At 34.5% G+C, this 144179-nt stretch overlaps 16 protein-coding genes, 1 long non-coding RNA gene and 1 other non-coding gene across 19 annotated transcripts in view; 13 read left to right on the top strand and 5 right to left on the bottom strand.

Moving 5' to 3' along the window:
* Positions 1-2844, top strand: part of LOC123887086 (protein PFC0760c-like) — a 3993-nt gene extending 1149 nt beyond the window's left edge. The window contains exons 2-5 of the mRNA XM_045936368.1: positions 75-129; positions 235-291; positions 1563-1640; positions 2120-2844. Coding sequence (XP_045792324.1) covers positions 75-129; positions 235-291; positions 1563-1640; positions 2120-2598 — 669 coding nt within the window. The 3' untranslated portion in view covers positions 2599-2844. The remainder of the gene's footprint in view (positions 1-74; positions 130-234; positions 292-1562; positions 1641-2119) is intronic.
* Positions 2845-10144: 7300 nt separating this feature from the next.
* On the top strand, positions 10145-12115 carry LOC123885054 (desiccation-related protein PCC13-62-like). Its single transcript, XM_045934275.1, has 3 exons — positions 10145-10652; positions 11226-11451; positions 11530-12115. Exons 1-3 carry the CDS (start codon positions 10330-10332, stop codon positions 11881-11883), a joined length of 903 nt encoding a protein of 300 aa, XP_045790231.1. The 5' UTR covers positions 10145-10329; the 3' UTR covers positions 11884-12115.
* An 831-nt stretch (positions 12116-12946) lies between these two features.
* Positions 12947-20348, top strand: LOC123885052 (ER membrane protein complex subunit 6). The gene is made up of 5 exons (XM_045934274.1): positions 12947-13168; positions 17836-17980; positions 18256-18451; positions 19679-19698; positions 19980-20348. Exons 2-5 carry the CDS (start codon positions 17865-17867, stop codon positions 20008-20010), a joined length of 363 nt encoding a protein of 120 aa, XP_045790230.1. The 5' UTR covers positions 12947-13168; positions 17836-17864; the 3' UTR covers positions 20011-20348.
* Positions 20349-23011: 2663 nt separating this feature from the next.
* LOC123887077 (desiccation-related protein PCC13-62-like) lies at positions 23012-24174 on the top strand. Its single transcript, XM_045936357.1, has 3 exons — positions 23012-23322; positions 23431-23656; positions 23783-24174. Exons 1-3 carry the CDS (start codon positions 23012-23014, stop codon positions 24119-24121), a joined length of 876 nt encoding a protein of 291 aa, XP_045792313.1. The 3' UTR covers positions 24122-24174.
* Positions 24175-26226: 2052 nt separating this feature from the next.
* LOC123887104 (desiccation-related protein PCC13-62-like) lies at positions 26227-27336 on the top strand. The gene is made up of 3 exons (XM_045936390.1): positions 26227-26537; positions 26646-26871; positions 26998-27336. Exons 1-3 carry the CDS (start codon positions 26227-26229, stop codon positions 27334-27336), a joined length of 876 nt encoding a protein of 291 aa, XP_045792346.1.
* A 4598-nt stretch (positions 27337-31934) lies between these two features.
* Positions 31935-32006, top strand: TRNAW-CCA. The gene has a single exon. It is a non-coding gene; the product is annotated as a tRNA-Trp (tRNA).
* A 4241-nt stretch (positions 32007-36247) lies between these two features.
* LOC123885127 (cell wall / vacuolar inhibitor of fructosidase 1-like) lies at positions 36248-36921 on the top strand. Its single transcript, XM_045934382.1, has one exon. The coding sequence runs from the start codon at positions 36326-36328 to the stop codon at positions 36875-36877; it is 552 nt and encodes a 183-aa protein (XP_045790338.1). The 5' UTR covers positions 36248-36325; the 3' UTR covers positions 36878-36921.
* An 18470-nt stretch (positions 36922-55391) lies between these two features.
* On the bottom strand, positions 55392-58413 carry LOC123884718. The gene is made up of 4 exons (XM_045933881.1): positions 58108-58413; positions 56660-57570; positions 55996-56125; positions 55392-55745 (listed from the first exon to the last, which is right to left on the bottom strand). The coding sequence occupies exons 2-4, from the start codon at positions 57159-57161 to the stop codon at positions 55685-55687; spliced, it is 693 nt and encodes a 230-aa protein (XP_045789837.1). The 5' UTR covers positions 57162-57570; positions 58108-58413; the 3' UTR covers positions 55392-55684.
* Positions 58414-63510: 5097 nt separating this feature from the next.
* LOC123886272 lies at positions 63511-69795 on the bottom strand. The gene is made up of 3 exons (XM_045935606.1): positions 69270-69795; positions 68680-68943; positions 63511-63908 (listed from the first exon to the last, which is right to left on the bottom strand). The coding sequence occupies exons 1-3, from the start codon at positions 69793-69795 to the stop codon at positions 63511-63513; spliced, it is 1188 nt and encodes a 395-aa protein (XP_045791562.1).
* Positions 69796-72434: 2639 nt separating this feature from the next.
* On the top strand, positions 72435-73064 carry LOC123883855. The gene has a single exon (XM_045932793.1). It carries the CDS (start codon positions 72435-72437, stop codon positions 73062-73064), a length of 630 nt encoding a protein of 209 aa, XP_045788749.1.
* Positions 73065-84277: 11213 nt separating this feature from the next.
* On the top strand, positions 84278-97059 carry LOC123886271. Its single transcript, XM_045935605.1, has 8 exons — positions 84278-84297; positions 84468-84824; positions 85132-86089; positions 86189-86812; positions 86956-88036; positions 94546-95979; positions 96040-96329; positions 96417-97059. The coding sequence occupies exons 1-8, from the start codon at positions 84278-84280 to the stop codon at positions 97047-97049; spliced, it is 5397 nt and encodes a 1798-aa protein (XP_045791561.1). The 3' UTR covers positions 97050-97059.
* A 1468-nt stretch (positions 97060-98527) lies between these two features.
* On the top strand, positions 98528-99332 carry LOC123886270 (exonuclease mut-7 homolog). The gene has a single exon (XM_045935604.1). It carries the CDS (start codon positions 98682-98684, stop codon positions 99330-99332), a length of 651 nt encoding a protein of 216 aa, XP_045791560.1. The 5' UTR covers positions 98528-98681.
* Positions 99333-101806: 2474 nt separating this feature from the next.
* Positions 101807-103047, top strand: LOC123883181. The gene is made up of 2 exons (XM_045931919.1): positions 101807-102271; positions 102785-103047. Exons 1-2 carry the CDS (start codon positions 101818-101820, stop codon positions 102979-102981), a joined length of 651 nt encoding a protein of 216 aa, XP_045787875.1. The 5' UTR covers positions 101807-101817; the 3' UTR covers positions 102982-103047.
* Positions 103048-107005: 3958 nt separating this feature from the next.
* On the top strand, positions 107006-108150 carry LOC123883180 (exonuclease mut-7 homolog). Its single transcript, XM_045931917.1, has one exon. The coding sequence runs from the start codon at positions 107205-107207 to the stop codon at positions 107856-107858; it is 654 nt and encodes a 217-aa protein (XP_045787873.1). The 5' UTR covers positions 107006-107204; the 3' UTR covers positions 107859-108150.
* Positions 108151-120619: 12469 nt separating this feature from the next.
* On the top strand, positions 120620-122317 carry LOC123883182. Its single transcript, XM_045931920.1, has 2 exons — positions 120620-120805; positions 121493-122317. Exon 2 carries the CDS (start codon positions 121577-121579, stop codon positions 122054-122056), a length of 480 nt encoding a protein of 159 aa, XP_045787876.1. The 5' UTR covers positions 120620-120805; positions 121493-121576; the 3' UTR covers positions 122057-122317.
* Positions 122318-124238: 1921 nt separating this feature from the next.
* LOC123883179 (protein AGENET DOMAIN (AGD)-CONTAINING P1-like) lies at positions 124239-127307 on the bottom strand. Its single transcript, XM_045931916.1, has 3 exons — positions 126897-127307; positions 125596-126072; positions 124239-124960 (listed from the first exon to the last, which is right to left on the bottom strand). Exons 1-3 carry the CDS (start codon positions 127071-127073, stop codon positions 124379-124381), a joined length of 1236 nt encoding a protein of 411 aa, XP_045787872.1. The 5' UTR covers positions 127074-127307; the 3' UTR covers positions 124239-124378.
* Positions 127308-129288: 1981 nt separating this feature from the next.
* LOC123886269 lies at positions 129289-133948 on the bottom strand. The gene is made up of 4 exons (XM_045935603.1): positions 131920-133948; positions 131848-131861; positions 130045-130170; positions 129289-129369 (listed from the first exon to the last, which is right to left on the bottom strand). The coding sequence occupies exons 1-4, from the start codon at positions 133946-133948 to the stop codon at positions 129289-129291; spliced, it is 2250 nt and encodes a 749-aa protein (XP_045791559.1).
* Positions 133949-141067: 7119 nt separating this feature from the next.
* Positions 141068-143285, bottom strand: LOC123883183. 2 transcript variants are annotated; one of them, XR_006800123.1, is made up of 7 exons: positions 142981-143285; positions 142574-142619; positions 142327-142469; positions 142087-142147; positions 141875-141958; positions 141525-141711; positions 141068-141128 (listed from the first exon to the last, which is right to left on the bottom strand). It is a non-coding gene; the product is annotated as an uncharacterized LOC123883183 (long non-coding RNA). The 2 variants fall into 2 exon arrangements; XR_006800122.1 differs by having other exon boundaries at positions 141875-142147.
* Positions 143286-144179: the final 894 nt, after the last annotated feature.

The raw sequence follows: 144179 nt of genomic DNA, 5'->3' as shown, positions 1-144179 counted from the left end.
ATGGTTTATTTTTAGTTTTCGAGTTGAATTTTCTTATTGATAATCAATTGTGGTTTTCAACTTGTAATTTTCAGAAGGAAGTTGAGGAAGATGGTAAGCTTCTTCCGGAGTTTGAAGATGATGATGAAAGTAAGTGGTTATTGTTGAGTTATTCTGTCTGTCCTAGTTTCTTTGTAGGCTCAATGATTATGGATTAATGGTAAGCTTTTTTTTAATTTTCATTTTGATTTACAGGAGAACTCTATGAATCGCTGAGGCTTGAGGTGGAATCTGATATGGATGTTGAACTATGTAAGTAAATTTTCTCTTGTTTAGAGATGATATGAAACTTTTGCACTAATGCAATTTTTATTTGTAGGAATTTCACAAGTACTATTTCATAATTTTTTTCATTTTCTAAATCTGTTATCTGTCAACTCTTGCATATGTATGGTTATTCAAATTCAAATTATCAAATAACAATGGCGTACTATTCTAGTCATCCATGACCTTGTTAGATAATGTTTCCAAACCATGCGTTCCCTAAACCATTAACGACAATAATATCGAATATAGATGTTCTTCCTTTGCTCTAGGTGGATTATGTAACACCCCGAACTAACTACCCTTAAAAACGTGATCTTAAAAACTTTTTAAAGATAAGTAGCCGGAGCGCTACGGAAAAACATTTTCAAAACGATCGTGCACACGACACGAAACGTCGCAGCGGAAAACATAACATAAAGGATTTTCAAAGCAATGAACAAAATAGTTCAAAAGATAATTCATGTCAATTTCTTGCAAAATAAGCAAAGTTGCATAAACATGCAAAACCATCATCAAACATATACATATTCCCTCCTAGATGTTCATTAAGCATACTAAGATGAAAAGACATGTTTATGATAAAGAAACTTCACCCAAACCCCAAAGAAATTGGATGAGAGAGTTCAGGAATGGAGGCTAGACACCTCCCCTCTCTTGGATCACCCAAGCTTATGCTTAACCACTCTCACCTTGGATTGAATGATGATTCTTGGCCTCTAAATCTCTTCTCCTTGCTCGAGTTTTTCTTCTTGCTCTCCTAGGGTTCTTGCTTTGCTTCTAAGCTTACAAACTTCTAACTTCTCATGAAAAATGAATTGTGTGCACGATCGTTTTGAAAATGTTTTTCCGTAGCGCTCCGGCTACTTATCTTTAAAAAGTTTTTAAGATCACGTCTTTTAAGGGTAGTTAGTTCGGGGTGTTACAGATTAGTGTCCTGATTTTGCTAACTTTTGGCCTTAGTTTGCGCTCATTAGATTGATACCTCTGTGTCATTTGTCCATTATATGTCGACCGTCTCAAATTCTTATTTAATAGCTGTCAACTCTTGTGGTGTGTGTTTGTGTTATAGTGTCCTAATAGCAATAATGTGATAGTTATTTCCTTCGAAGATTCAGTATTTACATTTTCGGCTGCCATGAAGAATCTATCATGATCTCATTCAGAGACGGGAAAAAAATTAGAAATTTTGTTGTCTATATGCATGGAGAAAAGTAAAATGCTATATCTCACAATACTCCGCTTCTTTGCTTTTGCAGTGCGCCACTACGAGATTGTTTACTTAATTCACGAGAAGTATGAAGAAGAGGTTGCAGCTGTCAATGAAAAAGTTCAAGGTAATCTTTTACAGTTCGCGGCTTTGCGTTCATTTTTTTCCAAACTGTTTATATTCCCATGATGCGAAATAGAATAATTTCATTAGGTAACGATTTCTTCCTGGCAGTCACTGAAGTGTTGTTATAGCGGTATACTGTAGCGGAATTTGAACAAAGCGGTATTGTTTTCGTTAAGCTATTTTATACTCCAAAATGTTGTGAAATAGCAGTTATAGTAGTATTATAGGATTGTTGCATAGCAGAATTTGCCGATTGGATATACGGTTGGCAGAAAAAAGCTGCTATCTGAAATTAAGTTCTTTGATAATGACCTAGACAGTGGATATATCGCAATTATTTAACATACACGTAGTTTCTAAATAGTTTCTGCAATGCGGGCATTAACCAAAAAACGTTTTTTAACTTGTTTTTATCTTTTAGTGAAACCATAATTCTGTTTATTCTGGTTGTTTTTGTGATTCTTTTCCAAACATTTGCAGACTTTTTGAGGGAGAAGAAAGGAAGAGTGTGGAGATTCAATGATTGGGGTATGAGAACATTGGCTTACAAAATACAGAAAGCTAGTAAAGCACACTATATTTTGATGAACTTTGAGTTGGACGCCAAATATACCGACGAGTTCAAGAATATGTTGGACAGAGATGAAAGAGTCATTCGGCATCTGGTGATGAAGAGGGACGAGGCAATCACTGAAGATTGCCCTCCCCCTCCTGAATTTAATACTCTTGTTGCTAACATAGATGATGAAGATGACGAAGATGATGAAGACGACGAAGAATGGGATGATGAAGATGATGAAGACGACGACGACGATGGTGAAGATGTTGATAATGATGAAGAAGAAGAAGTTGATGATGATGATGATGATGATGATGATGAGGATATTGAGGGTGGTGAGGGGATTTTCATAGTAGATGACGATGATTTGGGAATATCAGAGAGCCAGAAAATAGCATAATGAGGACTAAGAATGTAGGTAGGTCGGTGTTTTCTTTTACTCTAATTATTTTGTTCCTTTTGTTTTCGTAGGAATATAAAGCAGTTTTGAACGTTATGACTCTACATATATGAAAATCAAAGTCATTATAATGTCTTGTTTAATTGCCCAAATTATTAACTTGATGTTTGTTAATTGAAAAAACTAAGGTTGAAATTGATACAAAATGTATGTGTATGTATCACTTATGAAATTCATATTCAGTAATTAATGCGGGAAATGCATAGTTTTGAATGTGAAGGATAGAATAGTGTAATGTTTAATGAAATTCGAGTTGATGTTTCAAAGTAGGAAATTGTTCTAACATAGTTTAGTGGATTTTATATAAATTTCATTTTCATTCAATATATTTGTATAAGCATATGCATAATAGTATTTGTTTTGCAATATATATATATATATATTGCCAAGCTTAGGCTGTGCATGGTAGGATTGCGAAAAAGGTGTGGCAAGAAACGGGTCTAAGGGGTTTATGACTATGTTGCAGGGTACTATGAAATGAATTTTGCTGCAATGTTATGCAGTATTGATGTAATGTAACTATTGAAGTTTGATTTGTGTGATGCTCCTATTAATGTTTGAACTTTAATACATGAGTCTATCAAAGATCAACATGGAGCAGTAGGTTTGTTTTTTAACATCTTTCTCTTCGTCTATCACACGTTTTGACGCTGCAACAAATCTGTCCGAGTATTGTCAAGTTGGAGAAACAGTCTCAAGCAGGGAACTTCAATGCGGAGTAAACTCGCAAAATATGCAGCTCCCTTCTGGAAAATTTCTTTCCCATTCTAGAGAATTTATTTCAACATTGAAATATGATGATGCCACATGCAACTTGAATGAAGATTGCATGCTCAAATCATGCACAACATATATACATGTCTCCGGAGGTGATAGGTCATTGGTCCAAAGTTCCAAATTCCCTTCTAAACTGGGGATTAAAGTTTCAAACTTTCAATTTTGTTTTTTGTTTTTTTGCTTAAATGCAGTTTTACCCCCCCTATTTTGAAAAATGCGGAATTTTACCCCCCCTATTTTAAAATGCAGAATTTTACCCCCCCTATTTTATAATTTGTTGGATTTTGCCCCCCCACCAAAATTTTGCACAAAATCTGCTTCTGAGCCTCAAGTTCAAAGCTACGCACAGAACTCAATTTGGATCAATAATTCACCAAACTGGTACCGAAACGACCGCAATCGAGTTAGTTTTCCACAGAATCAAACTCCACTAAATTTGGAGTTACAGAGAGAGATTAATTACTGTTTTAGTGAAGGTCTGTTCAAATTAATTATCGTATGAAACTACTACTGGTATTCTCGTCATTCCTCTCACCCTGTAGCTCATTTTTTAATACTATTTACATGTATGGAAATCTAACGAAATTACCCTTGTTGGCATTTCAATTTCGTCGAATTTGGAGTTACGATGTGTTCGGTAGACGATGTTGAATTTGAAGATCACAAGTAGATTTCTGCAGAATTAGTAATTGGACAGACCTTCACTAAAACGGTAATTAATCTCTCTCTGTAACTCCAAATTTAGTGGGGTTTGATTCTGTGGAAAGCTAACTCGATTACGGTCATTTCGGTAGCCATTTGGTGAATTATGGATCCAAATTGAGTTGTATGCGAAGCTTTGAAGTTGTGACTCGAAAACAAATTTTTTGCAGAATTTTGGGGGACATACCTTCACTAAAACGGTAATTAATCTCTCTTTGTAACTCCAAATTCAGTGGGGTTTGATTATGTGGAAAGATAACTCGATTACGGTCATTTCGGTATCCTTTTGGTAAATTATTGATCAAAATTGAGTTGTGTGCGAAACTTTAAAGTTGTGACTCGAAAGCAGAATTTTAGGGGGGGCAAAATCCAACAAATTATAAAACAGGGGGGGTAAAAGTCCGCGTTTTAAAACAGGTGGGGTAAAATTCCGATTTAATCAAAACAGGGGGGGCAAAACTACATTTAAGCCTTTATAAATTAAGAGCATCTAGACATTATGGATTGAGTAAACCAAATAAAGCCGTACTTGTTTTTTTAAAAATAATATTTTATAATAAACTTTATTTATTTTTGTTTCTCCTATAGGTTCCTTTTGCTGAAAATAATCTAAATCCAGACATTAAGTATAAGAAAAATGTTATTTAAACATAAATATTTAACAAAAATACAACAAAACTACACTTTTTGTTTTTTTTAATATTTGTTATACGCCTCGATATCCGTACTGTGAGTGGAGAAAAAATGTGTTGTATTTTTGTCCAACTTTTTTGTGTTTATATAACACACCTCCGCGGAGGGTTTTAGATATTGACAATCAACAACGTCGTATGACAGGTTTACTACAACTGAAGCTGAAGCATGGTGCGATTTATTGTTGCTGCTGCTGGAACAGGTTTGCCCTTGCAGGGACAGTAGCAACAGGCGTAGATGCAACCCAAACGCAGCTGGTTGTTTTTCTCTACAGTTCGCCTATTTGTCTCTGCAGAATAGTACTGTTTTGGCTGAGTTTGAACCCATTAGTACGGCGAACGCTTTGAAGTTTCTTTGGTCGAATAATGTCCCGTCAAAAGTTAGTATCTTTGGTTGGAGATGTTCACTTGAAAAATTACCAACTAGGGAGGCTTTATTTAGCAAAGAGATTATCACTAATAACCATGAGAGGAGTTGTGTTTTCTGTTTCAAAGATGTTGAAGATATCCATCACATTCTATTTCAATGTAGTGTTTCTGTTAAAGTTCGGGAACACATTTATAAGTGTCTGGGAACAAATTATATCCCTTTGGTTACTGTTTCGCACCACTTTGCAGTATTTGGTGAACGGAAGAATTAACAAGAGGTTTCGTCATATTATATTGTTGGGAAGATGTGAAGTATAAGACACTTAGGTAATAACATATTATTTAGAGGAACTTATGTCAATGTCTCATGTTTAGTTGTTCTGGACTAAGGGTCCGTTTGGCCCGACTTTTTTATCGTCTAAAAGCTACTTTAAAATAAAGTTCAAAATAAGTGCTTTATAAATAAAGTTAAAGTTGTTTGGTGATTTTATTTTTGAAAAACTTACAATAAATTTAATTTAAAAATTTTGGTAAATATTTTATAAAAGATAATATTATAGTACTTTATATTTCTTAAAAAAGAAATGTACTGTAATTATAATTATTAAAAAAGCATGTAATAAACGACAGTATAGTGAATATTAGTCTTCGCAGTTGCGCACGGATGATACCTTTTATTTTAAAAAAAACATGTGTTATTATAATTTATATTTAATAAGAATAATATATTAGTCTTTCGATTATCAAAAAAGAAAATATTAGTCTTTTAATAAAATTTGGTAAAAAATAAAATATTTCGATAACATGACTTTTTTTTTGTTTACAACATTGGTAATGATGATCGAACTTAAGACGTCATGCATACTATCAAAATCTCTCGCCACTAGACCAAATTAACCTAGTGGCTTCGATAACATGGCTTTGTAATATATATTGTTATTTATTTTTTTTGTTTTAGAAAGTTAATTTATAATATATAGTAGTATTAACATTAGATATCATAAAAAAGTAATGTAGTCATATTTTTCTAAAATCATCAAAAAAGTAATACATAGTCATTTATTTATTTATAAAAAAGAAAAGGTAATACCTTCATGAAATAAAAATAAAAAATGAGTATTCGTTGAAAAAAAGAGAGTATATATGATGTGGTTAGTGGTTACTGGTTACCTTAGCTACCAGCGTTTTCAATATAATACAAAAGGTTAAAATTGTTGGAATCGGGTATCGAAGGGAGGACACTGAAAAAAGGAGCCGCAAGTCATCTATAAGTTAATATTTTTAACTTTTTTTTGGACTCCTTATGCATTGTTTTTCTTCAATAAAAATAAGTCCTTATTTTTTTGAAGAGCTTCTTTTAATTTGTGTTTGACCTGACTTCTACTTAAAACAAAAAAAAAAGTCATAAAAAAGTCGGGCCAAACGGTACCTAAGATTAGTCCAACATCATATCCACTTGGCTCAACATAGTGTGTCCAACCACATCCACCTTAGCAGAGCACGGTAGAACCTCTCTACCAAGATATGAGCAGATTACTGCTTCACCCACTATCTAAGGGTAATATCTTGACAGTCTGTCTTATTGGGCCAAACAGATCCAGCCCAATAAGAGGACCTTTGGCCCAACGCTGGGGGCTATATAAGCTCTCCTATACAGGAGAGCAAGGTAACACTATTCATTCACTCATTTACTTTCTCTCTCTTGTATTTCAGTGCTCTCTTTATCTCTCTGACTTTGGCATCGGAGCACCTGCAGGTACAACCCCCCTCCGTGGATCAGCTGCTCGACCCGCCGTCAATCACCTGCTCAACGAACTGTCAGCTGACCATCTACCTGTTCTGATCAACAGTTAAGATCATTAGTGGACCAAATTAAATTATTTACATTGGTTTTGGTTTAGAGGACGATTAGGGAACACTGTTAATTTAGAGTTGTCGGATTGGTATAACAATCCAATAGCTTGCTTTCAAAACATATAAAATGATTGTCTCTGAATTATAAGAGTTAATTACTTCTTATACTCCTTATAATTCAAAATTTTGAAAATAAAAAAAAAAACCGACATCGTACAACCTTTCTACGAGTATTTTGTTAGTGACAACCAGGGGCGGACCTCTGTGAGGCATGGTGTGGCTATAGCCACCACACCAGTCCAGCCCAAATTTTTTCTAAAAATAATAATAATAATTTTATAAATAATTTTAAGTTATTCTTTATACGTATTCATACAAACATTAACGTAAATATTACTTTAGAGTTTATTATTTATGACCGTAAGTCTCTCAGTAATCAGTACACATTAATTTAAATATTAGTGTAAATATTAGTTTGTAATCTATTATTGTTGATTTCAAGTCATTGGTTATACATAGTGTATTATTTTAAGTTATAAATTTTTATATTTATAATAATCAACTTTGACTTTGTTTGTCAAAAAATTGTGGATAACTAATTGAAGTTGTAGTACCGAGTAAAATTAACTATTGAACTAACATAAAACAATAGGTTTAAGTTTTTCAATTACTAGATGATATAGGTAAAATTGGAATAAAAATTAATAAGTTATAAGCTAATTGAATTAGTTTATCAAAATAAACTATAAGCTAGTATAATTTTGGGTTCTATATATTCTGGTCCAAGGTAGAATTTTGTGAAGTATCAAACAATAATAATATGTATGATTTAACATATATTTAATAAGTTATAGCATTTTTTTTCGAATAGAAATTTTGTGGTTTTTATGGATATTTTTTTTTTGGTGATATAGTTTTTTTTTGTTAGATATGGATATAGTTTGTCAGTTAATTGATTTCTTTTTTTCTTTATAGAAATTTTATGGATTATTGGTGTTTTTTTTTTTATATACATATTGTATTAGTAATAATTTTATATATTGTTTGTTGTTTAACTGAATTATTGGGATGATGATAAATTTTTTTTAGTAATGCTAAAAAATTTAGCCACACTAATAATTCATGGCTGGATCCGCCGCCGGTGACAACATACAATTATGTACTGATATGGTAGTCATATTTGATGACATGTCACATACTGCCGCACACAGAAGGTTTCAGATATTGGCAATCAACGATGTTGTGTGACTTTCCCTAATGTATGAGTATTTTATCAGTGACAAAATAAAATCATTTATTGATATTAGTCTATATGATGACATGGCAGATACTCCCACATAGAGGATTTTGGAAGATATGCAAGAAGAACAACTCCACATGAGTGACACACCAAATTTCTTTCTTCTTAGAGCATGTTTAGCGCCGGTGAACTAACACCAAAATTGCTTATAGCCAACGTAAATAACAAGAAACTTGCAATAAAGATGTATGATATGGCATAGCAAGTGAACTAACTTTTCTGTACATGCTCTAAATAGCCAACGGCAACAAAAGGCAAATAATTATTATTTTATTCAAAGCAAAATTGCACATGACCACATATCTATTCAAATAATTATTTCAATACTTTATTACTATCACCTTTTGAATATTGTAGTAGGGGTTCCCTTGTAGTAGTAGAAAATCAGCATATGACATGAAAAGCAACGGCCATATTCTCTGAATCAAAACTAATTACAAATAAAAAAATATAAACATGTGGGGTCAATGTTTGGTTCTTTATAACCAACCACCATTAAAGTAAAAACTACTCAAATTAACTATAAATCTCTTAAATCCTACACATCACTCTGGGCCCATAAAAAGTAACTTAGTTTACCCACTTAGTTTACTCCCAATAAAGATGCTCTTAAGGGCAAGTACCCAAAAATAGTCATGTCAAGGAAAGAAGAAAAGTCAATGATGATGCCATTGAGTATCAATGGTTTGACTATGACATCTGAATTATATTCAATCCTCCAATTTTTAACACAAAAGTTTGTATGGATTGAGTTACTCTTTCATTTTATTTTATTTTGATAGAGGACTCTTTCATTTTTTATTAATAAAATTGTTGTATATATCTTAATGTTAATAAATTGATTTGAGAGTCATAGAGTAAATGCAAAGCACACGTAGTAGATAAAAACAAAAAATGAATTATATTTTCAACTCAAAAATGGAGATTACGTGTACGATGCCAAAAAATAAATAAATGAAGATTACGTGCACAATGCATGCATAGACTATACATATATTAATCTAGGTCATTAATTGTTCTAACTCACTTCTAAACTCAAAGTATTTTTTTTAATAGCAAAATATATTACTCCTTTCGGTTCTTATTATAAGAAGTTTATTTTTTAGGTTAATAAAATGTTGAATGTATCAAGTACCAAAAAAAAAAATGTTGAATGTATCTGGTCCATATTATTGCCTAGATACATTCAACATTTCATGAATCTAAAAAGTAAATTTCTTCTTATAATACGGACCGGATGGAGTATTAATAATAATAACCAGTCTTCGTACAAGATGAACAAAGATCGGGAGAAACAAAACTACAAAAACAATGTTATTTTTCTCATGCTCTTTCTGTCATGTAACCCAAAAAAAATGTTATTTTTCTCATGTTTTCATTTGAGACTAATTTTAAGTATTCATTCATTTTTTTTCTTCTACTAAACTATTTTTTATTTTTTATGAATCATCACCTTTAAATGAGAAAAATAAGAGAAGACAACACCAAAAAAGCATGAGAAAATCCAAAAGAGTCACCTTTACATTCCAAGAAGTCTCCCTTCAAATAAAGATTAAAAAAAAGGACAAAAACACAGTTTTAATTTAATAACTCAGCAAACCTAATTTCCCCATACTTTTTTTTTATAGTTAAATACCCCAAACTCTACCCCAAACCTAATAACTCAGCAAACCTAATTTCCCCAAACTCTACCCATACTTTTTTTTTATAGTTAAATACCTATTGACTAAAATTCAGTTTTAAAAGTGAATACATGGAAGTATAAGGAAGGATTATATTTTTATTTTTATATCATAATTTAGAGAAAGAGAGAGACACATGTACCCAAAAAAAGAAAGAAAAAAAAAAGAGAGACATATTTTTAGGAAAATTAAATTAAATATAGGTATTTAATTTGGGAAGGTAGGTATGAACCAATTTTTTCTATATATAGTTTGTGACCAAAACATATTCATCATCATAAGAAAGGTGTAAGACATGGCTCCACATTATATTTCTAAAATCACTATTTCCATTGTTATTTTCCTTTCCTCCCTCATCTTCACCCCAATTTCTTGTTCTTATGAGCCCACTCCTCCAAAAAAATTAACAGATGTTGAGCTTCTTGAATTTCCACTTAATTTAGAATATTTGGAAGCCGAATTTTTTTTATTTGGATCATTGGGTCATGGATTGGATGTAGTTGCTCCAGAGCTAGCAGAGGGTGGACCCCCTCCTATCGGTGCTAAATTGGCCAAATTGAGTAAATTTGTTAAAGATATAATTTTTCAGTTTGGTTTGCAAGAAGTTGGACATTTGAGGTTTTTTCTAATACTTTTTAAATCTTTATTATAATAAATAATTTGATTTGATGTGATATATAATGTTTTATCATTTAATTTTAATATATATCACGAGTTTAGTTTCTTGTTAATTTGGATATTAAATATTGTGTTGAGTTTATTTTGAGACGAGAGGTAATATATTGTCACAAAAAAATTGAATTGACGAGACAAAAGTTATAGAGTAAAATGAATTTTGTCTCTAATATTTTTTTTAAATAAAAATTAATTATGTAGATTTTAAATTTTTATTGCTAATTAATTTTTAAAAAATAGATTGCTTTCGAATTTTGAATAATTTTTAAGATTATTCATGTATATTTAGAAGCAAATCGGTGTGCGGATATTTTAGCGAATATAGGTTGTATGTCCCCCGTGGACTCTATAGTTTATGATCATCCTCCTCCAGAGTTGATTCAGGTTCTTGCTGATGATTGTTGGGGTGTATCTCTCCCCCGTTTAATCACCCTGTAATTTTCTTTTAGTTGAATTTATGCCCCTTTTATTACCAACCAAAAAAAACTAAAGTTCTAAAGTAAATCTTTATTGTAGAGCCATAAAGAGCACAATAAAAGGGTTCCCAAGGCCTTCACTTGATCTAAGTGCATTATCATTTTCTGAGGTGATGGATAGTGCCTTTGGACATCCTTTGCACCCTCCTTTTGATCCATATGCAAATGATGTCAATTTTCTTCTTGCATCTTATGTGATTCCTTATGTTGGTCTTACCGGCTATGTTGGAGCTAATCCACTCTTGCAAAATGCTACTTCTAGGAAGGTATATCCTCAAACTCAACAAATTAAATCTTTTCAACTCTACTAGATGTATAATGATATGTTGCATGTCTTTTAACAGCTAGTTGCAGGCCTTCTAGGAGTAGAATCAGGCCAAGATGCGGTTATACGAGCATTGTTATACGAACGTCGAGCATGGAAGGTGCATCCTTATGAAGTAAGTGTGGCAGAGTTCACAAATCACATTTCAATGCTTAGGAATAAATTAGGAAATGATGGTGTGAAAGATGAGGGTCTTGTGGAAGACTCATCGGGCAATATCCTTGCTGGTGATAAAGACTCACTATCATATGCAAGAACTCCAGAGGAAATATTGAGGATTGTATATGGATCTGGTGATGAAAGTTTCCCTGGTGGCTTCTACCCTCTTGGAGGAGATGGCCATATAGCAAAATCTTACTTATCCAATGCTTAATTAGAGTGGCTAAGAGTTAATTGTCTCTACTTTGGAGACTCGTACCTACTGAGAAAATATAATTAATAAGGTATAATCAGGTTAGAAAATAGTCTTGTGTTTTTATAGATTAAGATTTGTTGTGAATTAGACTCAATGATAAGATTCGAATGGACTTCAATTTCTTGTATTCACACAACCAATGAATTAATTTGAATAATCATATCAGGATTGAATGACGCTTGTATTATAATTTATAATTTGAACTCGATTTACCAAATTTGAATTTCGGACCATTTGATCTTTAGATCATGTGATCACAACAATTGTTTGATTTTTTTAATCGTAGAAAATTTAATTTTAAATCATAATTGTGGTGTCATAAACCAAAATGACACTGAATTATTTTTTTTTTTAAAATAATGAATGGATAAACCAATAAATAATAAAGGAATGTAAACATCAAGCAAACAATATGACTCAATGCATGTATGCTACTTATCCTTAGTATTTTGTAAAATTAAAATAAAATTAGTAAGCACTTAGGTATGAATTTCATCGTAGTTTTTTTTTTGGTACACCATCGTAGTTTTTTTCTATTAAGGTTCCGTTTGTTATAGATTAAAAAAATAGTGATTTTAATGTAAAATGATTTAGAGATTAGTTTTTAGAGATTTTTAGAAAAGTTGAATTTACTTTGTGTTTATTTATTATAATAAAAATCACTTTTTTTAAATAAAATAATTTTTAGTTTGTTTGGATATAACTTATAAAAGTGATTTTTTTAATTACAAATAAATTTTTTCTTTTAACATTTCTTTTCTCTCTCCTCTAAAAAAAAATCTATTATTTATAAGTTACTCTTAGTAGCTTATCATTTTGAGCTGTTTTCTAATTATTTTCAGCTCCTAATTATTTTAAAAATTTGTAACAAACAAATGTAAAATAATTAAAAGTGATTATTTTTATAAAAAAAATTATTTTTTTCTAAAATAAACTATAACAATTTTTTTTTTTTTGATAAGCAAACAGCCTCTGAATTAATTAATATAAAAAACAAATACACTAGCGCTTCCTGTAACAGTTGAAGGGTGCACTAAGTAATTGAAAAAAAAAAAATAGCCCTCAGATTCATCAAAGACCAAACAAAAAACAATTGAAAAAAAAAAAGAAGATAATTACAAAATTTGAATTAAACCCCAAAAAATTTAAGAATTCTCTGTCTGGCATATTGAGCTGTGAGATTGATTCATCGCAGCAACAACAGCACCGTCGTCCCTGCATCGAGATTCAGCTCGATTATTAGGTATTTATTCAATCCACTTAATTATTATGACTGTGATTCTCGTAATTAATTAGCTTAGAAATTATGCTTGATAGTTGTAGTTACAGTGATTGATTGATTGATTTCGTGTGTTTTTCAAATTGAGCATTGATGACCCAATTTTTTGCTTCCTGCTATGTTGTGAATAAATGGGCTTTGTTGTTTTGATTGATCAATTGAGATTTCAAACGAGTAATCAGTCAATTTAGTCCCTAAACTATCATTCTCTCACCAACTTAGTCCCTAAACTATTAAAAACAACTAAAAGGTCCCTAATCTATTTTTTATCCGTCAATTTAGTCCCTAAACTATCACTCTCACACCAACTTAGTCCCTAAACTATTAAAAACAACTAAAAGGTCCCTAAACTATATTCACATCCTTCAATTTAGTCCCTCATAAACATCATTTTATGATTCCTAACAAACGTGTTATAATATCTACAAGGCACTTCTTTAACACACTAGCATGGATGAAAAAAGCCAGCTCCTACTAGTATTATTAATAAAACAACCAGCCTGCAAAGATAATTCACCATACAAATGCTTGGAATTTAATAAGACTTTGTTAGCATACTACATATAATGGCACTTTTGTACCCTTTATTTCATCATTATACACACTAATACACCCCAAAACATTCCTTATAATAACAGAAAAAAAGGAATAGAAGGATAAAAAAAACTCCCAGACCCGCAAGAAACAAGAGATCACAACATAAACTTCAAAGGGATAAAACAGAATCACAAACCCTTACAAATTTATAAAAGTGAGAACAAAAAACATACCTGATTTTAGCGTAGTCTCTAACAAGAAAAGTAAATGCTTGAGCTTGAGAAGCTTTCGGTCCAGTGGGACCATAAAACTCACTAGGATAAGCAGTATTATTAAACCAGACAAAACAACAAGCTATAAAACCAAAAACGGTTGAATCATATCATTTTTTTTAAAATCTTTCAGTCAAAAAAGTTGAATAAAAAAAATATTCTGTGTTAAAAAAAAAAACGACAATTGCCACTTTTTTCATACTAAAGATCTCTTTTGTTCTAAATGATTATTCTGAAAGAATGAATTGAGTTCGGCGACTAGAGGTTATATTTGAGTTGCGAGCAAAACGGTTGTTGCCGGAGAGTGGAGTGGTTGGCGGCGAGCAGGGTGGTTGTTTTCGTCGAAGCACTTGGAAGAAGAAAGGGTGATAATATTTTAGGGTTTTATAGACAAGTTAACCGAGGACTAAATTGACGGATGAAAAATAGATTAGGGACCTTTTAGTTGTTTTTAATAGTTTAGGGACTAAGTTGGTGAGAGAGTGATAGTTTAGGGACTAAATTGACGGATGAAAAATAGATTAGGGACCTTTTAGTTGTTTTTAATAGTTTAGGGACTAAGTTGTTGAGAGATTGATAGTTTAAGGATTAAATTGACGGATGAAAAATAGATTAGGGACCTTTTAGTTATTTTTAATAGTTTAGGGACTAAGTTGGTGAGAGAGTGATAGTTTAGGGACTAAATTGACTGATTACTCGATTTCAAACCCTTTTTCTTAGTTCGTGAGACCCTACCACTCTACACAGACAGTACATGAAGAGGGAATTGGGCAGATTTCGCAACTGATCTGCAAAATAACAAGAGGGCACACAAAGTAACAAAAATAAGATTCACCTCATTCTTATAAATTAAGTTATTGAATATTTGAAATAAATCCCGAAATTCCAAACGACCCGTTATCCAATAAAAACCTAACCAAAATCCCCTAGACAATTAGTTAGAAACGCTTTTTGACAAGCATTTGCAGCAATAGGACGTGTGAACCAAAAACCTATTACTAATAGGTAAGAACACATTCCAACCAATTCCCAAAAAATATAAACTCATATCAAATTGGAACTAGTAACTAATCCTAACATTGAAGTATTAAAAATACTCAGATAAGTAAAAAATCTCAAATAGCCTTGATCATGAGACATGTAACTATCACTATAAATTAGAACCAGAATACCAACACTAGTGATTAATATTGACATAATAGAAGTAAGTGAATCGATCAAAATTACATTGTGATATATAACCAGTTATTTTGGTTTTCTTGTTCTCTGGCCACCTGATTTTATTCATTTGTTTGATCTTATTCTGGAAAGTTTTGGTTTTTTTGGGATTGTTTTGTTGATCGTTGATTGAATGAGTGATTGCACATTCCCTTTTGTTTCGATTGTCTTGTTGATTGAATGAGTGATTGTACATTGTTGATTTTGTTCCTATCGAAATTGAGTGATTTTGTTTTGTTGACTGTGTTCTGTTCTTGTTCCGATCTTCTTTTCTTGTTATCATTGTTGTTACTGCTGTTTGTTTCCCTGGTGCTGCATTTTTCTCCATCTGTCAATTTAATGTTGCCTGAGGTCTTTTGCTGTTTAGCTGCTCTCTGCATTTTTTCCTGCATACTGTGTTTTTCTTAGGTGCCCATCCAAGTTTGTTTTCCTGGCTCCGCCACGTAGCATATATAAAAACAACTTATCTTTATTTTATCTTTTTCCATAAAAATAGCGTGTGTAACGTCCATTTGGATTGACTTATTTTTGAACTTTCGAAAAATAGCTTATCCACATAAATATTTGTTTATGTTACGTCATAAGTTCTCACTAACGGAAATTGTATATTCATAAGCTGCTTTTTCATAACTACTTTGATAAGCTTATGAATAATACCTAAAATTTTAAATAAACCAATCCAAATGGGCCCGATAAGCGCGTATGCTATTAGCTGCAAATAAGTTGTTTATACAAACAAGCCCTTATCTATTTATATAAGAAAAGATAAAATAAAGTTGAAATATTTTCATGTCAGCTGTAAACAGTTATTATAAGCTGTTTTGGAGAGCTTATGGAAATAAGTTGTAAAACAAGTTATGGACATGTCATAAGTTCTCTCGAACAGTCTCACAAGTGTTTATGTCAGTAGATAAGCTTGAATATGTTAATTCAAACATTCCTTTAGTTTGTTTTCCTATAAATACTGCTCTTGTATCCTTCATTTACGTCTTTTTTAACCAATCCAACTTTTTTAACCAATCCAAACATGCCCTTTGTTTGTTTTCCTATAAATACTGCTCATGTATTGTATTCTTATTTACGTCTTTTAATCCAAGTGTTACTCTCTGATATTTATGCTCACTTCCTTGCGATTGAGTATGACATCTACGGCCCGTCACACCGTATGATACTTCACATGGTGTCAGAGCATTTTTAGAAATTGAACTTTAACTATGACTCATTTATCACCTTACTCCATTTTTATTTGAACAAAATAACAGAACGATGAAGGTTCGACGTGACCAATAGTATGTATGTACTAGGCCATTGACTCAACATAGTCTTGCTTGCTATGTAGATGATACTATATATCTTAGCACTTCAAAAGTAGCTACAGCATCTTCTTGTTGAGTCTGCCCAGGATTAATTGCTACATTATATTGATTTTTCTTAAATAGCGTGTCTAGGTTTCTTTTGAGATGTTGAAAGCAACATCATATAATGCTTGATGAGTCTGCTTGTAGTTCATAGCGTGATACTGATAACTGTTGGCATATAATGCTTATGTTGTGTGCATTCTTTGATGAATTTTCATGAATACTGTTTCAAACTAAAATCTTATATTTTCTTGAACTACAAAGTTTTAAAAGTTTTGATCAACTTTTAGTGTTTGTGTGTTTTGTTGCTTTTGGAGTGGGCTTGCCCGCTGAATGGATTAGGACAACGTATTTTATATGAATATGATTTCTTAAAAATATAAACTATAAAGCCCCTAGTGTGGCCCTCGCCCACAGGGTTTTGTGGGTTTCAAGCCCGTGTACTTTTCTATGAGTGGTCATTTTTTACCACATATGGATTAGGTCTGTGTGGGTTAAATTGACAGCTATACAGGCAATATCAATTGTATGCAGAATTCGGGCTATTAAATTTGGGAAAATTTTGAAAACTTTGGAGTTATTCCAGAATCTAGATGGCTTTTGGAAGGATTTGTGTTGCAGTAGGTTAATCTACTTTTCCTATTCATTGTTTATGCATGTGAGTGTGTCAAATATGGTACTTGTTAATGACTCTGACCTGATGAGTTCCTGATTTGTGGTATAATGTATTCTTTAGAATTACCTGTTTCTTAACCACTGTGCAATTTGAAATTTCTTTGTAACACTAATATAAAGGGAACTCAAAAATAACTACTAATCTTGGTTGGACATTTTTTTTGTAGAAATTTGCCCCTAATAACAGCTGTTTTCCAAATTTAAAAGACAATTTAAAAACATACACACGAATATCCAAACTGAAGTTTAGACAAGTATAGATAACATAGATTTTATGAAACTGAAAAGTAAATTAAAATTAAACGAAGTAACAAACAATACAATAAAATACATATACACAACAAAGCACAAGCAGATAGACACTTTAGTGTTTGTCTTTCCGATAGGAGTTATATGCAGGAAGTCCGAGGATTAATCCCTGCTACTAACATTTTCCCCTCCCCCTAACAAAATAACTACTAACATTTGCCTATAAATTCTTTTTTTTTTTTTTTTTTTTTTTACAAATTCAACATTATGATTTATTTATTTTCTTTCAGCAAAAATCACTCAATTATCTTTCTGTTTACAGGAATATATTATCAAATTAGGCAGGATATTATGGCTGTACAATCTGGGTCAGGTTCATCAGAGAAGAAATCAAGCAATGGAGAGAATGAGTTGCTGACTTTTAATGCTGAGAATATGCAAAGCAACATGAAAATCATATATTACAGGTTTGGTTTGACTGCACATTCTTAATATAGATTATGGAACAGTATGAGAGGCGAAGCCGTCTGTATGGGGTGGTAGTTTTATTATGTATGGAATTGTATGTGTATGATTCTGTTTCCTTGTATATGAAACAGTCACACAAGTGCTTGATGTGTGAATATATAACACTCATACAGAAAGGGGAAACAGGGATGTGTGATTGGGTTGGGCCAATGAAAAGAAACAGCTGTTTATTGTTGTTTAAGGTTTACAATTGAATTTTCTGTCTCTTTTGCAGCCGAACATTTTTATCTATAATTGGCGGAGTTGTTGCTGGTATTTTGGGATTTACAGGCTTGAAAGGATTTGTCTTTTACTCACTTCTCATGGCATTTACTTCACTTGGGCTCATAGCCAAAGCAAAGTTTTCAATCCACACATACTTTGATTCCTGGAACCGTGTGCTAATTGATGGCTTTCTCGGTGGTCTAATGGTAGGTTGTTTATGTTCACTTCATTTTCTTTTGTCATGATTTATGTATGAAAAACTTCTTTACTTTTGAAAGTTATCAGTGGCCTTCTCTGGCAGAAAATATTCTCTGTTTGGACTCGGAAAATGGTTAAGCCAAAGAACAATTTATAAATAAGTATATTAAAAATAACCAAAATTCCAAATCATTTTTTCTAGGTTACATGACCAATGAACAGAGTCAAGCAAGTATAGAAGAAAATCCAATTGAAAATATTCTCTAGAGAAATTAAAGTTCCAATATTTAACATCTAGTATTATGAAAATTTAAGATGAGATCATGAGAGACTGATGTTGAGAGAAAGACAAAATGATCAAGGAAAAGCCTCCATAAATATTAAATTCCTTCTGGACCCCAATCTAAGACTTACCTAGAATCCAAGTATCTAACCCGATAATGATTACTTTAGAGGATTATAAGATTCCCACGTCTAGGATCACCTCGCAAAACTGTACTTTTTTTTTTTGTTGACAAAAGCAAAACTGTACTTGTTAACCCATTTATTCAACAATTATATATGCGTTTCATGCAATTGTATGATCTCTTTCAGAACATGTATTTCTGTGGTCTCTATCTTAGCTAACGGACAGTGTAAACTTGCTCAGTTGTTCACTTTTACTATTACTGGCCGAAAAGAGATTTTCTTATGTTTTTAACGGGAATGTAATGCTTTGTTTCATTGTGATTATTTGTGTATACTTCGTGAGTCGAGTATTGTACATTGTAAAATACATAACTTTTCCCTCCCATTATAGGAAATAAAAAAGATAGAACCAACTTGCTATTCATATTAGTGACGTCCCTTAAAAATACGGACTTCTAATTTCTAGTTTGAGTGTTATGTGTTTTGTGAAGATATTTTCCCGATTCTCTCCACCTTAGTAAATTGTTTGTTAATTGTACAGAGGAAGGCCTAAAGGAGGGCTTTTCTCTTGCAAGTTAGGGAGAAATAGAGATAGAGAAGGGAGGTTTATACAGTGCATAATTTATTTAATATATCTGATAAGGCCTTTATATCATAATGAAATTTAAATGTAAATTGTCTTGCTGATCTTATGACTTGTTCAACCTTATATTTAGGCCATAATAATATCTATGTGGGGGTTTGTATCCTCTCTTGAATTTTTTATATCTCACTCTTGAATGTGCATGTGTTCAACATAATAACTTTCCTTTTTTAATCTCATGCAGTCGTTCGTGCTGTTCTGGACGTATCCTTTTCTTTGTCAATAATACTTGGAGTATAACTGCATATTTAATTTTAACTAAATATTATCAAATATGTTAGAAATGAAGTTAATTTTTTCATAACTGCATCAGAGAGTAATTCATAAATACGAAAAGAAATACGGGTTGGTGAGGATTTTGGTAAGATAAATTTCATGTTTTATTAACATTTTTGCCATGCTCATTCAAGTAAAACACAACCTAAAACAACTGATATTCCTGTATATATATCTTGCTATATTGCTGCTTCCTTGACAAAATACAGATTTGCATATGACATTGCTCATATATTTTGACCGACGGAATGTGCAAATGTTTCTAGAGAAGGCAATTTTTTCTCCACCATTGCGGCTATTCAGAATGGAAGTTACAACAATACACCCTTCACTTACTAGATAGCTTTCATGATGTTACTGTTTTAAAACAATGTAACCTATACTTTCATTATCTTATACATGTTCACGTATAATTTAATATAGAACCACAAGTGGGAAGGACTTGATATTTTTCATCAAATGTATTGTGATGTAGATTTCAAGTTGTCCAAATTTATGTCATTATTCTGTTGGCTTTACTTCGGTATGAAACTATATCAATATCAATGACTAAACAGCTTTCTAGTTCTAAGATAAAAGTTTGCTTCACATTCTCTTATTTAAACTTGAAATAAATTGAACTTCTTTGCTTGGCTGTGACTATAAAACTTAATTAAAACGGAATTATAAGGTACTACTAATGAAGCATGGACACGGACACTGACATGTCGACACCGACAATAATTTGAAAAAAATGATATAATTCAATGTAATCATAAGTGTCGGTGTTTGACACTGACGCGTGTTCGACACCGGGACACGCCTAATCCGATAAGTGTCCGTGCTTCATAGGGTACTACAAACACTAGTGCATAGGTACTCAAAGCTCAATTAGAGCTCTCTATATATGCACAAATGTAAAAATTGAGTATGATGTAGAAGAATACCAAGTCTTAACTCCATTGTTGGAAAAGCTATTCCATTATCTCCGAGGTTACCTGTTCGTGATGACTTTTGTCATTTAGAGATTTAAGATCCTCTTGGCAAATTTTTGCAGCAGTGGAGATGTCTATAAACCTTAATTTTCCTTCCTTGTCGGTTGCCACTCCTCCTCACAGAATCTTATATTTTGTTAGGCTATATGTATGTATAATTTGATCTACAATTTGATTTGAAAAGATATGGTACGTGCTCTATGTAGACATGTGAAAGTGTTATGTTTTCAATTTGTGTATTGTACCATCATTCAACCTCAGGTTCATTCTACAATCATTATTTTTTATGGATGCTTGCTATATGATTAGTAGGGGCCAATATGATGCTTCACATGTATGTAAGCTGTTAAATATTTGTAACTTCTCCTTTTTCCGTTTTTTTAATTGTCGTTTTAACATAAAACTCTCAAACCAAAATAGTAGATTGTTGTATTCTTTTTTCAACTCTAACCCGATTTAATCCACCTTTTATTTTTCCTTTCCAAATAAATTTATTATATACACTCTTCCCCTCTCCATTAAATTTTATGAAAAATGCGAAGTAAATTTATTGAGAAAGTAAGGGTATTATTGACAAATTATACATTAAACTCTCAATACGACATTTAAATAGGAACAAAAAACTCTTCTAAAACAACACTTAAAAAGGAGTAGAGGGAGTATTCCCTTATATTTATAGGAACAAAAAATTCTTCTAAAACGACATTTAAATAGGAACAAAAAATTCTTCTAAAACGACACTTAAAAAGGTGAGGGATTAAGGTGCTTGAGTGCTTGTATTAGGATAGCTCTCTATATTACAGTTAAGTTTATGCATTTTTGACTTGTAAATTTATCAGCAATTTCTTGTATAGCTATAAACATTGTTGCAGAAAGCTTAATATTGTTCATCTTTTTCCTATGTTGTATTATAAGTCTTTAAGCATCTTTATGCATCTCTATGATAGGATAGGCAGAGGCCTTGAATGGTACTTAGGCATTTCAAACGAGGTGGTGTTGTTTTTTTGGTAAATAGAGTTTTATTCCCCCGCAAAATAGGTAATTTTTGCATTACCCCTTGCAAAATAAAAATAAAAATTAGGCTTACCTCCCTGCAATATGAAGATTTCCTCATTTACCCCCTAGTCGACAACATGTACACTGACTGGGCAAAATCGATGATGTGACATGCCTACGTGGTTTTTCATTCATTTTTTATTAAATTTTTTTTATGCCACATAATATGATTATTAATTTTTTTTTTTTTTTAAATCCAGAACCTGCTCCCAAATTATTCATCTTCTAAATTCTACCTTTCCCATAAACCTGCAAACGAAACTTTTCCTCTTCTTACCAAAATTCAAAATTCAAACCCCAAAATTGAAAAACTCAGATCTCTTAACACCTAAATTAAGAGAGGTAAAATATAATATTTTTCAGTCAAAATATTATATTTTAAATTTATTGTAATGTTGATGTATCTAGACTATAATGTTGTCTAGATACATCAACTTTACGATAAATGTAAAATATAATATTTTTTTCTTATATATAGGATTGGAGGGAGTATATTATAAATAAAATAAAATAAAATAAAGAATGAATTTAAATCAATTTTTAAATTTTAATAAATTTAAAAACTATAAAACCCTAATGTTATCTATATATACCTATTTATAAAGAGGATACAAAAATTTTGGTGTAGACTTTTCATAATACCAACAATACCCTTGACTCTTTTTTTTCTTTTGTGCGGAAAATTTCTTTATTAACAAACTCACCATAACATAAGGCATATTTTTTTTAGCAGCAAAATTTTTTTATTAACAAACTCACCCTAACATAAGATATTTTTTTTACATAAGTTTGCATAATATAAAATATGAATCACACAGACAGACATGGAACGTGCCTGTCTGGCCGCTAGTTAATATAATTTAAAAACTCGTTAACATTTGCCTATTTTAAATAATATATTATTTTAACCGGATGAACAGTAATTTTAAAGGATGAGAATGAACAAAATCAATATTTTTAAGTTACACAAAAGGAATTAAGTTTATATTATATTTAAATGTAATAATTGATAGGAATGAACAAAATCAATCTTTTTATTTTACACAATAGGAATACTAATTAATTGTAAACAAATTTGAAATTAATTTTAGGAAAAAAAATTATACTTTGAGACCCAATACAATGAACCAAAGAGCCCTTAATTTGTATATAAGAGCATTGTCATATGGTGACATATTCATCATCAACATCATCATAAAAAAGCCTAAAACATGGGAACACATTATATTTCCACAGTCACTATCTCAGTTGTTGTTTTACTTGCTTCCCTCATTATAAGTGTTGCTACAACCAAAGAAACAATATCATTAGATGTTGATCTTCTTGAATTTTCACTTAATTTAGAGTACTTAGAAGCTGAATTCTTTTTATTTGGAGCAATGGGAATAGGATTGGATGGAATTGCTCCAGAGCTAGCAGATGGTGGACCCCCTCCTATTGGTGCCAAAATGGCCAAACTAAGGGACAATGTGACCAGAGAAATCATTGGTCAATTTGGCATTCAAGAAGTTGGACATTTGAGGTTCTATCATATACTTTTTAAATCTAATAATATTATACATATTGTTTGAGTTGAGTTTTTTTTGTATATTATTATGCTAAGGTAAAATTTTATAAATCCTAATTTCAGGGCTATAAAAAGCACAGTGAAAGGGTTTCCTAGGCCTTTACTAGATCTTAGCAAATCATCATTTGCCAAGTTGATGGACAAAGCCTTTGGAAGGCCTTTGCACCCTCCTTTTGATCCTTATGCAAATGATATCAACTTTTTGCTTGCATCTTATTTGATTCCTTATGTTGGCCTTACTGGATATGTTGGAGCCAATCCATTCCTCCAAAATGTTGCTTCCAGACAGGTATAGCTACAAACTGAACCTACGAAAACTTTTCAAACTAAGGGAAAAATAATTTAAAACTTCGTTTTTACATCGATTTCATCGCAACTAGATCTGTAATTAATAATGTTGCATGTATTGTATCAGTTAGTTGCAGGCCTTCTTGGGGTAGAATCGGGTCAAGATGCAGTTATACGAACATTGTTATACGAACGTCGTGCATTGAAAGTGAAACCTTATGGAGTGAGTGTGGCAGAATTCACTGATCGCATCTCAAATCTTAGAAATATATTAGGAAACGGAGGTTTGAAAGATGTTGGTGTTAGTAACATCCTTGTTGGTGATGCAACTTCGCTCTCGTATTCAAGGAGTCCGCGAGAAATATTGAGGATTATATACGGAAGTGGTCATGAAAGTATCCCTGGTGGGTTCTATCCTAAAGGAGGAAATGGTCGTATAGCAAGATATAACTTGCACACTACTTAATTAAAGTTATTAGAATTGATTCGCTTGTTATTCTCTCTATTTGTAAGACACCTAAAGAGTTAATATAATAAGAAATTTTATATGATATAATTATTCTTTTTTTTTTTTATAACCAAAACGGTCATTCATTCATTCAAAATTGTAGAATACATCGTACAACACAAATTCATAATTACTAAAAACTGTAAAGGATGAATCTGCAAAAAAAAACTTACAACATCCAAATTAATAGCATACAACGTCAAAATGTCTACAAATATGACGAAATTAAAGTGTTTGAAATACTCATACATCCAGATTGCAACGTTGGCAATGACAATGCCAAAATCTTTGATTGAATTTGCACCGATCAAATCTAATCTAAAAATTTGAAACGAGCACTGCACAAGACGAGAACGCAAAACAACGCCGCACCAAGATAACAAACAACACAATGTCGCACAATAAGATGATGAAATTACAAAAGAATGAGTTAAATATATGTGATAATCATTTATTTGAATGAAGGAAAATGAAAAAATAATTTAGATAAGTGATTTCATGTCAAAAGTTGACTGTAAACCACCTATCTTAGTAGATGAAAAAAAAGAGAAAATTAGATTAAAAGAAAAGGCAGGTGGTTGGGAGAAAAATAATTATATAATTATTCTTCTTAAAATAGTCGTGTGTTTGCTATTATCTATTCAAATTTGTTATGATAGTCTAAGGACGGGATTTTAAGTGACTTAGATGTCTTAGGTTCACGCAACGAAAAATTGTTAATTTGAATAATAAAATCAAAATTAAATGGATCATATAACTCATATTTGACAATTTGGACTCCATTTATCGAAATTGAAACGAAGACCATCTAATTATTTGATTATGTGATCGAATCAAAATGTATGATATATAGATTGTATTTAATCCATCTAATTCTGATTGTATTTGATTATGTGGTTTTTCATTCATTTTTTATTAATTTTTTTTTATGCCACATAGTATGATTATTAATTTTTTTCAAAGAAAAAGATTTTAAATCCAGAACCTGCTTCCAAATTATTCATCTTCTAAATTCTACCTTTCCCATAAACCTGCAAACGAAACTTTTCCTCTTCTTACCAAAATTCAAAATTCAAACCCCAAAATTGAAAAACTCAGATCTCTTAACACCTAAATTAAGAGAGGTAAAATATAATATTTTTCAGTCAAAATATTATATTTTAAATTTAATGTAATGTTGATGTATCTAGACTATAATGTTGTCTAGATACATCAACTTTACGATAAATGTAAAATATAATATATTTTTCTTATATATAAGATTGTAGGGAGTATATTATAAATAAAATAAAGAATGAATTTAAATCAATTTTTAAATTTTAATAAATTTAAAAACTATAAAACCCTAATGTTATCTATATATACCTATTTATAAAGAGGATACAAAAAATTTTGTGTAGACTTTTCATAATACCAACAATACCCTTGACTTTATTAACAAACTCACCATAACATAAGGCATATTTTTTTTAGCAGCAAAAATTTTTTATTAACAAACTCACCCTAACATAAGATATTTTTTTTAGCAGCAAAAATTTCTTTATTAACAAACTCACCATAACATAAGGCATATTTTTTTTAGCAGCAAAAATTTTTTATTAACAAACTCACCCTAACATAAGATATTTTTTTTACATAAGTTTGCATAATATAAAATATGAATCACACAGACAGACGTGGAACGTGTCTGTCTGGCCGCTAGTTAATATAATTTAAAAACTCGTTAACATTTGCCTATTTTAAATAATATATTATTTTAACCGGGTGAACAGTAATTTTAAAGGATGAGAATGAACAAAATCAATATTTTTAAGTTACACAAAAGGAATTAAGTTTATATTATATTTAAATGTAATAATTGATAGGAATGAACAAAATCAATCTTTTTATTTTACACAATAGGAATACTAATTAATTGTAAACAAATTTGAAATTAATTTTAGGAAAAAAAGTTATACTTTGAGACCCAATACAATGAACCAAAGAGCCCTTAATTTGTATATAAGAGCATTGTCATATAGTGACATATTCATCATCAACATCATCATAAAAAATCCTAAAACATGGCAACACATTATATTTCCACAGTCACTATCTCAGTTGTTGTTTTACTTGCTTCCCTCATTATAAGTGTTGCTACAACCAAAGAAACAATATCATTAGATGTTGATCTTCTTGAATTTTCACTTAATTTAGAGTACTTAGAAGCTGAATTCTTTTTATTTGGAGCAATGGGAATAGGATTGGATGGAATTGCTCCAGAGCTAGCAGATGGTGGACCCCCTCCTATTGGTGCCAAAATGGCCAAACTAAGGGACAATGTGACCAGAGAAATCATTGGTCAATTTGGCATTCAAGAAGTTGGACATTTGAGGTTCTATCATATACTTTTTAAATCTAATAATATTATACATATTGTTTGAGATGAGTTTTTTTTGTATATTATTATGCTAAGGTAAAATTTTATAAATCCTAATTTCAGGGCTATAAAAAGCACAGTGAAAGGGTTTCCTAGGCCTTTACTAGATCTTAGCAAATCATCATTTGCCAAGTTGATGGACAAAGCCTTTGGAAGGCCTTTGCACCCTCCTTTTGATCCTTATGCAAATGATATCAACTTTTTGCTTGCATCTTATTTGATTCCTTATGTTGGCCTTACTGGATATGTTGGAGCCAATCCATTCCTCCAAAATGTTGCTTCCAGACAGGTATAGCTACAAACTGAACCTACGAAAACTTTTCAAACTAAGGGAAAAATAATTTAAAACTTCGTTTTTACATCGATTTCATCGCAATTAGATCTGTAATTAATAATGTTGCATGTATTGTATCAGTTAGTTGCAGGCCTTCTTGGGGTAGAATCGGGTCAAGATGCAGTTATACGAACATTGTTATACGAACGTCGTGCATTGAAAGTGAAACCTTATGGAGTGAGTGTGGCAGAATTCACTAATCACATCTCAAATCTTAGAAATATATTAGGAAACGGAGGTTTGAAAGATGTTGGTGTTAGTAACATCCTTGTTGGTGATGCAACTTCGCTCTCGTATTCAAGGAGTCCGCGAGAAATATTGAGGATTATATACGGAAGTGGTAATGAAAGTATCCCTGGTGGGTTCTATCCTAAAGGAGGAAATGGTCGTATAGCAAGATATAACTTGCACACTAGTTAATTAAAGTTATTAGAATTGATTTGCTTGATATTCTCTCTATTTGTAAGACACCCAAAGAGTTAATATAATAAGAAATTCTATATGATATAATTATTCTTGTTTTTTTTTTTATAACTAAAACGGTCATTCATTCAAAATTGTAGAATACATCATACAACACAAATTCATAATTACTAAAAACTATAAAGGATGAATCTGCAAAAAAAACTTACAACATCCAAATTAATGGCATACAACGTAAAAATACTTACAAATAAGACAAAATTAAAGTGTTTGAAATACTCATACCTCTGGATTGCAACGTTGACAATGACAATGCCAAAGTCTTTGATTGACTTTGCACAGATCAAATCTAATCTAAAAATTTGAAACGAACACTACACAAGACGAGAATGCAAAATAATGCCGCACCAAGATAACGAACAACACAATGTCGCACAATAAGATGATGAAATCACAAAAGAATGAGTTAAATATATGTGATAATCATTTATTTGAATGAAGGAAAATGAAAAAATAATTTAGATAAGTGATTTCGTGTCAAAAGTTGACCGTAAACTGTTGTCTATTTTATCAAAATAATTTATTTTAAAGTTATTTTAATATTATATAATTATCATTAATATTATTATTATTATTAATGTTGATTTGTTAAAGGTGGTTTTAATTTTTTTTTTTGAAGAAGAAAGGTGGTTTTAATTACTTGGTCTATACACACGTTTTTTCTGTTACTATTTTACCCATTTATTCCTACTTAATAGGATTCATGATTTTAATAATTGAGAAAAAGGTTTTGATAAGTGATAATATAACATATTATAATATATATACATGGACGTTGCTGAAGTATAAGGAAGAGGACATACACCTTCAATTAGCACGTACATATTGAAATATAAGGAAATTTTGTTCTTTCTAATAAAAATTGAGGTGTTATCTTTCTGGATTACATCACCGGCGTCTATTAATTTTTGTCAGTTCTGTCACCTCGGATATGATTCATATCCGGGAAGGACCTGTTGAATCCTGGGGGATTTGCGCTTATGAGGCGGATAAATCCTTAAGGACAGTGCGATCAGCATGCCTCAGGTATCACGGTTTGATATTTCGCAGGTCGTTCATGGTTTGTGATATCGTGGTTGCATACTTCACGGTTGCCGACATCAATTACCACAGTCAGAAGATAAGTTTCTATGAACTCTATTTTAATTTATTTTCTATAATAATTGTTGAATTACTTAAATTAATATATGGTTGAATATTGTGATTAGGTCCAATTTTTACAACATAAACCACCTATTCTTAGTAGATGAAAAAGAAGAGAAAATTAGATTAAAAGAAAAGGCAGGCGGTTGGGAGAAAAATAATTATATAATTATTCTTCTTAAAATAGTCGTGTGTTTGCTGTTATCCATTCAAATTTGTTATGATAGTCTAAGGACGAGATTTTAAGTGACTTAGATGTCTTACGTTCACACAACGAAAAATTGTTAATTTGAATAGGCTTAATTAGTCTTTTGGTCCCTTAAAGACATTTTAGGTTTCGCAATGGTCCCTTAAAGAAAAAAAGGTCCGGATTGATCCCTTAAAGACACATTCGTTTCTCAACTGGTCCTTTCTGTCAATTTTTTACAAAAAACGTTAGTTTTAATTGACTGAATTGTGGATGCCATTAAGTGTAAGTGGTCTACCAAAAACCTTATTAATTTTTAAAATTTTAACCATTGGAATTTTTTGTTATATTTGGAGTTAAAATTTAACGGAAAGGACCAATATGACAAACATATATGTCTTTAAGGGACCAATCCGGACATTTTTTTCTTTAAGGGACCAATCTGAGCTTTATTTTCTTTAAGGGACCATTGTGAAACTTAAAATATCTTTAAGAGACCAATAGACTAATTAAGCCATTTGAATAATAAAATCAAGATTAAACGGCTCATATAACTCATATTTGACAATTTGGACTCCATTTATCGAAATTGAAACGAAGACCATCTAATTATTTGATTATGTGATCGAATCAAAATGTATGATATATAGATTGTAGTTAATCCATCTAATTCTGAATTTTTTTTTCTGTTTTAAATTGAAATTGCAACCTAAAACTATTTTTTTTTTTTTTTTATTATGCTAAGTTTCTATATAGTTTATCATGTGCCCGCACATGTACACGTTAGCATGATTCAATTATAATTTATATTCCATAATAAATATTTTTGAAAGGAATAACAATTTTATATACTATATATAAAATAAAAAAGGAATTTAAATCAATTTTTAAACTTTTAATAAATTTAAAAACTCTAAAATCTGCATTAATGTTTTTGTTTTTGGTCAAGAAATTAGAAATTTCACCTTAAAATACGGATAAATAAAATGTCCGAGATTCGAACTCGACTCATCATAAAATACGATTTCCCTACTGAGTTAAGCTCACATGAACTTCGTTAATGTTTACATTAATTTTCACAAAATAGTTAATATCAGTATCGTGGCTCAAAACCCTTTTAACTTCAATAATTGAAAAGGAAACTCCATTCAAAGCAATAAGAATAAACAAATCAGTCAAAAATAAAACAAAAATAAAATAAACAAAATTCAAAGAGTTTGAAGAAGGAAGCAAAAGAAAGAACGGCACATCATATGAGCTCCAGGTGGTTATGGGACATATCAATCTTCCGGTGGCCGCAGTTAGATCTATCGGTGCCGTGGTCAGTATTCCGGTGGCCGCAGTTAGATCTATCGGTGCCGTGGTCAGTATTCCGGTGGCCGGTGCTGGATTTATCGTATTTAAGCGGTGGCCGGAACTTTCAAGAGACTCTGTTACGGTGGAACTTTTGGTTGATTGATGACGTGTTGTGGATTCTCGTCAGTTGCATCGAATCTTTTGCCTTAATCGCTATGCTCTGTTATTTCTTCCTCTGTTGTGGTTGTACTCTCTGATTTTTTTAGTTTTTTTTTTTTTTTGCTGAATATATTTCATGACATTAAATTTGTGTATATAGTTTTTTTTGATAGAATTTGTGTGTGTAGTTTTTTTTGACAATAATTTCTGTGTATAGTTAAAACAGAAATATTAATGTTGTGACAGAATTATATATTCTAGGGACATGACATATATTATGTACGGACCAGAGTTCGAATCTCAGACAATTTATTTATTTATATTTAAGTGGAATTTCTAGTCATTAGACTACTTACACTTGTGATATGTATTGTGAATTTGTGTAATCTTGGAAACAGATGTTAGGTTTGAGAATGAGGTTACTCTCAATCTCAATTGTGTAATTGATTGGATGAGTGTCTTGATATTTAGTTCCAAGACAATAGAAGTGTTGGCTTAGTCCTACTTCAATCAAGTTTGTTTTATTTTGTACCAAGATGTTATGTAATGTTGGCACTTAGCATAACTTATGCCTATTCTTTGATAAATTTTTCTTACATAAATTGTAGAAAGTTAGGCATTATAGCGTGGTTAACACGGATATGGATACTCTAAAGTAAGTAAAGTATAATGTGAGGAAATAAAATGTGGTTGTGGTTGTAACGTGATTTGTTAATTAACGATTGATATTATTCATTTTACCCTCTAAAGTGAATCAGTCACTCGCCTAGGACGAATTATTTGGAAGAATCAGGGTTTAATTTCAAGAATTGAGTTCGATTTTTAGAATGAATAATTACTCCCTCTGTCCGAAAATAAATGATTTATTTTTGACTTTGCTTACTATTCATATGATCTCTTTTAATTGTATTTTTATACTAATATGTATATGTATATGCAAATATTTTCTACTCCCTCTGTCCCAAAATCTAATATTAGTTACCGAACCTGTGGATGAGTGACATCATTATACAGCTATTATTAACAATATCAAGGTCATCCTGAATAGAGATTGACAAGTCTTACTCCTCTATACTTTCCGTGAGGGAAACGCCTGCGCCGACTATTTAGCAAAGCATGGTGCTAACAATAATGATATCTTCCTTTCCATTGCCAACCCGCCTGCTTATCTAAGTCTTAGCCTTCTAGCTGATGCTAGTGGGACTTGTTTCTCTAGATAATTATCTTTATTTTTTTTCCTTCTTTTGGCCACTTGTACCAAAAAAAAAATGTAAAGGTGGTCAATTAAGTCATTTATTTTGGGACGGAGAGAGTATTAGACAAACTCTATTTATGTGGCAACCAAACTGGAATTTAAAAAGCTCAAAGAGACATTATACAAAAAGAGTAATATTACTTAGCAGTTAGCACCACAATTTTTTTATATGAAATCAATGCATGTATGCGAGTAAAAGAGTTAAAGGATCAATGTTCAAGACTTGATGAATAAGAAAAATGAGAGAGAGAGTTTATGAAAATTACTAGAGCAATAAAATGTAGATGATTCTTTCTTTTAAACTACAAATGAGGAGCTCGGGAGAGTTTATGAAGATTAACAAGGACTACAAAGGTTGGGAAGATAGAGTTGTCCATCCTCTTGGTCTGATGTACAATTTCCCCTGCAGTTCTGAGAACTGTTAACGTAAAACGTATGCAAAATACAACTCATCTAACATATATATAGTATTATGAAGCGAAAGATAGCATCAGTGGATCTGTGGCGCAATGGTAGCGCGTCTTACTCCAGATCAGAAGGTTGCGTGTTCGATTCACGTCAGGTTCAATTCCCTATTTTTTGTTATTTTTTACAGAAAAATACTTCTTTCAAAACCAAGAGATGGGCCTGCTTTGCCTGATATTGGCCCAAATGAGTTTTTATAGTTATGTTATATCCCCACATATACTGAGGACACCCCTACAAAATTTCAAACAAACCAAAGATATCATCTCTCTCTCTCTCTCTCTCTCTCTCTCTCTCTCTCTCTCTCTCTCTCTCTCTCTCTCTCTCTCTCTCTCTCTCTCTCTCTCTCTCTCTCTCTCTCTCTCTCTCTCTCTCTCTCTCTCTCTCTCTCTCTCTCTCTCTCTCTCTCTCTCTCTCTCTCTCTCTCTCTCTCTCATGATAGTTTATCCGAGTAGAATTGCTCTTAATACAAAAAGTGTCTAGAATTTTGAACCTCAATATCTATAATTTTGAAGTGTCTATATTTTGAACCTGATTAGCTATAATTTTGAAGTGTCTATATTGCAAAAATTCGGTCTATATTTGAACACAAAATTATGGATAATGAAAATTATGTATATTTTAAGCACATGAAATAATTTATATTTGGACACAATTTTAATTATTTACAATGTATCCTAGGTTTATATAGAAAACACTATTAAGTTGTTTGCCAGACGACTAGAGTATTCTTAACTTTCATATTTGTCTAGTTAGTTTTTGACGATCAATTTTTCAAAACATCGCTCCATGACTCTGTTGGGTTATTTATGAGGAAGAGTCTTACTAAATAGATCAACATATTGAACTAAGAGGAATCTTGCAAGTGCTTTTTAACACTGGTACCATATTTTTGTCCAAGACATATAGGTCCTCTTATTTATAGGTTATTTAATCTTAACTTTTATTCAAGGTATATTTCAGCAAACTCAATATACGGAAATTTTTTTTTCTTTTAATTTAGTAGCTAGAAATTTCACTACCTCTAAGCAAGTATCCTTCGTGGTTTTAGACCGAGAAGCCATGGTTACAATATTATTCTCAAATCATGTTGCATTCCATCAAAATTGATTTTAATGCACCCCCAAAAAAAAAATTATTAGTGCATGTTTGATACTATTTATTAGTGCATGTTGCCACTTAACTGTCCAAATCCACTTCCTTTTTTTTGAACAAGAAAAAATCCACTTCCTTTGAAGACAAAATAATTCATGTTTCCATTAAAAAATACCACGAGTTTTAATTTCTATTTTTTTTCTTCTTCTTTCCTTTTCACTATTAGTCAATGATCCTTTACTAACATTTTCGTTGAAGATAAAATAATAAAGCTTTATTTCGTACTTTAGAGCTTCGTTTGTTGAAGTACTTGTTAGTTAGCATATGTTTTTAGTGCATTTCTTGATGATTCTACTTGATTCTTGTGACGAATAAAGAATTATGTATTGCATCTAATCAATCAAGGGGATTTTGGTTTCATCATTTAATTGATTTTGACATGTTTAGATTTTATTTAGTATAATAAATTTGGTCTTTAAAGTTCCCGTGAACTTAACTCAATTATAGAGATATCACATTATATGTGTTGTGCAGATCCTGAGTTTGAACTTCGAACACTTCACATATTCACCTTTAAGATAAAAATTTTAGTTACTAGGCTACTTGCTAAAAAAAATGGTCTTTAAATAACTTAAAGTTCAAATATATTAATTATGCAATGAATTTAAAAAGGTAAAATTTTAAATGTTACGAAAAGATTAGTTGTACTATTAACTCAACCACAATTTTTAAGTGAATTGCTCAATTCACTTAATTTTAACTAAAAGCAACTCATTCAACCAACATAATGTGACACAAGTGATAGATACTTTGATGACTTAATCATTTGGTCATGGGTTCAATCCGTAACTGGCGTGTATGAAGAAAATTTTGTTGGGAGAGATCAACCCCTTAAATAAATTTCAGTTACTTAGAAGGGATTAGTTTCTGCAGCTATCATTCAAAATCAATTTTTTCGCATGAAAATAATCATATAATTTTTTGGCTTAATTAGTTTATTGGTCCCTTAAAGACATTTTAGGTTTTATAATGGTCCTTTAAAGAAAAAAAGGCCTGGATTGGTCCCATATATTTTTGCCATATTGGTCATTTCCGTTAAATTTTAACTCCAAATATAACAAAAAATTTCAATGGTTAAAATTTTAAAAATTAATAAGGTTTTTGGTGGACCACTTACACTTAATGACATCCACAATTCAGTTTACTAAAACTAACGTTTTTGTAAAAAATTGACGGAAAGGACCAATTGAGAAACAAATGTGTCTTTAAGGGACCAATCATGACTTTTTTTTCTTTAAGGGACCATTGTGAAACCTAAAATATCTTTAAGGGACCAAAAGACTAATTAAGCCAAATTTTTTTTATAGTAGAGTCGAAAATCGAACCCAAAATTTCATATATACCATTTAAATTTCTCATGATTAGACCATAACTAATGAATTTAGTCATATAATATTAGTAGCAAGCAAGCAAGCAAAACTATGGTCGTGTCTTTGTCTTGCTCCCACTTCTTTCTTAATTCTAGGAGAGTGGTTTTAATTAAATGAGCAATATCTAGAAAGTTCTCAAAATTGGCATCTTACATGGAAGAAGAGAACAATAACGTAGGTGATCTCAAAAAAATAAAGTAGGTGTATTTTGGCAGTACATGTCAAGTGAATAAAGACACCCCGTGACACGGGCCAAACAAATCTTAAGAATGTGTTGATGTAAATGTGATTTTTTATAATGATAATAATAATTTGGCTTAATTAGTGAAATGGTTCCTTAAAGATATTTTTAGTTTTAGATTGGTCTCTTAAAGAAAAAATGTTCAAATAGGTCCCTTAAAGAAAAAAAGGTCCAAATAGGTCCCTTAAAGACATCTCGGTTAATCAGTTTGGTCCCTAAAAAGAGGTCTGAATAGGACCAAACTGATTAACGAATATGTCTTTAAGGGACCTATTCGGACATTTTTTTCTTTAAAGACCTATTCAGACCTTTTTTTCTTTAGGGACCAATATAAAACCAAAAATATCTTTAAGAGATCATTTTACTAATTAAGCCTAATAAATTTGAATGAAGTTTGGTGTGGATTGGTTTATTTATATTTGATCAATGATCATAGTATACAAGTATATATAATAAATAAATTTAAAGGAAAATTTGACATATCTTCTCAACCTAACACGAAAGCTACTTCTTGTTAAAAAAAGGAAATAGATAAAACAAAAACACCCACATGTTTGTAGGAAAAAAAACTTAGTTTTATTGGACAGTAACTAAATTATGCTTAATAAGAGATAAAATGAACTCTAATACTAAATATGAAATTTGTTTGCTTTTTCAAAAAAAGTTAATACTATCATAGTGAAATCAAACACATTATAATTAGTAGCCCATGGTTAAAAACAAACAAACAACAAACTTACAATACTTTTTTAACATTGAAACCACAGAAATTAACACACACATAGAATTTCAAGTTAAAACACCCACAATATTTCCCCCTTCTTGAAATGGTAACAAACATATTTTCAATTTTGTGTGCAAAACAAAAAATTATGATCAAAGTTTGCTTTCGTTTTAACACAGCCGCATTTTTAAATTTGGATTCAAACTCATAGATAATCTATAATTCTTAGAAATGGGTATTGGGTCTAACTTATCCTTACAAAACCGGCTTGTAAGGTGAGGATTGCCAGTATATAAACACTTAGTCAGGCCATCTCGCAACTGATGTGGGACTTCTTATCAATAATAAATTAAATTGAAATATAATAGAATAGAATAATCTTGAACAATTTTTTAACTCATGTTAGAATTGAGTTTAACGTAACCTTACAAATATCTTAAACAATTTTAGGCTTGTATCTAAAACAATTTTTGGCTTGTAATATGATGTAGAACTCTTAATACACTCTCTCATGCTCAATATTATTGGACTTCATGCGTGAATATAAATAGTAAGTGGTTTGATAGCAGGTGAATATATTATTATATATTTGTTGGACTTGATGCATATATATATAAATGTTGGATGATCCGAAAGTAGAAACCTGATAGCAGGTTCCTAAATGAATTTTGAAAGAGACTTTAATATCATCTTATAAGTAAAAGTTGACATAACTTAACTTTACAAAACTGACTTATAACATAAAAGTTATCTCAACTTAATCTCATTCAAATTATCTAACATTCGATATAAGACTATTTAACGACTCCCGTCAACAACCAAAACTAACCTTAAATAGAAGCCAAAGAAACAATCTTCCTCATTCTCATTTCTCATTTCTCACTTCTCATTCCCCTCACTACCCTTCATTTCCACTCCCAAAAAAAAAAAAATGAAAAAAGCCACAACCATTATTATTTCATCATTTACAATCCACATTCTTCTCCTTGTTTCCATTCCCTTAACATCATCACAATCAAATGAAAACACAACTATAGTAGATCAAATATGCAAAAAAACACCCTTTTATGATCTATGTAGTTCAATTCTAAATTCAAACCCACTTACACCAAAAACCGATCTAAAAACCATAGCAATAGTAATGGTAAAAAACATTCTCTCAAATGCAACTGACACATTAAATTACATTGAAGGGTTAATCAAGAAAACTTCAGATCGTGGAATGGAACAAGCATTAGCATTTTGTGCTGAATCATATATCCCAGTTGTGAAATACACTCTTCCTCAAGCTACTGATGCTATAAATCAAAATCGGTTTGCTTTTGCTAGTTATTGTGTTAATGATGCTGTTAAAGAAATTAATTCTTGTAATAAGAAATTTTCTGGGTTGACTTTGGTGTCACCTTTAGGGGATAGAAATGGTATTGTTCAAAAGCTTGTTGATGTTGCTTCTGCTATTATTAAACAACTATTGAAGGGTTGATTTGTAATTTTACACCCTTCAGTCATACTACCCTCTTTTCTATAGTTTAGTGGTTTGTGGCTGTTAAGTAGGACACTTGTATTTTTTTTTATTTTTTATTATGGTACGAAGTTTCAACTATCGTTAATGATAACTAATCTTTGTTGGGGAATTAGAACACACAAAGTTAGTTCTTTCTTCCCAACTGAATTTTCTCCGTACGTATGAATTAGGAATCGAATTTCTAATCACATATTTAAGAGGACCAAAATGCTTACTACTTATACCAATTCATTATTGGTCACTTGTACAATACTTTTTATTTTTATTATTACTTAATAAAAATTAATATTAGATGGTTAAGCAGGACACTTGTACTTTTAATTTTTATCACTACTTAATAATAAATAATTAATATTAGATGGTTAATGTTCTGTAGTTTAGTGGTTTGTGGCTGTTAAGTAGGACACTTGTCCTTTTTATTTTTATGATTACTTAATAAAAATTTATAGTTTTTCTAATTTCTTAATTTACTATATTTAAAAGTGTTAATTTTTTTTTAGTAAAAAAGTGTTATTTTTTGTTGCTTCTCAATAAGTTTCCTCCATCTCCAATAAATCTATTTAAAAGCGTTTGATACAAAATGTGAATATCTTTTTTAGTCGGGATTTCAGTTTAGCAAATTTCACTACAATCAAACTAAGTATTCTAAGTATCCATTAGCTTGCATTCTAAGTATCTAATGGTTTTCGTAATTTTTGTAAGGGTTGAGTGTCCCTTGCACTCTTTTTAATTCAATCCTTTTGCTTATCAAAAAAAAAAAACTAAGTTTGTGCTTTGAGCTATAAACTTTAAAATTATAGTGATTAGAGAGGAGTGATTATGGTGGATAAGGCATGTTTATGCACTATGCATAAATCCCAACCCATTTTGTGGTAGTCCAACATAATTGTTTCGTACACCTCAGCTAATTTCGTCATACACCTTTAACATAATTGCTTCGTACACCCCAGCTCATTTCGTCATACACTCCTCCAATCTCATCTCCAAACTAATTGCAACTAACGGTTATCATTTTTAATACTTTTTTGTCCAAAACCAAACCAATGCCAACAACAACACGAAATTATCATTAATCACCGTTACATAAATCATCATCATCTTCACCGAAATCATCATCATTTTTCACATTTGGTCTTTTGTTTTATTACAAAACCATTAGACAGTTATTTTGGTTTCACATAGAAGACTATCAAAACCATTAAACCATACTTATGATTTCCGTAATAATCTTTATTTAAAACTGGACTGGGCAATGGGCTTAAGGACATAACCAGCGAGCCCAATGAATATCAGAAGGAGAATAGGTCCAAATCAAGTAAATCCTAAATATCCATTAGGCGACACGAAGCCCCGGGCGTGATTAATAATAGCGGGGCAACGCCCAGAAGTTGAATCCCGTGTTGATTATAAATATCTTTTTCTTCCCTGTGTTAGCAACTGACTTGGGAAGGAAGAAACCAACTTCCCGCAAACCGCCATAGCTTGGAGACCAAGGTTTTCATCCCTATTTTCACGCTATACCACCGAAGAAGATGCTAAGGACCGGATTTTTAGGAACCCTTACTTGGAGAAGAAGACTAGAGGCTCTATAAATAGCTCCTTACTTTCATTTTTAAAGGGATCCTTTTTCTGACTTATAAAACTCTCAGGGTTGTTGGGATTGAACCAAGTGTAACCACATCCTTTAATCAATAATACAAACCCCTTTGAGTTTTTACCAGAACATTTTGGCGCCCACCGTGGGGCTGCGGTAAAAACATTTGATCCCAGCCTACCACATGGAACTAGACAAATATCATATATTATTTTAGAACACCTTCAATTTTCCAACGGAGAAGTATTGATTCGGTGCCGCCAGTACTGATGCATCTTCACTCTTTCAGTGAATTTTTCCAAACAGAGTTTGAATTTATTAAACACAATCACTCTGGCTGCAGAATCGAAAATACGGAGTAAAACTGCGTTCGCCGTCATCAATTCCTTTGGTTCATGCAATCTCTGTGGCGAGCAAACAATCATCTCCAACCCGGCGGAACGGTGACAACTACTCGTGTTCCTCTGTTCGCCGCCTTCCCCAAATTCGGAGTTTTGAAGATTCCATTCATCACCTAAGCCTCCAGGAAGAGCTGCGACACCGTTGTTGACAATCACGATTGAAAGCACAAGTTACGGCGAGAACGACGAAAGTAGCAGCACAAACAACCACAAATTTCGTCTCCAATGAGCGGAATAGAGGAAGGTAAAAACTCAACCTACCTGTATGATGTCGCCGTCGGTGCTGGTGTAAAATATTTGGAGTACAACACTTTCCCAAGAGAAGGCAAAAACACAAGCAATTGGTCATTGATGCCACTCGGCGAGATAGAAGTCGCCAACTAATATTTCAGGTTCAAGCATATTCCACGATAACCACCGCAATGGAATTCAGTCTCGCCGCGCCAAAACATGTACTTATAGTCACTAACCATTATCGGATCATTTGCTAGCTTGAATGATCGCATTCCAGGTGCTGTCAATCCTTTATTTTTGTTTTCTTAGAACTATACTATTCTGACATATGTTTGCATTTGTTTGACCTCAATTTATGATTTTGATCAAGGGAGTAATGATAATCTGAAACGCAAATCATCAAACTGTTGATGAACATCTAATGATCCATTTACTTTAGATAGATATTTATTTATTATTTGAATAAGAGGTGTACAATGAATGTCACAATGTCCAAAAGTTTGCACGGAAATTGAGATTATATGTTATAATCTATCAGTGAGGACGAGTAGTTGAATTGAGACAAGGGAATAAATTTGAACATTTTTAGGCACTATTTGGTAGAAGTTGATAAAAATTTGATTTTGAGTGATATCTAATTTGATTCCCTGTGCAGTCTTTCAATTGAACTCACAATGGTTGGGTTACATAGTGTATATGCTTAGAGGTAGAAATTATGCTTTTCAAAATGCACTTGCAGGACCTTTGAGTGGTAAACCGAGAGCTAGAACAATGAATACTTAAATGGGGCTGATTGTGATGAAGTAGTATCAGCCAGCTATGTCTAGAGAGCATAACAAAGCTCTATCCGTAGAATTCAAGAAATTAAAAAGATGACACCTGTTCTTACCTTTTAGATTTTTTGACATAAGATTTGTGCATAGCACCTTTGACTTATATTTTTGTTTGAAGAAATCATCCCTTTCTTAAAGATGTTTTACTTTGGTTTGCATTGCTTATCTATCATAGATCGATGATTCTGTTTTGAACCTTTAGCATTTTTAAGCAATAAAAATAATTGAATACACATAAAGTAAAAATCATAGAGAATGCCTGCATAAGATTCATGTGGTAAATTTGGGTTATTCTTTTTGTTTGTGTTTAACATAGCAAAAACGGTTAAAGTAAGTGTTAGCACATGTACTTTAAAGTTACTCTTCCTGTGCTGTAGAAATTTTTGTTCACTGATTCCTTCAGGACAATGTGATAAGTTTAAGAATATATTCAAATGATTTACTCTACTGCATTTTATTTTATGAGAAATCACAAATATCTCCTCTCTTCTAGTTGTGCTACCAAGTCCTACCTATGATTCATTCTTATCCCTATTTTCTAATGTCTGCAATTGGTTTTGTTAACAAGTATGAGTATTGCATTGACATATTGGTTTAGTTGTCTGTGAATTGTCTACCAGGACTGCAGATGGATATGATAAAGAGGGATCAAATATACAACCAGGTTAAAGCAGCAAAGAAAAAATTATTAAAGGTCAACTTAGAGGAGAGCGCTGAACCAGCAAACAAAAAACAAAAAAAAAAAATGGTTATCTCAAACTTGAGCTCTGAATCTTTATTAAAGATCAACTCAGATGTGAGCGCTGAACCAAGTGTAGGGTTGAGAGGCCTTGGCGCCACCCGTAGGTGGCGTCAGAAACAGAAATTAAATCAGGGTTGAGAGGCCTTGGCGTCACCCGTAGGGGACGTCAGAAACAGAAATTGAATCAGGGTTGAGAGGCTCTGGCGTCACCCGTAGGGGACGTCAAAAACAGAAAATAAAACAAGGTTGAAAGGCCCTGGCGTCACCCGTAGGGGACGTCAAGAACAGAAATTAAATCAAGGTTGAAAGGCCCTGGCGTCACCCGTAGGGGACGTCAAGAACAGAAATTAAATCAAGGTTGAAAGGCCCTGGCGTCACCCGTAGGGGACGTCAAGAACAGAAATTAAATCAAGGTTGAAAGGCCCTGGCGTCACCCGTAGGGGACGTCAAGAACAGAAATTAAATCAAGGTTGAAAGGCCCTGGCGTCACCCGTAGGGGACGTCAAGAACAGAAATTAAATCAAGGTTGAAAGGCCCTGGCGTCACCCGTAGGGGACGTTAAGAACAGAAATTAAATCAAGGTTGAAAGGCCCTGGCGTCACCCGTAGGGGACGTCAAGAACAGAAACTAAATCAAGGTTGAAAGGCCCTGGCGTCACCCGTAGGGGACGTCAAGAACAGAAATTAAATCAAGGTTGAAAGGCCCTGGCGTCACCCGTAGGGGACGTCAAGAACAGAAATTAAATCAAGGTTGAAAGGCCCTGGCGTCACCCGTAGGGGGCGCCAAAAACAGAAAATGAACAGCGAAGAAAAGCAAAATTATCAACATCACCAAGAAGAAAAGCTTGCACGCACTCAAAACAAGGCGACATATCGCCATACCAGCTACAATCGCCAAAAAGGCAATAGGTATAAATTTATTTTCAAACAACTCACAATTATGTTAAATTGTCAAAGACATCACAGGTGTAGGGGTAAAAGTTTCAAAAGCAAGAATGATAAGAGGCGTCATATCAAAACAATCCGCGAAATTATGAAGAAAAGACTTAAGGGCGAATGAAGAAATTAATAAAGGACCCAACAAAGGGGAAATTGTTTAAAGCCACAAAAGGGCATACAAGATAGTTACAAAAAAGCCACAGAAGGACAAAAACAAGATCATTACAAAAGAGATCATTCACTGAGGAGGAACGTAGGGAACAAGCTTGCCGTCAACAATTTGATTCATTGCGTCAGCTTCGCCAAGGCGCTTAGCATCGAGATCTGGAAAAAGAAGCTTGACCTGTTCTATAGCAAAGGAAAAGCCCTCGTCATATTGGTTGGCGGCATAGAGCTGAAGCTCTGTGACATCACTCTCCAATCTAGCTTTCTCATCAGCTAAGCTCCCAACAGACAGTACCGCTTCATCCTTCTCCTTGGATAGCTTAGAGAGTTTCTCATCCTGGGCAGCAGCATTCTCCTTGAGCTTGGCCTCTGAAGCGGCATAGCTTTCTTTAACTTTAGACAGCTTTTCCTCATACTCTTTCTTCAGTCTCTCTGTCTCGCCCTCCCGTTCTTCCTTCAGCTTCTTGATGTCGTCTTCCAGCTTTGCCTTAGTTTCAGAATACCTCTTCTCAATGTCAGCGAGATTATCATCAACCATCTTCACTTTTTGCCTCGCCTCTAGAACTTCTTGCTCCTGGCGGTTTGTCAGTAGATAATTAAGAAGAGTACCCTTGACTTCATACTCTAAGGCTTTCTTCCTCAGGTCTTCCGTCGAAGTGTTGGTGAAGCGAGTCATGTCACCCACCATGGTTACTCCTCTCTCAATAAACTCCAGAGGATCGAAGGAGCTCCAGGAAAGGGGCGCAGCGGTTTCAGCGTCTTGAGCAGGAGGCTGAGAAGAACTGGAAGCCGCGCCTTTGCCCTTGTCAGCACCCCCAGCCTTCTGAGTAGTCTTCTCAACCTTTTGCTTTTTGGGAGGAGGAGGAGCAACACCCTCGTTTCCCTCTGCTCCAGAAGCCGTTTTTCCCGGGATCTCGACACGGATACGCCCCTCATGCTTCTTCTTGCTCCGCCCTTCCTTTATAGCAGCTTCCTCCACTTGCAGCTTTTTCAGTGGGTCAATCACGGCGACAGCAGGATTGGCTTTTTGCTGGCGAGCCTTAGCCAAGAATGCCAGTCTCTCCTCATTAGAGATAGTCCTCATTCTCTCTACAAAAATAAAAGAGACACAAAAAAAAACACAATTTAATAATAAGGCGAGATCAACATTAAACAGAAGTAGAAAAATACCAAATGCATTACTTACGTAAATACTCTGTCAGGGCTTCACTATTACCCTCACACCTAAGAATGTCGGCGGTATCCATAAGAGCATAGGAGTCAAGGAAGTTGACGGTATCTTGCTCAAAATCGCTTAAGGCCTCAAAGATAGCACCCTTGATAAGCCTAGGGTTATCGGTCCAGTAGAAAGGGAATAGAGGATCATCAACCTCATCATACATCAAGTCAGAAAATTTCTCATCACTACGAACCCGAAAGAAAGAATTCTTAAAGTTCTTGAAGTTGGAAGCGTATAGACTCAGAAGACGACGGTTAGGTTGACTGCTAAGGGAGACCAAAGTTTGAGTTTTTAAGTTCTTTATGTGGTAGAAAGAGAAAAAAACGCCAATTGAGGGCTCCAGTTCGAAGCCTAAACACATTACCTCGTAGGCTTTGATAAAGGCCCAACTATTAGGATGGAGTTGGGTAGGGGCGACGTTAAGAACCTTCAATATCTCCGCCTCAAAGGGAGTAAAAGGCAACCAAATGTTAAGGGGTTGGATCACGCCAGTATAAAGGTAGAAATAATGCGGCGGGTTGTCATTCTTAGAAAATACAAACTCGTCCTCTCTGACGGGTTCGGTTATAATAGAGTCTTCATGAGAGGGGTCAGAAAGCTTGACGGCTTTCCTAAAGCTCCTCACCATTTCCGTACTGGTATACTTTGAAGAAACTTCCATGGTGACGGGAGTATAACCAGCAACAACCAGATCTCGACAAGGATTCTTCCGCTTTCCTGTGAAAGAGGAAGGGGAGATTATGACGCAATCACTGTCATTACCACTATCAGCACTACTACTATCACTATCACTATCACTACTACTACTCCCAACATCAAAACCCCATAATTCCGAGTAAAACCCTCGGCTATTAAGAACACCGTTAGCCCTAGTATAGTGGGCGCGAACTTGTTGCGCCCATTCGAGATAACTAGGAGAAGAAATAGGAACCCTCCCCTCATTATCATCTAACTCCCTCAAAATAACCATCTTTTTAAACCTAAATCAGAAAATTAGGGTTCCTACTCAAGACAGACCAAATCGGCGAAAAGGAATAAGGTATAAAAGAAGAATACCTTAGGAAATTGACAAAGCTTGGAGCAATAAACTGGAAGCGTCCTAACACGAAGCGTTGAACAAAGGCTTGCTGGAGGATCGAAGAAGGATATGTGAAAAAGAATACGGATTTGCGAGAAGAAGTAAGTAAAGGGAAAGAGAAACGGAGATACTATTTAAAGAGGAAAACCTTTTCGGCTGGTTGAAGTCCAGAAGTTGAAGCAAGAGGTAACACACGCGTCGTCGGATTAAATACGTGTAAAAAGCGTGTATCCCGAGAGTAAACCTCGGAAGATTTATCGTCAAATAGTTATTATCCTAAAAGGCGAAATCGAAGTCGCCAAATTACTACCTCGAAGCACAACGCGCCTCAAGAATAACCACGCCAAGGATACAAACCTCGCCCTGTTTAAGGCGTAACAAGGGAAAACGCCCAAAAGGAAAAGATTCAAGATTAAGGAGAAGGTGAAACATAGGAACAATAAATTCAGTCGGAGACCAAAAATCTTTATTTATTTTGAAAAATAAAGGTACAATGATAGAAAGCAAAATTACAAAGAAAGACCTAGTCCTAAATCTCGTCAATCAGACTCCGAATCCTTCTGCGCAGGCTCAGGAAAAAGTCATCTTGGATTCCACGGTGACCCGGGACCCCTCTTCTTCACTGGACGAAGAAGCACGAAGCTCAGGAGGAATATAGGTCTCCAGAAACGAAACGTAATCCTCATCACCACTACCAGAATCGGAGGTATCCGAGGAAAGAACGATAACCTCCACCTTTTTGACATCTTTAGACCTTCGGGAGCGAGTGGAGTTAGAGGTAGATACCTCTACCCTTTTCTTCCTTCGCGGAGGTTGAGACTTCTCAGCAGCAGGCATTTTGGCATTGTTCTTTTCCATCGTGATGATTCAAAACAAGTTGATATAAATTTGAGTTTATCAGGTGATATTTATAGTCAATTTTTAACCTTAACATCGTTATTAACGATAGTAATAAATGCTTGGACGGTCGTAACCACCAACTTTTGACTGTCTCGAGAAATGTCACTTTTACGTTTCCAAGGAGTCAAAAATTTGACCCTTTTTAGTTATTGAAGATTGCAAAGGGAGGCGGTACTAAAAGGAACAAAAGAACAATACATAAGGAAAGGAAATTGCTTAATATTCAAATTTTTTGCAAAGGAAATACAACGGAAGCAAGAAACAGAATGAAAATAACGAAGGTTCAAAGATACGGAAACAAATTACAAACATAAGAAAAAAGACATAAAAGAGCAAGCAAGTAAAGACTTCATGGCATGGTAGAACTCCCCAATTCACCAGCATCGGCGACGGCGATACGGTGCATTTCCTCCAGTGCCCGTTTCACCCTCTTCGCCTTCACCATGTTTTCTTCAATAGGCTTCAGATCCTTTCTCAGCTCGTTCTGCTTGTCCAAAAGGTCCACCAAAGAATGGCGCCTGGAAATCAACTTAGCAACATCATCCCTAATCTCGCCTTGAAGAGCCCTCTTCCTCTTCACAAGCGGCTTCATCTCCTTGTTCAGCAGCGCCAGACGATCGTCCACTCTCCGCTCCTCGTTAAAGCATATTCCTAAGATTTCCTCTTGCACACCCATGGTCTCTTTCGTGATCTCTATCTGGCTATCAACAGCTTCAGTAACTTCGAAATGGCATTCCTTAACATTCTCCACAGCAATCACAAAGGAGGCATTAGCTTTTAACTCCTTTTCCAGGCGCAAGACACTATCGAGAAAGCGCTTCTCTTCTTTGGTCAATCTCCAGCAGTAGTCGTTAAGCTCCTTGACGAATTCCGAAAATTCACCAAAATCCTCCATCAGGTCTTCAGTATTTATGGTCAGCATACGACGGAGCCGCTTGATAACCGGAGAGGCGGGAGACTGACCGCATTCAAAAGGAGGACTTTTAGGAGACATAACTTTGAAAAGAAGTCTAAAATTTCAGCAGACAACAAGGGATGAATTGATCGGGGCGCTGGATGCTTCATTTATAGATAAAGAAATCTCATCGTGGCAGTAGTTAGTGGGGAGACGGTTGATGAAAATTACACACGAACAGAGGAACGTGCGCCAGGAAGTGGGAGAGGACGTAATTTCGCGCCATAGTATTGAGAGGGAAAATTCGAATCACATTTAAGTACTTCACTCCTTTGGACTTCGTACTTGGGGGGCTGTGGACTGGGCAATGGGCTTAAGGACATAACCAGCGAGCCCAATGAATATCAGAAGGAGAATAGGCCCAAATCAAGTAAATCCTAAATATCCATTAGGCGACACGAAGCCCCGGGCGTGATTAATAATAGCGGGGCAACGCCCAGAAGTTGAATCCCGTGTTGATTATAAATATCTTTTTCTTCCCTGTGTTAGCAACTGACTTGGGAAGGAAGAAACCAACTTCCCGCAAACCGCCATAGCTTGGAGACCAAGGTTTTCATCCCTATTTTCACGCTATACCACCGAAGAAGATGCTAAGGACCGAATTTTTAAGAACCCTTACTTGGAGAAGAAGACTAGAGGCTCTATAAATAGCTCCTTACTTTCATTTGTAAAGGGATCCTTTTTCTGACTTATAAAACTCTCAGGGTTGTTGGGATTGAACCAAGTGTAACCACATCCTTTAATCAATAATACAAACCCCTTTGAGTTTTTACCAGAACAAAAACCATTTAACAATAATAATGATTTCAGTGTATAGCATCTTCAAAACATTTAACCAATATTAAGGATTTCAAAAATCTATTTTACCCTCATAGTCAATATTAATGGTTTAACAATACTAATGATTATATAAAACCATTTAACAATATTAATGGTTTAAGTGTATAACATCTTGAAACCATTTAACATACCAAATATGATGAGATTCTGAAAATACCAAATAGGATTAATATTAGTTTGTCTAGCTTAGTGTTCAATCATTCAAGGGATGAACGGATGTAAACCCGCCGGTCCCTTTTTAATCCAATTTTATTTAGGAAAATGTTAACATGAACATTTTATTTATTAGTTTTATTTGCGGAAGACAAACAACCGGTAGGCAAAACGCACGGCCAGCGTTCGGTCATTCGAGGGATGAGCAGATGTAAACCTGTCGGTCCCCTTTTAAATCCAAATTATTTAATTACAGTTTGTTTTTTAGGTTTTTATCATTTTTTTGTTTAAATTAAATAAATTATATAATAAATAAAAAAATAATAATAACATCACAGAGGTGCAGAAAGTAAGCAGGAGAAGTGCATATAGCAGGAAAGAATACAGGCCCGACCCACAAGAAGGTCCAGGGCGCAGCAACAAACAAAAAAACAGGGGATGATATGGGCCGTCTGATTGATCAGACAGTCTTGATGAGATCAGGATGATGCAGACTCTTGGCCGTCTGATGAAAATCAACGGCCTGTAAAAAGAGTTTTGCAGTACACGCACGCACACTGGATCCGCGTCTAATTTAAATGTTTTTTTTTTTTTTACCTTATGCATGGTGCATAAGGAAAAGACTTATGCATAATAATTTTTGCCTGGTTAGAGTATTGAACTATTTATGTCTCCATATTTATAGCATTGATGGTTAAGTCATCATTGATTAATTTGTAATAATTAGAACCTAACTAGACTCTTACCCGTGCGATGCACGGGTTTTATGCGCTATTTTATACTATAAAATAATTTGCAAAAACATTTATTAAATTTTATCTTATCTATTTATTTTATTAACATCAGTAAGTAGCTTTGACAATCGACCAACTTTTTATATACATAAAAATTGGACAAAAGATTATTAGAAAAACATTAACTATTTTGAATAAAATACACAAAATAATAAAATGAACAAAAAAAATTAAAATAATAATAACCCAAAATAATAATAATAATAATAATAATAATAATAATAATAATTATTATTATTATTATTATTATTATTATTATTATAATTAGTATCACACATTAAATGGAGCTTACTAACACTGTTTTGCAGGAACAATAACTTGCACAGGAGGTCATTCCAAATTTGATAACTGATGACATTAATGCTGTTCTCACATTGCTTCCCTCTCATCAAGAAGTTAAAGCTGCAGTCTTTGCTCTTAATAAAGATAGTGCTCCTGGACCTGATGGTTTTGGAGCTTTTTTCTTCCAACATTTTTGGGATATTGTCAAGACTGATGTTACAAATGCAGTTCTAGATTTCTTCATCACTAGTTGGATTTTGCCAGGTTTCAACTCAAACATCATTGCACTTTTGCCCAAAACTCCAGAGGCAACTTCTATTGACCAATATAGGCCAATTGCAATGGCTACTTTCAAATTCAAGATCATATCAAAGATAATTGCTGATAGACTTGCTTCAATCATGCCTTCTATTATTTCAGAAGAACAAAGGGGTTTCATACATGACAGAAACATCAAAGATTGTTTGTGCATTGCTTCTGAAGCTGCTAATCTCTTGCACAACAAGTCTTATGGTGGAAATTTGGCTTTAAAAATTGATATTTCTAAAGCATTTGACACTTTAGAATGGTCTTTCATTCTGAAAGTGTTAAAGTGTTTTGGATTTAATAATGTCTTCTGCAACTGGATTCATGTGATTCTGCAATCTGCTTTCTTATCGGTTTCAGTTAATGGAAGATCTCATGGTTACTTCAATTGTACTAGAGGAGTCAGGCAGGGGGACCCTCTCTCTCCACTTCTCTTTTGTTTGGCAGAGGATGTGTTAAGTAGAAGTATCTCCAAGCTGGTAACGGATGGAAAGCTTGATCTTATCAAGGCAACTAGGAATGTCAATGTTCCATCTCATACTTTCTATGCAGATGATTTGATGATTTTTTGCAAAGGTAAAATATCTGGTCTTACTTTTCTTAAAGATTTATTTGACAGATATGCTTCAGAATCTGGTCAGATAATCAACACATGTAAGTCCACTATTATTTCTGGGTCTATCACTCAAGGCAGGTTAGCTATTATTGTTCAGCTGCTTAACTTCAAAATTGGTACTCTTCCTTTTTATTATCTTGGAGTTCCAATTTTCAAAGGGAAGCCAAAAGTTTGTCATTTACAACCAATTGCAGACAAGATTAAAATGAAGCTATCAGCTTGGAAGGCCTCTCTTCTATCTATGGCTGGAAGGGTGCAATTGGTTAGGTCAGTGATACAAAGTATGATGATGTATAGTATATCCCTATATTCTTGGCCTGTTTCTTTGATCAAAGAAGTGGAGAGATGTATCCGGAATTTTTTGTGGAGTGGAGATATTGAAATGAAAAAACTTGTAACTGTTTCATGGAAGAAAGTTTGCAGGCCTCTTTCTCAAGGGGGTTTGAATTTAAGATCTCTCTCAAGCTTGAATAAAGCAACAAATTTGAATCTCTGTTGGAACCTTATCAATTCTCAAAATTCATGGGCAAATCTACTAAAAGATAGAGTCATCAGGAAAAGGAATATTATCCATCATCATATCTCTTCTTCCATCTGGAGTAGTATAAAAGAAGAGTTTTCAGTAATCACAGATAATACAATTTGGCTTCTTGGCAATGGTGAAGAAATCAATTTTTGGAATGATAACTGGTGTGGTACAATTCTTGCTGAGCAATTTAATGTTCCAGTTCACATCAGACAGTCTCTTACCTCCACTGTCAGTGATTACATCCTCAATGACCAATGGATTTTCCCTCCTCAGATGCATCAACATTTCAGCAATCTTGTCTGCATTGTTCAGCAAGAGACTATTCCTTCGGAGACTTCTCAAGATAAGCTTATATGGAAACATTCAGATACAGGTGACTTACATCTAAAGGAAGCTTATAATTTTAAGCTGCAGCAGCTTCAAGACCTTGATTGGGCCAAAGCTATTTGGAACTCAGATATTCCACCATCTAAATCCCTTTTAGTTTGGAGGCTCATGCACAACAAAATTCCAACAGATGAGAATTTAAAGGTAAGAGGTTGTTTTATCCCCTCTATGTGCAATTTGTGCTGTTGTCATGAAGAATCCACTTTCCATATCTTTTTTGAATGTGATTATGCAATCAAAATTTGGTCATGGTTTGGTAGTTGTCTTAATTTAGTGCCGCATTTCACTTCTATGGACGACATGTGGAAAATTTGTGATTTGAATTGGTCTCCTCAATGTAAGATTGCAGTCACTGCTGCACTGATCAATTTACTCAATATTTTATGGTTTGTTAGAAACCAGGCCAGGTTTAACAACAAATTTATTAGTTGGCGTTCTGCTATCTCAATGCTAATTGCTAGTACTTCTTTGTCTGGCAACAATACTAGCAAAGTATCTTCCAATTCCGTTAGAGACTTTACTATACTTAGGCATTTTAAAGTCACAATTCATCATCCTAGAATACCCGTGATCAAAGAAATTTTATGGAACCCCCCTCTGCCTACCTGGATCAAATGCAATATTGATGGAGCTTCCAAAGGTAATCCTGGTCTTTCCTCTTGTGGTGGTTTATTCAGAAACAATGCAGCTGATTTTATTCTTGGTTTTGCCGAACCTTTAGGAATTTCTACTTCCTATCAAGCTGAATTATGTGGTGCTATTAGAGCTATAGAAATTTCCCATCAGTTCAATTGGCATAATCTGTGGCTAGAGTCAGACTCTGCAGCAGTGGTCTCGGCTGTTAGTAATGTTGCTGATACTATACCTTGGTCATTAAAAAATAGATGGCACAACGCAATGGTTCTCTTCAGGCAAATGAACTGTATTGTCACTCATATATTCCGAGAAGGAAACCAAGTTGCTGATACACTTGCTAATCAAGGTCTTACTTTACATTCTATTACTTACTGGCATGAAGCACCTATGTTTATTAGGGATAGTTATGTAAAAAACAAGTTTGGCGTACCTGTTTTCAGGTTTTGTGTTTCTTAAATGGAGTCTTGGTCTAGTCCCCTCCATTTATATCTACTTGTTATTATATATTTATATATTTTGGGATGCCTAGCTCTTAGCTAGCATCTTTTTGGTTTAAAAAAAAATGCATGTAAGTGGATGATGTGGCTAAATTAAAGGTTTTCATTGGTTTGTGGATTAGAGTTTAGATAGACAATTGGACAACTATCTAGGATTTATATATATAGATATGTCGATCCAAACAGAAATAAATACTACACTAAAACAAGAAAAACAAAATGCATCGCACAACGAATAAAATAACGTCGTTTCACTTAGACAACAAATTGCAACAAAAAACTCAAATTTATATGAATAACACATGTCGATAAAAGCAGGAAAAAAAAAGATGAAAAATAAAAAAAGATAGATGAATCAAGATTAACAAATGACTGAAAATAACTCTAAAATGAATAAAAGAGATCAAAGTCTCATAGAAAAGATGATGTTTCTTACACTAAAACTAGGGTCAGCTCCTCATTTAATGTTGTTATTTCAAAAATATCCTTACAATTTATTTTATCTTTGTCAAGTAGTTTAATGATTAGAATTACACCCTTAAGTGAATAAGTCAAGTGTTTGAAATTCAAACTTTGATTTCAACATATAAAATCTGATGGCCCTACCAACTAACAGGCCCGATCCCGAGTTTTTAGAGGCCACATGCAAATTTTAAAAGCGGTCTCTTATAATAAAAAATAAATACAATTTAAAAAAAAAATCATCATCAATTTTAAATTGCAAATAACATAGAAAATAATTATCCTTATAATTAAGATAAAAAAGATTCATATTCTATCAATAACAATAAAATACATTTCAATTGGGCTGTAAAAAAAACAGTGTTTTTTTATTGTCATTTGGGCCTGGTAATTGGGCTGCAGTAATATATTAAGGTTTACACCCCCAATTTTACTAATACTACTACCCCATGATTTTTTTTTCTGCGGCCTTTAAAATTGGAGGCCTGGCGCGCTAGGGCACCCTGCACCCCCATCAGGGCCGCCCCTGCCAACTAAGATAAATTTACTAGAATAAAATGTCCTTACAATTTACTCCTTTGAAATTAGATAAAATATGCCTCCTTCTTATATATTTGTTCTGGATTGAGCCAAAGATTGGTCCAGCGTCGAGCACGGCCCAAAAGACCACGACCTAATTCGCTTAGGCTAATTGTGCACATTTACCACATGCTCCTCCGCTGAGGACATGAGGCCATCCAAACTTATCCGATACACGTGACTATCGGAGTGGTTTGACCCAGGATGATGAGCACGAACAACTCATCCCTACGTTTACGTAAAAATCCTGGCAGTCATCCATTATGGGTGGATAAACCCGACCCATAATGGAGACCTTTGGCCTAGTGTTGGGGGCTCTATATATAAACTCTCTTCATCAGAGGGTCAGTTATTCTATTTTTTACCACTGTTCTCTGAACTGACTTAAATATCGGAGCCTATGTGGTTACAATCCCCCTTTGTGGATTACACGCAGGCCCGGTTTTGGGCCAGGGCAACCAGGCCCCCAGCCCAGGGCCTCTAAGAAATTGGAGCCTCAATTTTTTTTTTAAGCCCATAATTAAAATTATTGCTTTAAGTATTTCTTCGGAAACCAGAAAATATGAATTGGCTATTGCTTCATTGGTCAGCGGCTGTTTTAGTGTTTCCAAGTTGTGAGGAGGTGGTGGGTTCAAATCTCACCTGTGGCATTTTTTAATTTTATTTGAGGTCAATTCATAGTAAATATAATGACTATTTTTTTTTTTTTAATTAATGGAAAATTGGTAGTTGTTATTTTTTTTTATTTGAGGTCAATTCATAGTAAATATAATGACTATTTTTTTTTTTACAATTAATGGAAAATTGTTAGTTGTTAGTATATTACTACAATAAGTTAAACCCTGAACTCAACTAGCTTAATCAATTGAGCTGCTCATCTTATCCTATAATGACTATTTTTTTATGTTCTTTACAATTTAAATATATAATGTTCTTTTTATAAAAAAAAATTATATATTTTTTATTTGGGGTCCATTTTTATTATTAGCCCGGGGCCTCCAAATTGTCGGAGACGGCCCTGATTACACGACTTCGGACGTGATTGCTGGCTATCTGACTGTCTGTTTCAGGTAAGATCAATATTAATGTGGACTATCTGACTGTTTGATTCAGTTAAGATCAATATTAATGTGGACGCATTTGTCTTAGATTTGTTAGTATTCTCTATAATTAATCATTGGCTTAAATGCACTTTTGATCCCCCTATTTTCAAAAAAATGAAGTTTTGGTCCCCCTATTTTAAAAACCAACTTTTTAGTCCCCCTATTTTCATTTTTTTTTAGTTTTGATCCCCCATCCTATTTTGGGATTAATTTTGTTGATGTGGCCTTGTAACTAATGATGTGGCAACATTCATGTGGACAAATTTAATATCCATGTCATTATTATATATTTTTAAATTCAATAAAACTTTATTTATAAAATATTTTAATTGTTAGAATTATATATTCAACTGAAATAATAATTGTTAAATCTTATAAAATATGAAATTTGAAACCCTAATTATCAAACCTTCAACTACTAGAATTTTATTCACCGTCGGAGAGAATCCTTCCTTATGGATTTCACTAATCCTATGGTTTCCGTTCAAACTCAACAATTTTTGGATTTTTAAAAACGAAAAGAAATTAGAGATGATTTTGTGTTTCAATAGAAATTACTCATACTCTTTAAACTATCTATGACTTTGGATGAGTTTGAATGAAAACCCAAAAATTATTTTAAGTTTGAAGTTTAATTCTAGATTGGTTTTATATAAAGTTGGATGATGATGAAAGTTGAAGGTTCTTGAAACACAAAACTTGCTTTCAATATGCAATTGTTTGATATGAATCAAAGAGGATCATGTCCATGTTGTGATTGTTTGTTTTTTCTTAGGTTTAATAAATTAGAGGTTGTGAATTTTTGGATTTTTTATTTTAATGAACTTTCTTAGGTTTAATTAAATTATTTTATAAAATAAGTTTTATTAAATTAAAAACAAATAATGACATGGATATTAAATTTGTCCACGTGGACGCTGATATGCATTAGTGACAATGTCACATCAACAAAATTAGCCTTAAAATGGAATGAGGGATCAAAACTCAAAAAAAATTAAAATTGGGGGACTAAAAAGTTGGCTTTTAAAATAGGGGACCAAAACTTCATTTTTTTGAAAATAGGGGATCAAAAGTGCATTTAAGCTTTAATGAGTTAGTACTGTACTTAGTTTTCTACAATGCCATCCTTAAGCTCAGTAGTCCAGTTGTAACCAGTAGGATAAATATATTAGATTAAGAGTTAGTCCCATATTAAATCTGGTTTAGCACAAACAAATATTTAAATTGAATTTTAGTCTGCCAAAAGACTTTTGGTTCCAGGTGTCAACGTTCTAAACAAGGAAGGTTCGTGTGGACGGGAATGGGTGCTGGCAAAATAACAATTTTTTTTTTTGAGGTATGGTGGCAAAATAACATGTTCCTTACTTATTTATAAAATTACATGATGCACATGAATCTGAATTTGGTTCCAAAGTATCACATTTTCTCTAACTTGGACCCAAACTATATAAAAAAGTTGTTTGAATTAATTTAATAATTAATCGCATGCATGACATATTCAACAATAAAAATTATCTTAAAAAAATTAGTTTCTACAATTACACGCAGAAATTGAATTTATTATCTTATTTTTATCGCAGAAGCAGAACAAACAAATGTATTATGAATTTCCCATATTAATTTATCAAATATCAGTATTATGAATACTATTAAAGTATGGTTTTAGTACTCATAAAATGCAAACTTTTTCAATTTGGGACTATTTATGTCTTTACGCACTCTTTATACGAAGAGAAGAGTCTTATATGCATTGTTTTCTTCGATATATTATAAAACATAGCCTATATATTATGCGATGGTCATTAAAATTCTAATTATCGTGGAACAAATCACCTTGACATCCAAAAGATTAAGATGAAAAAGAAAAAAAAATCATTTTTTAAACGCTCGTCATATATCAAATTTCTTAGTTTCGTATAAAGATCAAAAGATGTTGAAAATTCCAGAGTGAAATATGACTTAAAATTATCAAGTGTGTTTATATAAACGAGACATTTCTCACCCTAACCTAGTTTTCTAAACATGAGTTAGACCCAATTCAATTTTAAGAGAAAATATAAAGTCCTAAGTTCATTTTTTTAAACTTTGTTTTAAAATGATTTTCAAAGAATTCTTCCTAAACAATTTACCATGATTCTTCAATGCTAGGAACCAAGAAATCCCAAAACAATAAGCAATGCAAATGAATCAAGATATAAACCATTGATAAGAGTAAAACAACACTACATATTGTCTTAATTATAAAGCTAATATATTCAGGACCATTGCTTTTGAGCTTCAAAAGCAAAAGAATCATGAGCAACAAAAACGTTGCTCAGGAGGTATAAAGTAACCGAGCATTTTTGGTAAGCCAATGAAAAACAACGGTGGTAACTCGCTATGGTAATTTAACTCACCCCTCAATGTTTGATTAATATTACATTAAAAGGATAAATTACCAAGAGAATCACAATAAAACTAAGCCATCTCTTCTTTAAATATACAGGTGATGATGACATTCTTTTAGTCCTTAAAAGATTGCATTAACCTTGATCTCTCCGCAATTTTTCATCGAAATCAGAACCTGCTACCCGCTGTACAAAACTGTAACCATCAAGTAAAAATTTCCACATTAGAAAGTTTCAAATTTGTAACATTAAAAAGTTGGTCACTTTATCCGCTCTTGCGAAATCTCAACCATTGGATTAATATATTGCTAAGTGACATTGTACTTAGCCGTTAGATTAATACAATCACTGACATTTCACAGGAGATACAGGAGGGAGGTTTCAAATGATCAATATTTGCGTCACAAAGGGAGATGTATAATGAGAAGGGTGCATTTTAAACTTACTCGAGTGCTTCTGAACCCGGTGCATTTGAATCACTTGACGGATTGAGTTGGTACTGAACCGAAATTAAAGCTTCTTCTGATACAGGCGATCCTTGGAAACTTGCCACTGGGCTTTTTCCAGGTGACATGCCTGCAAAAGGAAGTTCTAATTAAGATAAGTAAATGTTGAAGTGTTCTCGCTAACCACAATTGTAAATGTTTGAATTTACGGTGAGTTTGGCAGAATCATTGTGAAAAATATATAAATGTATTGAAAATGATACATGCAAAAAAGGCTAAAATCGCACAAACACCTCGAAACTGGTCTGCTTAGCCAGAATCAAATACTAAGTGAACAGAACATGACATGAAAATGGAAATGAAAACTCAATATTGCATGTTGAAAAAATGTCTTTCTACCGAGTAACTCCCAACCTAAAGGTGCTTATCCGTGTATGTTTTACCTAACCGATGATGTCTGGTGTACTCACTACTCACCAACATAGTAATTTAAGTATTAATATCAAAATTTGAAATGGCCTAACTGAGAAAACAGTTTAGAGACAGTTAATATTCTCATGTCATCATATTTTTCGATTTAGCTAAACCGCTACATGTTTTAGTGCAAAAGATTATAAATAAATGTCATATCCACAATAAAATTTACTTGTGTAAAAAAATTTACCTTGGTAGATTATCACAATGAAGAAGATAATAGTGAAAATTAGGGCCAAAACGCTGCTTGTATTGGACGACGATGATGATTTAGCAGCTCTCATTTTCTTCAATGCTTTCATACGCTCTACCCTTGCACGCTTCAACAACGCACGTTCAGATAACTCCCTAATTAGCTTAAGATCAGCAGCATCCAATGATGGACCTTTTGGTGGTCTTGGAGGTTTGCCGGACTTTTTATTCGACGACGCCTTTTTACGTTTCTCTTTCCCCGGGTTATTGTTTATCACTTTCATCACATCTAAAGAAACTCCACTTAAATTTGGTTCATTAAAATACGAACTTGCTCCGTCTTGACCACTAGCAAACCCGAAAGGAATATTAGCGAATAACGCTTTCCCTTCTGCCGTAGTGCTTGGATTAGAGATTCTACTCGAGTTATCTTCGATTAGTGGCATTCCACTTTCAAGATCAACTTCAATATCCTTGTCCATTCCACTTCTAAGATCCATTTCAAACACCACAAATCTAATCCAAATTCTTCAACCTTGTTATATTATTCTAACAAAAACACAATTCCACTAAACTTCTAGCACAAAATCAATCCTTGAATTTAAAAAAATCTCCTCAACAAATGTGATCATAAACCAATTCCTTAATTGATCATAAACCATTAAGAACACTCCTTGCAACACTACAACTCAATCACAATTCAGATACTTTTATTTTTTTTGGCGTAAACCAGATATCCTCTGCCAATTCAGATACCTTTGATCATAACATAAACCAACACGATAATAAAGTAATGATTAACCTCAAAAACTATTTCTCTTCCTTTCTAAAGCTCTATTTTTCCACCTCCACTCCTCCTTCAAAAACAAATTACTAAAAAAAGTAATAATCCAATGAATGGACTAAAACCTGCATTACAACAAGAGACAAACCTAATCAACAATCTTCCCTTTAATGGGTTTAATGAGTTTTATCTTTGGAGATGGAAGAATGAAGAAGTAAACAAAATGACACAACTTTAAGCTACCCAAATGCCCATTTTTTCAAATAAAGACAAAACAAAAACCAAAAATTTCTTGACAAGAAAGGAACAAAGAGAGAAAAAGCTTTATAGAGAATAATCAAAGCATTGAGAACATATAAGGTAACAACATCAAAGAACAATAAAAAAACAATTCTTTAATCTTAACTCTTAAAAAACACAAATAAAAAATCAACCCCAGAAAAAAAAATTAATAAAAAAATGTAAAACCTCAAAGTCTCATACCCTCAAAGTCAATACAATACCCCAAATGAGATAATGGGCATCCATGAAAATGGATAAAGGATAAATCTTTAAACAATTTGAAGTCATTTCAACAACAACAACAAATGAACAAAAAATATAACAAACATTAACAATAATAATACAAACATAAACATAAACAAATGTACAAAATATGATACCTTTTTTTTGTGAAGGGGAATGAACCAACAAAGTACCAACTACCAACCCAATAAGATCCAATGAAGAGGAAGAGTTGAAAATGAAAAGATAGCGAGATATAAGGGAAAGAGGGTTAAGAGTATACTATAGATAGAGAAATAAGATATAAAAAAGGTAAGATAAAATATAGTGTAACAAATTAACAATGTTGTTAAGATTTGTTCAAACGATGAAACTAAGATCCTTATGAATATATCTATATGAAATCTAATGACATTATGGTATGTGCTGTCTTCATTTGGGGTGAGGAAATTGAGGAAAAATAGGAGGTGTGTGACGGTGATGTGTATATCTAAATCAAATACAGTTGGCATATCTAGTTTTCATTTTGTGGCCCCATCCATGTCTATGTTGAACTCATACACAATTACATAGACACTCTTGTGTTTTTTTTTTCTTCCTATATGTCAAATTTTTCTACCACATTTTTTGGTTTTGTTGTAGTATTTGGGTTCAAACCTGAATCCTTTAGTGTATATAAAATGCGAATCTTATATACCAACTGAGTTAAGTTTACGGACTTTATATACACATTTTAGTGTAATCTCGGTGTATATTTATGTTATTAGAAATGGTCGATGTGAATGTCAATTTTTAAGTTTGTATAGAAAATAATTTGTCAATTTTTAATTATAAAAATCAACAATTTTTAAATGGTCAATGTGAATGTATTGAAGATTTATTATAAATTTAATGCAAAAAGTTTTTTTTTATTTAATTTTTTTGACCACTGTGTTAATTTTGAAAAGAGAATATACAATATTGATAAATTAAATGCAAAGAGATTTATTATAAAAAAAAAACAAATTTAGGTAGTCTAGTGGCTATAAATGTTACCCTTAGTTTTTGTGAGCTTAATTCCGTTAGTAGAGACATCGCATATATTATGCATGAACCGGGGTTTGAACCTCAGAAACTCCACTTATTTATCTTTAAAGTGAAATTTCTAAGCCACTAAGCTACTTGACAAAAAAAAAAGAAGAAATGTCATCCTTAAAGTAAACAAGTGGGATGTCGATATATATAAAATATGATGTCTTTATCAATTGAGCTCACTCGGACATTATACCCACATTTTAGTGTAACTGTGGTGTATATGTATGTCATGAGAAATGTTATATGAATATCAATTTTTAAGTTTATAAAAAAAAATTTGTCAATTTTTAATTATAAGACTCAACAATTTTTAAATGGTCAATGTGAATGCATTGAAGATTTATTATAAATTTAATGCAAAAAGTTTTTTTTTTTTTTTTAATTATTTTGACCATTGTGTTAATTTTGAAAATGTATTTGGTCTAAATTTTATACCAAATACATCAACTTTTTATTGAATAGTTTTTATTTATATTCTGGACAGAAAAAGTATCGATAAATTAGATGTAAAAAATTCTTTTTAAATTTTGTGTATTTATGAGATTTCATGAACTTCCCTCAATTATATGCAAAATCACTGCAACTTGATGCCCTTATAACTGCGTTGGGTTCTTGGAGTCAATATAGTTGGACTCGGAGTTATGATTGGGCTGTGGAACTAACTGTTATCTAAAAACTTCGTATTAAATTTCAAAAAAGTCACTGAAAGCTTCAAGCTATGTACATTATTCGAATAAAAGGGAAGCTTCGAGCTACACAACATAAACTTTGATATGTCAAAGTTAGTATTTTACTAAAATAATATATATAATTTAATTAAGTCAATTTATGAAAATTTCGATTTAATACTTGTTACTCCCTCCGTTTCAAAATGTAAGTCACTTTGAGAAAAAAATTTGTATCAAATTATAAGTAACTTTACATTACCAATGAAACATTTAATGCTATTTTTCATATTATACCCATAACTATTTAATACTCTCTATTCTTTTAATTATTCAATTTATCTTTCTTATATCATTAATGAACGACAATTTTGTAAACCAACTCATAATTTATTTTTTTCTATACAACATTAATTACATTTCTTAATTTGTGTAATTTAACTAAAATGACTTATGTTTTGAAACGGACGGGAGTATTCGTTACCCACATCTCATGAGCCATGACCGAAGAAAGAGCAAGTCGCTATCATTGACTAATTTATTTTGTTGGATTAATATCCACTAATTATTAGGCAATAAAGAAGGTGTTTTGCACGATCATGTGCTGTTTTACTCTTTTTACGTCAAAGCCACATTTCCAAAGACAAAACCACATAGCACGTGGATTCTTAAATTACGCAATCCGCAAGGCCCTAGCAATTAAATGCTTTAATATGTTTGTCCACATTAGTAAGAGTGTAACAACAAAGACGAATTATTTCGTAGTGATTGACAATAAATTTGATAAGAAGAATTACGGTTTGATCGTTGTAACTTCAATTTAAAGGAAGCTGTAATTACTTGATACCAGACTCCAGAATTAGATTAAATTAATGATAAATAAAAAAATTACTCTCTATTTTCTATTCCAAAATTCATTTTCCCTTCTCTTTCAAGTTTCAACTAATAATTTTAAATTTTTGTTCGTCGGGTTCATATATAGTAAACCCTATATTAAAAGGGTTTTGCTGATGAGTTACGTAAGAATATTAGTTAAGAATTGTAAATTAAAAAATTGGACGATGACATATTGTTTTTTTAACAAGACAAAATGTGATATATACTAATAAAACAGTTTCCTCAGTATAAGGTATATCGAGATTGACTACAAATATTTACAAAGAGTCAAGGAAAAAATCATAAACAATCATACAATGCCCAAACAGAATAAAGGATTATACCACCAGCTATAATAGTTTGAAACTAAAGTCAAACTCTGAACCGAAACTAATTATGTTAGCAAAGATTTGATTGACAATGCTATATTATTTGATCAAGCTATTATTATAGAGAAGCTTCTCGTGCTATGGTGTGTGTGTGCAAGACAAGGGTCATGTGGTTGCAATTATTGAGCATGGGTTAGCGACTAATTCACTTTTCAAAAGTTCTTAAAGGAATCTGTTCATTCAAATGCGTCCCATCACATTTTAAAGTATTGTCTATTTTGAATCGAATGTGAACTTTTATAAATCTTTTGTAAAATGTGTTTCGTTGAATTGAGATGTGTGGCTGATGTATATAAACTAATAATAACCTCGATTTTTATACGATGTGAGACTCTTAACTTACTGAAATAGTTACTCCCAATTGAGATTATGGGGTTAAAGGGCATATAACATCTTCTCTTTCTTTCTAACGCCAATGTTACATTCTATTCTAGCTCAAGTGTGATGCACCATATTTTGAAGAATTGTTCTCACAATTTTATCCTTTATAGAAGACGCTCAGTGGATTGAGGTGTATGAATTTTGTAAATATTAACTACCATTAGCAATGTGAGAGAGTTAGATGTATCAAAATAGTACCAATACCAATCGGTTTTTGACAAATACCAATCCAGTTAGATGTATTAAAATAGTACCAATACCAATCGGTTTTTGACAAATACCAATCCAGTTAGATGTATTAAAATAGTACCAATACCAATGTGGATGATTTTCTCTAATATATATGTAGGGACATTGGGGTTAGCCGGCCACTTGCCTATTGTATTTTTAGTTAATACTTATATTTTTATATTTATATATTTATGTAATGTGATTCCGTTTATATGATATTATTGTCTTCACATATTAAATTCATGACACTACAATAAATTATAAAATTAAGGTTTAAATGCAGTTTTATCCCTTGTTTTGAAAAAATCAGAATTTTACCCCTATTTTAAAATCCGGAATTTCACCCCTGTATTTTATAATTTTTTGGATTTTGCCCCCCACCAAAATTCTGCACAAAATCTGTTTCTGAGCCTCAAGTTCAAAGCTTCGCATAGAACTCAATTTGGATCAATAATTCACTAAACAGGTACCGAAATGACTGCAATCGAGTTAGTTTTCCACAGAATCAAACTCCACTAAATTTGGAGTTACAGAGAGAGATTAATTACCGTTTTAGTGAAAGTATGTCCAAATTTATTATCGTATGGCACTACTGCTGGTATTTTCGTCATGTCTCTCACCTTGTAGCTCATTTTTTAATAGTATTTACATGTCTAGAAAACTAACGAAATTACCCTTGTTGACATTTCAATTTCGTCGAATTTGGAGTTACGATGCGTTCAGTAGACGATGTTGAATTTGAAGGTCAAAAGTAGATTTCTGCAGAATTAGTAATTGGAGCCCGGATTCGAACTTAAGACACTCCACTTATTCACCTTTAAGGTGAATTTTCTAGCCACTAGCCTACTTGATAAAAAAAAACCAAAAAGATAGTTTTGTATAAAATGTGTTATAATTACTATATTATGGATCTGTCATGGTGATGTCTTAGAAAGTTCTCGAGGCCAAATTTTGAGTCTCTTCTCTAAATGATGTGCATGTTTTTGTAGAAACTAACAATTGAAAATAATGATAATATATGGGTCAAAACTATTCCTTTTTGCTCCTGTATATACTTTTATATATTTTCTCTTCTTGCTCGAGAAAAAACTCTTTGTCCAAAAAAAGCAGCAAATTGAATCGAATTTTGTAATATTACGTTTTTATACAACAATTTTGAACCATACCTATATGTGGTGCTAAGCTATCAATATTTATATTTAGTGGCTATTAATCTCTATCAAAACACTGTAAAATAAAAAATAAGGTGAATTTAGTAATAAAAAAAGGAAAATGTTAAATAGTGCACTCGATGCACTAGTTAAACACATAAATAAGAAAATTTTGTCTTGAAACTCGTGCATTCATTGCATTGAAAGTGAATTTTTTTCAACCACCAACATTTATTTATATTATATATAAAAGTCAAATACTTGTCTAAAGATTATAAGTTTCTTAACAATTTAATAATTCAATGTTGATAAACTACTATAAGGATGGACAATGGGTCGGTTTGAGTCGGTTCAGGTTCAAAATGTTCAACCGGCCCAATCCACGGGTGAAGAAAGACAACTCATATGGGTTGGGCCAATTGTAGCACAATTGATGTTATTTTGCTTCTTTTTTTTTTCTTGTTTAATTGGTAGCTGCCACTTCACATAAATAAAATATGATAATGATGAAGATAATAATAACAAAGAATAAATAAATATTAGTAAATCTTGACAAAAAAAATATTAAATAATAGTATTTTAGTAATAAATAATGAACTTTATAAATTGCATTTATTATTGCCCAGCAAAAAGGCTATTTAATACAACAAGCTCGCAGCTTTTAACTTTATTTTTTATAATGTACAAATTATGGAAAATATTAATTTATCAACATAAGAAAACAAAAATTCAAAGGTCATATCGATACAATATATGCACGAAATAGAACAAACCCAAAATTACTACTTAAAAATCTATGCCACGGTTTGTTGATTTGATTTAGGAAAATTGGTAATCATGGACACAGTAATTTCACACATATCTTGCACATATTGATTACTATCCCCAACTGGTGAAACCTCTCCACTAGTAGAGCCACTACAATCCTTCTCACAAGAATAAGCCAAATTTTGCACAAGAGTTGCTTTCTCTTTAGCACCATTCAAATCACCTTTGTGTGCTAACTCTATAGCTTGTGGCATAATTTCATTTGTTATCTTGGTGTAAGAAACAATGCAACTATCCACACAATTTTTAAGTGGTGTGTGATCGGTTTGCTCATCAATACTTTGAAGTTGTCGTAATATGAGCGGTGCTCTTGCCGCGATAACCTCAAGGGTTATATGAGCGAATTTCGAAACATCTTCAACATCTGATTTATAATGTTGTGAATTTAAATTTGATCTTAATGTAAGAAGGCAAAGTTGGCTATTAGGTGTTTTTTGACATATTTCTTGGACTAAGTCTTGGTTTGATAGAGTGCATTGAATTGGTGGTATGAAAAAAATGGATGAAATGGTCATGAGAATGATCATAGTTGAAAAACATGAAACCTTCATTTTGTTTTGATTTTTTTACAACAATAGTGATTATGCTTCACTTAATAGATTATAGAATACAAATTAAGGATAATAAGAGAGGATAATTGGATTGAGTTATATAATGTCAATGAAACAAATTAATGGTGAGAATTTGTACCAATATTAGGATATATATATTTGGATCTTTGCTTTTTTGTCGCTAGTCCACTCAAAAGCAATGGTTCAAGTTGAGTCAATGCTACTTGTTTGTTTTAGGCAATTTCTAAATTTCAACTCCCTCTTGTCCATTGTCAAAAAAGAAAAAGAAAAAAAACCCTCTTGTCCTAATTATAGTTTATAAGAATATTATAGGATTTTTTTTCTCTCATCTGCCATCTACATCTACACTTACAATATCTAGCTACAATATAACATTTTCGAAGTGATTAATTAAATGAAAAACTACATCCGGCATTAGAAAAGTACATACTACATCATGACATGCTTAATGCAAATGATTGACAATTATATTTATTTTTTAAAAAGGTCCCATGAATGTGAAATACATAAATATTATAATTGTACATGAACCGAATTATATTGAAATTGTAAGATAATATCAATAGGTACAATTGATAATTATTTTAACATCATAAATGTGAAAATAAAGTATGATCATAAATTTGCAATTGTTTTTTTAGAAAAAAAAAAGTGCAATTAAAATTGTAAAAAAAAAAAAAGTGCAATTAATACATGTAGTCGATTACTGTTATTATAGTCTTGTGGTTACTTATCAAAGAAAAAAAAATAGTCTTGTGGTTTGATTGTGAAAATATTGTATGTGGGTGTCCAAATTGAAATTTTCTCATCCCACCCACTCACTTTCTCCCCTACCCTCCTAGCAATTCGGAAAACATTTTCCGAATTTTTTATAGTGTAAATTTTACATTAGAAAAACAGTTCGGAACGTATTTTCCGATTTTTTTGCGCGCTAGGGAGTAGGCGATAAAGTGAGTGGTGGAATGAGAAAATTTCGTCCAAATTAGATCTCGGATCTCTACAATAAGGGCCCGTTTGATGAAGCAATCACATTACTACTTTTTTTTCTTTTTTTTTTAAACAATTTTTCTTTTCTTTTCTTTCTTGAAGTAATCACATTACTAATCTTTTTTTTTTTGAAAGACCACATTACTAATCTTATTCTACTCGTCCTTTGTAATTTCTATTTGACTAGGTTAGGAGGCGAATATGATTTTAAAAACTTATTCACATAAATTGAACACTTTCTATCATTGGAATCCTTATCAAGCGAGGGTTTAAAGTCTTAGCACGGTTCCTCAGGCAATAGAGGGCCTATCGTTTAGGGTCCGGTCTTGATGAGGGTACTGAATTTTGGCATCGAGTTTGAGATTGAGGATCACGCTTTCTTTATGCAACACTCTAGTAATTTAGCTAGGTTGAATTGAATCGAATGTTTTCAATTTTATGCCTTTATACAACAACTTTAAACCATCTTAGTTAATATTAAGCTATTAATCTCTATCAAAAACCTGTAAAATAAAAAATAAAATTATGTTTAGTGGTTATTTTTTAATATTAACACTACAAGAAAAACCTTTTATTTTTTGGCGGAATTATTCCCTCACTAAGTGCATTATTCCGTCACTAACTGCCAATTTAGTGGCGGAATAGGTCTGCCACTAAAACGAACGCCACTGCACAATTTAATCAATTTGATCAATTCGATGTTTTTTTATAAGCAATGAATATGTATATTAATGAGGTAGTACAATGGGGTACAATAATCCTTACAAAAGAAAGAACATTAAGTATTATCTAAAGCAAACTACAGGATTAGTGCACCAATCAGAATAAACATAACATAAATTACTCCCTCTCCTACTAATGAACCAAAACCAGGAGTCCAGGACACAAGCTTGATGTTCTCCAACAAACGATAAAGAATAATCGTGACTCCTCTAAAAATAACATGGTTGCGAAGTGACCAAATCCACAAAGTAGTTGCACACCAAACAAGATGCCTCACTTACGTATGCCTGTTATGCTTCAATATATCGCCAAAATCAAGAAAATGTTCTCATCCCACCTTATTCAACTCATTATCAGGACAAGCCAAGTGAAAATTTCATGCCAAATATGACACGCTAAAGGGGATGTGAAAAAAAGGTGTTCATCACAATTTTCTATCATGCTGAAGCAGAAAATACATGACCTATTAATGATGATTGAGACAATCCCTTTTTTAAATCGAAGTCAGTCTGACACCTTCTAATGACCTATTAATGACCCGAAGGTAGTTTGACACCTTCTAATACCCCTTCTAATTCAATTAAATCGTCAGCCTCAATATTGGATAAAGCTTCAAACCAATTCCAATGCTAACGCCACTCTCCACTCACCCATCTACCTCTATTAGCTAATGTGACATCCTTAAAGCTCCCAAGGAAAAATAATTGAGGATACGCATAACAGAGAAGAGTACCTCCGATCCATTTTTCTCGCCAAAAGTTAATTGATGAACCATTACCAACATAGCCGTCCCCCAATAGAACAAATATCTCTCCACTATATAACAAATCTTTCCTTATATTATAACCGTCACATAAAACCTTTGTTAGGGAAAGATCCAGACCTAGAACAAAGAAGGTTGTACCATACATATAGCATTTCTATCTTTAAACATCTCTATTTCCATTTACTTAACAGATCATAGTTGAAAAAAGTTAGATTATGTTTAACTCCTAAACCTACTTTGTCATTTGGGAGACAAACCTTCTCCCAAACCCCCTTAATCATTTCAATCTTAATAACTACTTCACATAAAGATAGCTGCAACATCACATAAAATATGACAATGATGGAGAAAATAATAAATAATGAATTTTATAAATTGCATTTACTATTGCCTAGCTAAAAGGCTATTTAATACAACAAGCTCGCAGGTTTTAAATTTATTTTTTTTAAAGAAAACTTCATTTTTTTGGTAGAAAAAACGGTCAAAGTCCCATTTAACTTCATTTTTTTTTTGTAAATATTTTATTTACAAACAACAACTCATATCATTTCATTATTTAATAAAGTAGTAATATATAAGGGTAATGTCTCAAAGGTACAGCGGCTGGACCAAAAAATGATTGCCTTAACTAGTATATGAGCATCATATTCGTTTGCTGCTTAATTGACGGTGGTTCTGCAAGTGCACAGAATCGCTACCAAGTAATAAAGTAGTAAGTTATCGTTCTCCACAGGGATTGTGCCAAAGTTACCAGTTTTGATTAGGAATTTTGTGCAATAAAAGTAAATTAAAGTAAAAGACTTTGCATTCGCTTTGTTTGATTGAGTGGGGGTTTTGACAAGTAACAGTAAATAGTAGTTAAAGTAAAGAGCAGTTGTAATAAAGAGTTGAGTTTCGGATGAAACTAGTGGTTAAGTACTTTCAAATTTCTCCCCTATTTCTGCTTGGTAACTGGCGCTATCTCTGCTTACTATCGAAGTATTATCTGGAGATTAATATCTATTAAAGTAAGCCTAGTATAACTATACTTACTTCTATTGTAATCTGTTTAGAGTGAATCAATCAAACTAGGTTTAGCCTTCGTTATTTCTTGTCCTTACCTTAACGAGTTCAGCCTTTAATGGGGATCCTTACCTTTAGAGGTTCCTAATTTAACAAGTTCTCTAGCGTGACCGGTTCCCTAATATCAGTACAGAATTTAACTATGTGTGATTCTTAATCTCAAACCTAACCACATATACTGAATTTAATGGTCTCATATAAGTAAGTTATTGTATCTCTTTGGTTCTGAAGTCTTAGATGTGTCACGATATCCACTTCGACCCTAATTACTAACAAAATATGTGCACGTTCATATATGCTAGTGTATAAAATGATAAATACAGATACTAACAGATAATAAATGAATAGCAATTTGTAAATAGACTTGGAAAATAACCAGGTTACATGTCTCAAGCAATCCTAGGGGAGTTCATCTACTTGACCTAACCCTGATGGGGTTTAGCTACTAAACACCATAACAAAACAATAAGTAAAAGTAAGCATAAAGATTACCCTTATGCCCTCGGAGCACCTGAGCCCTCCTTGCCTCCTCCTTAGAGTTCTCCTAACTCTCTTGTAAATATTGAATTGTTCTCAATATTTCTTAATGAATAATAGTGGAGGAGGAAAACTCTATCTATAGTTTTTCAGCTGGGTCTTGGACTTTTATGCGCGTCCATCGCACCCATCGTGGCCACGTTGGTGTGTAATTTTGCCTCATCGTGGCCACGATGGATCATATCGTGGTACGATGGAAGATTTCTCAAGATTCTTTGTGTGCTTTTGCCGTCATCATCGTGCCACGATGACAAGTCATCGTGGTACGATGGTAAAGATTTGTTGCAGATTTTCTTCAATTTAAACCGCCTTGTCATCGTGCCACGCCGATTCTTATCGTGGGTGCGCTGTTTATTATATTTTTGCTCTTTTTTATGCTTTTTCCATTTTTCTTGCTTCCGGGCCAAGTAACTTCACTTTTTCAGGTATTTGCTTGCTTTTTGACTTCAATTGCTATTAAAATTACCCTAAATTACTAGTAAAAATACCATATAATTGACTGTTATCATTAATAAACTTTACCACAAAGTTTGGATTTGATAACAAAACATTTTCAATATGACAAATGATTGAACTAAATTCTAAACTACCAACACGAACGCTTTGAATTACATCCACCACACTTTTCGAGTCCGTTTCAGAAATAACACGTGATAAGCATTTTTGTTCTACTCCTCTCAAAGCTTCTAGTAATGCAATCACTTCTCCTTCGATAACAACGCAATTTCCTTCAGCCCATGTAGTTCCGGCGGCTACAAAAACACCACTGTGGTCACGTAAACACCATCCATATCACTGTGGTAAAGATTTAACTTCATGTTTTATAATGTATAAATTATGGAAACATATTTATCAACATAAGAAAACAAAAACTCAAAGGTCATAAAAGGCATAAATATATCAATACAATATATACACAAAATAAGACAAACCCATAATTTTAGTCACAAAAAAAAAAAAAAAAAAAACCAAAAATTACTATACTAAAAAATTTATGCCAAAGTTTGTTGATTTGATTGAGGAAAATTGGTAATCATAGACACAATAATTGCGCACATATCTTGCACATATTGATTACCATCCCCAATTGGTGAAATAGTTGCACTAGTAGTGCCACTACAATCCTTCTCACAAGCTTCAGCTAAATTTCCTGTAATATTTGCATTCTCTTTTGCACTATTCAAATCACCTTTGTCCACAAATTCTAGAGCTTGTGGCATAAGTTCATTTGATATCTTGGTGTAAGAAGTAATGCAACTATCCAAACAACTTTTAAGTTGCGTGTGATCGGTTTGCGCATCGCTATTTTGAAGTTGTCGTAATATGAGTGGTGCTTTTGCCGCGACAACCTCAAGGATTTTATGAGCAAATGTTGAAACATCTTCATTTGATTTATGTGGATTTATATTTGAATCTAAATTTGCATTTGAATTTACATTTGATCTTAATGTTATAAGGCAAAGACTGTAATTAGGTGATTTTTGACATATTTGTTGGACTAAGTCTGAGTCTGGATTTGGTCGAGCGCATTGAATTGGTGGTATGAAAAAAATGAATGAAATGGTCACGAGAATGATCATAGTTGAAAAACTTGAAACCTTCATTTTGTTTTGATTTTTTTTTACAACAATAGTGATTATGATTCTCTTAATAGATTATAGAACACAAATTAAGGATAAGAGGATAATTGGATTGAGTTATATAAGGCGTTATAAGGGTAATGAAACAAATTAATGGTGAAAATTTGTACTAATATATATATAGGATATATTTTGACGCTATGCTTTTTGGTCGCTAGTCCCCTCAAGAGTAGTGGTTCAAGATGAGTCAATGCTACTTATTTGTTTTTGGCAATTTCTGAATTTCAACTCCCTCTCTTGTCCTAATTGCTTTATCATCGTAAATGTGAAAATATATTATGATCATAAATTGGCGATTGTTTTTTGTAAAAAAAAAAAAATAAGATAAAATATTCAATCAATTGTTGGTCTAGTGGTGATTCACGTTAAATTTAGTAGGGAGGACCGCAATTTGATCATCTACTGCTAGTAATAAAAAATAAAATTCAATTGATACATATAGTTGGTCTCTTGGTTAAAAAGCCTTGTGGTTTGCCTGTGAAGATATTTTATGTAAGTGTTCAAATTCGATCACAGATCTCCACAATAAGGATATTTGATGGTCAGAATAAAAAAACTGAATATGATAAACTAATCATATTTTACTACTATAATCTATTTGTTTGGTGCACTAATGAGATATAATAAATTAATCATATAATCTAGTTTATTGCCTTATTCTATCCTACTTACCTTTTATAATTTCTATCCTACAAATTTGTTAGGTTAGGAGGCGGATACGATTAAAAAAAAAAACAAAATTATACTACAGGTCTTTTATCTTATTTTTTGTAACATTTTGGTTCTTTATCTTTTTTTTTGTAATATTTTGGTCCTTTATCTTTTATTTGTAACACTTTAGTCCTTTATTTTTTTTATTTGTAACACTTTAGTTCTTTTTTTGTAACAGTTTGATCCTTTATCTTTTTTTTATAGCACTTTGGTCATTTATTTTTTATAAATAAATAAGATAAAGACAAAAGTGTTACAAAAAAACAAATAAAGGAACAAATTGTTACAAAAAAAAGATAAAAGACCAAAATGTTACAAAAAAATTAGATAAAGGACCTGTAGTGTAATTTTGCAAAAAAAAAAAAAAAAAAAAAAAAAAACTATTTACATTTGCATTATTCTAAAAACCTATTCACAATTGCCTTATTCTGAAAAACTTATTCATGATCTAGTCTCCAACCTTTGGATCTTCAACCATTCTCATCCTAGCCTCTCACCTCTCATTCTATACATGTTTTGGATGACCATATTTCAGTTACAAATAGTGTTAAAGATTAAGCAAAAAATAAATAGGGTTAAATATTAGTGAATCTTCATCATAAAGTGTCTTAATTTGGGCATTAATAATCCATTTGGCATTCAAAGTGGTATTTGATTGGCTAAATAGTTAAGAGCAGCTCACTAAATTGACATTTCTCAAACGGTTAACTAATTAAATTCGGTTTCAACATATCCAATTAAAACTTTCATATGAACGGGTAAATATATATTTCCCCCAAAATATAAGCAAAAGTTGGTCAATAAAAGTGAATGTATTTGGTCCAAATCTTTAATCAAGTACATCAAGTTTTTGACTCATTTTTGCTTATATTTTGGGACGGATGGAGTATTAGTTTTTGACCAAATTCATAGTTGGATTTGTTGGATAAGCTTATCAAACACATTGGATATACATATCCAATAGAAAAAACCAAATTTATTAGAGAGATAAGTTTTTTAAATATATACTACTATATTGTAATTTCCTTTCATAAAAATTTTGATTTGGTAAAGTATTCAGAATATTTTCTATATGTACTACAATATTGTAAACTTTTTCATAAAGATTTTGATCGGGTAAAAATATAAGAGTTATATATTTTTTTGATTTTGCTGCCGGTCTTATCAAATCCTTGTACCGCTAATTCTTAATTTATTAATCGAAATTTTCATAGTCGATTGTGATGTTCTCCCGAGTCCTGACTTATCAATCGATAATCCATCTTGATTGTAGCACATCCGAGAGCTCCACAATACTCCTAATTCGATTGTGACGACTCTACAATATTCATCACAATCTATATTTTTAAAACCTCTTTTATTTTACACTATTTATGAATAATTTTTTTTAAAAAAATTAATCTTTAAATTCACACATTTTGAATACAGAAAAGTGTAAATAAATCTTAAGTTTAAACCTAGGTCGCTCAATATCAATGTCGTTTCAAAGCTACAAACAAGACTACTAATTTACGAGACATTTATACAAGTAAATTTCTAATAACATTTATAAAATAATCAAAAAAATTTGTTATATAAATTAATTTTTTTTTTTTGTTTTCACCTTCTGGTTCCTAGAGGAAGGGGGCCTTAGTAATCCAGAGTTCGGGGCAAGTTCCGGTATCAAGTGGTTTCAATCCCCTCCAAATTAAATTAAATTAAATTCTATATAAAAAGTAAAATAAATTTTTAAAAAAATAATAATAAATTTTTATTAAAAATATCTTGAACAAACCCACCCTACATAACCGCATGGTGCAGCCACCATAAAGTCCATAACCGCTCTCCACAAATCCACTCACAACGGATACTCTTTTCCATTTCCTTTCACTTTCACATCACAAAAATCCAAAATGGCGATCATCGTCGACAGTGACCGCATTTACACTCACGACGTTTACACCGTCAACTTGGACGGTAACAAAATCAAAGTAACAGTCACCGCCAATGCTTCCGTAGTAAGAAAGTGGATTTACACCACACTTTTTTTCAACCGCCGTGACATACACTTAGTCGTCGGCCTCGGCGTTCAGTGGACTCCTGGCGGCAGCGATCCTCCAGCTGATACTTTACAGCTCTGTATCGGTAACCGTTGCTTAATCTTCCAACTAGCTCACGCTACCTACGTTCCAAGGAGTCTCCGGAACTTTCTTGAGAATCCTAACCACACGTTTGTAGGTTTCTGGAACCATTCCGATCGCCAGAAGTTGGAGTCGTCGGAGTACCAATTCGAGATGTACAGAGATCCGTTGGATCTGAGGCATTACGCTGAACTTGAGTATGAAGATGAAAACCTAGCTCGTGCTTCGGTGGATGAAATCGTTGAGAAATGTCTTGGTTTTGAAATTGAACAGAGTGGTGAAATTGCAAGAAGTTATTGGGACGATAAAGTGCTGAGTGATGAACAAGTTGTTTATGCGAGTGTTGATGCTTATTGTGCTTTCCGCATTGGGAAGAATGTCAGAGCTTGGAAGTATACATGATGAAATTGAAAAATGCATATTCACAATCTTTCAGAACTCATTATGGTTAGGTGATTTTGCATGTGAATTTCTTAGGTGATGAAACTGTTTATGCTTTTTGTCAAAAAAAAAAAAAAATTCCTGCTTTAATAGCTTCTCTGTTAGGTTTAATCTTGTTTTTAATTTTTGTTTCTAAAATAATGTTTGGTAGTTTTTAATGGTAATGGTGAATGCATTCACTATTTTGTATTTTCCCTACATTTCAATTTCAATCAATTAATTAGGGTAAAAAAATCATCATTTATCTTTGGAAGTTTTACGCATTCATAGTGTCTCTCTTTTTTTTTTTGGTACATAGTGTCTCTTCTATAGTTCTATTATTAATTTACTCTCCGTCCAATTTTATAAGATCTTATTTGATTAAATGCAATATTCATATATCTTATTTTGAACGTATTTTGCTTAAAGTATATAAATGTAAATATCATCGTATAAGATCTTAACGAGTATTTTTAAAATATCAAATTTCTATAATTTTTAGTAATGCACAATTAAAGATATTCGAAATCAAAGTTATTCATTGGTGTGCGTGCAGTGATCAATTGATTCTTATATTTTGGGACGGAGAAAATATTAATTAAATTAATTAACCTGACAAAAATTTGAAGAATGAATTGATTACATATAATTTTTTTTATGTCCATAATGATTAAAATAAAAGACATTTATGAATATATTTAAAATTTCAATACAATGATTATGACAACGAGTTACATTTTCATAGAAACAAATGTAATTTTAACGGAGATTCAAAAGTGATTCAAAAGTAGTAGTTGATTCAATTCTTTCTAGGAACGTTGGTATTATTTTATTTTTTTTACTTTCACCACCAGTTGAATCTGGTTTGGGGGTCAATTCTGACATCAAGTGGTTTCAGCCTCCTCCCGATCGTAGTTGCAGGAGATCGAATTGCGGTCCTCCCTACCAAGTTCAGTGTCAATCACCACTGAACCAACTAACGATTGGTTGAACGTTGGTATCTTTGAATTTCGTTCAATAATTTCTAGTATTCAATCTTTGTTATTATTATATGGCTCTGTTTGGGAAGGTCAATAAGCTAACTTATAGCTTTTAGCTTATAAGCTAAAAGTTCTGTTTGGTAACAATTTTTAAAAATGAGCTTATAGCTTATTTGTCAAACGCTATTTCAAGTAGCTTATGAGCTTATAGCTTGTCATATTTTCTTCCAATTTTACCTTTGTCATCTTACTTGAAAAAAAATTAAATATTAATTAAACATATCTTTTTATGTCATTTTATACTTATAAGCTAGTTCAACCGTGTTGGGCAAACACTACAAATTCAATCAGCTAATTTATTCGCTATAAGCTAAAAGCTAGCTTATAAGCTAACCGCAATAAGTTCATCCACTATAAAGCTAACTTATTAGTTATCCGCTATATTTTACCAAACAGAGCCTATATCCTAACTTTGAGGTAAAAAGTTTGTCAAACGACAAGCGAATAGTGTTACTCACACCTTAGCAAGGGCGACCGTTTCTAAGACTAGTCGTTATATTTATGAGTTGATAGCTCCTTGTAATCATGATATTTTGAATAATAAAATGCATTAAGTTTCTCTTGTCAAAAACCTTATCTATGATATTGACCCAAGAGCACTTAGAAGATATAGTGCGAGTCTCTTCTAACTTAACCAAATTCTTAATTTGATATTTGACATGGGATGCTAACGTTCAATCTGGCCTTTGCAAATTCTTGAATTAGAAGGTTTTGAATCACCATATTTCAATTACAAATAAGATTACAGATTGTGCAAAAAATAAATTGGGTTAAAGATCAATAGTGGAACTTCACTATAAAGTGTCTTTTTTTTTTTTTTAAACAGCAGGAAATTTTATTAACCACTATAAAGTGCTTGATTTGGGATTAATAATCCATTTGGTATTTTTCTGTCAAGAAGTCTAGTTTGTAGAAATTTCACCTTTAAGATGGATAAGTGAGATGACCGAAGTTTTAACTCCGACCCCTGCATATATAATGCAATGTCCTATCAACTGAGTTAAGCTAATGCAGACTAATTCATTTGGTATTTAAGTGGTATTTGATTGGCTAAATGGTTGATTAAGAGCAGCTCAAAAAATTGCATTAAATATTGTTCACTAAATTGACATTGCTAAAACGGTCAAATAATTAAATTGGCCAGGCATCAATTAAACCACGAGTCCACGACATGAACAAATACAATGAGAATGGACTTTGTCATGCGTTGCTAATTTGTGCTTGGTCATTCCATTTCTATCCTTGGATTTATTTTTATTTTTTTCTTAATAATGGATTATTTGTTAATTTTTAGTAATATCTTTTGTTTAGGTTGCGTAGTTTAGAAGGCATATGTGCCTATGTAGTTCTTTTTAATTGCAGGTTTAAATTTAATAATATTTTTGTGAATGATAGGGTCCTGATCTTACCTGATGATCAGAGAAGGTTGATGGCCGATCCGTTGAGCAAGCTTCACACCAAAGGGGGGGTTTGTACCTGCAGGTGCTCCGATGCCTAAGTCAGTAAAGAGTGCAAGAGATACAAAGAGAAGAGAGAGAAAGTATAGTGAGTAATGAATCAGAATACCTGGCTCTCCTGTACAGGAGAGCTTATATAGTGCCCCCAGCGCTGGGCCAAAGGTTGGTCTATTGGGCCGGGATAACCGGCCCAATAGACTCAACTGCCAAGATAGTCCCTGTATCGTAGGGGAGGCCGTTATTTTGCCTCTATCTTGGTTGGAGCTGTTCCGCTATTCGCGGGTAAGGGATAAGCTCCGTGACAGATATGGTTGGGTCAATGAGCACGTGCTAAACGTGCTGCTTAGCTGTTAAGCTATGATGGAGTGGATCAACATGCATGGATAGATGAGCACGTGTTTAACGTGCTGCTTACCCATCATGTCGAGCAGGGCACATCATTGGCTGACGTGTCGGGGAAGTCTCCCCTTATTGGGTCGTGCCCCAAATGTCGGGCAGAAGTGATTGGGCCAGCCCTTGGCCCAGTCCAGAACAGGAGCCCCCCAAGTCGTTGCTCCTAGGCATAGGAGTAATGACTTAAGGTCCAGGCCCGCATGTCGAGGAGTTGTTTTCCCCGTCAATCCTAGGAGGAGTTCATGATTCATTGACTGTGACTGTTGCTCGTTTGCGCGACCAGAGTATATGTTGTTCGTAAATTTCTCTGTGGTAGGTCGAGGAGGATTTTCCAAGGAGGAAGTTTTCCTTTGCTCGCAATGCGCGCCACGATGTTCGTGGAGGAGTTCAGTGGAAGGGATTTTCCCTTTGAAAGTCATTGGTTTTTTAGTTCCTCGACGAATCGTCGAGGAAGTATTGTGTGAATTGCGTCTTGTTGGTGCTGCAAGTTTTGCGGGCACGTTCTGCGGCGTTTGTTTCGCTTGCCCGGGATTATCGGTTGCGCGTGATGTCGAGGACAGATTGATTGTAGGATATCGATGGTATCCTCGAAGAGCGCATCGTCAGATTGATGTGAGGCGAAAGGACTTGACGTTTCGCCTGCTAGCGCCACGTGTGTGGGCTACGAAGAGACGTGATGATTGTCTTGGAAACAGACGTTAATTACCTCGTTTTACGAGGGTGTTTCTTACCCGTTGGATCTATCGCGCCTTTTGATTTTCTGATAGATCAAATCTTAGCCATTTGATGGCTTTTACTCAGAGCCGTTGGATCTGATCAACGGCTGTCGTGCGATCAAGCGCATTGCTTCGCGATGCAGGGTGCAGGGGGATTGCAGTCTATAAATAGGAAAGAGGAAAATCATTTGGAACTTTTTGCTAGCTTTCTCTATTCGTTGCTTGCTGCTGCTCTCACCTACTCCCTTTTCACAGTTCACAAAGCTCCATTTCTTTTATAAGTTTAAGTTCTTCATTCAAACAGGTAATGTGTTCTACTCTGTTTTGATTTCCAAACCTAAGCCTTTGGTTTGTGTTTTCGCTTTGAATGCGTTTAGATTAGAGCAAACTTTGGTTTATTTTGGGTTTATGTGTTTTGAATGGGTTTTTCTTTCCTCATACCCATTTTGTTTGTGTTCCTTTTACTGTGTTGATTTGGGGATGCTTTAGTTTAGGCTTTGTGTTTAATCACTGTATTTAGTGTGATTTGGTGTTTATTTGTGGTGAAATCACTGCCAAATGCCAACTTTGTGCTATGATTTTTGGCGTAGTTTGAGTTTTTTGTCCGTTTTCTGGGAATATTGCCATGACAGTGTATGAACACCTGATGATTGTGATGAGCGTTTCTTCGTTTTTCTGGAAAAATGCGATGAACTTACGAAGGAGATGATGAACATCGTATGAATTTCTGGGAATTCTATGAGTTTTGCGTCGGGGAGGAAAATGTTGTTTCCTCTCCCCGTAACAAAAGTTAGGTTAGTGGAACCTTGCGTCGGGGACCTTCTCCCCGTTTTCGCCTTCGCGAGTATTTTAAGTGAAAAATGAGTTGTATGAATGTCGGGGACCTTCTCCCCGCTTTTTCTTTGAGAAAATGAGTTTGCTGAAACTCTGTGTCAGGGACCTTCTCCCCGTTTTTAGGCTTTGTTAAATGGTTCTCCTCTGTTTTTGTCTTTGTTTTGCCATTTTGATAAGGGCTTTTGGTCGGGGACAGCGTCCTCGTCCTACTTCACGCCCTTTCACTTGAATTGCGGTGAAATGGTGGATTTGATATAACTGTCGAATTCACTTTATCTTCGCTGCTTTTCAGGTATTCGAAATGTCAGACACAGAGGAGGCTACGGGGAGCCAAGCGGCATCAAAACATAAGTTGGTCGACACAATCACCGACCCGGAGCTGGCTTGGGTTGCGCCCGAGCCTCGGGGCATTGCTTCGACGATTACTGCCCAAGATCCCCGGCTCTTTACTATTGTCGAGGGGGCTGGCCCGGTCAATTGGGAACTGGTCTGTAAGATCCCTCCACGAGTGGATAGATTGAGGGGGCAGGCTTTGGTACCATGCCATCGCTCCCTTCCTTAGTGTGGTCGGGAATAGTCTGCACCTAATGGCACCGCTAATATTCCTGAAATCCAAGTTAGCGTTGACATTAGCAATGTGGTCGTCGGGGTCGGTCAAACCATCGTACGCGGGGAGCGTAGGAGGTCTCTCGAAGCCCTTTGGAATATGCTTCCTCAAGATGTCTTTGGAAAGGGGGCATCGGGGATCGCCCTCGTCACTCCCGTTGAGAGAATGGTCCTCGGAAGACCGAGGAGAATAATCGCCTGGCATGGGCGTTGGACTGCGAGATCTGCGAGGGCGGTAGCTGCCCGACGCACCCTGCTTGGACATCAGCGCCAACCCTTGAGGTGAATGGCGGCGCGGAGCTTCGTGTTTCCCTTTCTTGCCCGGGGAGAGTCTACCCTCGCGATGTGGAGGAGTACGATCCCTCTTCCGAGGAGTAACTTCGACCCTCTCTAGGTCGAGGCGTCGATGTTTGACGGCCGCCGGACGGGGAGGGGAAGGAGTAGCCTGGTGTCTTCGCGGGGGAGAGTTGGTCTTTCTGCGGCGCCGGCTCCTTTCCAGCGCGGCGATTCTTTCACTTTGTTCGTCTAGTCGACGACATTGAGCCTGCATGGCCTCCATTGTTTGTTTCAGAGCAGCAATCAAGGCTGTGATCTCGGAATTGGCCAAGGTGGCGGGCTGTCCAGCGTTGTTTGCCGGAGTTTCTTGCTTCAACTGCGGGCGTTTGCCCATTCGACGATCGGTTAGGACCTCGACGTCTTCTTCATCGGACGAGAGCGAGGTTTCCCGTCCGTCGCGGGAGTCGGTTTCTGGACCGCGCGCTACGGTGGTATCGTCACGCACCGGTGACAGAACGGTGTTATGCTGCGGCGGCGGAGATGGTGGAACGTTGAGCACGTTCTCGTCACCGGTATTGGTGTTGAGTTGCTGTGATGAACTAGCCATGATGAAGTTGTTTGTTGAAAACGGGATTGGTTTTGATCTTTAGAGTCTTGAATGAAGACAAAAGAAGGGGAAGAACTCAGTTCCCACAGACGGCGCCACTGATCTTACCTGATGATCAGAGAAGGTTGATGGCCGGTCCGTTGAGCAAGCTTCCACACCAAAGGGTGGGTTTGTACCTGTAGGTGCTCTGATGCCTAAGTCAGCAAAGAGTGCAAGAGATACAAAGAGAAGAGAGAGAAAGTATAGTGAGTAATGAATCAGAATACCTGGCTCTCCTGTACAGGAGAGCTTATATAGTGCCCCAGCGCTGGGCCAAAGGTTGGTCTATTGGGCCGGGATAACCGGCCCAATAGACTCAACTGCCAAGATAGTCCCTGTATCGTAGGGGAGGCCGTTATTTTGCCTCTATCTTGGTTGGAGATGTTCCGCTATTCGCGGGTAAGGGATAAGCTCCGTGACAGATATGGTTGGGTCAATGAGCACGTGCTAAACGTGCTGCTTAGCTGTTAAGCTATGATGGAGTGGATCAACATGCATGGATAGATGAGCACGTGTTTAACATGCTGCTTACCCATCATGTCGAGCAGGGCACGTCATTGGCTGACGTGTCGGGGAAGTCTCCCCTTATTGGGTCGTGCCCCAAATGTCGGGCAGAAGTGATTGGGCCAGCCCTTGGCCCAGTCCAGAACAGGTCCATGCATGGAGCTGCTATATATAGGATCGTCTCTAATTATTTAGAGGCCCTATAAGAATATTAAAATATAATCGAATGAAAAATGCAGAAAAAAAAAGTGACTATAAAATTTATCTTAAGGATCCTTCGCAATAGATTAATCTCTTTTATGACTTTTTATAATTAATAAATATCTCATTTTCAAATAAAGATAGTCTCAAAACTTAGATCCTATCCCATCCGGTCCTATATATAAGAAAAAGTTTGTTTTTTAGATTCATTGTAAAGTTAATGTATCTGGACTATAATGTTGTCTAGATACATTAACTTTACAATAATCTAAAAAACAAACATTTTCTTATATATAGAATCGGAGGGAGTACAATCCTTCATTTCAAGACTAGCAATCCCTTATTTTATATTCATCATTAATTCACTAATACTATTCAAGCTCGGCCCACACCCATGTGTTGGATGTGCAGCGACATCGGCCCTCAAAATTTCGAGGTCATTTTAAGGACTCAAAATTTTGTGGCCCTATAACTATATATTGGTAATGTCATTGCTTCAAAAAAAATATTTTTAATATTCTTAAAATATTAAGTGTGTATCAATATATTGGTGATAACTTTAATGTTTTTGAGTGCAAATTAAAGTCATTGGTTCAAATCCCTACAATGCATTTTTTTTACAATTTAAATAGAAAATAATTTATTTATTTTTGCAGTTTTTTATTATGGATCATTTTTAATATTCGAGCAGGACCACCAAATAGTCGGAGATGACCTTGATACTATTTACCCTATTTTTGTTAAGGCCGAAGATTAGATAGTCAATTTTATTTTTCTCCCATGTATATGGAGATACATAATGGCCCTTTTTTCCAGATTTTCCAGCAAAAAAAATCTTTTTTTTTTCTTTAAAAAAAAAAGACTTTTTTTATGATACTTATGTTTATTTCAGATTTTTTCAAAAATCATTTTAGTAAAAAAAAGAAATCATTTTTTCTTCAAAATGAAAAGCTATTTTTAATAGCTTTCTTCAAAATCTATTTTTTTGAAAACCATTTTTTAAAAAAAAAATAGATTTTTGTGATTGTAAACAAAGAGAAAATAGTTTTATATTTTCTTCAAAATCTCTACAAAAAAATCTCTAAATTTTTCTTAAAAAAAAACATTTTGTTTAAAGCTTAATCAAACAGACCCGATATGTACCAATACTTAAAAAAATAGGTCATTTCCATTAGAGATGAGATATATTTTGATGGGTTAAAATTATAAGAGTTTTTTCTTACAAAGCGTAAAATTATAAGAGTTAGGGCTTGTTTGAAACACTTCCCAAATTCTCTTTTTTAGTTTTTTAAAAACTAAAAAACTAAAAACTTGTTTTATAAAAATTTTTGAAAAAAAATTTTGAAAACCGTTTTGTATTTTTCAGTTTTGCGGACTAAAAAACTGAAACTTGTAAAATATTGTTTGGTTTTCTATTTTCATTTTCAATTTTTGAAATCAACCCAATTTCTAAGCCCAGTTGCCAATTGGTAAGGTAAGTTCAAATCAATTTTTTTTTTTTGCTTTTTTTTATAATAGAATTTTTAAATGATAAATGAAGGTGGTGGTGGTGCCGATCAACCACGGTCAACGCCAGACCTCCGGCACTGGCACAGCGCAGCACGGCAGTCGGACCAGATTTTCCGGTGGATCCACGACGGTTGGTGGCGGAGCTTTGGCGGCTGGCGGTGGTGCTCCAACGGCCGGTAACCGCCTTCCACCACTCTTTTTTTAAATTAATATAATATAATATTTAAATTATTATTTTATTTTAAAATTTTAAAAAAACTGGTTTTTTATTTTAAAAAATCTGCCTTTTTTTTTAAAAAAAACTTTTTTTTAAAAAAATTATGATTTTTTTATAATAAAAATCAGTACTTTTTTTTTTACAAAAAAAAAATGGAAAAGGTTTTACAATAATCCAAAGAACAATGTATTTATTTACAAAAATAATAGAAGGTAGTACCTTTATGTAAAAAAATTAATTTTAAAAGTAATTTTATCAAACAAATTTTTTCATTTTCTCTTTTCCAAAATAGTTTTTGAAATTAGAATTATCAAACAACTTTTTTTCTTTTTCTTTCTTGAAAACTGTTTTTTAAAATTGATTTTTAAAAGAGTTTTTAAAAACTAAAAACAAAAATTCAATCAAACGGGCCCCTATCTTCTTAGAACCTCTTTTATTTTACACTAACTCAATTCTTCCAACATACACCAAACAAAAACTAATTGTAGAAATTAGAAACTCCCAAACTAAATTCCAATACAAATTGTTGAAGGGTTTGAACTTTGATTGTTTTTTGTGGATGAAATCGGTTCCTCTGAAGGTGAATATCTTTGTCTGACGTCTCTTTTTGAATAGACTACCTACCAAGGATAATCTTCACAATGAAAGGAGCTATTAGCTCGTGTGTGCGACATCATGCGGTAAGGTAGAAAACAGAGATCATTTGTTTTTTCAGTGTGATGTTTATGGTTGTCTATGACTTCTGGTTTCAAAGTGGCTACGATTCGAGTCGGTTTTTCATGGTACCATTGGTGTACATTCATCACAGTTTCAGGGTCTTGGAGGCGCTTCCAAAAGCTCAAGAACCGCATTCACCATCATCTGGATTTCGGTACTTTTTATTATTTGAAAAGATCGTAACAGGATTTTTCAAACCGGGTCTGACATGCTTGAGTCAGGCAGAGAAGGTTAAGCTTCAAACGTATTGGTGGCTGAAATCGTGCTACATTTTCTTTGATTTTGATTACTCATATCGGAAGTTGAATCCTTTATGCTGCTTTCAAGCTCTTGTGTAATTTTTTATGTTTCTTCTTGCTAGTGGTGGCTTAACTTTTGTATAATGACTATCTCTCAGCTTCTTTCCGGCACACCTTATGCTTGAGGGGCTGCTATTTGTTTTAATATAATTTCAATTAGTTTCTTCAAAAAAAAATTCCAATACAAATTTATTTTATTACGAGTAAATTTTTGTCCTCAATAATTATTTGCCACATTACACATTTTGAAAGCGAAAAAATTCAAATCTCATATTTGAACCTATGCAACTTCATATCAATATCGATTACATCTGATTGATACAGCAACTCACGAAAATTACAACGCAGGGAAGCAAACTCTGTCACTACTTCGGTTGAGAAAGAAACTGAAGCACCAAAAGTCAATTCGGCCACCACCTTTAATATGGTACTACATGGTGTTAGAGATGAGGTGTTGTAGGGTCAACTAGAGCACAATAGTTTTATCCTTGAACCGGAAGCTAAGGCTATTAGTGATGGGGTTGCACTGGAGGTTGAACATATTCCATATAAAAATGTCCCAGAAACTCCAATTTTGGTAGTTGCTAGTGATGATGCCTATGAGGTTACTAAGGTAACGCTTAGTGCCGACTCTGGTTATACTATACCTTTTTATTTTTTGACACATGGTTATAATATACCTGAAACACAAAATGTTATGATAGTATCGGATGAGGAATTTGATGAAGAGGTCCAAGCAGAACTTCGATTGATTAAATAAGCTTGGGTTGATACGGACAAAGGTGAAAAGCATTTCACTCCAGTTATAAATAAAAGTAAAAGAAAAAGGAACAACAAATCGGCTAGGAGCATAGGGCAGACATATAACACTCTCTCTAAGGATGTCATCTTATAGGGATGGGATGGGAGGGAAGCACGGACGGATCTAGAAACTCATTCGATGGGGGGCCGGAAAATTAAACTGTCACAATAGTCTTTTAATGTATTTAAATTATGTAAAGAAAAACCTCAATGTGTCTTTTGTTAGACAGATTAATTCTCAAATATGTGTCTATCTTTTATTAGTTTGGTACTCAAGTGTGTATTGTATTGGTCAATTTGTCCAAAAAATACTAACAAAAAGACACATTAAAAATATTTATTTAATTTTAATATACCCTATTGACAACCTCGGAATAACTCATTGTTTTACCCTATATAACTCATGTGCTTGTCTTACAATATTACTAACAACTAATATTATAATATTAGTTTATATGTATATATATGATCAATGTTGTATGTGAGAGATGAATATTGGAAAATATATAGCATTTGTACATTCATATATAGGAGGAGGGGGGGCTTTGGCCACTGCCTGCCCCCCACTGAATCCGTCCTTAGGAGGGAGTAGTGTCATCGCTAGAGCTCTTTACAAATTCCCTTGGCAGGGGTGGTTATTTCGTACTACTTTTATTTTGGTTCCTTTTAGAGTAAGGTCTAGCCCCCCTTTACATGTTTTTTTCTATTTTTATTTATATTATTATGAACTATAGGTATAGGATATGAGTGTTTAGATGTACCAATGTTATTGGGACACCTACTCAATCCTTAATACTTAGATGCTCTTAACTTATAAAAAAAAATTATTTTGGTTCCTTAATAATAGAAACCAAAATTTATGAGAGAGAGAGAGAGGTAGAGAGAGAGAGAGGCGCTGTACCTAGGGCAACCCTAGGGCAGCCGTATCGGTCACCGCCTTCACCGGAAGCGAGGCACAAACGGGGGGGAGATTTATCAGATGGAGGGGATTGGATTGAGGTGAGCCATCGAAGGAAGAAAGAGCCACAACAGACATCAAGAAGGAAAGGCAGGATTGATCAATGTAAACGACACCAGAGAAACTCGTCCTCTGCAACTGGGTTCGATCCCTTCAATGATGATCGATCTTGTTCCCGCGATCATTCTCGCTGCGTTCATCATCACTACAGGTCGGCTCGCAATAGACACAGCCGCTCTCGTCGCCGTTCTCGCCGGGAATCAAGGGTGCACTGCAGACGGCGATCGCTTTCGTTAAAATCAAATCGCGAACGATATAAGACGGTGGACACGTACTCAAGGCGGCGGCAAATTTTGGAGTTTCGTTGCCAGCAGGAGGATGTTGACGATCGGGATGCGAATAGCAATAGGGGAGCAGCTGGTTTTGATAGGAATGGTGGACGGGTGGCTGGGCTTGCACGCAAATGTGACGGTGCGAAGGAGAGAGATGAACGGTGCAATGAAATGCTTTCACGTAACAGTGGGCTTGAGAGAAAAGAATTTGATAATTTGGGAACGGAGCTTAAACGGTATGTTTCGTTTTATTTTACAAATTTTCCATACCAATTATCAAACTTCTATCTTAGAAAAGGCTTTGAAGTTTGTGGCATGTTGGAAGATGTATTCGTCCCTAAGAAGAGAAATAGACGAGGACAACCTTTCGGTTTTGTCAAATTCTCCAACGTGAGGGACGTTAATAAACTGTTACGCGCTTTGAATAAAGTTCATTTCGGTCAATTTTGTGTCCGTGCTAGATTAGCCAGTTTTGATCGCCGCAATCCATCGACGGGGCAACAAATGGAATCAGAGTGGCCTTGCTTGACGAAGGAACCATAGGCCAGCTTCGCGAGAGGGTAGAACTGGTGAAACACGAACACAGAATTCAAGAGGCAATGATGGAGGAAGTGCACCGTTGAGACCGTCGGGCCAGAGTAGAGTTGTTAAGGATGTTGACTCCGGCAGAGGAGGTACTGGAGACTCAGAGGTTGTTCGGGTGGGAGAAGTTGAGGTTCCGTTAGCTGCACGTAATGAGAAATTGAAGAAGCTTATGCGTAGCTATAGTACGAAGCCCGATGATGTGGCCTGGGCACAAAATGGTCTCGTGGCGACTATTATTAATGGTGAGGCGGTTCCAGTTGCGCAACGTAGAATAATGGACGCAGGTTTCAATGATATCATCCTCATCCCGATGGGGGCTGATAAGGTTTTTGTCCGGAGTTCGTCAGGAAATGATGTGAAGGCCATTTTCAATTCGGCTAAAGAGTTTTTTCAGCTCATTTTATCGAGCTGGAAGTGTTGGGATAACCATGGACAGGATTATAGAAGAGGTGCCTGGGTGCGTTTGTATGGTGTCCCGCTGCAAGCCTGGAACGAGGATTTTTTCAAGTTATGCGTCTTTGATTGTGGCAGGCTTTTACGAGTGGATAATAGTTCGTTGGAAAAGGAGCGTATAGATTATGCCCGTGTTATGATAGCTACACCTAATCTGGAAATTGTCAACACAGTCGTGCATGTATTGGTTGACGGTATCCAAATTGAGGTGAAAATAATGGAGGAATGGGGTTATTCCCTCGGGGAGGATAATTGTCTATTTGGGGACGACGACGATTCAGTGACATCTCAACCCAATCTTGAAGAGGGGCAGTGTGATCCGGAAGCCAGCCGTCATCTTGACAATATGGTTGAGAATTTTGTAAAAGGGTTGAATGTAGAAGATGAAATAGGATCGCAGGAGGATTTTGAATGCTCTAATTTGGGAGGACGAGTGGAGGGCGGATGTAAGAATGTTGGAGAGGTATGTGAGTATTCTTCTATTAGGGGTAAAGAGAACGTAGATTGAAGTAAAGGATGCGCCCCTTTAATTGGAGATTCTCCTACATCGAGAGGAAGCCAGGGCAGTGTTTCGATTTGTTCGCCAGCTAATGGAAATGGGTGCTTTACCGGCATCAAAGGGAGTGATGGGTCATTATCATTTTCGTCTAATGGAAACCGTGCTTTATCTTTCCCTCCAGGAGTGTCACGTCCTATGTTATCGGGGCCATGGAGTTGGGAGTGTTTGAATGATCTAAACCAAAGGGATGTCGGAGTAATCTTCTCTGCTAGTAAAGGCCCTCGTAAAGAAGAGCGCATTGGTGAAGGCTTAAAGAAGAATGGTCAGGAGGATCCTAAGCGGAGAAAAGGAGGGGGAGTTTTTCGGCATACGGTATCTAGTCTTAAGAAAGTAGCCAGAATGCCTAGCAAGGAACGTGCTGAGGTTTTAAAAGCGGTAAAAAAGATTAAGCATCGTAGTAGAGACAGTGGAGAGGTTGTTAAGGCTGGTGGTGAGCGTCATCCAGTTCCTTCCACCGAGTCGCCCTCGACGACTTCTAATGATTGGAAGCACTGGGTAGTTATGCAGGGTAATGATAAGGTGGCTGCAGACGATGTAAGATCGGTAGGGGAAGCTATAGGAGTTCAGATCACAGGTGGTTCTAAGAATATGTTTAGCGTGCTCGCTCGGAAAGGTAAACAAAAGCAGGTGTCGTCGGGACAGACGCAGGGAGTAGGGTGTGTTCGATGAAGATTGTCTCTTGGAATGTTAGGGGTCTGGGGGGGTTAGCGAAGAGGCAGGAGGTTCGTAAGTTGGTAGGGTATCAACACCCTTTTTTGTTATGTATCCAGGAAACTAAGTTGCAATCTTGCGATGATGTTATGTGTTCGACTTTTTGGGGTAACTCTCCTCATGGATTCTCCTATCGTCCTTCGGTGGGTGCTTCAGGAGGGCTCTTAACTTTATGGGACACAGCTGAAGTAGAGCTGTGGTCGTCTGAGAGTTTCGAGAACGTTTTGTGGTGCCATGGTATTTTTGTTAGGTCTGGTGAGGAGTTTTATATAGCCAATGTTTATGCGCCTTGTGATTCAAGGGCTAAACAGGTTTTGTGGGACTCTTTGTCAGCAAAAATTCAGGCGTTAGGGAGTGTTAGGGTGTGTGTTTGTGGGGATTTTAACGCCGTCAGATGTGTGGACGAACGTCGTTCAACCAATGATGGGTATCGGCAGTCAGACCATATTCCTTTTAACCGTTTTATTGATGACAATTCATTGATTGATCTTCCGTTGTGTGGCCGAAAGTACACCTGGTTTAAAGGAGACGGGCGTTCCATGAGCCGCTTGGACAGATTTCTGCTGTCTGGGGAGTGGTGTTTGACTTGGCCTAATTGTACGCAGGTAGCCAGGATGAGAGGGCTCTCTGATCACTGTCCCTTGGTTCTGGCAACAGATGAGGAGGACTGGGGACCCCGGCCTCTGAGGATGTTGAAATGTTGGAAAGATGTCCCTGGATACCATCTTTTTGTGCGTGAGAAGTGGAATTCCTTTCAGATTGATGGTTGGGGAGGTTTTGTACTTAAAGAGAAGTTTCAAAGGATTAAGACGGCCTTGAAAGATTGGCATTCATCTCACACTCAGAATCTGCCAAGTCGGATCGAATCTCTTAAGGACCGGTTGACAGTGTTTGATGAGAAGGGGGGTGAGGAGGCTCTATCTGAGTCTGAGTTAGCGGAGTTTCGTGGGGTCTCGTTGGATATTCATTCTCTTTCTCGGTTGAATGCTAGTATTTGTTGGCAACAATCTCGGTCGCGGTGGCTCAAAGAAGGGGATGCAAATACTAAGTATTTTCATTCAGTCCTCGCGAGTAGGCGGAGGGGTAATGCTATTTCTTCGCTGCAGGTGGACGGTATTATGGTGGAGGGGGTGTCATCTGTAACACCCTAACCCATACTACCCTTAAAAGACGTAATTTTAAAAACTTTTTAACAAGTGTAAAGGCAGAGTGCCACGCGGTAATTAAAACACAAGCATACACACAGAGCGTCATGAAATTTAACATGAAAAGCAACAACGGATTCATTCAAACCAAGCATGCATATATATACATATATATATACATAAGCCATATTCATCCCTAAGGATGTCACTTATACAAGAACTAGCATATCAAAAAGGTAACACCGATATACGATGAAAGCCAAGCGAAAACCCCGACTCGATGTTACATTACCAGAGCATTTACTATTTACAAACTCTAGTCAAAAGCTAGTACTAAGAGGAGTAATCTATGCTAAGTCTCCTCACCAAAAGGTACTTCAACACCACGCTAGAACAGCAGTCTAAACGTCGGCACAATCCTCAGCCTGAATATCTGAACCCCCAAAGGTCCAGCAAATAACACAAAGCAGAGAGTTAGAAAACATAATCGCATATCATACGAGTATAAGAAAGGTCTTACACTTTCGAACTATATCATACATATTCTAACTCACGTCAAAACATCGCACTAAACGATTATCAATTAATAAAGTTCAACACAATTCAACCAAATAATGTCACGTACCAGTTATCAAATATATATGCGCATTTACCCTAAGGTATCTAATGCCAATTAATTCACTGTCATGCCATCCCTAGACATAACTAAATGCATGTGGTACCAAGATGTCTCACCAACGGTGGACCAAGAACAGTTTTATATCATGCTGGATATGCCGGAACTTACCGAACCATCTTATCTCCCTTGGATAAGCCAACACAGTTTTATATCCTGTTGGATAGCAACTCCGGACTCATGGATTCATCTAATCCGATCCTCGGCTTCATTATGGACACATAATCCATTTTCGTTATTGGAACCCAAGTTTCCAATGTTCACATACAATCATGAATGCATGTATGCATACACATATCAACCATATGAGATTCTCTAGCTCGAAGCTACACTTTTATGAATGCGGGAACACAATCCTAACACATTCACTTAACATTGCACATTAATGCCAAAACATAACATTGCTCATTTTAAGCTACAACTTATTGCATACACGTTTATCATTCATATAACGATTAACAATAAGCATTAACAGTATCAACATGTATCAACAATCATGTAAGGATACTCTTAAACCATGTTACAAGTGCCTAACCACACTTACAAACATCAACAAGAATTGCTGTCACAGAGGCCTTCGCTAAGCGAAGCCTCAGCGAGACATGGCGAACCACACCAGGAAGTCACCTGCTCATGGCGAGCATTGGCGAGCTTCAACGAACTATTCGCTGAGCGAAGGCTTAGCGAGCCTAAGCGAACCTCACCCGGGAATCACCTGCTCATAGCGAGCTTCGGCGAGATCCAGCGAACCTGTTCGCTACAGCGAACTCCTGGTCGCTTAGCGAACTACACCTGAAAGAAAATATCTGTTCTTGAGTTTCTAAGGCGGTTTAACATTAAATCAACTCAAAAATTCATTCAAACATGTTATAAATTCATATAAACAGCCATTCCAAACATATATGGTATCAAGGAACATTAATCATCCCTTCCAAACATCCAAATACCTCTAACAATCAAAATCATGCCAATTACTTGAGTTTTAAGCAACTTTCATAAACTTTTTCAACATGATCCAAATACATGCATATTTTTCATGAAATCAAACTAGTGATTAACACATACAAAGTGATGATGAAGAACATCATACTCACATACAAAAGCTTAATCAAAGTCTAAAAGAAATTGAGTGGGAGAGTTCGGGAACGGAGACATAGACAATCTCCCCTCTCCTTGCCACTCAAGAATCATGAATTCTAATCTCTTACCTTAAGTTTGGTGATGATCCAAGCCTTCTCTTGCTCAAGCTTTCTCTCTTGATCAAACCCTAGCTTAGCTCTATGGTTTTGCTCTTGCTCTACTCACTCAAAACTCAAAGAAATGAATTGTAATACTATTCATATGTTTGACTTGCTACTTATACTACTTCCCATGGTCATGAACCAAGCCCAATTGGCTTAGGCCAATTGCCTCTCACGCCCATTAAGCCCAAAACAAAGGTTCTCGCGCCTAATAACTTACGCTCGGCTAAATAATTATTCGTCGCTCACTAAAATAATAAAAGCCAATTAATAAATAAAATAACATTTAATAAAATATACGAATACGAAAAATGGGTCGTTACAATCCTACCCCCCTTAAAAGAATTTCGCCCTCGAAATTACCTAGAAACAGATCGGGATAAGAATCTCTCATCTTGCTTTCCAACTCCCACGTCGCATTCTCACCAGCCGGTCCTCCCCACACGACTTTCACGGATGCAATCTCTTTGTTTCTCAACCTCTTCACTTCTCTTCCTTCGATCCTCAAAGGCACAGTCTCGATGGTCAAGTCATCCCTCACTTGAACATCGTCTGATTCAATCACGTGTGTCGGATTAGACACATACTTGCGCAACTGTGATACATGGAAAACATCGTGCAAATTCGCCAATGATGGCGGTAATGCAATCCTATATGCAACTTTCCCAACTCGCTTCAAAATCTCAAACGGCCCAATAAACCTCGATGTTAACTTTCGCGACTTCAACGCACGTCCTACTCCAGTAGTCGATGTAACTCGTAGGAATACATGATCCCCTTCTTGGAATTCAATGTCCTTCCTCCTCTTATCATGATAACTCTTCTGTCGACTCTGAGACGCTTTCATCTTCTCACGAATCATCCGAATCTTCTCTGTTGTTTCTTGTACAATCTCTGGTCCAAGAATTGCACCTTCTCCAGTTTCATACCAACACAGAGGTGTCCTACACCTTCTCCCATACAAAGCCTCAAACGGTGCCATTCCGATACTAGAATGGTAACTGTTGTTGTATGTAAACTCTACCAACGGCAAACAAGAATCTCAATTCACGTTTTGCTCCAAAACACAAGCTCTCAACAAATCCTCTAAGGATTGTATCGTCCTCTCCGACTGACCATCTGTCTGAGGATGATACGCTGAACTCAACCTCAACTTCGTTCCTAAAGCTTCTTGCAAGCTTTCCCAAAATCTAGAAGTAAATCTCGGATCTCTATCCGAAATAATACTTGTTGGAATACCATGTAGCTTCACAATCTGCTCCACATAAATCTCGGCCAACTTAGGCACCAAAGTACCTTTCCTGATAGCAATGAAGTGAGCACACTTCGTCAGACGATCCACCACTACCCAAATCACCTCGTTACTTTTCTTGGTCTTCGGTAAACCTCCCACAAAATCCATTGCAATGCTATCCCATTTCCATTCGGGTATAAACATTGGTTGTAACAAACCAAACGGCTTCTGATGTTCAATCTTCGATTTCTGACAAGTTAAGCAGGAATAAACAAATTCAGAAATTTGCCTCTTCATTCCCGGCCACCAAAATAACTTCCTCAAATCCTGATACATCTTGGTTACTCCAGGATGAATACTCAAACCACTTCTGTGACCTTCTTCCATGATCATTCTTTTCAATTCGGGTACATCCGGTACACAAACTCTTCCGTGAAATCTCATGACTCCACTTTCGTCAATCTTGATATTGGTCTTCTTGCCTTCATAGTGTTGTAATGCGGGCTAAACGCACACAAAGTTTCAAACTTGACGGCATAGTCAGCTACCGTCATATTTCCCTGTTTCAACTCCATGAATTCCACCACTTTCTTGTTCTTCACATCCACAGGAAAATACTTAACCAAAAATTCTCTTTTAAACATTGCCCATGGTATAGCCATACCACCGGGTCCTAGCCTCAACTTGGCGTTCTTCCACCACACGTTCGCTTCCTCACGCAACACATATGTCCCAAGGGTTGTCTTCCCTTCCTCGGAACAATCCATTGCTTCAAAAATTATCTCAAGTTCCTCCAGCCACTTGTGAGCTCCATCCGGGTTGTAACCTCCGGTAAATGTTGGCGGTTTCTGCTTCATGAACCGTTCCAACCTCATCTCTACCTCTCTTCCAGGTTGATGATCTCTAACCACTATGTTGGTGAGTGCGGCCAAAGCCTCCGCAATCTGGGCATTCGTTCTTGCAGCAGCCATGATTCCTGAACGAATCACAACTAGACGTTAGAAAGTACTAACAGTGTTCCCTACACATGCTCATACGGGGAAAAGAAAAGTCCTAATTGGTTCACACGAACCGACCTGCTCTGATACCACTATTGTAACACCCTAACCCATACTACCCTTAAAAGACGTAATTTTAAAAACTTTTTAACAAGTGTAAAGGCAGAGTGCCACGCGGTAATTAAAACACAAGCATACACACAGAGCGTCATGAAATTTAACATGAAAAGCAACAGCGGATTCATTCAAACCAAGCATGCATATATATACATATATATATATATACATAAGCCATATTCATCCCTAAGGATGTCACTTATACAAGAACTAGCATATCAAAAAGGTAACACCGATATACGATGAAAGCCAAGCGAAAACCTCGACTCGATGTTACATTACCAGAGCATTTACTATTTACAAACTCTAGTCAAAAGCTAGTACTAAGAGGAGTAATCTATGCTAAGTCTCCTCACCAAAAGGTACTTCAACACCACGCTAGAACAGCAGTCTAAACGTCGGCACAATCCTCAGCCTGAATATCTGAACCCCCAAAGGTCCAGCAAATAACACAAAGCAGAGAGTTAGAAAACATAATCGCATATCATACGAGTATAAGAAAGGTCTTACACTTTCGAACTATATCATACATATTCTAACTCACGTCAAAACATCGCACTAAACGATTATCAATTAATAAAGTTCAACACAATTCAACCAAATAATGTCACGTACCAGTTATCAAATATATATGCGCATTTACCCTAAGGTATCTAATGCCAATTAATTCACTGTCATGCCATCCCTAGACATAACTAAATGCATGTGGTACCAAGATGTCTCACCAACGGTGGACCAAGAACAGTTTTATATCATGCTGGATATGTCGGAACTTACCGAACCATCTTATCTCCCTTGGATAAGCCAACACAGTTTTATATCCTGTTGGATAGCAACTCCGGACTCATGGATTCATCTAATCCGATCCTCGGCTTCATTATGGACACATAATCCATTTTCGTTATTGGAACCCAAGTTTCCAATGTTCACATACAATCATGAATGCATGTATGCATACACATATCAACCATATGAGATTCTCTAGCTCGAAGCTACACTTTTATGAATGCGGGAACACAATCCTAACACATTCACTTAACATTGCACATTAATGCCAAAACATAACATTGCTCATTTTAAGCTACAACTTATTGCATACACGTTTATCATTCATATAACGATTAACAATAAGCATTAACAGTATCAACATGTATCAACAATCATGTAAGGATACTCTTAAACCATGTTACAAGTGCCTAACCACACTTACAAACATCAACAAGAATTGCTGTCACAGAGGCCTTCGCTAAGCGAAGCCTCAGCGAGACATGGCGAACCACACCAGGAAGTCACCTGCTCATGGCGAGCATTGGCGAGCTTCAACGAACTATTCGCTGAGCGAAGGCTTAGCGAGCCTAAGCGAACCTCACCCGGGAATCACCTGCTCATAGCGAGCTTCGGCGAGATCCAGCGAACCTGTTCGCTACAGCGAACTCCTGGTCGCTTAGCGAACTACACCTGAAAGAAAATATCTGTTCTTGAGTTTCTAAGGCGGTTTAACATTAAATCAACTCAAAAATTCATTCAAACATGTTATAAATTCATATAAACAGCCATTCCAAACATATATGGTATCAAGGAACATTAATCATCCCTTCCAAACATCCAAATACCTCTAACAATCAAAATCATGCCAATTACTTGAGTTTTAAGCAACTTTCATAAACTTTTTCAACATGATCCAAATACATGCATATTTTTCATGAAATCAAACTAGTGATTAACACATACAAAGTGATGATGAAGAACATCATACTCACATACAAAAGCTTAGTCAAAGTCTAAAAGAAATTGAGTGGGAGAGTTCGGGAACGGAGACATAGACAATCTCCCCTCTCCTTGCCACTCAAGAATCATGAATTCTAATCTCTTACCTTAAGTTTGGTGATGATCCAAGCCTTCTCTTGCTCAAGCTTTCTCTCTTGATCAAACCCTAGCTTAGCTCTATGGTTTTGCTCTTGCTCTACTCACTCAAAACTCAAAGAAATGAATTGTAATACTATTCATATGTTTGACTTGCTACTTATACTACTTCCCATGGTCATGAACCAAGCCCAATTGGCTTAGGCCCATTGCCTCTCACGCCCATTAAGCCCAAAACAAAGGTTCTCGCGCCTAATAACTTACGCTCGGCTAAATAATTATTCGTCGCTCACTAAAATAATAAAAGCCAATTAATAAATAAAATAACATTTAATAAAATATACGAATACGAAAAATGGGTCGTTACATCATCCATTAGGCATGCGGTTTTTTCTCACTTTGCGTCTCACTTCAAGGCCATTAATGTGGAAAGGCCTCGGGTAGATAATCTTACCTTTAAACGGTTGCATGCGTCGGAGGTGAGTGGGCTAATCAAGCCTTTTTCTGCGGACGAAGTAAAGGCAGCTGTTTGGGACTGTGACAGTTACAAAAGACCGGGCCCCGACGGGATTAATTTTGGTTTTATTAAGGATTTTTGGGCTGAGATGCAAGGTGATATTGTGCGTTTTATTTCGGAGTTTCATCGGAATGGCAGATTGACTAAGGGTTTAAATGCCACTTTCATAGCTTTAATACCCAAAGTTGACAGCCCCCAAAGGTTGAATGACTTCCGGCCTATTTCTCTTGTGGGCAGCCTTTATAAGATCTTGGCTAAGGTGTTAGCGAATCGTCTGCGTGGGGTGATGGGTAGTGTGATATCTGAATCTCAGACGGCTTTCATTAAGGGCCGACAAATTCTCGATGGCATCCTTGTCGCAAATGAGGTAGTGGATGAGGCCCGTAAGTCTAAGAAGGAGTTGCTTCTTTTTAAAGTTGATTTTGAGAAGGCTTATGACTCGGTTGAATGGGGTTATCTGGAGGATGTTATGGGGAGAATGGGTTTTCCAACTCTGTGGAGGAAGTGCATTAAAGAATGTGTGTGTACGGCATCTGCTTCGATTTTGGTTAATGGCAGTCCGACTGATGAGTTTCCTCTTGAGAGAGGTTTAAGGCAGGGGGATCCGTTATCTCCTTTTCTTTTTCTATTGGCTGCTGAGGGCTTACATGTGTTGATGGAAGCCATGGTGGAACGCAATGTGTTTACGGGGTACAGCGTGGGCGAGCTTGCACCAGTGTCGGTGTCGCATCTTCAATTTGCTGATGATACGCTGTTGATGGGGAATAAGAGTTGGGCGAACGTCCGGGCTTTACGGGCAGTCCTTGTGTTGTTCGAGTCTATGTCTGGTTTACGAGTGAATTTTCACAAAAGCATGCTGGTTGGGGTTAACATCCCTGATTCTTGGTTAGTTGAGGCGGCGTCTGCTCTGTGCTGTAAAGTAGGGAAGATCCCTTTCCTTTACTTGGGTCTGCCTATTGGGGGTGATCCGCGGCGCTTATGTTTTTGGGAACCGGTTTTGGATCGTCTAAAGAATCGCTTATCGGGTTGGAGTAGTCGTTTCCTCTCTATTGGTGGTCGTTTAGTTTTGCTTAAATCCGTGCTGACATCTTTGCCTGTTTATGCTCTTTCTTTCTTTAAAGCTCCTTCAGGTACTATCTCTTCTATTGAATCTATTTTGATTAAATTTTTTTGGGGGGGAAGTGAGAATCTTAGGAAACTGTCTTGGATTAATTGGAATACTATTTGCTTGCGTAAGGAGTATGGGGGTTTGGGGGTTAGGCAGTTGAGGGAGTTCAACTTGGCCCTGTTGGGCAAATGGTGTTGGAGGATGCTAGTGGATAGAGAGGGTTTGTGGTTCCGAGTGTTGGCAGGACGGTATGGGGTAGTGCGAGGTAGGTTGTGTGAGGGTGGAGCATGTGGGTCGACATGGTGGAGGGAGTTGGCGCGCATTCGGGATGGTGGAGGGGAGGCAGGGAGAGGGTGGTTTATGGAGGGTGTTGTGAGGCAGTTGGGGGATGGGTCAGATACTTTTTTCTGGACCGATCCCTGGGTGGATGGTATCTCGTTACGGGAGCGTTTCGGGAGGCTGTTTGACCTGGCAGAAAACAAATCGGCTACAGTGGCTGAGATGTTTTCGCGTGGGTGGGAGGTTGGAGGGGAGGCGTGGCAGTGGCGACGTCAGTTGAGGGCATGTGAGGAGGAGTTGTTGGGGGAGTGTCAGGCTTTTCTACTTACCATCTCTCTGCAGGATCATGTTTCAGACAGGTGGCATTGGCGAACTGACCTGGATGACGGTTACACGGTTCGTGATTCTTATCAGCTCTTGACGAGTCAGGATGACGTTACTCTGGATGCTACGTCAGGTCTTATATGGCACCGTCAGGTTCCTTTGAAGGTTTCCATTTGTGCTTGGCGACTCTTGCGGGATAGGTTACCTACCAAAGCAAACCTGGTCACTCGAGGGATTTTATCTACGGAGGCGCATTTTTGTGTTTTTGGTTGCGGGGAGGTTGAGTCGGCTCAGCACTTGTTCCTCTATTGCAGCTCTCTTGGTCCTCTTTGGTCACTGGTCAGTTCATGGATTGGTTCTCCTTCGGTGACTGCTCAGACTCTTCCAGAACACTTTGTTCAGTTTACGGATTCAGCAGGTGGTTCTAGAGGTCGACGTTCTTTCATGCAGCTCGTATGGCTTGTTTGTGTTTGGGTTGTGTGGACCGAAAGAAATCATCGATTGTTTACAGGCTCAGCAAATTCAGTGCATCATACGGTGGATAAGATCAAGACGTTTTCATTTAGGTGGTTGAAAGCGACGAGTATCACTTTAGCTTTGAACTGCCATAGTTGGTGGTCTAATCCTTTGCTTTGCTTGGGTCTTGTATAGTTTCTTTTGGTTCTTGTATTTGTGACTCTTTTTGTAACTTTGTTTTAGTCTTCTTGGCACGTCTTGTGCTAAAAGACTATTATATATATATATATATATATCTCATTTTGGCTTGTTCAAAAAAACACTAAACTAAATGGATCTAGACCCATTGTTGTAATTGTTTTACTAAGTAAAAGATCTAAGTCACAGATTTTTTATCGAATGTTTCATGTACAAACGGTTAGTATTTATATTATTTAATTGTAATCTTTCATTTTAATCGAACGTTAAATACGTTAAATTCAAATCCCAACTAGACTGTATACTTCCTTACAAGACATTTACTATAATAAATTTCTAATAAAATATCTATATATATAAATCCTAGATAGTTCTCCTACCACTAATCCTAACTCTAATTGTATCAATCAATCATAGCCTTTAGATCATTTCTTTTTGTGGATAAATCAAGAGTTAGATAATAAGTATTCACCTCTTTTAATATTTTTTTAGTGTCAAACATGTTGATTGACACTCTCACTATAATAAAAACGATTTTGTGAATTAATTATTTTATAATATATATGTCTTATATCCCTGCTCATACATATATGAGCATGTGAAATTTCTATTTGGAAGGGTTATTAGTGTTGTAGAAGAATGATATGTTTATGAAATTTTATGATTTTATTGTATCTTTCTTTTTCTTTGTATTTAACGAGTGAAACTATATTGTTGATTTTGCAAGTATATTCTATTTTAGCACTTTATCATAGTCATTGTATAACCCTTCTACCCAACCCTCTTTCTCATCCTTATTTCTTCATTTATTTCCCTTTTAATATTCAATATTTATTTTTTTCTTAGCATTCTTATTGTCTAATTTGTGATATTTCTGTAGTGGGACTTTGCATGATATTTACGAAACACTACAAATAAATTGTTTGAAATGCAATTACAAATATAATTCATATTGTTAATATTTTTAATTAAGTTTTATTGCTAATATTATTTTGATAACATCTATTGTTTCAATTATTAATTTACTATTTATACAAATAATTTTTTGACGCTTCATTATAAAACACATAATGTCCGTGCATCGCACACTACTACATTTACCAAGATCGATGCTACACACATTCCATTGAACCATTTTGATTTTATGCCATTCCAAGATATTTTGAATTCAACTGAAGAAGAAAAAATAGTTGGTAATGATTATTAGCTTTCGTTTTAATTTAAATCTCATATATTGATTGATATTTTAATCTAAATAATATGTGTCTATTTTAATTGTTTTAGATGTTATTGCGCATGTGATTGAAAGAAGTTAATTCAACATTATTATAATATAAAATACCGCATAACACCCGTACATCGCACGGGTGTGGGACTAGTATATAAAAATTAAACAAACTTATTATAAATAAATAAATAAAAAGTTAAAAACCCAAACTTGTTCAAGAAGTTGTTAGTTGCTGTATCATAGACCATGCAGCAGCGTTCGTACAGAATCAAATCCCACTACCGCGCGAATTGTCTCTCTCCAATAGTACATAACCGCTTGATGCAGCCACCATAACCGCATTCCACTCACAACAGATTTTCTCTTCCATTTCCTTTCACTTTCACACACAAAAGTCCAAAATGCCCTCCATCGTCAACCGTAACCGCTTTAACACTCACGACGTTTACACCGTCAACTTGCACGGAAACGAAATCAAAGTAACCGTCACCGCCGTTGCTTCCGTCGTCAGAAAATGGATTCATTCAGCAATTTACTTCCGCCGCCGCTACATCCGCCAGAACCGTCTCATCGTTGGCCTCGGCGTTCAATGGACTCCCGGCGCCGGCATTCGTGATCCTCCGGCTGACACTTTACAGCTCTGCATCGGTCACCATTGCTTAATCTTCCAACTAGCTCACGCTACCTACATTCCAAAGAGTCTCCAGAACTTTCTTAAGAATCCTGATCACATTTTTGTAGGTTTCTGGAATCATTCTGATCGTGAGAAGTTGGAGTCGTTGAATCGCGGTTTGAAGATGGAAGAAGATCCGTTAGATCTGAGGCGTTACGCTGTACCTAAGGATCCAAATGATAATGAAAACCTACGTCGTGCTTCGGTGGATGAAATCGTTGAGAAATGTCTTGGTTATGAAATTGAACAGAGTGATGAAATTGGAAGAAGTGATTGGGATGATGAAGTTCTGAGTGATGAACAAGTTGTTTATGCCAGTGTTGATGCTTACTGTGCTTTCTGCATTGCGAAGAATGTCAGAATTTGGAGGCTTATTTGATGAAAATTGAAAAATGCATATTCAGAATCTTTCACAGATCATAGCAATGGAGTTTGGATTAATACTATAATGGTACGGTTAATTGATTTTGCTTGTAAGTTTCTTAGGTGGTGACACTGTTTATGCTTTAGTAACTTTTTTGTTAGGTTTAATATTGTTTTTAATTTTTGTTTCTAAAATGGTGATTTGATAGTACTGTAATGATCTAGTAGCTATTTCCCTACCATGTAGCTAATGGTAATGGTGATATCCTTATCTCACTATTTTGCGTACATTTCAATCAATCAAATATCAATCAATTTAGGGTAATGATGTTTGACTCTCTTTAGCTTTTTACTAATCCATTTTTTTTTGTGGATGGGTGTGATGTGATTTACCATAGAGAAATTATTTCAAAAAAATGTGTTCATTATGGATATCATATCAGGATATGTTTGGTTGGTTCGGCAAAGTTAAGTTAAATCAATTTTTTTTAAGTGAATTGATTTTTATAAAAGTTAAGTCAAATCAATTTTGGAATGAGATTTTTTGTCTATTACGAAGTACTATTATTTAATTTATTTTAGGATATGCTAACCGGTGCATTGGTTAAGGGTTGTGGATCCAGAAATTTTTATTAGTGGCGCTAGAAATACTACAACCAATTAAATTATTTTTTAGATGATGATTGTAAAATATTTGATTGAAGAGTGAAATGACCTACACAAAATAAGTTAAGGAAGTAGAAATTTGAGTAAAAAGAGATATCCGTTAATTAGTTTAGTCCCTTAAAAAATGTTTGAATAAGATCAAACTGATTAACGAATATGTCTTTAAGGGATCTATTCGGACATTTTTTTCTTTAAGGGATCTATTTAGATTTTTTTTCTTTAAGAGACCAATGTGAAAGCAAAAATATCTTTAAGAGACCATTTTACTAATTAATGCAAAATAATATTATAAAAAGTTTTTTATCCTTGTGGGGGCTTGAGCCCCCGGTATCATACACATGGATCCACCATTGTTTTTGAGTAGTCAAATTCCAATACATATATATTTACTTCCTTAATCAGTGTTCTACTATCCCAAGCCACTATTTAACATTTTTTTTTATTTTAAACCATTACTATTAAGTGAGCAATGCAAACTGCAAAAAAAATAAAAATAAAAATAAAAGACCCCATATCATATGGTTAAAGAGACTTGATAAAAAAAAAATGGTTAAAGGGACAAATTTGCTTTTTCTGAGGCTCGCTCTGTCGCTCGCAAACAAATCTTTTCCAGCAAAGTATAAGTATCACATTGTGCAACGAAGGCCACCACTCATGTTGGTACATAATTGGTAATGTAGGATTGTAGGTTGTGTTGCATTGCATAGATAAAGAAAACCCCTTCACTTGAAGCTAGCAGTAGCTACACTGCATACATAAATAATACTCAATCCGTCCCTTATTATAACCTCGATTGATATTTTTCACTGATATTAAAAATAAAAGTAAAAAAAAATAGGATAATGAAGGTGTATTTTTTGAGTATTACGATTACTAAATTATTTTTGGTGAAAATATGTATTTGTATTTCAATGTATAGGTTTATGTGTCTAGGAATTTTTTTAAAAAAAAACCTTAAATTTAGGGACAAATTTTATCTTTTGAAAGTGTGCTTATAATTAGGGACAAAGGAGTACTAGTAGTAAGGATTAATACTATAATGGTATTGATCTTACCCGATCAGAAGTGTGACCGCGTCCGGCGTTGCTCCGTTTCAAACCCGATGAAGCGAAAGAGGGTTGTGTACCTACAAGCACTCCGACGCTCAAGTCAGTTAAGTGTGAAGTGAGGTTTTCAAATTTGTAAAGTTGACGAAGGTTGTTTCTGGGCCAAGACCCTTGATGTCATTAATGATAATCAAGTGACTGCCGGAAAACGGCTAAGAGCCATGATGAGCAATTAATGCTCATCATTCCGATGGTCGACCGTTACAATGCAACGAGCATTGAGGCCGTTGACTCGTAGGCACTTTTACAGGCTGCTCCTTAATTGGGCCTCTGCTGTCCAAGAATTCTTCCTCAAATATTGGGCTCTAGGCCCAATCCAGAACATTTACGGTTAATTTTATCTTCCCAATGACGCATCTTCCTATGAACACTACCTTGGGGATGGCGCGTCCTGGACGCTCCCCTCTGGATTCAGTGTTCCCCTCACACCAAAAAGCAGGGTAGTTTGGTATTTTTTTCAAAATGGTAGGGCAATTCTGTATTATTAATTTTTTACATGAGTATTTTGAAAAAAAAAAATCATAAATTGCTAATAGAATTTAAAAATAAAAAAAAAAAAAAAAACTCAAACTTGAACAAGAAGTTGTTCGTACAATCCAAAACAAAAATCCACTCGACGCAAATTCTCTCTCCCATAGCAGTGGAAAGTGGAGTAGTACATAACCGCTTGGTGCTGCTCCAAAACCTCACTGCACACAAATCCACTTATTTAACACACAATAGTCCAAAATGCCGATCACTGTCGACCATGTCCGTTTTGCCAACCGCGACCTTTACGACGTTAACTTACATGGAACCGTAATCAACGTCATTGTCACCGCTGCTGCCTCCGTCGTAAGAAGGTGGATTAACTCCACACTTTCGCTCCACCGCCGTGACCTAGAACGGAACTGTCTCATCGTCGGCCTCGGCGTTCAATGGACTCCTTGCGGCCGAAATTCTCCAGCTGACACATTGCAGCTCTGCATCGGTCGCCGCTGCTTAATTTTACAACTATTTCACGCTAACCGTATTTCAACTACTCTCCGGACCTTTCTACGAAATCCTGACTTCACGTTTGTAGGTTTTTGGAACCACTCCGATCGCCGGAAGTTGGAGTCGTCGGAGCACCGATTTGAGATGTGCAGAGATCCGTTAGATCTGAGGTATTATGCGGTGGCTGAGGATGATGATGATGATCAAGGTTTTAAATTGCGGTTGCGGTCGTGGATGCGGTTGCGGTTGCAGGTATTGAGATTGCGGCTAATGCTGACACTGCGATGCAATTGCGGCCGTTGCGGCGTGAAATAATTTTTTATCCGCACAAACATAGAAAAAATACTATAATTATTGTAATTCCTTATATATCTTTTACTTATAATTCTATATAAATTTTAATTCATTTTTAAGTCATCGAGACATAAGAAGACAGAAACTCTAAAATGAAAGGACATAAAGGAAAAAATAAAGGTGAGATTCTCTGAATTTTTATGAAAAGGAATATTGGATTGAACCGTTGCGGCCGTTGCAGTCAAAACTCCATTGTGTTGCGGTGAAATGCTGTTGCGTTGCGGTTGCGTTGCGGCATCACGTGTGATTTGAGTTCACACCGCAATTGCGGTCCGATGCGGTTGCAGTGCCTACCGCATCCGCAATATATTGCGGCCGCATCAGGTGATGCGGTCCGCAATTTAAAACCTTGATGATGATGAAGAAGACTTAAGCCGTGCTCCGATTCATAAAATCGTTGAAAAATATCTCGGATATGATGTTGAACTTGAACTGAGTCGTGAAATCGGTAGAAGCGATTGGGATGATGAATATTTGAGCCATGATCAAGTTGTTTATGCGAGTATTGATGCTTACTGTGCTTTCCGCATTGGTAAGAATACCAAAGCTTGGAGGTATATATGATGAAAATTGCATATTCAGAGCTTTCACAACTTAATGGATTATGGATTAGTATTTTTTTTTTTTTGAAAAACGGATTATGGATTAGTATTAGTATTTACTTACACTAGTGCAACTGTTAAGTGCTTAATTAATGTTTAGTTTCTTTCTTAAGATTAATCTTGTTTTTATTTTTTATTTCTAAAATGGTGACTTGATAGTACTGTAGTGCTAGTATGTAGCTATTTTCCTATCATGCAGCTAATAATGGTTATCTCTATCCATCAACTTTTCTGAGCTGCTTACTAGTTACTACTTCTGTGATTGATTATGCATTCACTATTTTCCATACATTTCAATCAATCAAGTGAATGTGAAAATAGATTTCCTATAAGTCTATAACCGCAGTTACAATATCAACGGTTCCATTTGATACGGTGAATTCGATACACATATTATGCCGATAAGTAGATAACTCCGATTGGTTTATAAATAATATTTATTAATTCTTCTATATTAAATATTATTTGTGAATTAATTATAATCATTCGCAATTTGGTACATATCTACATTATATATTATATATGTACACCTTTGATAAATAGTCAAAAATATTATAGTGTATGTGTGATTTTTTTTTTTTTTGAAAAATAGTGTATTTGTGATTTAAATTGTTTGATATGTAAAATTGGTGAATAACATATCGTTTGGCCTGGTATTTCTTTTCTCTTATTTAGAGCTTATTCAAACAACTTATATAATTTTTATATATTATTATAAGTTTGTCAAAGTAGTTTATGATAAAATAGATTATAAAATTACAATTTTCTCTAGTTTAAACTTATAAAATAACATAAAACTTAATTTATATTGCATAAGCTCAAAAAAAAATTAGGCCAAACCGATCCTAAGATCAATTATAACGTACAACTGCGAGCTTTTTTTTAGTGAATTGATTTATTTTTATAAAAGTTTTTTTTTTTGGGAAAATGACTTTTATAAAAGTTAAGTTAATCAATTTTGCAATGACAATTTTTGTCTATTACGAAGTATTATTTAATTTAATTTATTTTAAATTACTCCATCCAGTCCTATATATAAGAGGAAGTTTACTTTTTAGATTCATTAAGAATTTAATGTATCTGGACCAAATTACGATCCAGATACATTAGATTCTTAAGGCAAAATTAAACCAATGGTCTTTTATCTTATTTATTTGTAACACTTTGGTACTTTATCTTTTATTTGTAATATATAGGTCATTTATCTTGTATATTTATAATATTTCAGTCATTTTTTCCATTTTTTATTAAAAAAACACTGACATGACTTGCCAAATCAGATAATTTTATTTTTTATATATATTTTAATTAAAAAAAATAAAAATCAGAAAAAGATGAAGATCTTCATCATCTCTATCATGTTCATCATTCCTTCAAATCCTTTCCCCAATTTTTCTAATACAAAAACTCCTAAATCACCAAAACCCAAATTGACTTTTATGACATATACATTGATCTTGAAACAAGACAAAATCATATAAAAATCAAATTTTTGTGTTGATTCGATTTTGAAAAAAAAATTGAAAGTGGAATTGAATAGTTGGAGAGATTTGTTCATGAAATCTGCAACATAACAAAATCATATAAAAATCAAATCTTTCTTTAGACTAACATGACAAAATCATGTAAAAATCAAATCTTTCATTTAACCAACATAACAAAATGAAATTTAACGGATCCAATAAACAATGTTTAAGTAATTATTGGCGCAGCAAGAAGCATCAAACACACACACTGCACAATTTGCATAGGCTCAAGGCAAGTCCATGAGCATGATCTCTGTTTCGAGCAAACGTGCTTCGAATGAATTGAGTGAGTTTCGAATGAGGAAGGTGTGAATACTCGAGATTGCTAATGAAGAGAAAAGAAAAATTTTATTCTTCCACATAGAGCCATTATTCAAATAATACCATTGATCCCTATTTATACAATCTAAAAACACACTTGCTTAGAAAGCAAGTAACAAACTTTCTAACTAACTAACTAACTTGGTTTTTAACTAACTCACTTAGTTAGTTATAACCAACTTATTCAAAACTAACAAACTAATATTCTAGTTATGATATTACAATCTAACAATTAATGAGTGAAAGGATCAAGAAAATGAAAAGGGGTGATTAGTAGTAATACATACCATAGATTGGTTTGGAAAAGGGATGTGGAGTTTCCTGTAATGGATGTCATAAGAGAGAAGAGATATGAGATCTAAGAAAGGATGGAGAAAACAAAGTGTAGTGAAAATGAAATGAAACAAAATGAGTTGATAAAATGACTAAGGAATGTTTAATAATTTGGTGCTTAAATATGAAAAAAAGAAAATTCTGGAAAATTTGTAAAGAACTTGATGAAGAGGATCAAGATGCTTGAATCTCCAAATTTTAAAGAATTTTCATTTTATTTTTTTGATTTTTTTAATAAAAAATATATTTAAAAAATAAAATTATCTGATGTGACAAGGCATGTCAGTATTTTTTTAATAAAAAAATGGAAAAAGGACTGAAATGTTATAAATATACAAGATAAATGACATATATGTTACAAATAAAAGATAAAGGACTAAAGTGTTACAAATAAATAAAATAAAGGACCTCTGGTGTAATTTTGCCGATTCTTAATGAACCGAAAAAGTAAATTTTATCTTATATATAAGATCGGAGGGAGTATTAAGAGAGCAATGCAAAGTAAAAATAAAATAAATAAAAGACCCTATATCATATGGTTAAAGGGACAAATTTGCTTTTTCTGAGGCTCGATCCGTGGCACGCCAACAAATCTTTTCTTGCAGAGTATAAGTATCCGGATCTAGATTTTTTGTCGTTACAGCAGGACGCTATTTGAATTCTATACATTTGTGCTATTCATAATTTCTAAGGACATATTTGACATCATATTACACTCGTATTGCACATTTTTAATCAATCTCATAACCTTGTATGTTGAAACACATTTGTCATATGTGCATTCGAAGTGGGAGAGTGGTATAACAAGTTGTGGATGAGTTTTGAGGGATGTTAATGGAAAATGCATATGATTGCTGGATTTCCAAATAATTTGGGCAATAACAATGCATACATGGTGGAGTTATGAGGTTATATGAAGGGTTGAGTTTGGCTAGGAGATTGGGACATTTGTAGTCCCTATTGACTAATTTACGTTCATTTTATTGTCAATTTATAAAAATTTTATGTTCAAAACGTCAATATAGTATCTATTCAAACAAAAATATGCATGAGCGATGAAAAAAGTGACTAAAAACAAAACAAACCAAAAAAATGTAAAAAAATTCCAATATAAAATGAGAAAAATGAATATGAACCGACAGTGTAATTTTTTTTTCGCACCGTCAACCAATATCAAGACCCTGTTTGACCCTATTTATTTTCTACTTTTCTACTTCTCCTTAAAAGAAATAGAGAAATAGAAAATTGTATTTGACCCTATTTCTCTTTAAAAGGATTAGAGAAATAAAGTAAAGAAGTAGAAAATAAGGAGAAATTGAGCCAAACACAATTTTTTACTTATTTATTACTTTTAAGGAGAAGAAAAAAAGTGAAAAATAAGTATGGTCAAATGGGGCACAACTATGTTTTCCGCCACATCATCTCACTTCATCCCATTTTTTTTATATGACCTATGTTTTCCGCCACATCATTCTACTTCATTCCATTTTTTTTGATATGATAAGACAAAATAATAGTTGTTTATTGAGGATCGTGTAAAAATATTGTATACCCTCAATGCATATCCATTAAACTCGTATAAAATTTCAGTGAAATTAATTCCAAATCACTTTCGGGAGAATTATTTCCTCCATCCCAGAATACTCTCCATTTATATAAAATTTATTTTATATAAATTTTTCCTCATACAGATAAATGTGAACCTAGGCCCGTGCATATCAATTTAGGTTCAAAGCTACAAAGATTTTTAAAAAGAACAAATCAAACAAACTTAATATAAAGAAAATAAAATAGAAAATAGAAACTCAAACTTGCTCAAGAAGTTGTTAGTTGGTGTATCGTAGAATATACAGCAGCGTTCGTACAGAATCATATCCCACTACCGCGCGAATTGTCTCTCTCCAATAGTACATAACCGCTTGATGCAGCAGCCACCATAACTGCATTCCACTCACAACAAATTTTCTATTCCATTTCCTTTCATTCTAACACTCAAAAGTCCAAAATGCCCTCCATCGTCGACCGTGAAAGCTTTAACACTCACGACGTTTACACCGTTAACTTGCACGGAAACGAAATCAAAGTAACCGTCACCGCCGTTGCTTCCGTTGTCAGAAAGTGGATTTTCACCACGCTTTTTTTCAACCGCCGCGACCTACAGCGAAACCGTCTCGTCGTCGGTCTCGGCGTTCAATGGACTCCCGGCGGCAGGGATCCTCCAGCTGATACTTTACAGCTCTGCGTCGGTCGCCGATGCTTAATCTTCCAACTAGCTCACGCTACCTACGTTCCAAAGAGCCTCCGGAACTTTCTTCTGAATCGTAACCACACATTTGTAGGTTTTTGGAACCATTCCGATCGCCGGAAGTTGAAGACGTCGGATCAACGATTCGAGATGTACAGAGATCCGTTGGATCTGAGGCTTTACGGTGAAGCAGAGGCTGAAGATGATGATGATGATGAAGACCTAGCTCGTGCTTCGGTGGATGAAATCGTTGAGAAATGTCTCGGTTATGAAATTGAACAGAGTGGTGAAATTGGAAGAAGTGATTGGGATGATGAAGTTCTGAGCGATGAACAAGTTGTTTATGCGAGTGTTGATGCTTACTGTGCTTTCCGCATTGGGAAGAATGTCAAAGCTTGGAGGTTTACGCGATGAAAATTGAAAAATGCATATTCAGAATCATTCGCAGCTCATAGCAATGGAGTTTGGATTAATACTATAATGGTACGGTTAATTGATTTTGCTTGTAAATTTCTTAGGTGATGAAACTGCTTATGCTTTAATAGTTTATTTCTTCAGTTTAATCTTGTTTTTAATTTTTGTTTCTAAAATGGTGATTTGATAGTACTGTACGTAATGGTCTAGTAGCTATTTCCCTAGTAACATGTAGCTAATGGTAATGGTGTGATCTTGCATTCACTATTTTGCATACATTTCAATCAATCAATTAGGGTAATGATGTAAGAGCTTTTTACTATTTCATTTTTTGTATGGGTGTGATTCCTCTGCATGATAATGTTACTATTATAGAGAATTTATTCCCAAAAAATGTGTTAATTATGCATATGTTTGGTTGATTCTGCAACGAGTAAAATGATTTTAAGTAAATCGATTTTTATAAAATACTAGTGATTTGCTCTTAAATTAATAGGTTCTTGTAGGTGCTATTGCTTTATATAATTTTTTATTTTATCTATGTACTACTTCCTTCGTCCCAATTTATCAGTGTATATGCCTTGTATGTAATTAAGCCTTGTTTACAGGTCAGGAGTTAGCTTAGGAGTCATTAGTTAGGATAGGAGTTTGTTGTAACTGCATATGCTGAGCTGGCAATATTAGTTAGAGTCAAAGGGTCAAGTCAGTTAGAAACTTGATCCACCTTCAATTGTATAAATACAATCCTCTCTCTGTAATATCTTCACTAAGGGATAATGAAAGAAATTAATCAAAATCTTCTCTCTATATTTTCCAATATGGTATCACAGAGCCACTGATTCGTTTTTTCGCTTCCGCGTTTCTTCATCTTCTCCGTCATGGAAGAAGCTCCAGCCATGGACGAAACTCCATCTATGGCTTCCACCGATCCACAGATCCCCGATTCGCTGCGCTCGCTTCCGCAAACCTCCAAAGATTCGACCAAGACTGGATTGACGCATTCACTGACGATTAAGCTCGACGAGAAAAACTTCTTGCTATGGAGTCAACAGGTGAACGGCGTCATCACAGCTCATAATCTCCATCGATTTGTGGTAAATCCTCAAATACCTCTTCAATTTGACTCCATGGAAGCTCGAGCTCAAGGTATGAATTCTGCTGCATATCAACAATGGTTAGTTAAGGATCAAACCTTGTTTACCTGGCTGTTATCTACCTTATCTGAAAGCGTGTTACCTAGAGTCCTTAATTGCAAACACGCACACGAAGTATGGGATAAGATCCATCGATATTTCAACTCTGTGCTTAAATCTCGTGCAAGACAGTTAAGATCCGAGCTCAAGAACACAAAGAAGCACGCTAGGTCTATCAACGAATACCTTCTACGCATCAAAACCATTGTAAACTCTCTTATTGCAGTTGGTGACGTTGTCTCTGAGCAAGAACAGGTCGATGCGATTCTTGAAGGACTACCAGAGGAATTCAATTCGTTTGTCATGATGATTTACAGTCGATTTGATTCTCCTACTGTTGAAGACGTTGAGGCGTTGCTTCTCCTTCAGGAAGCACAGTTTGAGAAGTTCAAGCAAGAACTGTCAACTCCAACGGTGTCTGCGCATGTAGCTCACACTGAGGCCAAATCCTCTGAATCAGTTAATGATCAAGATCTCTCTGAAGCTGGTACTGCGCACTATAATGTCAATTCGAACCGTGGAAGAGGCAAAGGCAAATTTCGTGGTCGTGGCCGTGGCAGGTCTCAGTCCTCTGCTCAAGGGAAAGTGCAATGCCAAATTTGTGGCAAACCTAATCATGATGCCATTGGTTGCTGGCACAGGTATGACCCTAGCACTATGAGAACCCCTAATCGTGGCTATAATGCAGGTCCTGCTCCCAGACCATCTCACTTCAATCCCTACATGAGACCCTCAGCACATCTTGCTCTGCCTCAATACTATGCACCTCCCTCTGATATGGAGTCCGTGGCTAGCTCCTCCTGGTATCCGGACTCAGGTGCTTCCCACCATCTCACGTTCAATTCACACAATCTTGCTTATGGCAGTCCCTACACTGGCCAAGAACAGGTCATGATGGGTAACGGCCAAGGTTTGTCTATCAAATCTCTAGGCCAATCCCAATTTACTTCCCCTAATAATCCCAATGTGAACCTAACCCTAAATGATTTGCTGCATGTACCTCATATATCTAAAAATCTTTTGTCAGTAAGTAAGTTTGCTCAAGATAATAGTGTCATATTTGAATTCCATCCTTATAAGTGCTTTGTGAAATCACAGGATTCTAAGCAAGTTCTGCTAGAAGGCACTGTGGGATCTGATGGACTTTATCAATTCAAGCCCTTCAAGTTTCTTCCAAATGCTAGTAATTCATTTTCTAGTTCTAAGTCTACTCAATTTCCTGTTTTCAATAATTCTGTCACTTGTAACAATGCTATTACTGCTTTTACACCTGACAATGAGTTTCATAAATGGCATTTGAGGTTGGGACATGCCCATACCAATGCCATTCAGTCTGTTTTACAGTTGTGTAATGTCTCTTGTTCAAATAAATTTCATATTTCATCTTGTACGTTTTGCAGTATGGGCAAATCTCATAGACTTTATGCTCCTAGTTCCACAACTGTTTACACTCAACCTTTTGAGGTCATTCACTGTGACTTGTGGGGGCCTGCTCCTTTTGTCTCATATTCTGGATACAACTATTATATCACCTTTGTAGACACTTATACTAAATATACATGGATATATTTCCTTAAGGCCAAATCTGATGCTTTAAAAGCTTTCACACAATTCTTTGCCTTTGTTAAAACTCAGTTTCAAACCACTATTAAAGCTTTGCAATCTGACTGGGGTGGAGAGTTTAGACCCTTTACTGAACTTTTAAACACCTTGGGCATTCAACATAGACTTACTTGTCCTCATACATCACATCAAAATGGTACCGTAGAGAGAAAGCATAGACAAATAGTAGAGATGGGGCTTACTTTACTCTCTCATGCTTCTTTACCACTTAAATATTGGGACCACAGTTTTACTCAGGCTGTCTTTCTTATTAACAAACTCCCTTCCAGTGCTATTCCTCAATTCAGTTCCCCTCACCATGCTTTATATAAGACACAACCTGATTACTCTCAAGTAAAAGTGTTTGGCTGTCTGTGCTTCCCTCATTTAAGGCCTTATAACCAACATAAATTCCAATTCAGATCAAGTCCTTGTGTTTATTTAGGAGTCTCTCCCCAACACAAAGGTCACAAATGCTTAGATTCAGAAGGTAGAATTTATGTGTCTAAGGATGTTGTCTTTCATGAATTCAAGTTTCCTTATTTGTCCTTATTTCCTAACTCTGCTTCCACAAGCACACTGCATAATTCCATGAGTTATCCTGCACAAATCAAATTTCCTTTGCAGACCCATGCTTCATCACCACCAGCCAACTCTACTACTGCAAACTCACCAAACCACTGTACTAGTACACCCTCCCCTAATAATACTGCAACTCCTCAACAATCACCTGTTACAATCCCACCTCCTGATTTGACATCTCAGTCAATTACTTTACCCCTCCCTGCAACAACTCCCCCACCTACTACTGTGCCGCCTGTCATTTCTGACCACAACAATCACCCAATGGTCACTAGAGGCAAAACTGGAAGTCTTAAACCAAAGGTTTTTCTTGCTGAGACTGAACCCTTGACTGTCAAAAGTGCTATGAGTGACCCTAGATGGCTCAATGCTATGCACACTGAATATAACGCACTGATGGCCAATAACACTTGGTCCCTTGTGCCTCTCCCATCAAATAGAAAGGCCATTGGATGTAAGTGGATCTTTAGGGTGAAGGAAAATCCAGATGGCAGTGTTAACAAGCTCAAAGCACGTCTAGTAGCCAAGGGATTCTTACAACAGGCTGGTTTTGACTTCACAGAGACCTTTTCTCCAGTGGTTAAACCAGTTACTATCAGGATCTTGCTGACTTTAGCTGTTACTTATAAATGGCAAGTACAACAAATAGATATAAACAATGCATTTCTTAATGGAGTGTTACAAGAGGAAGTATATATGCAACAACCCACTGGTTTTGAAGTTGCAGACAAATCCTTGGTATGTAAGTTGCACAAATCTTTATATGGTCTTAAACAGGCCCCCAGAGCATGGTATGAAAGACTCACTCAAGTTTTGCTTAAAATGGGTTTTGTTAAAAGTAGGTGTGATCCTTCTCTACTAGTTCACAGTCAACATGGCAGCAGCACTTATGTGCTCATTTATGTTGATGATATCTTAATCACAGGATCTGCTCCCCATTTAATTCAAGATGTGATTCACAAACTTAATGCTCAGTTTGCCCTTAAACAGTTGGGACAGGTTGATTATTTCTTGGGTATTGAGGTTCATCACTTGCCTTCTGGTGCCCTGCTACTGAATCAAGCCAAATACATCAGAGATCTGCTTGTCAAAACTAAGATGGCCAACTCCAAACCCATTGGCTCGCCTATGATGAGTAGTTGCAGATTAAGCAAAATTGGTACAGACACTATGAGTGACCCTACTCTTTACAGGTCCACAGTAGGAGCTCTGCAGTATGCTACACTTACAAGGCCTGATATTGCCTTTAGTGTCAACAAGGTTTGTCAATTTATGGCTAATCCTTTAGAGTCTCATTGGAAAGCTGTGAAACGTATTTTAAGGTATCTCACTGGCACTATTCATCATGGCCTGCTTATTCATCCCTCCACAAATGGTCCTCCATTCTCTCTTCGTGCCTACAGTGATGCTGATTGGGCCACTGATCATGATGATAGAAGATCCACGTCTGGGTCCTGCATTTATTTTGGTCCTAATCTCGTCTCATGGGGCTCTAAGAAACAACAGTTGGTGGCACGCTCCAGCACTGAGGCTGAATACAGGAGCATGGCAAACACTACTGCTGAGTTGATTTGGATCCAATCCCTTCTTCATGAGCTGCAGGTGCCCTTTCACACTCCTACTCTTCTATGTGACAACATCAGTGCTGTTTCTCTTGCCCATAATCCTGTCCTTCACTCACGTACAAAGCATCTCGAGCTGGATATTCACTTTGTCAGAGAAAAAGTGTTAGCTAAGCAACTTCACATTCTCCATGTTCCAGCCTCTGGCCAGCTTGCAGATCCTCTAACTAAGCCTCTCTCGCCTGCTAACTTTGCTTCAATTCGCGCCAAGCTCAAGGTGTTCTCTTGTCTTGAACCCCCTTGATCTTGTGGGGGGGATATCAGTGTATATGCCTTGTATGTAATTAAGCCTTGTTTACAGGTCAGGAGTTAGCTTAGGAGTCATTAGTTAGGATAGGAGTTTGTTGTAACTGCATATGCTGAGCTGGCAATATTAGTTAGAGTCAAAGGGTCAAGTCAGTTAGAAACTTGATCCACCTTCAATTGTATAAATACAATCCTCTCTCTGTAATATCTTCACTAAGGGATAATGAAAGAAATTAATCAAAATCTTCTCTCTATATTTTCCAATACAATTTGATCGACACAGTTGACTGTTTTATGCATTCCGATACATAACTTTGACGATTAATATTTTTAATCGTATAATAGTAAAAATTATAAAAATTTGATATTTTGAAAATACTCACTGAAACGAATCAAACATCTTATATGCTAATATTTATTTTTGTTTATTAGTAGAAAAATAAAATCACAATATGTGTAAATTATGCACAACAGTCAATTGTATCAATTAAATTGGGACCGATGAAATAGTTTATAACCATTTAAAACAGTCCGGATAATTTTGAGAAAAATGTTAAATAGTGTTCCCGTCACTCTTTAGCAAGACACTGATTTTAAATATTTTAGTTAAAAGCCATGTAATTTACTAACATTACCTACATTGAGTAAACTAGACCAGAACAACAATCTTGAAATGACCCATTTGAAAATAAAATCAATTTTGGAGTGACATTTTTCGTCTATTATCATTTAATTTGTTTTAAACTATTATTAAAATCAATTTTGGAGTGACAAATTTGCTTTTCGAGGCTCGCTCTGTCGCTCGCTAACAAATCTTTTCCTGCAGAGCATAAGTATCGCATTGTGCAACGAAGGCCACCAGTCATGTTGGTACATAATTGGTAATGTAGGATTGTAGGTTGTGTTGCATTGCATAGATAAAGAAAACCCCTTCACTTGAAGCTAGCAGTAGCTACACTGCATACTTATCCATAATACTTTCTCCCTCCCTTATGAGCCCCATTGATATTTTTTATTCATATTAAAAAAAAATTGATAGTGTAATGATTAATGAATATGTATTTTTTGGTATTATAATTACTAAATTATCCTTCGTGAAAAAATATACTTTCTCTGATTCTTTTTATAAGGGACACTTTGAAAAATTTACACATATCAAGGAAATATATTGTACATAGTTATTTTTATTTAATACTCTTATAAATTTCCATGTATACCCTTATTTAATTACTTTTAATTCAACTAAATTACTTATTTTTAATATTCTCTCTCATAATAAATAAGGGCATAAGTAAAATGAAATATTTGAAAATTGGTCAAAGTTTCTTATAAAAAAGACCAATTTTTTTTTTTCTAAAGTGTTTCTTATGTAATTGATTTTTTATATTATAATGTAAAGTAATGTTATGTTTGAAAAAATAATAATAAATATGGAGGACAAATTTTATTTTTGAAAAAAGACTTATAATAGGAACAGAGGGAGTACTAGTAGTACTAAGCATTACACTTAAAAAAATATAAATGAAAATAGTAGTAAGAATGGAGATTTGGAAACATCTCAAGTTCTGCAATGATTAAAATAAATTTTTTGCCAAAGTTTATTTATCTTGCGATTAAACTCTGAATTTATTTTGAGTTGGGCTTATAGCCCAATTATCGAGGAAATTCTCCTCTGGACCGTCGAGCGGAGCGCGACAGCTAAAGACCCATGAAGACTCAACTCTAGTCAATGTATGACTTGCTTAGTGCAATCAATCAATTAGGGTAAATGATACTTCCTCCGACCTTATTTAGAAGCAAAAGTAAATAAAAATCAAGTTCAACTCAATTTAATACCATTATATACCAAAAATACGCTTTCTTTGAAACAACCAACATTTAATACAGTATCATTCAATTGGCCTTTTTCTTCTTCCTAGATTCATTAGATTTTCCGTTATGCAGAGTACTTTTTCTTCCTCCCTTTAATACTATCGGTGTTTCATTAATATGATGATTTTGAAAAAGTCGGATGCACCACTATGTATTGCTCCCTCCGGTCCTATATACAAAAAAATAAAAAATTGACTTTTTAGATTCATTGTGGAATTAATTTATCTAGACAATAGTATAGTCTAGATACAGTTATTTTACAATAAATCTAAAAAGTGAAAGATTTCTTATATATAGAACCGGATGGAGTACTAACGATATGGAATACCAAAGGCCAATAGTTTTTTTTTTTTTTTTGACAGAGAAGCCCAATAGTTCTTAAAATTAGTAAGACTACTGCTTTTCAGTTCAGATAATTAATATTAGTGGCTAGGGTTATTTTTGTCAAAGAAACTAATTTTTTTTTTTTTTTTAGAAAGAAACTCAATTTTTACTCTAAAATAAGACTTCTTAGGTACCGTTTGGCCCAGCTTATTTCTGACTTTTTACTCCAAAAAAGGAGAAGTCAGGCCAAATAGTATTTTTTAGAAGTACTTAATAAAAAAAAGTTACTTAATTTGTATGTGTAAAATATATCAATAATCAACTTTTAGCAAAGTTAATATATGGAACTTTTTTTAGGCCAAAACAGCTTTTCGCTCCCTAACCTCTTCGAATCCCAGAGAAAGCAAAAATATTTAAGTGATATTCTTATATATATTATTTTTTGACACACGTGATTAAGGTACCGTTTGGCCCGACTTTTTTATTGCCTAAAAGTTACTTTAAAACAAAGCTCAAAATAAGTGCTTTAGAAATAAAGTTAAAGTTGTTTGGTGATTTCATTTTTTGAAAAACTTTAAATAAACTACTTTTTAAGATCTGTTTGATTAAATATTTTGTAAAAGTTTTTATAATATCAAAAATCATTATAAATAAATAAAATGATTTAAAAATATATTAAACAAATATTAACATTTTGTGTGTCTATATATAACATTTTTTTTACGCAATCTATATATAACATTTTACTTAATAGTGTTTTATAAAATCTACCGTTTGATTAGAACTAGAAGTATATATTATTTTGATCTTCTATGTCAAATTTTACACAAATTTAAAATAATTTGATACGTTATTGATATTCATAAAAATTAAAAATGTTCAATAAAGATGCATAAATCTTTAATTTTAACGAACCTCGGTAACATATAAAATAATTTTAGATTTGTGTAAAATTTTAATACAAATAATCTAAATGATATAAACTTTAAATCCATTTGTAAATTTTATAAATTTATATTTGTTAAAATATTATTACATGACATAACAAATTATCAACTGTTTAATTTTATCTACCACAAATATACTGATTAAAATAAATGATTATTTTTTATTATTTTTATTTAATTAATAGTAGTATGCACTTTTACTGTGATGGTGAAAATTAATAATAGTGCATTTTCTATGTGTAAAAATAATACAAATAATAATAATAGCAATAGTGCACATGATATCAAGGTGATGCATATAAATGAATATCTCACTTAAATCTGAATTATTTGCGTTGCATATACAAATGAATAATTGCTATATATAAGATTGTTATGAAAGACGATGCATATATATAAGATTTAATCACGTGTGTCAAAAAATAATATATATAAGAATATCACTTAAATATTTTTGCTTTCTCTGGGATTCGAAGAGGTTAGGGAGCGAAAAGCTGTTTTGGCCTAAAAAAAGTTCCATATATTAACTTTGCTAAAAGTTGATTATTGATATATTTTACACATACAAATTAAGTAAATATGCATGCAAATAGCAAGATTTGTTATAAATCAGGCTGGAGAGAGTAAGCATTTACTGCTCATTATTTAATCCAATTTAAATTTTCATTTTTACTTTCTAATTTTTAAAATGGTGACTTGATAGTAATGTAGGAGTACTCTCTCCGTCCTATTTTATAAGAGCTATTTTGACTAAATGACACTATTCACTTATCTTATTATGACCATATTTTTTTAATAATATATAGATATAAATATTAGCATATAAGATCTTGTTTGATTTGTTTTGATGAGTGTATTTTTAAAATATCAAGTTTTTATAATTTTTACTAATAAAAAATTAAAGATATTAATGATCAAAATTGGGTGTTGACATACGTACAGTAGTCAAACCAGCTCTTATATTTTGAGACGGAAAGAGTAGAATGTAGCTATTTCCCTATCATTTAGCTTATCATTTAGCTAATAATGGTAATTATCTATCCATCAACTTTTCTGAGCTGGTTACTACTACTGTGATTTTTTTTTTTTTTTTTTAATTAAAACTTGCTATTACTACTAATGTGATTGAGGTCACTATTTTCCATTCATTTCAATCAATTATGTGAAAATAGATTTTCTATAACTGCGGTTACAATATCAACGGGTTTTACTTCAAAAAAAATAAAATCAACGGGTTTACTTAGTTTGATATAATTAGTTGTAAGATACTACTCCGTCCCAAAATATAAGCAAAAGTAGATCAACAAAAGTGAATGTATTTGGTCCAAATCTTTAACCAAATACATCAAGTTTCTTTGACCCATATTTGCTTATATTTTGAGACGGAGGGAGTATGTAATTATAAATTACGATATGATAATTGCAATAATATAAGGTATATGAAAATTTTTGAGTAATATTAAATGATAATTCAACAATAATTTTGGATAAATATTCATACAAATGAAGGTATATTACAGAAGACTTTCTTATAGACCACATTCGAAGTCTTAGTCGTTCTTCGCCGTCATCCTCGATGATCAATATTTTTAATCATTCTCTAGAAGTAACTCTTGAAATCGCAACATACAGCTGACCATGTGAAAACACTGACGACGGAAGATATATCCCAACATGCTTTAAAGTTTGTCATTGACTCTTATTAATAGTCATCACAAAAGAAATCATTAAAGGAAATTGTCTCCGTTGAAATTTAAAAGGAATTCTTACGTCAGATGGTGTCAAAGAAAATCTAAGTATGAAAACATGATCACCAATATTACTTCCTGAAATAATTTTTCCTTCAAAAGCACGTTTTCTCAATCTTGTAATAATAAGTCTTGTTTCATTGCATAATCCTAATTTTTTATTCAAATTCCTTAATAGCATAACAGGAACTCCAACTTTAAGTCTCAACTTGTGATTTGGGAGTCCCGACGTAGAAATCGTGTTAAAAAATTCGGGAGTATGAACATCATCCATTGTCTGACCATCTACATTCCGTGCGAGTGGCGTATCATAACTCAAATGTGTTTTTTCTTCACCAGGAATTAAATCCACAATATAATCATTTATTATGTCGACTATTGAAAAATGCACCGTAATAGATCTTTACAGATTAATGAAAATTAATGTTTACTGATATTTGGAAGAAGAAAAAAACTCCCACCAATTCGGCTGTTGTTGTTAAATTGAAGAGGAGACTTTTTTGTACTTCAATAGAGTTGGTATGGTGAAGAGGAATGTTGCAGTGAAGACTGAAGAAGTAGAAGATGGATTCTAGAGATGGTGATGAAGGCACGGTGATGATATACAATTAGATCTTGAGTGGATAATTTTAAATGTTCTCTTTTTAATTAATTTTAGTAGATCTTGACCATTAATTATATCTGATGGTTGAAAATGATTTTTCTTTGGTCCCTCACCTGTGGGAGATATGATTCGCTATCCCACACTAGAATCCGCCCTTTTATGGCACATAGTTACAAAGACTTATTTATATATTTCTTTTAAAAATTGGTTTTTTTTTTGGCTTAATTAATAAAATGGTCCCTTAAAGACATTTTTGGTTTCAGATTGGTCCCTTAAAGAAAAAAAGGTCCAAATAGGTCCCTTAAAGAAAAAAAAAGTCCGAATAGGTCCCTTAAAGACATCTCCGTTAATCAGTTTGGTCCCTAAAAAGAGGTCTAAATAGGACCAAACTGATTAACGGATATGTCTTTAAGGGACCTATTCAGACTTTTTTTTCTTTAAGGGACATATTTAGAGCTTTTTTTCTTTAAGGGACCAATATGAAACCAAAAATATCTTTAATGGACCATTTTATTAATTAAGCCTTTTTTTTTGTACACTTTTAAAAATTGGTTTAATCCTCATCATTTATATTATTTTGTTTTTAAAAATTATAGAGACTTTTTTCTTTTTCTGGCAAGCTTTTTTTTATTGGTAGAAAATATTCACCTAAGACCACATTTATCGCTTCACTTCTTAACTCTTCTACCTTAGCCATCAAGCCAACCTTATAATTCTCAAATCATTGTAACGTTATTTCCCTTCAATTCCTATAATCAACAATAAAATGGAGTTTTGTAAAAAAAAGGAGTAAACTTCCTCTCTTTATAATTTTTTTAATAAAAATTAGGCTTAATTAATAAAATGGTCCCTTAAAGATATTTTTGGTTTCAGATTGGTCCCTTAAAGAAAAAAAGGTTCAAATAGGTCCCTTAAAGAAAAAAAAGTCCGAATAGGTCCCTTAAAGACATCTCCGTTAATCAGTTTGGTCCCTAAAAAGAGGTCTAAATAGGACCAAACTGATTAACGGATATGTCTTTAAGGGACCTATTCGGACCTTTTTTTCTTTAAGGGACCTATTTAGACCTTTTTTTCTTTAAGGGACCAATATGAAACCAAAAATATCTTTAAGGGACCATTTTATTATTTAAAAATTATTATGCCATTTATTTTTTGAATAAAAAATCACAAAGGGTGCGTTTGGTAAGTCCAATAAGCTAACTTATAGCTTATTGGACTAGCTTATAAGCTTGTTTGAAAAAAATAAAAGTGTTTGGTAAAAAGCTTTTCTCACGAGCTTATAGCTTTTTTTGAGATGCTATTTCAAGTAGCGTTTGAGCTTATAGCTTATAGCTTTTTACAGTTTTTCCATTTTTAACCTTTAATTTAATTTTATTATTTTTTATAAAATAAAAAACTACCCACTAAAACATAAACTACCCACTACATATAAATATCCTTTTATGTCTTTTTATATTTATCAATCATTTAAAAAGCTAATTTTACCAAATACTTTAATTTCAATAAGCTAGCTTTTCAGCTATCAGCTATAAGCTAGCTTATAGCTTAATTTTACCAAACAGAGCCAAAATATGTTTTGAACCTTTCCTTTCTTTTACTGGCGAAATTTAAGATGCAAAATTATATTTTGCTTTTATTGAAAAAAATAATAAAAAATTTCTCAATCCTCCCTCCTAATATATTGGGGATTTATAAAAAGACACTTTCTTTTTTGTTATTGTGTATTTTATAAAAAAAAATACACTTTTGCTAATGTATTTTGAGAAAAAATACACTTTTGCTAAAGGAAAAAATATATAAATAAAAATTATTCTTATCCATAATATTCTAGAAGATTCGGCCTATATATACCGTTGAAATTGAAATTCGCAAAACCGTTTAACCCGCCAAAATGAAAGAGCAACAAACTCCAACCAAACTCTCTGCTCGCTCCACCGAGAACCGTACCGGAAGATCCAAACATTTTCCGTCGAAGAAATCCAAAAAGGCACAAATTCATCAATTCCTAACTTCGTCGATTCTTCAGATCACTGATTCAACGTTTTGCATTTCATTTTTTTTATTTATTTTGTGTAATTTTGATTTTATGCTCAATTCAGATCTCGAACAAGAGCTTGAATGCTTCATCTTCATCGGTTTCTGAAGAATCTGTGGATTTTTCGCCGTTTTCTGAGCTCACGGAGGAAAATCTCACTGAAGATGCTACGGTAAGTACGATAGCTTATAATTCTTCTTCCGATGTTCTTCTGTTCGTCATTTATATCAATGCGACACTGAACTGTTAAACGCTACTGAAAGTTCGTCATCCTCTATTAAGTTGTTGTTTATTTAGTAATTTAAAGCTTCGAGAAAATTTTCAATGTGGAGATTAGTTTTCTGTGATGATTTACTAATTCATGTGTTAGAATTGGTGATTAGATTTAGATCTGTTGATATATTGTTAGAATTGGCTAATTCATGTGTTAGAATTGGTGATTAGATTTAGATTTAGTTTTCTGTGATGATTTACTAATTCATTAGATTTAGATCTGTTGATATATTGTTAGAATTGGCTAATTCATGTGTTAGAAATTGGTGATTAGATTTAGATTTAGTTTTCTGTGATGATTTACTAATTCATGTGTTAGAATTGGTGATTAGATTTAGATCTGTTGATATATTGTTAGAATTTTCGATTCTGTCGATTTAAAGAATTGTGAAAAAATTTTATGTTCAAATTACTTTTCTGTGATTATTTACTAATTTATGCATTAGAAACTGTGATTAGATTTAGATCTATTGATATATCGTTGACGTGTGTTTGAATTTTCAATGCAACTGTGATTGAAACTTTCAAGCACTTGGAATTTAAGTGTTAACGCTTCAACTGATTGATATGAATCTTTCTGTTTTAGGCTTTCTTGTTAGAAGAACCTGCCTCTGTAACTTTGCTTCAGCCTGAAAAGATCATTTGTACAACCGATGCGTGTGAGTATGAAATGATCAAGTTCACCAGTGTGGAGGATATTATGAATTTTCTACTACAATTTAAAGCTAATTTGATCGTCACTTCGGACAATGCTGATCTGCAGTATAAGAAGCTTAGGGATGAGATAATTGAGTATGTTTTACAGGAACTCAATCACAATGTGCAGCCTGATTTGATCGTCACTTCGGACAATGCTGATCTGAAGTATAAGAAGCTTAGGGATGAGATAATTGAGTATGTTTTAGAGGAACTCAATCACAATGTGCAGCCTGATTTGATCGTCACTTCGGACAATGCTGATCTGCAGTATAAGAAGCTTAGGGATGAGATAATTGAGTATGTTTTACAGGAACTCAATCACAATGTGCAGCCTGAGTATGTTTCGCAGAAAAAAGCGTTTCTGTTTCTCTGTGTCATCTTTTGGTTTATTGTAGTGTTAGCTGTGCTTTTCTTCACTCCTGATGTTGATCGTGGACTAGTTCCAACTTGAACCATTCCACTGAAGCTGATTTGGTATTCTTCCATTTGCAAATGATACAATATTGGTTCACAGACTTGAGGTCAATTGAATTGTTCTCAATTTGTATTAGTGTTTTTATGGAAGGTTTTATACATGTATTGATATACTTGGAAAATACAATGTGCCTTGTATGGGTATCAAATGTATAGGTTCTATAGGCCTGAAACACAATTCACCTCGCCCTGTAAATGATCATTTTAATTTGGTATTCCACTGAAGCTGATTTGGTATTCTTCCATTTGCAAATGATACAATATTGGTTCATAGATAATGCCCAATAACAGCATAGATACATAGTTTATTGTTTCCTTATTCAAACATTTAGAATGGCAGTGTATGAGTCATCTATTCATAATACAACCATGAGTCATCTATTCTCAATTTGAAACCACGAGCAACCTTAGATACTCCACCTTCCCACCATCCATCGTTAAACCAAACATCAACCCTTTGGCGTGTCACATTATCGAAAAAAACGATATCAACATCAGGCAGACACGGTCTAATATCCGAAACAGTTACTTCTTTTTTTGGTTGTTCTGTTAAGTCATCTGTTTTCAGTGTCGAATAATCCACCAAGTACTTTCCATTATGCATCAGTACATTAAATGACGTTAGCGATTACTAATGTTCATCGAATAATTTGTGTGGTACATAAAATGAGTATTATCCACTCAACAATTTTTTTTCATACACATGAGCCATAATTTTTTTTGTGTTAAATATGTCTTTGGTCTCTATAGTTTTTCAGAATTTTCATTTTAGTCTCTGAGGATTTTTTTCACACTTTTTAGTCTCTGAAGTTTTTTCCGTCAATGCTTTTAGTCCATACTTTTCATTCAACTCGTGTATACTTTCACATTTTTGAATGATTTTTTGTATTCATGTTTATAATATTATAAGAACATCTCCGATAAAAATTTAGAATTTTTTAACATAAGATTAATTATTTATGAATTTTTATGTGCAAAAACTAAAATATTCATATTTAATTCATCTTTTGTTAAAAAAAATTTAACTTTTGTAACATAGATTCATATAATGTACTAAAGATGACCACAGAAAAAAAAAATTAAAATGGTATGCACGAGTTGAATGAAAAGTTTGGACTAAAAACATTGACGAAAAAAATTTCAGGACTAAAATGTGTGAAAATAATCTTCAAGGGCTAAAATGAAAATTCTGGGAAACAATAGGGACCAAAAACATATTTAACTTTTTTTTTTTTTTTATCATTGAACAATAAGTATGTTTGATGGATTAGACTATGACACCTTCATTTTATTTTTTTGAATCAAACTATGACACTTGAATTAAGCTTGAGATAATGGAGATTTTGAATTATAATAGGTAGAAGTATTAAAATGTGTGATAATAGGTAGAAGTATTAAAATTTTTGATTTATACTTGGAGGTGTGCGAAGGTAGGCTCAAGCTAAGAGTTACACATAAAGATTATGAAAAAGGCTTTAAAAAGTTTATGAGTCCTAATTAGAGGAAAATGTTGAAATGAGATTTTCTTCTGTTATCCTATTTATTTCTTGCGCGTTATACGTATTTCTATTTATACCTTTTGATTACTTAAATAGCGGACATTATAAAAATACTTTAATTATCAAATATGCGATTTTTTTATCCGTGGATATACAAAAGAAAGAAAGAAACAAATAAAAACAAAGATCTTTTATGAAACTATAACTCCAATTACGTTAGCCAGAAAAGTTCATAATAGTTGAGGAGGACAAGAACAAAGTATGACAACAATATGCATAGAAAAAACACTATGATTAACTAGCCAATCAACACAAACGTTTTCTACATGAAGAGTGTGAGTGAAACTAAGATCCTGATAAATTACTTGTTGTTATGGGACACCAAAGACACATAAGAATGATCATCGGCCAAGAGAAACATTTGTTGTCTGAGAATCATATTCACAAATAATAGAACGAAAACACCACTAAAATTAAAAAGGATTCCACCATAATAATTTGAATTTCTTAGATTGCCAAATGAACTACCATCAACGTTCAACTTATAAACATTTAAAGTTATAAGACCATTGCCCGAAAAATTACCAACATCGACCAAATCAGAATAGATGGATTTAAGGACACTCTAATCATTACAAGAACTACTTTAAAAGACAATATTAGTCATAATTTTCAATATGATTGTTAATTATCGGGCTAAATATATTTTTCAAATATTTTTGAATAAAAAATATAACACCCTACATTTATACTGAATATATACACCAAACATTTGAAGTAAGTTTGTTTTGTTAAAGTGATCATACAAAAGAAGCAAGCATCCATCTTCCATCAATCCAATCTTGATGAGGCCTAAGATAACAGTGTTCAAATTCCAGCTCCTCATTCGAAGTCCAAAAATAAACCTTATACTCGAAACCATTGAAACCATGAGCAACATTAGATACTACACCTTCCCACCATCCATCATTAAACCAAACATCAACCCTTTGGCATGTCACATATCGACAAAAACGATCAACTTCAGGCGGACACGGTCTAATATCTGAAACATTTATTTCTTCTTTCAGTGGTTCTGTTAAGTCATCTGTTTTCAGTGTCGAATACTCCACCAAGTACTTTCCATTATTGAAGAAATCGACAACAGTTGCTGTATACCATGAACCTTCATAGCCTTTTTCATCACTTCGAATTTCTACCTTTTCCCCTTTGTAGAAATGTAAATCAAATTTGCTTCCAGTGTATAGTGTCCTTGTTATTACAGCTGTAGGTTGCTTTGCATTCTCACAAGGAATCGGATATTTCAAAATCAACTTTGTTCCGGCAAGATTGTTGGCTTTTGGCATCACATCTCCAAACTTCTTCACTAGCTCACTCGGCTCCTGATAGATACATTAAAAAATTAACAACATTAATAAAAAATAAAATCATAAAATGAATCTTTTGGACATGATATTATACTATCTTATATCTATAATCTAGAAACATTACAATAGAATTTAACTTCAATCCAACTTTAATGAAACCAAACAGAAATGTTTAAATTAAATGGTTTCCATGAGTTCTCAAGTTAAGAATCATGCAAAAACTTTGTTTTAGCAAGTAAGTTTCTTCCTCCATCGATTATTACAACCCTTTATCTCGGAAACATGCACTCGATTGAACAAGATAGTCTAACCAAATATTAGAGTAATAATAACTACGGTTTTGACATGCTCTGGTGTTACTAAATATTTACAACTCTTATAAAAAGTATATACAGGATAGTCTAATCAAATATGAGAATTTCAATATTTGCAAACTGGTCCCTATTTTCATATTTAGAAGTTGGTCCCTCAACTTTTTGACATTTTAAATTTGACTCAAATGTTTGAAAATTCTAATTTTGTATCTCTTTTCAAATTTCCAATTACATGATCCAAACATACTCTTAAGTTAATTTTCAAAGCTGTTTTTACACTGCAAATGCAATTCAGGGAAAATTCAATTTATAAAAAAGAGAAGCTAAGTAATGTACCTTAGAAGACATGATCCATTTTCCATTAATCCAATCTTGATGAGGTCTTAGCTTCGAACATTCAATTTTCAACACTTCATTGTTCATAAAATGAACAGAACACTCTGTCGTGTTCACTAATTCAACAACCACACCTTCCCACCAAGCATCATTGTACCATGCATCCACTTCTTGTAACTTTTTGAAAGAACCAAAATTTGGAACATAAGGAGGAGAAGGCCTAATAAACTTAGCATCAATTTCTTCTTTCAGGGGTCGAGTACCATCATCATTTGTCACCAAATCTTTGTATTCAACTAGAAACCTTTCTTTTTCTAATGTGTCAATAACAGTAGCCACAAACCAAGCACCTTTATAACCTTCATTGCCGTCGCTAACTTCCACTGTTTCCCCCTTTTTAAATTTGGACTCGTTTTTTGACTTCCCCGTGAATTTGATTATGAGCTTAATCTTTTTCTTCATCTCAGGTGGTTTTTCCTGTAACACAAGTTTCATATAATTTAGCACATAACCAATACAAAAAGAGTAATGTTACGCACCAACACTCTAACACACGCTAAGGTTCGAACAATCAGCATTTTTTGATAAAAAATATGTACATCAAAGTTTAGAAATATGCATTGACGGTGTAAAGAAGTTTACAATGTCAAACAATAACAACCATGTTTTCCGCCACATCATTCCACTTTACCACACTTTTTTCATATGATATAACAAATTCAAATTTTTTTATTGAATGATCATGTAAAACAATTTTACACTGTCACTCAGTCAGTATCTTCATTACACTCTAAAAAAAATTTAATCTTTTCGGTGAATGATCATGTAAAACAATTTTACACTGTCACTCTGTCAGTATCTTCATTAAACTCTAAAAAATTTTGATCTTTTCGGTGAATGATCATGTAAAACAATTTTACACAGTTAGTATCTTCATTAAACTCTAAAAAATTTAATCTTTTCGGTGAATGATCATGTAAAACAATTTTACACGGTTAGTATCTTCATTAAACTCTAAAAAAATTTAATCTTTTCGGTGAATGATCATGTAAAACAATCTTACACAGTTAGTATCTTCATTAAACTCTAAAAAAATTTAATCTTTTCGATGAATGATTGTGTAAAACAATTTTACAGTGTCAGTATATCCATTAAACTCTAAACAAATTTAATCTTATCAGTGAGATTTATAACTACATGCATGTTAATCAAAACTACCGTCACATTCAAAATTAAATTGAAAATTACAAAAACATTATGAATGTTATCACCGATTACAAAAAATTAGCAATGAAAATTACCTGTGGTGGAAGGAGAGGTGGGACCCAGTCACCGTTGATCCGACGGCGAAGACGCAAACCACATTGATCAGCGAGTGAGTAACAGTGAGAATCAGCGGCGTCACCGAATTCCCTTAACCGTTTCTTAGGTTTATGCATTACAGTCGCAGCGTAGTGAAAATCACATTCCTTCATCATTTTTTCACCGTTCAGTGAGAGAAAAACTAAGAATGAGAGAGTATCAGTGAGAGAAAAAATTAAGAATGAGGGAAAAATTAAGAATTAAGAACGATTAAGATCCGTTAACTTTGTGTTTAGGTATCAGTGAGAGAGTGAGAGGGTTATTTATTTCACTGGTTTGGGTTGGGTAATTGAAAAGTTTCTTAAGTTTAGGGCTGACTTTTATTACAGTTAATGCCTATCTGTCAATTCATTTTTGGATTAGGATAATTGTTTTAGATACGATAAAATCTTTTTCTCTTCTTTTTTTTTTTGCTACATTCTTTTTTTTTTCTAATTTTGGGATAATTTGTTTTAGATAAAAAAAAATTTTCGTTAGTATTTTTTTTTTTGGCTTTAATGCAGTTTTGATTCCCCTATTTTGAAAAACCTGAACTTTTAATCCCCCTATTTTAAAACTCAGCACTTTTGATCCCCCTATTTTAGTTTTTTGTTAGTTTTAGTCCTCCACCTCAATTTGGTCAAACTTTTGCTAATGTGTCATGCTCACTGATGACATGGCATTGTACATGTGGACAACTTGCTATGATGATGTCAGAAAAATTGGTGACACACAATATTTGACCTATAGAGATGCATGTTTTGCAATGGGATTCCTTAAAGATGATCGTGTTTACATCACTCCAATCAAAGAAGCAAAAGATTGGGGCTCGAGACACTATCTAAGGAAATTGTTTGTCCACATGTACAATGTCACGTCATCAGTGAGTATATAGGGGGATCAAAAGTTTGACCAAATTGAGGTGGGGGACTAAAACTAACAAAAAACTAAAATAGGGGGATCAAAAGTGCTGAGTTTTAAAATAGGGGGATCAAAAGTTCAGGTTTTTCAAAATAGGGGGATCAAAACTGCATTAAAGCCTTTTTTTTTTTTTTTGACAAAATTTGAGATATAGTCTACATATAGTTTTCAATTTTTAAAGTAGTACGTAATCTAGTTTGAGACAAAGTTTGTTTTATGGTGTTTGACGGTTGTGATTCTTTTTTGTAATTATGAAGTATATTTTTTAACTTAAATAAAATTCAAATAAAATTATGGAAACTCTGCCAAAAATATTTTCAATATGAATTAAGGTTCATTAATACCAGGTATCAAACATTACTTTGACACCAAATTTCAACCATCTATTTTTTCTAATCAAAGGCTAATAATAATTTTCTAACTAACCCACGAGATGTAGCATGGACCCTTGCTATTGATCGCATACATTTCTCGTTTTGAATTCATCAAACTAACTTGAAATTGAAATCATCATCAAACACAATACAATACTCTTTCATTGCTTCAGGAAAATTTAATCTGTGAAGCTGACTCAACCTAGTGGAAAAGATGCTTTGTTTAATTAAATACGTTTTGAGTTACTAGATGGCTGCCCATGCGTTGCACGGGTTTTGCGGAACGTCCAATATATATCGATCATGGTGGTAAACAATGAAAGGGGGTAAGCATATGCATCTATATGCCAATCATGGTTGATATGAGCCAAGAGAGTTAGTCATCAGCATGTGAATATTAAGTTAAAGCATGCAAAATATGGTAGTTAAGATAAAGTATAGAAAAATAATATGGGATCATGTTAATTCTTTTATGAAACAATGAACATATGATTTTGATCGAGGAAGAGGCAAGTAGATGAACCAACGCCACAACCAAGACCACTCTAGAGATAGGATACTTAACCTCCTTCGGTAAAAAAAAAAAGGATACTTAACCTCCTCACTCCATCTATACTTATACTTCAAGCATCTCTATTAAACTCGTAGTTTTAGCGATTATCTTAAAAATTTAGAACCTGTTATTAAAGCCTAATATTTAAGTGTTAGGTAGAAATTGATAATTTTTCCGAGATTTAAGTGCTGGTTTTATCTTTTGTCAAAAAAAAAAAGTGTTGGTTACAGGATAGTAAATCATTCCATCTTCTTTTTTAAATTAACTTCACCATGACAGAAGGTATTATGGGAACATCACACATCATATCCATTCAACATTACTATCAAAATAAAATATGACACTACTATCAAAAGTCACGTAATAAAGAAGAGCAAAAGTGCATCCCATCAACCAATCTACGTGTTCTACAAAAAGCAATCCATCCACCATTGTAGGCATTCATAGTAGCAGTGTCCACTAACATCAAGTTCACTAACATCAGATGATACCTTCTTGTGCTGCTTACTGTACATGCTTTAAAAGCTCAACACGTTGTTCAGCTGTCATTAAACGATTAGATGCCCATGACTGGAACCGGAAAACCTAACAAAGTTAAAAGAAAAATAATTATCTTCAAAGTGATCCTTAGAGTGTAGACTAACATCACATAACCAAAACACTAATGCAAGATATAGGTCATTAAAGTATATTTTCCATAGTTAACTGGCTTGAAGACTTCAACCACTAAAAAAAGGCCGTGGAAAGGCCCCATATATATTTGTGTATTATTACCATATTTTTCTGATACACCAAAAATTCTCGCATTACTTAGGAATAAAGACTAAGAATAGATTATAAACACTCACTCTAACTCAATGAGAACCCTTTTACCTAATGACAAAACCGTGAGAACTCAAATAAAATCCAAAGCGGACAATATGTCAGAAAAGCAATGCAGCCGACTTGAGGTCAGAACACGTATCAGCTTCCTATGTCATGCTCTTATGTAATCATAAAAAGCAGGCTTGGTAATGAAATGCAGCCAACTTTCTTTCTGTTTTTCACTTGTTTCATTGGCTCACTCACTTCTAATTCTCTCAAACAGTATCAATAAACTTAAAAATACAACATTAAACTAAAGTCTAATCTCAAATGAGATATGTTTCAATCAACTTCTCTCAATCCCTCCCACACCAATGTACCCTAACAATTTCTAAATTGAAACTATAAACATCATCCTACTGAATTATACCAACAGAATGAGATTTCATAACTCACCTTTACAATGTCACCAGGACCACGAAGAATATTAGAAACTTTTTCTTTGTACCGACTCGTAATTTCTATAGTAGCTTTATCACTTTGAACTTCACATAGTGGTTGAAAATCCTCAACATAATCACCCTACCAATATGACACAATAAAATAAACCATTCATGTAATCTGGCACGCAGTGAACACAATGCTGCACAAGATGCTATAGCATATGTTGCAGCAACACAGTCGCAGAACACAGTAAATAAATAAATAAATTGCTGAACAATAAATAACACAGATAATTGTTAACCCAGTTCAGTGCAACGTCACCTACTCTGTGGGATACCAATCCAGGAATGAATCCACTATAATAGCTCTAGTTCAAAGCCCTCGACCAACACCCGGTACTTGACTTATCACCTAGACACTACCCGTGCAATCCTACCTAAGAACCTCTTAGATAATGAGACCCCGTCCCAAATTCCCTCTAACAACATACTATGTTGCTGTCAATAATAATAATAAGGATGGAGACACTCTCCTAGAAACTAGACCACACTCTTGCTTAAAAGCTTATGAGTGAATCACACACACGAACTCCGTACTTCAAAGCTTAGGAGTCGTTTACAATTAACAACCAAAACCCAGTCCTAAACTTGCATCAAAGTGACACAAGAAAGGCTTACAAAAGACACACACACTAAACCTTAAAAACGCACACTTTTTGTAATACAAGGTTTAGAATACACGAGAATAATAGCTTGAGGCTTCACATATTTATAGTCTTCAATTGTCTTGATGGGCAAGCTAGATCTTCAGACAAATACAGCTGTAGGAATTGCGGCCAACCCTAGATTATTTCCAGAAATATAATTCATGTTGTACCAAACAAAAAAAAACGCAAAAATATAATATAATTATATTTTTGTTTTAAATAACATTCCTTCAGCCGACTTTAATAAAACTTGCTGAGCAAGGCTCGTTTTGCCCAGACGCACGTGCCTGAATATATAATTGAAGCAAATCTTGACTCAGATTTGAAATAAAAATTCTGCACGAAAAACAGAGCATAAGGATGCTGTACTATAATGCTACAGCACCTCAGTCCAGCATCTGGCTGGTTGGCTTTTGCAAAATGTAGCCAATCAAAACACCAACAATCTCCCCCTTTGGCAAATTTTGGCTAAAACAACCTTAGGCCAGTGCATAGAGAGATACAGTCTAGACTTTCCTTCGAGTCAACATAAGCACACAACTAGGAAAGAAAGTAGAACGATGCTAAGCTATTTAAACTTTCCTTCGAGTCAACATACACACACAACTAGGAAAGAGAGTAAAGAAATTCATCAGATGAATAGATAGCTAGCACGTAAGCATCAGAGGCATGCAATAGCGGAACATAACACATCTAGCCTCAAAGTACAGATAGAGAGAAATAAACTCTCACATAGTGGATTCAAGATCGGAGAAATAAACTCCTTAATATTTGAGCAGCGCCACAGAGAATAGGAAGAATAAATTCCTATGTAAACATGCATATCATAAGTAGTAGAAAAATAAATTCTACCTACTCCCCCTCAACATATGCATAAATTTCACTCCCCCTCAAAACATGCATATAAGCAAACATGCTATACTAGATGCTATAGCATTCTTCATCACATCATGCACAGTCACATTTTACTCCCCCTTTTTAGCCATAAATTCTGACAAATAAAGTCAGTACCATAGAATAGAAGCAAAAACAAAGATCCATAGAGTATCAAGTAGCATAGAGTCACAGGATGTCAGAACATAAGGGGCCACATAGTACAAATTACAAACCATTAGGACTAAGCCTTCAAAAATAACATCCAAATAAAGAAAAAGTTACATAAACAGATCATATGGAAGGACTTTCATCAGAGGCCATCTCCTCTTCTACAGTGTCACCACCTGCAAGATCATCATCATGGGAAGCACCATGGGAAGGACCTACTCCATCCTCATTTCCTTGTGTCTGCTCAAGCTCCAAGGCTTGGATTACACCATCTACCAGCTCCTTCTTCTCACCCAGCATTTTACTAACCTCCCTGAGATTAGCAATCATCTGTCTTTTGGTGATGCCTGCAGCTAGTTTCTTCAAAGATGCCACAACAATGTCTGCAGCATGTTTACCTTCCAGCAATCTAAATTCCATTGTCAAGGCTGAAGGTCTAGGGACAGGCACATCAGACTTATTGCAGATATCAGGATGTTGGGACAAAATAATATCACATATCAAGGTGGAAAAGGCTATTGGCATCTTTATAGCAGTAGAAGAGCCATGAAGAATTGTTGCATTAAAGATATAAGTGCCATAATAAAAAACAGTACTAGTACGTATGGCATAGATGAGTTTGGCCAAACCTGTAGCTACACTATTGGAGTGTGTAGTGGGGACCCAGTTGGCTGCACCAATTTTGTTCAGCAGAGCATACTTTGTAGTTAATTTTGCAGCAGACAATTTTCCAGCTCTTGGCCACATTCTCACCTTGTCACCAGTTATTGTCTTGCACACCTCATTCATAGATATCTCCAATTCAGGTGCAGGAACATCACATCTACCCAGATGTTGGTTGATGATGGCTGGTGAAAAGTCAACACATCTTCCCCTCACATACACCTTCAAGTACTCAGGACTTAAAGGGTTATCACAATCAGCTGGGATGTTCACTAAGAACTCTCTGGTCAATTTATCATAGCATTTACCCAACTCAGATACAGTTTTTATCAGCCCTGCTTCCTCTATCAGACTTATAATATCTTGACATTTCAAGAATTCTTCATTAAGGTTCCTTTCTATGGCCATTCTCCTTTTGACCACAAATTTCCACCTGTCAACATTCTCAACACAGTGAAAGGAGACATTATCAATTGGTACAGATGGTACATTAGGAGCCATTCTTCTTCTCTTGGCAGGTTTTTGAGGAGATGCAGCAGGAGATGCTGCAGGAGATGCTTCAGCATCTTGGTCTTCCTCATAGTCAGAATCACTAGAGGAAATAGTCTTCCTCTTCACAGTCTTCTTCTTACTTTCAGAGGCTACAGTGACCTTGCTCCACTGTTTCTTAGGCCCAAATGTAGCCTTGGTGGCTTCAGAGGAAGTGGCTATGCCTTTTCCAGTACTACTTCTCAGCCTTCTAGTTATACCAGCCCTAGGAGTACTCTTGAAATTGAGGCTCTCAACATCAATTACATTTGCCTCACTTGTATAAGGGATATTTGCAGTTTCACCCTTATCCTGAGTAGTGACATCATCAGGGATGGTGGTTTCAGTACTTTTCTCATTATCAGGAACCACAGGAGAGTTTGGTGAATCAGGTACCACAGAAGTACTAACATCAATATGTGCTGCAGATGCTGTAGCATCATTTGCAGCATCTAGCCCAGAACCTGCATTCTCATCAACTGTCATTTCTGACTCAAAATTGGCCTTAGAGGTAGCGCCAATATCATCAATAGCAGCATCAGGGATTTCCAAAGTGGTTTTCCCCAATTCAACAGACCTAGGGTTTTTTGATCCTAGGGTTTCAGGTAAATCAAGTTCCAAACTTAAATTCTTCTCACTAGATTCAGATGCTTCAGCATCAACATTAACATTTGGAATAGCAGGATTGTCAAGGTACAGTTCACGCATCGTATGAACAACTCTAGAAGTGGATTTTGATTTCTTACCCGTTTGTTTCGAAGCAGATGACGCACGCGAAGTGGATTGAGTTTTCTTTGGCGTTGTCTTCTTCGCTGAGATCTTCTTCCTCTTCGTTATTTCCTCAGGAAAGATTGTTGAAATTGGATAGGCCACGGTGATTTGTTGAGGGAGAGACTCGTATGAGGGTGATGTGGCCGTTTGTGGAGGAAGAGTTTCGTCGTTCTTGGAAGGAGATGGATTTTGAGAACTTGACATGGTGATTGTTGAACTTTGGTGAAGGTTTTCGCTAATGGAGTTTGAGAGAGGAAGTTGAGTAGTTGATGAAGAGAGAGAATGGGGAGAAGTAATGTAGCGCGTGAAAAGATGAATTTGAATGGCGTGAAAGGAGAAGTTATGGAAGTTTTTGATAACTTCCCTTAATTTGCGTGCACAACTAAATGAAGTGTGAAGAGACACTTCAACTGCACGCTCTTTGTGTTGTAACTGCTACAAATCTTCGCACAGGCAAATACCAAGTTTGCCTCGCAATTTTTCAAATTGAACTGCATCTAGAGCCTTAGTAAAAATATCAGCCAATTGTTCTTCAGTTGAAATATGCTCAAGAGTCACAATACCTTCTTCAACTAGATCTCTAATAAAGTGGTGCCTAATATCAATATGCTTCGTCCTGCTATGTTGGATAGGATTTTTTGAAATATTGATGGCACTAAGATTGTCACAGTATAGTGCCATAGCATTTTGTACCACATTGTACTCCAACAACATTTGTTTCATCCATAATAACTGGAAGCAGCTACTACCAGCAGCTATGTACTCTGCTTCAGCTGTAGATAAAGATACACAATTCTGTTTCTTGCTGAACCAAGATATAAGATTGTTGCCCAAAAAGAAACAAGCTCCTGAGGTGCTTTTTCTATCATCTGCACAACCTGCCCAATCAGCATCACAATATGCTACTAGCATAGAGTTCTCACCATGAGTATACAAGATCCCATAATCACATGTACCATTCACATACTTCAAAATTCTTTTCACTTGAGCAAGATGACTCATCTTTGGCTCAGCTTGGTACCTAGCACACACTCCTACAGCAAAAGTAATATCAGGCCTGCTGGCTGTAAGATACAATAAGCTTCCTATCATACTTCTATAGAGACTTTGATCAACATCAACTCCTTTTTCATCTTTTGAAAGCTTTAAATGAGTTGCTGCAGGTGTTCTTTTATGAGCAGCACTTTCCATACCAAACTTTTTCACTATATTTCTTGCATACTTGCTTTGAGAGATAAAAATAGTATCCTCCATTTGCTTTACTTGGAGTCCAAGGAAGTAGGTTAGTTCACCTACAAGACTCATCTCAAACTCAGACTACATTTGCTGCACAAAATGCTGTACCATCTTACTAGACATTCCTCCAAAGACAATGTCATCAACATAGATTTGAGCTATCATAAATTTTCCTTGATCTTCTTTTACAAATAGAGTCTTGTCATTTCCTCCCTTCCGGTAGCCTTGACTAATAAGGAACTCAGTTAATCTTTCATACCATGCTCGAGGTGCTTGTTTCAATCCATATAGTGCTTTCTTTAATTTGTAAACATGATTAAGAAAGCTTGGATCAACAAACCCCTTTGGTTGTTCCACATATACTTCTTCATTTAAGTACCCATTGAGGAAGGCACTTTTCACATCCATTTGAAATAGCTTGAATTTTAGAATACATGCCACTCCTAGAAGTAGTCTAATGGATTCAAGACGAGTGACTGGAGCGAAAGTCTCATCAAAGTCAATCCCTTCAATCTGTGAATATCCTTGTGCCACCAGCCTTGCTTTGTTCCTGGTTACAGTTCCACTTTCATCAGACTTATTCTTGTAGACCCACTTGGTACCAATCACATTTATATTTTCTGGTCTAGGAACTAAGTCCCAAACTTCATTCCTTTTAAACTGATTTAGTTCTTCTTGCATAGCATTTATCCAAAACTCATCTGTTAGGGCTTCCTTCACATTTTTGGGTTCAAACTTAGACACAAAGCAAGCATTAGAGACCAAGTCAAGTGTCCTTCTAGTGGTAATTCCTTGGTTAGGATTACCAATAATTTGATCTGTAGGATGATTCTTTTGAGTACGTGTAGATGGACCTTTCCTTGGAGTAGCAGAGACTTGTTCAGATGTGGCGACCTCTGTATCATTCTTGGATTCCTCAATAGTTTCAGAATTCTCACCACCTGGGATAAATGTTGTAGCATCTTCTGCAGCATATGTAGTAGTCTCACTTGAAGTATCATCTATTACCACATTTATAGATTCCATCATGGTTTTGGTTCTACAGTTATATACTCTGTAGGCTCTGCTATTTGTTGAGTATCCCAAGAATATGCCTTCATCACTTTTAGGATCCATTTTGGTTCTTGGTTCTCTATCAGATAAGATATAGCATTTACTTCCAAACACATGAAAATGCTTAACAGTAGGTTTTCTATCTTTCCATAATTCGTATAGAGTAGTTGTGGTTCCAGATCTCAAGGTGACACGATTATGAATGTAGCAAGCAGTATTCATAGCTTCTGCCCAAAAACCCTGAGAAAGTTTCTTTGCATGTAACATTACTCTTGCAGACTCTTGTATAGTTCTATTTTTTCTTTCTACTACACCATTTTGTTGTGGTGTAATGGGAGATGAGAATTCATGCATAATACCTTCAGAGGCACAGAAGTCAGAGAATCTTGAGTTTTCAAACTCCTTACCATGATCACTTCTGATCCTTAATACAACATTATTTTTCTCCCTTTGAAGTTGAATACATAGATCTTTGAACACATCAAAGGTTTCTGATTTCTTTCTAATAAAATTTATCCAGGTATATCTAGAGAAATCATCAACAACAACATAGGCATACCTTTTTCCTCCTAAGCTTTCAGTTTGCATAGGACCCATCAAATCCATGTGAAGAAGCTCAAGAACTCTGGTAGTGGTAAGATGCTGCAGCTTTGGGTGTGGCATCTTGGTTTGTTTTCCAATTTGACAGTCTCCACATATGCTTCCTTCTTCAATTTTGAGATTTGGTAGACCTCTGATGGCTTCTTCAGATATGGCTTTCTTCATGCTTCTTAGATTGAGATGACCAAGCTTTTGGTGCTACAGTTTTACTTCATCTTCTTTCGTGATTAAGCATGTTGACACATTTGCTCCTTCTTGGGGCACCCATAGGTAGCAATTGTCTTTTGATCTGACCCCCTTCATCAAAATTTCTCCTTCATTGCTTGTGACCAGACATTCAGACTTGGTGAAGTTTACCTTCATTCCTTGATCGCATAGTTGACTGATGCTTATCAGATTTGCAGTCAATCCTCTCACTAGTAGCACATTGTTTAGTTTAGGCAAGCTATTACTTTTGAGCTCCCCTATTCCAACAATTTCTCCTTTAGCACCATCACCAAAAGTTACAAAGCTGGTTGAGTAAGACTTTATACCAACAAGAAATTTGCTTATTCCGGTCATGTGTCTTGAACACCCACTATCAAAGTACCAGTCTTCCCTTGATGAAGCTCTAAGTGATGTGTGAGCAATCAGAGCAGTAGTTTCTTCCTCAGGTTGAGTTGTATCACTCTTCTTTTCATCTTTAACTTTAGGTTTCCATTCTTGTTGAGTGGAGAGAGTTGTGGAAGCTGGTTTATGCTGAGGACGTCTGTTAGGATACCCATATAATTTATAGCAGAAAGGTCTTATATGTCCTTTTCTACCACAGTAATGACATCTCCAAGAATGGTGTTTTCTTCTGTTTCTTGACAAGAGATGCTGCTGATGATGCTGCGGCTTCTTGTAAGGCATCCTTTGCTTCTGAGTTTCTTTAGGATCCATGTACATGAGGTCAGGACTGTAGTTTTTGAATTTGTTGACATTCTCATAACTAAGCCCAATGTTCCTAGGCTTTTGAACATTTTTCTCTAAGATTTCTTCAAGTTGACCATCAGCTTTATGGAGTTTGTCAAGATGATCATCATCTTTATACAGCATGTCAGAGAACTTTCTTAGTCGCCAAATGTCAGCATTCAATTTTTCAATGACTCCATTAGCTTCTTCAAGGTCAGAGGATAGACAATTTACCTTCTTTTGAAGCTCCTCCATCTTTGATATATTTTCAAATTTTTCTGCTTTTAACTCATTGATGGTTATCTTTTGTTTCTCAATGACCCTGCATATTTCTTCACTCTTAAGACAGAGCTCCCTGTAGGAGTCAGCAAGTTCTTCATAGGTTACCTCTCCATCATAAGATTCTGTATCAGATGTAACAATACCTGTTAAGACTGAGATATGTTTAGCAGTTACAGATGCTGTATCATCTTCTGAATCATCATCCTCAGACCAACTGACAGTTAGCCCTTTCTTTGCTCTCTTCTGATATGTTGGACATTCAGGTCTGATGTGACCATATCCTTCACATTCATGGCATCAAATGTTCCTGTTTAAGCTTGATTTTTCATCACTCCTTTGTTTTCCTTGGTTTTCATTGCTGCGCATAGTGCTGTAGCATTATAGTACAGCATCCTGATGCTCTATTTTTCGTGCAGAATTTTTATTTCAAATCTGAGTCAAGATTTGCTTCAATTATATATTCAGGCACGTGCGTCTGGGCAAAACGAGCCTTGCTCAGCAAGTTTTATTAAAGTCGGCTGAAGGAATGTTATTTAAAACAAAAATATAATTATATTATATTTTTGCGTTTTTTTTGTTTGGTACAACATGAATTATATTTCTGGAAATAATCTAGGGTTGTCCGCAATTCCTACAGCTGTATTTGTCTGAAGACCTAGCTTGCCCATCAAGACAATTGAAGACTATAAATATGTGAAGCCTCAAGCTATTATTCTCGTGTATTCTAAACCTTGTATTACAAAAAGTGTGCGTTTTTAAGGTTTAGTGTGTGTGTCTTTTGTAAGCCTTTCTTGTGTCACTTTGATGCAAGTTTAGGACTGGGTTTTGGTTGTTAATTGTAAACGACTCCTAAGCTTTGAAGTACGGAGTTCGTGTGTGTGATTCACTCATAAGCTTTTAAGCAAGAGTGTGGTCTAGTTTCTAGGAGAGTGTCTCCATCCTTATTATTATTATTGACAGCAACATAGTATGTGTTGTTAGAGGGAATTTGGGACAGGGTCTCATTATCTAAGAGGTTCTTAGGTAGGATTGCACGAGTAGTGTCTAGGTGATAAGTCAAGTACCGGGAGTTGGTCGAGGGCTTTGAACTAGAGCTATTATAGTGGATTCATTCCTGGATTGGTATCCCCAGAGTAGGTGACGTTGCACTGAACTGGGTTAACAATTATCTGTGTTATTTATTGTTCTGCAATTTATTTATTTATTTACTGTGTTCTGCGACTGTGTTGCTGCAACATATGCTATAGCATCTTGTGCAGCATTGTGTTCACTGCGTGCCAGATTACAATTGGCATCAGAGCATCAGGATGCTGTACTATAATGCTACAGCACCTCAGTCCAGCATCTGGCTGGTTGGCTTTTGCAAAATGTAGCCAATCAAAACACCAACAATTCATAATCATAAATGATAGAAACTCACTGAAAATTGCATACATCAAAATTCAAATCAGTACTACACTCACCTCTTGGACATACCATCTGAGAAGTTCACATTCAGCAATACCTTCACCAGTTTGTGCCAAAGGAACTTCAACTATGTTCCCCACAGGAATATCCAAAACAGATTGAGCAGAAAATCATAAACTAAAGTATTTCCACAAATCATGAGTAAACCGAAAATAATGAAAAATTGAAAAGATCCACATTATTTCTGGAAGCATAACAGTTCTATACATTTAAATTAGGTGCCTCAATTTATATTTGGAAGCATAGGAATATATGAAAGATCCACTGATTGTTCCTTCTCCTCTTGCTTTCCTTTGCTCCAAATATGCCTAAGAAACTCCCGATTTGATCCTTGACTTGAAACTGATATGTCCAATTCCATTTAGGAGGAATCGGACAATTAGTACCAAGAACTCCGTCTTGCCACGAGTTTCTCCGCATTTGAATACCAGGCCTACCACAAATTTTTTTGTCAAATCTGTTAGATTGCAAACTATACGAACAACAGCTATGTTATTTGAACATTAAAATACATTGTATCTGACACGTAAGTGTTTATATCCATCTCGCTTACTTTTTATACAGCTTATACACATTTCAAAAATACATAAAAACAAAGAAATTGCATTAGACATCATAATTTCAATTTCAAAAAATCATTTTTCTATGAACAATGGAAAAATACAGCAAAACATTGCAATGTAATAGTGATATACTAAACCATGTAATGAAAAGATCTTCATCCAACTTATTGAACACATTCAAAGTTAGATGGTTATTAGTTGTAACATTGATCAAAGGTCCTGGAAATTGTCCATTAATAGCTATAACCTGCAATCAGATTTAAGACAAATTATCATCTAAATCAACAATATACTATAGGAACCTTTCAAACTTATAATTATACATTTATTATTATATTATCATTAAATTACATTTGTGAAGAAAATAAGCTTCAATTAAAAAATGTAGGTCACATCAAACTACAAAAAATTAGTTAAAAAAATAAACAATCACGTAGTTTAAAGCAAAAAATTAAAAAAGTCGATAGCTTTTTTCAAATCTACACTTTTCAATATACTTGAAAGGGACTGTTTCATAACCATTTTCTGTACACATCTGCAACAATTTCACATTCTTATAAACACCACACCAATTGGAATATATAGTAAACCCAAAAAAGTACCCATAAAAAAGTACATTTAATAATACTATAGTTCAATGTTGATGTAATTTTTTATATTTTTTTGAAGGAATGTTGATGTAATTACATACTTACATAATAGGCTGTCACAAAGAGAATCACCTCTTACCAATTTCAGCTTCATACTAAACCACCCAAATCTATATCTTTGTTTTATTTGAAATCCACGTCCCGTAAAATATTCAATGCTTTAAAATAAATGACCTCAAAATTTTAACTTTGATGCTAATAATTAACCAAACTACCCAAATGTAAATTGATAAAAAAGAACAAAAAAGTCATTTTTTTATGAATGTATCCAAACATAAAGAAAAGGTATTTATACTATACTATATATAAACTGTTACTCATTTCCTATAGATATACGATATACTCCTTTTAGTCCGGAAAAAAAGGAAATTAAGAAACAATGTTGCACGCCAAAGTAATTTTAGTGAAATAATACAAATCCTCTATACTTCCCCTCAAGTTGACAAAATAAATGTTTATCATTCTTAGCTTATGTGTATAATGTTCGAGATAATTAGTTCACTGTCTAGCTTTTCTTTGATAAAATGTTGGTCAATCTATATAAAAGCTCCAATTTGACAGGGTGATCATTTGGTTGAACCCCATTGCACCTCAATTTCACTGCAAAAAAAGAATAATAGTAAATTAAGTTGGAATAAATAATTAAACATGAAGTTGCAATTGCAATTAGATAATGATGATGATGATTACATGTGAGGAGGGTGGAAGTGATTTTGGAGAGGAGGAAGAGAGATTGAGCACGTTGAAGAGGTGAAATTTGGGAGAGAATTTGAGGGTTTATGAGGTAAAAATTGTTCAAAATTTGAAGGCAATTCATGAAAATTGGAGAGTGTGTGTTGACTGAATCCATAACTGATTCAGTTCTAGTTTTAATCATGTTTTGAGTATTTTGCACTACACTTCATAATATTTAATATCAAATTAATCAAACCAAAACATGGCATAATAATATAAAGTATGCTCAAATAATTAATATTATGTTTATGCATTTTATACCTCTATCATTGTCTAAGGAGAGATATCAGACCTGTCCATCTGTAGAGGTAGTAAAATGGTCCTGGGACAACATTATGCTGAAATTATCTTCAAAAGATCCTTTAGACATAGCTGCTTCAGCTGAATGATAATAAGCAGTTATGATTTGCTGCAATGAAAAGAAGAATGGAAAATGAAGGATAGGACCCTGCATCCATTTTGATTTTGGTTAGGAAGAGAATGAAGGGTGGAAAAAAATAGGCTAGAATAAAACAAACAAAGCAGAAAACAACAGGAAAAAAATCAAATAAATAGAGTATAGAAAGTAACATATGGAACCAGAGTAAAGAAGGAGAAAAGGGCTTCATCACCTCCATCGCCAAGCACCGCGGTGTCACCGTGAACTGCCACTGCAACTCTCTCGGCAGGAACTCTCTTCCTCGCCGGTATAAATACTATATACATGTTATTACATTTTTTTCAATCAAACTTGTAAATCAAATCAGTAGCCAATAAGAAGTAATCTGAACTGTAAATCTAAAAACCAAATTGGAGATATAAAGAGATACAAGAAGAGAACTACCTCTTATAACAGATGATCAAAACCTTCAAGCTAGATCAAAATCCACCCCCTCTGGTTTATCCTAAATTCAAAAACATACAGTCATTTCAATCATCTTAAGGGCTTGTTTAAATCATTAATTAGTTGAATTATAGAGTTATCCTAATTAATCCTAAAATCATAAGTTGACATGCATCATGAATTTGGGGGAAAGCTAATAAAGCTACTCTATTAAGTGAGAGTTTACCTAATGGAACCCACCTGATTTAATAGAAGTACGATGTTATTCCGCAAGCTTAAAACCATCTGTTTGTGCCGCTTGAGTACCCAAACTCGTAGTCCTCAAAACACCATTTTTACAGCTTCAGTACCTCAACTTCAAAAGCATCCCCAGACTTCATTTCCTAACAAAAAATTATGAAATTGGTGTCACAACGACCATAATTGAGTTAGCTAACCACAGAAACAAACGGAATTTCAATTGGAGTTGGGAGGAGTGAGAATTTACCTTTTTAGTGGAGCCATGTCCTAGAACACGGGTTTAACCCAAACTTCTTCAAAAATCACATTGACCAATTAGCAATTGACATTTACAAAACGAAAACAGTTTGAAAGAGAGATGAGATTTTTCTAATCACCTGAGTTTATTGACATCCAAAGATCCAATTTCATGGAGGATTTCAAACATGCAAGATCAAAACTAAACATAATACAGAACTAAAAATAAGTGTTAAATGTTGGGGTTTTCAGATTGCAGTGGATTCATCCGTCTATAAATTGGAAAAAACAAACATCACTGTCACCATCTACCATAACCAACACACATCACCACCACCTCCAATCTGTAACCATCTCATAAAAAAAACAATAGAAAAAAAAGCAATTAAATAGAGCATAGAAAGTAACAGATCTAACCATAGGAAAGAATGAGAAAGAAGATTTGTCACCGCCGTCGCCAAGCACCGCCTGTTACCGCGAACTTCTCTCCTCAGCCGGAATTCTCTCCTCCTAGCCGGAACTTCTCTCCCGCCGACAAATCTCCTCTCACTCGGCCACTCCCTCACACTGACGAGTTATTGATTTATAGGTGTGGTGAAAGTTGCGGTGGATGTTATGGTGAAGATTAGATGAGGAGGACAGAGAGAAAGAGATTGAGAAAGGTTAGAGATGAAAGTGTGAAGATAGTGAGAAGAGAGAGAGAGATCGTACGAGAGAGAAAAGAGAGAGAAAAAAACTTCACAAAGTAAAAAGAAAAATGGGAAAAGAGAAATATATATCCCATTAGGCCCAATGCATGTGTTCCATATAGCAGGCCATGTGTAAGCTTCTGCTCCTCAACATGTGGTTTGCTAAGGCTATAAATGTCAATCAACCATTGGATAGAAATTAGGGTTTTGGATTAGGGTTTCAAAGTTTATCATCTTTTATGTATATATAGATATATAGATATAGATAGATATAGATATAGATATAGATTACATGGTGTAGGTGTATTTTATTTTATCCTGTCATAGTTTAAACATGGCTTTTGTGTTGTATGATACTACTTCCATGATTCCATAATGTCCTGTCATTAGTTAGAATACACATTCTATTATGTTCATTAGATAGAAGGCGGTGAGGGTTAGCGTCAGTTGCATATATCTCTAGTGAGGAAGCAGGTCGAAGCTTCATCAGCAAGCTTTTGATTGCGAAGTGGTAGTGGTTGGTTCAACTCAACAGAATTGAGAGTTTGTTTAGATTGATTGAGAGTTCTTAGAACTCTAATGTCGAGGAGGCGTCTGTCAGCGTGGCAATAATACACGTTATTCCTTGTAACACTACATCATTCAAAATTTGGAATTGTGCTGCTGGTTCTGAGTTTCCACTTGCATCCTGCATTATAGTAGCAGAGGAGCTGGTTGTTTATAAAATTTTAGTTGTCTCGGATGTTTCAAATATAGAATTGTGAATTGAGTAATTGGTGTTATTTATTTTGGCAGAATCTCAAAATATGTTTCAAGATATTTCCTTATATTTTTGTATAAGGAAAATTATTATACTCTCTCTGTGACAAAATATCTCTAACAAAATATAAGCAAAATTTAACTTTTTAAGTTCATTGTATAATGATT

Source organism: Trifolium pratense, linkage group LG5 (genome assembly GCF_020283565.1).
Source record: "Trifolium pratense cultivar HEN17-A07 linkage group LG5, ARS_RC_1.1, whole genome shotgun sequence".
NCBI classification, from domain to species: domain Eukaryota; kingdom Viridiplantae; phylum Streptophyta; class Magnoliopsida; order Fabales; family Fabaceae; genus Trifolium; species Trifolium pratense.
This window is presented reverse-complemented; position numbering and strand designations above follow the sequence as displayed.

Coding starts and splice junctions, on each gene's coding strand:
- LOC123885054 (XM_045934275.1), top strand. CDS start 10,330: ATGGCTCCACATTATATTTCTAAAATCACTATTTCCATTGTTATTTTC. Junction 10,653..11,225: donor CAAGAAGTTGGACATTTGAG/GTTTTTTCTAAT, acceptor TCTTTATTGTAG/AGCCATAAAGAGCACAATAA. Junction 11,452..11,529: donor AAAATGCTACTTCTAGGAAG/GTATATCCTCAA, acceptor GTCTTTTAACAG/CTAGTTGCAGGCCTTCTAGG.
- LOC123885052 (XM_045934274.1), top strand. CDS start 17,865: ATGGCTGTACAATCTGGGTCAGGTTCATCAGAGAAGAAATCAAGCAAT. Junction 18,452..19,678: donor GCTTTCTCGGTGGTCTAATG/GTAGGTTGTTTA, acceptor AATCTCATGCAG/TCGTTCGTGCTGTTCTGGAC. Junction 19,699..19,979: donor TCGTTCGTGCTGTTCTGGAC/GTATCCTTTTCT, acceptor GACAAAATACAG/ATTTGCATATGACATTGCTC.
- LOC123887077 (XM_045936357.1), top strand. CDS start 23,012: ATGGGAACACATTATATTTCCACAGTCACTATCTCAGTTGTTGTTTTA. Junction 23,323..23,430: donor CAAGAAGTTGGACATTTGAG/GTTCTATCATAT, acceptor TCCTAATTTCAG/GGCTATAAAAAGCACAGTGA. Junction 23,657..23,782: donor AAAATGTTGCTTCCAGACAG/GTATAGCTACAA, acceptor GTATTGTATCAG/TTAGTTGCAGGCCTTCTTGG.
- LOC123887104 (XM_045936390.1), top strand. CDS start 26,227: ATGGCAACACATTATATTTCCACAGTCACTATCTCAGTTGTTGTTTTA. Junction 26,538..26,645: donor CAAGAAGTTGGACATTTGAG/GTTCTATCATAT, acceptor TCCTAATTTCAG/GGCTATAAAAAGCACAGTGA. Junction 26,872..26,997: donor AAAATGTTGCTTCCAGACAG/GTATAGCTACAA, acceptor GTATTGTATCAG/TTAGTTGCAGGCCTTCTTGG.
- LOC123885127 (XM_045934382.1), top strand. CDS start 36,326: ATGAAAAAAGCCACAACCATTATTATTTCATCATTTACAATCCACATT.
- LOC123884718 (XM_045933881.1), bottom strand. CDS start 57,161: ATGGATCTTAGAAGTGGAATGGACAAGGATATTGAAGTTGATCTTGAA. Junction 56,126..56,659: donor CATTGTGATAATCTACCAAG/GTAAATTTTTTT, acceptor TTCCTTTTGCAG/GCATGTCACCTGGAAAAAGC. Junction 55,746..55,995: donor CCGGGTTCAGAAGCACTCGA/GTAAGTTTAAAA, acceptor TGATGGTTACAG/TTTTGTACAGCGGGTAGCAG.
- LOC123886272 (XM_045935606.1), bottom strand. CDS start 69,795: ATGAAGGTTTCAAGTTTTTCAACTATGATCATTCTCGTGACCATTTCA. Junction 68,944..69,269: donor TATTTCACCAATTGGGGATG/GTAATCAATATG, acceptor GTGTTTTTGTAG/CCGCCGGAACTACATGGGCT. Junction 63,909..68,679: donor TGATAACAGTCAATTATATG/GTATTTTTACTA, acceptor ATTATAAATCAG/ATGTTGAAGATGTTTCGAAA.
- LOC123883855 (XM_045932793.1), top strand. CDS start 72,435: ATGGCGATCATCGTCGACAGTGACCGCATTTACACTCACGACGTTTAC.
- LOC123886271 (XM_045935605.1), top strand. CDS start 84,278: ATGGAGGGGATTGGATTGAG. Junction 84,825..85,131: donor TTGGGAACGGAGCTTAAACG/GTATGTTTCGTT, acceptor AAGGAACCATAG/GCCAGCTTCGCGAGAGGGTA. Junction 95,980..96,039: donor GTTCAACTTGGCCCTGTTGG/GCAAATGGTGTT, acceptor GAGTGTTGGCAG/GACGGTATGGGGTAGTGCGA.
- LOC123886270 (XM_045935604.1), top strand. CDS start 98,682: ATGCCCTCCATCGTCAACCGTAACCGCTTTAACACTCACGACGTTTAC.
- LOC123883181 (XM_045931919.1), top strand. CDS start 101,818: ATGCCGATCACTGTCGACCATGTCCGTTTTGCCAACCGCGACCTTTAC. Junction 102,272..102,784: donor GGATGATGATGATGATCAAG/GTTTTAAATTGC, acceptor ATGATGAAGAAG/ACTTAAGCCGTGCTCCGATT.
- LOC123883180 (XM_045931917.1), top strand. CDS start 107,205: ATGCCCTCCATCGTCGACCGTGAAAGCTTTAACACTCACGACGTTTAC.
- LOC123883182 (XM_045931920.1), top strand. CDS start 121,577: ATGATCAAGTTCACCAGTGTGGAGGATATTATGAATTTTCTACTACAA.
- LOC123883179 (XM_045931916.1), bottom strand. CDS start 127,073: ATGATGAAGGAATGTGATTTTCACTACGCTGCGACTGTAATGCATAAA. Junction 126,073..126,896: donor CACCTCTCCTTCCACCACAG/GTAATTTTCATT, acceptor CTTGTGTTACAG/GAAAAACCACCTGAGATGAA. Junction 124,961..125,595: donor AATGGATCATGTCTTCTAAG/GTACATTACTTA, acceptor TGTATCTATCAG/GAGCCGAGTGAGCTAGTGAA.
- LOC123886269 (XM_045935603.1), bottom strand. CDS start 133,948: ATGTCAAGTTCTCAAAATCCATCTCCTTCCAAGAACGACGAAACTCTT. Junction 129,370..130,044: donor GTCCTGGTGACATTGTAAAG/GTGAGTTATGAA, acceptor TAACTTTGTTAG/GTTTTCCGGTTCCAGTCATG.